Source organism: Camellia sinensis, chromosome 14 (assembly GCF_055761805.1).
Source record: "Camellia sinensis isolate YWXY chromosome 14, ASM5576180v1, whole genome shotgun sequence".
Taxonomy (NCBI): domain Eukaryota; kingdom Viridiplantae; phylum Streptophyta; class Magnoliopsida; order Ericales; family Theaceae; genus Camellia; species Camellia sinensis.
This window is the reverse complement of record NC_138974.1, coordinates 102423464-102567642: the sequence shown is the minus strand read 5'-3', so window position 1 is coordinate 102567642 and position 144179 is coordinate 102423464.

Below are 144179 nucleotides of genomic sequence, written 5' to 3'. Positions count from 1 at the left end.
GGCAATTTAGTTTGCCGGTCGGCACTATTTGTTGCCGGTCAGCACTTTTTTGTGCCGGTCGGCACTTTATTTGGCCAAGATGGCATTTTTTGCCGGCCGATTGCTGTTCATCTGCTTTTGTAGATATTTTTAGACAGCTGTATTGCTTTTGCTCCCCTCCATACACGTGTATGGAGGGATCTCCCTCTTGAAAAGCTTGTCTTGTAAGCTTTACAAGAGGCATATAGAGGGGGTCTCTCTCTAAGGCAAGAAAGAGGCTTTAGACATTTTTGAGAGAGGGATATACAGAGGAGAGCTCTGGTTTTCTAGGGTTAGGGTTAGATACACTCACCTATCTCTCTTTCCCTCTCATTTTGCACACTAGCTGTTTTGTGTCTCACTATTGCACACAAACACCTAGTGTTTCACCTTCCTCTAGGAGCTGAGGTTCTAAAGAGTGTGTTTTGAAGTTTTGGTCTTGGATTCAAGCTCAAGGAGGCCATTGGACCATCTTTGTTGAAGAAGGCATCAAGGGTGAGAAACTAGTCTTTTTTTTTTTCCCTTTTTTGCATTGATTTTATACCTATCTTAGAGCTGTTTTTGTGATTATTGTATAACATAAAAAAGTTCTATTTTTAAGCCCTCTTTATTGTTTATTAAGAGTGTTTTGTTGTTTGAGGGTTGTTGACCACCCTTAGGCCTCAAAAGGCCTCATTTTGAGCCATTTTGTGCTAGCTCCGGGATTTTGGTGTTGAGGTCTCTTCACCACTGAAATCTTGAGGGATTTCAGTGGTGAAGATGATGCTTTGAAGTCCCAAGAAGGAGAGGGCCACCCCCTCTCCTTGTTGTCCTTGAAAAGGGCATATTTTGGCCTCCTAAGGAAGCCTATGCTTGAGTGTGTGTTGAGCATGTTTGGTTTGTTTTTCATGCTTATATGTCTATAATATAACATGATTTCAAGTTGGTTTTGGAACTCCATGCATGTTTAGCATAGTTGCCATGTAATGCCTTGTTTATGCCTTAATGTGCCTTAGGTTGTTAGCCTTTGTTGGAGCATGTTTTAGGCTTAGTCTTGTGAAGATTATGTGCTTATTTTGCCATGTTCTAGGTCTGTCCATAAGTATTTGGGTTGATTTTAGCATGCATTATATAGCTCCTTTGTATTTGGGCTTGTTGGCCTTGAGTATGTGCATGTGTAGCATGCCATCTTTGCATTGTTTTGGTGATTTGGAATCATCCTACATGCTATTTCAGTCCCATTTCCATGCTTGTTGGATTGCCTTGCATGTCTCTTTAATGCTTTGAAAGCATGTGTTGCAATGCTCCATGTTTTGGCCATGGTGCATGCCTTTGTATTTGGGCCATTTAGATGCCATCTAAGTAGTCCTTTAGCTTTGTTTTAACATGCTAAACCTCTGATTTTGGTCCTTAATGCATGCCTTGTTTGGTCTTGTTAAGTGTATTTCAATGCCTTATTGGTTTGCTTTGAACACTTGGACTACTCTTTGCATGTTTTGGCTTGATTTATAACTTGATTTGGCATCATTTTATAACATGATTTTAGGGCTCATGTTGCATGCTAATTAGTCCATGATCCCTCCTTTCAAGTGTGCTTGAATGTTGTTTGATTTGTGCTTAAGTGTTGGCCCTTATGTGCATGTGTGCGTGTATGCCATTTAGCCTTCATTTTATAGCACTTTGGCCATTGTTTTAGGCCTTATTAGAGCTGCCTAATTCATGTATAAGTTCATCTTGCCATCCATTTGCATTGCCATATGCATGCTTGTATGCTTGCATAAGTGTTTTGCCATGCCATGTTGCATCCTTAGCTTGTATGCCTAGGTTGCATTGCATCTTGCATGCATGCCTTGTTCCTTGAATTGGTGATAGGAATTGGGCCTAATTTGTTTGATTGGTTTGCATGCATTTGAAACCAAAGTTGCATGCTTGGTTCCTTGGGCCATCATGCATGGAAATGCGTGATTGGTGGCCCGAGAACCGAGGCACATGTCCCTTTGAGTCATTACAATGATAAGAGACATGGTTGATGCATACATGCCTTGAAATATGCTGCCATGCCTTGTTTTGCCCTTTGTTGCTGTGAGTTGCAGGTTCTGCAGGAATACTCTGCCGACCGGCAGTGTAATGTGCCGACCGGCACAATTTTCTCTGCCGACAGACCCTATTTTGTGCCGATGGCCATACTACATTGCCGGTGGAAGTTTCATTCAGCCGGTGATGATCCCCTCTGTCCAAGGATGCAGTCCTGAGGCTTTGACAGCCTCCAGAGGAGGAAAGGAAGGAAAACAGAGGCAGCTTGCGCATGGTGGCACGCTTCCCGAGGCGTTTTCCTGCTTTAATTAATTAGTTAATTTGTTAATTAATTAATTTGTAATATTTAATTAGCTTGCGTAGTTAATTAATTTGTAATATTTATTTGGTCCCTCCGAGCGAGGGCAAATCTGTAATAAGTGTGTGTGGGTGGTGTGAATGTCTTCCAATCCCCACTTCTTTCCTCCCTTTTATTTACCTGCTTATGATGGTAGATTAGGGCACATTTATTTTAGCATACCTTATGCTATGCATGCGTGCATTCATGCATTTGTTGACATGCATTAGGCTCGGAACATCATGCTAACTGCATCAGTACTTCAATTCCAAATTGAATATGTGATAATTGTGCATTTTCACATGACATGTCTAGGATTAGCCGAGCCTATCTGAGCGACATTTTGTATGCGATGCATTAGGCACTTCACATGGACTTGGATCATGCATGTTTGCTAACAAGTTCTTTGTTTTGGCACGGAGTACTAGGTAAGTATTTCCGCTTTAGCATATCGCATGAGTGTGAATGTTACCATAACAGCATGCTTAACATGTGGCTAGATGCTTATGTGTTAAACTGTTTTGAATGCCTGTGGGTGAAGGTTGGATTGTTTGAGTTGGAAAGACTCGTTGAAATCCGCATTTTAGCCTACTTGCGAGTAGCAAATTCCAAAGCATTTTCGAAATGAACGGATATGCAATGTTTCTTTCCAAATTAGGCAATCTAGTCTATACTTGTTTGCTGTGCGCATAACATAGTAATTCTAGGCTAACAATTGGTTTAAGAACACATAAAGTTTTCAAAAACGGATATCACGGTTAGTAGAGGCCGGTCTTCGGACCGGGCGAAAGGGGGTGCTCATAGCTGACCTTCCCCGATCATACCCAAGCTCCCGAGCCGAGACAACTTTGGTGATGACGGACACGTGGCCTTTTGGCACTGAGTCAGGGTTTCCTAAATTTCCCAAAATAAAATATTTAGGTGGCGACTCTGTATCTGGCAAAGCAGTCCATGTTTGGCACTTCTTTCAAAAATCTGTTTTCTCAAAACGATTTGCCGGATTTGGACTCTTTGGTTCAGACTTAGAACCGTGACTACGAAAAGTCGAGTCCGAACTGTAGCACGAGGCCCACGCGGGCGCGTCTACACACATTGAACAATCATTCAAAACAAGTAACGTATCTTAGTTTGATTCTCTTACGTGTGTTTCTAGCTTTTTTATGATTAAGGATGTTCAAATGATGTGAAAGAATGCCTAAAAGGGCATGAGAATGCAAATATGCACTTATAAGTGTTAGGAAAAATTTGTTGAAAATAAGGTCTTCACTCGAGCGCACACTTGGTTGCTCGAGCGGTGTGGCCTGTCGGCAAAAGTGCTAAACAAAAGTGAGTTTGCTCGAGCACACACTTGGTCGCTTGAGCCAACGGCCAAATGTCTGTAAAAGTACTATGAGTTTGTCTAGTTCACTTGAGCGCACACTTGGTCGCTCTAGCGGTCTGCAAAATTTTTGGATTTTCCAAAACAAAGTTTGAGCTCCAAAATTGCTTGGCTTATTCAAAAACACAAAGTTACTTTGTAAAACATGTATACATGACCCCTCAAAAACCATTTGTTCAAAATCATTTTCCACCAAAATTAAGCCCAAAAACTCATGCTTGTAAGTTTTTCCAAGTTACTTTCTCAAAACTTAAGAGTTTAACAAACTTGAGCTCAAAAGCTCCATGGATGTACAAGATCCTTTTTCAAAGCATGAATTTGAGAGTTAAAATATGATGGATGAAACATGAATGTACAATATAACTCATAAATTCAACATGGATGATAGAATTCAAATTCAACATGACAAAACTCATCATGTTCTTGCATGCATGTAAAGCTCATTCATCTTCTTGACTTTAATTAACAAAATACATGCAAATAGCGATATAAATTCCATGAGCTCAACTCTAAAACATAATATCTTCATGAATTGAGGGTTGAATGCTCACCTAGAGGCTTGAAACACACTAATTCTAGCACAATGTTGACTAATTCAAGCTATGCCTTCAAATTCTCCTTCAATCTCTGCACTTTCTCTCTCTAGATGAGAGCTCACTCTCTCTCTAAAAGTGTAATATCAGATTTTGTACTCAAGAATGATCAAGAAAATAAGCTCAAATGAGCTTAAGGCTCATATTTATAGTTGGAGTGGCTTAATACAATAATTAGAACATTAGACCAATTAAACACTACTTAATTAATTAATCTAAATCAATTTTTAATCAAACTTACCATATGTTTCTAAAAATTCCAATTAGTCTATTCATGTACTCAATTTTGGTTTCTAACACCATTAAGGCCTTCAATTTTCGATTTAGGGCAGAAATCACAATAAGTAATTTTCAACTTAAATAGATATACTTAATTAATCACATGGCACACATCACAATAAATAATTAACACATAATTGAATAAGTATAATCATGATATGCATGTTGGGGTCATCACAGTCTTTCTTCCTTTAAGAAGTTTGGTCCTCCAAACTTACATTACCTTGTGTCAGGAATAACTCAGAATAGCATGTATCATAAACATATCAAATACTTTGGTCTCATAACATTCTCTTTTTTTGCAAGCAGATTCTTTCTCATCAATCTTATCATGGAAATTTGATCCACTCTCCTTTGTCACAGACGTTCGATTTATTTCTAATTGTTTGACAGCTCATAATCCAATTCGATCATTCAATTCAGTAATAATGCTATTGGAATTATAAAGTGAATAGATTAACCCCATGGTAGTAAAGGTAATACCAGAGCAATCAATCACATGTTGTACACCATTCACATATCCCCATAGACCCAATTGTAGAATACGATGGCACTGAGTAGTCAATCATAGAGCATACCGAATTCACACACTTTTAGATAGTCGAGGTTTTAAAATCCCATAGTGTTTATAATCAAAATAGTTCGTGGTTTACAATTCCAATAGCATGAATTACAATATCCGATAATACAGAAGCAACTATTCTCTCATATAATACATATTTTGATCAGTCAAAGGTAAATGTTCAATGCTGTTTATAATCAAATCGGTCTGCTGTTAACAGTTCCCATAGCATCGAACTAAAAATATGGTAACACAAATGCAGTCAATCTTTAACATAATACGTATGTTCCCAATAAATCGAAGGTACATGTTTAAATATTGTTCGTAACCACATAGTCTGTCATTGATAGTTCACATAAGGTCTTCAAGGTGGTAAGCATTCAAATCAAACACAAGTCCTTGGTTCATCAATACTCATAGCATTGGGTTTAAGACATGGTAACACAGAAGTAGTCATTCACTAGAACAATCAATTACTGGACTTGCACAATTCAGTTCATCTATGATGCATATATCTCTGATAGTTAAGGGCTAGTTCTCAATAGTTTTCATGATTAGGTCAATCTGTTGGCAATCCACACAAAGTCTTTTAAATAAGTCAAGTCTTCCAAATAGATTCAAGTTCTAGGTCTTCCAGATTTCTTGTCAAGAATAATAATAATAATCCGGTCATTTGTTCATGAACAATTCATAATCTCCCAAAAATGATTTCAAGTCCGATAACAATTCTCAAATCAGGTAAAAGTCTTATCAGATCAAATGAGACGAAGGTTCTATCAAATCAAATCAGATGAAGGTTTTATCATGTCAAATCAAATAAAGGCTCTACCCTATTATTCCCAAATAAGGTACATTGAGTTTTGTAGGTCACATTCCATTCACTTGGGTACATAGTCAATAATATCACAATTGTTCTAAGTTCATCAGTTCTCGAGGTCATATTAGAGTCATATCATGATAGTTCACATCATAGCATTCCAGGTCATATGCAATATGGCGTTCTCCAAATAAGTTCACATGTAAGTGTACAAGTATGCAATTGTTCATATCAGGAGGTATGCATCATAGTTAATATAGCAGTTCCCAAATAAGTCTTACATGTAGGTATACAGGGACACAGTAACACATCATACAAAATCCCTCGGTATAATCAATGTTGTCGTTCTCAAATAAGTCTTACATGTAGATATATAGGTACACGATAACACATCATACAAAGTCCCTCGGTTGAGCATAGTATAGGGTTTGTTATGCAGAAGTTCTGAACAAGTCATATAATCACAAAGTGATGGGTCTAATAGTCTAGTCAACTTTAAACAAGCAAGTACATAGTTCCACAGAATATAGACTTCATTATTTGGGGTGTCCAACCTACTCGTATAATCGCAGAGTCATAATCTCAATGGTTCGGTCAGTGAGAACAAGTAATATAATAGATCATTCCGAGCAAAGGTAAAAATACATATGTGTCTAGAGTCAATTAACATCCTCAAATGGAGCAGATGCAAACAATAAATAAGGCAATGATCCCGTGGGTCTAATCAATCTAGATGCATATGTAACAGATATAAAAGAATGCGTTGAACCCGAATCAATTAACATCCCAAGCAAAGATGTATATATATATATATAAGAGTTCATAATCAATAAACACATAGGCATTCGTTTCTAAACAATAAAGGTACCTAGGACAACGATCTCAATATTCTGGATGTTTTTTTGGAACAAGTACAATTATTCTATCTTGACTAGCAGTTCCTCTTGTCGTAATAGGCCTTGCTATTTGTGAAAAATGAACTGAGGTAGCAAATCAATTCACATTTTGTGTAGTCTGAGGACAGTTCCTTACTATCTGACTCATTTTACCACATCTATAATGTGGGAGCTGAATAAATATGGACGCAGAAAGGCCGAATATATATTTAGATGATCGGTACATGTTGTACTGGTCCCCATCTTGTACGTTCTGGACGCCGAATATCCTAGTTAACCTCAAAGTCAACTGAGCGAGGGGCTGACTGGAAGCTGGAGAACGACGAAGGAAGGGCCGAGTGAGCAACCATACGGCGGATTAGTAATGGGCCCCATCTTAAGGGCTGGGAGCGTATATAAATAGAAGAGCAACAACCAAAGAGAAGTCTGTGAGAACTACTACACTTGACTTAAGATACAAGTAATCAAGAGAGCATACACTGACTTAACCATCGGAGTGCTAATTCCGGCACCCCCGATCGGAGTGTTCATTCCTTTTTAGGGTACTAGCTGAGGATCTCGAGCGTCCCAGTGGATCAAAAGACTATTTCCAAACCACTTCCCCACAATTGGCGCCGTCTGTGGGAATACTCAACTACGTCCTTGGCGGGCGCAACTGAAGATCCTCCGATAGTCACTGACGAAACCACATAGAGAGCTAGCCTCACTCCAACAAACATGCTTGGACCAGAGACTATCACCGCAAGATGTGCCTTGAACTTCGATTCACTTGCCTAGAACTCACCCTCGACCTCAGCACATGAGACAATGCAAGCGATCATGGAACATACGAAGCAAAACAGACATAGGCTGGAAAACATGATCACTGAGGTGAACGCCTCTGTCAGGACTTAGCCTTGGAAGTAGCAAAATCCAAGCAAGTTGCACGCCAAGATCCCAGACGATCTCTGAGAGAAGATGGCCAACAACCTCGAGTTCGCAGACAAGAAACTGATAGTGATTCTGACTCATTATCACCGGAACCCAAAAGAAAGGGACGAGTAGAAACCACTAGTTCCTCCGAAGAGAGTCCGCGTGCACGTCCTAAGCGAAGGCGAAATGGTTCAGGCGATGAGGACCAGCACAATCCGTTTGTGCGACGGATCGCGAAGGTAGCACTACCCAAAAAGTTTAAAGCCCCATTGTTCACCTTGTATGACAGGAAATCAGACCCCACTAATCACATCCGACATTACAAGCAAGCTATGATGTTGTATACGGATGACAAAGCCCTCATGTGCCGAATATTTTCGAGCAGTTTGGGACTGTTAGCCGTCCGATGGTATTACTAATTGGAACCGGCATCGATTAAGAGCTTCCATCAACTCCAAAAATCCTTCAGGGCAAGGTTCATCACCAATGAGGTCCTACCGAAGCAGGCCGATTCTCTCTGGGTAATGCAAATCCAGTCAGGGGAAACATTACGGGCGTATTTGGCGTGCTATTGGGAATGCTTTAATCTTGTGGATGATGCCTGCAACAACTCCATGGCCATCACCGCCTTTAAAATGGGCTTGCACCCTGATAGTGCCCTCCGCAGCTCCTTGACTAGAAGGCCCCCCAAAACAGTCTGGTCATTGATGAAGAAAGTCGAGGAATATTGCAAAGTTGAAGATGACGCACTGCGGGTCAAAGTCGGGCCATCTAGACGGCCCCATCCGAAATTATTTAGCCGATAAGTTCTGTACCATCACGGAGCCCTAAACCACGGGGCCGGGCTAAACGAGACAAGGGAAATTCGTGCCGATCAAACGACCAATGCTCCCACCGAGCTAATGAACAACTCCAAGTGGATAACAGGCGTGCATGGTGTCCGGCCAAGAAATATACAGAGCTGTCGGAGCCGATCAGCACGGTTATGACTAAAATTCAACATCTGTCGTTCTTCAAGTGGCTGGGCAAGATGGTCGGACCTCCCGACACAAGGAGACGGGATAGGCAGTGCGAATATCACAAAGATCATGGTCATGACACCGACAGTTGCTATGCTTTGAAAGACAACCTTGAGGAGTTGGTACAAGACGGTCGGCTCCAGCAACACATCCAAAAGAACAACTCAACCAAAACAATTATCCTAAGGCAGGATTCACCTCCGCTCGGCGCAATCCGTATGATATATAGCCTGCCGACAGCCCCCGCTGTACATTCAATTCAATCACATCCTGGTCCCCAAAAGCAAATCACACTAGCAAAATGGCCCCATGAAGCTCCGAGTATTACCTTCAATGATTCTGATTTGATTGGCGTAACACTCCCCTACATTGATCCATTGGTCATTGAACTACTCGTGAACTGATTCACCGTTGAACGCGTTCTCATAGACCAAGAGAGTACTTCGGAGGTTATGTATTACAAGACCTTTATCAAACTCAGGCACACCGAGTTGGACCTATCTCCGGCTCCCTATCCGTTATTTAGCTTCAATGTTAATCCAGAATATCCGTTGGGAAAAATCGCACTACCAGTTCGAGCGAGCTCTCGAACAGTAGATGTAGAATTCCTGGTTGTGAAGCTTCCTTTGCCGTATAATCTCATCATGGGACGAACTTGGCTGCATACAATGCAGGCCGTGCCAACCACCTATCATCAACTGCTCCGCTTCCCGACTGAACGCGGAATTGAACAAATCCGTGGCTCCAAAAAATCAGCACAAGCTTATTACCTCCTTACCGCAAAGACTCCAAGAGAGCTGGAAGTGAATTCTATTGAGGTGCCGGATCGTGAGAACCTCGACGGTGTTGGACGGCTCCCAACTGAAAAAGCCACGGAAGCCCTAGATCATGTTGAAATTCATGGGGATCCTAACAGGTTCTTCATGGTGGGCGCCTCCTTGAGTAAAACTTACAGGCAGCAGCTAATTATCTTCTTACTCGGCAACCTAGATGTATTTGCGTGGTCGCTGCATGAAATGCCGGGGGTAGATCCATCTGTTTCTTAGCACCATTTAAATGTTGACCCCAAATGCAAGCCGATTATTCAGAAAAGCCGACGGTCAGCCGTAGAACACATAGCTGCCGTTGTTGAAGAAGTTGACCGGATGCTTGATGCCGGGGCAATCCAGGAAGTGACATATCCTACATGGCTGTCGAATATTGTGGTCGTAAAGAAGAAAAACAGGACATGGCGAGTCTGTGTGGACTTCACAGATTTAAATAAAGCTTGCCCCAAGGATTGTTTTCCTCTCTCTAGAATTGACCAACTAGTAGATGCCATGGCACGCCATCAACGTATGAGCTTCCTCAAAGCCTACATAGGCTACCATCAAATCGCCATGCATCCAGAGGACCAAGACAAAACTGCATTCCTCACCCCAAGAGGAACCTATTGCTATAAAGTTATGCCTTTTGGGCTGAAGAATGCGGGGGCAATGTACCAAAGACTAGTCACTGCCATGTTCAAGGAGCAACTCGGCCGAACTATGGAAGTGTACATTGACAATATGGTAGTCAAGTCTAAAGAAGAGCAAACTTATCTGGCCGATCTAGAAGAGACATTCGGCATTTTACGCAAGTACAAAATGAAACTGAATGCTTCCAAGTGTGCATTTGGGATCGGATCCGGAAAATTCCAAGGCTACATTGTCAACCACCGAGGAATTGAAGCCAACACGAGGCAAATCACAGCAATCTTGGAACTCGGCTCCCCTTGTTCGGTGAAAGAGGTTCAAAACTTGATGGGGATGGCCGCTGCACTCAACAGGTTCATCAGTCGCTCCACAGATCACTACCGACAATTCTTTCTTACTCTACGGCAGGGTAAGGCCTTTGAATAGACCTCCAAGTGCGAAGCTGCTTTCAACGGCCTGAAGACCTACCTCCGATCAGTTTCACTCTTCACAACACCTTCGGCAGGTGACCAACGCATTTTATATCTGGCAGTTTTCGACCGGGCCATCAGCGCCGTACTATTAAACAAAGAGCTTGAGGAGCAGCGGCCAGTGTATTATATGAACAAGGCAATGGTTGACGCCAAAACACGTTACCTTCCGTTGGAAAAACTCATCCTAGCCCTCGTCATGGCAGCAAGAATGCTGATGCATTACTTTCAGGGGCATACCATCGGGGTACTAACGGACCACCCCCTCCAGTCGGTGCTCCGTAGTGCAGAAGCATCAGGGTGCATTTCAAAGTGGGCTCTTGAACTCGGCTAGTACGATATTCAGTTTCTCCCTAGAACCTCAATCAAGGGGCAAGTGCTTGCCGACTTTGTGGCCGAATTCACTGGGGGTCTTGCTGACTTCAAGTCTGATGAAATTCAACCTAAGCCAAACTGGAGAATCTATGTTGGGGACATTTGACAGTTGTATTGTGATGGATTGTTCAATCAATGTGGCAGCGGGGCCGGAGTAGTGATAATGGCTTTCGACGGGGCAATAATTGAGTAGGCTGTCAAACTCGATTTCGAAGCATCGAATAATGAGGCCGAATACGAGGCCCTACTAACCGGCTTGCAGAATGCACATCTCCTCGGTGCTCGGCGTCTACTTATATTTTGCGATTCGAAGTTGGTGATCAATCAACTAAAGGGGGAGTATGGGGTAAAAAATGACCGTATGGCCGCTTACATGAAAATGGAAAATTCCTTGCTGGAAAAATTTGACCATCATGAATTGAACCAAATAACCCGTGATCAGAACACACACGTAGACGCCCTGGCTTGCCTAGCCTCCGCCATTAACTCATAGATGAAACGGACAATTGAAGTGGGTTTCATCCCTAAGCCAAGCATTGGCCCTTTAGAGGAAGTCCAGATCAATGTCATAGAGTCAGAGCCGAGTTGGATGGACTCTATTACTGCATTCCTATCTTCCGGACAGCTCCCGTCGGATAAGAAAGAAGCACACAAGCTGTGAAACAAAGCCCTGCGATACTATTTGGATCCACAAGGAAAATTTTACAAAAAATCCCTTTTTGGCCTGTACCTAGAATGCGCTCATCTGGGTAATGTTGAGGGACTACCGACTGAAATACATGAAGATAGTTGTGGCGCCCATTCTAGCGGACGCTCTTTGGCCCATCATGCTGTTACACAGGGTTATTATTGGCCGACAATGGGAGCTGATGCCAAATGTTACGTGAAGAAATGTGAATAGTGCCAGAAGTTTTCTCCCTTAACCCACCTGTCGGCTGAAGAGTTAAGTTCTATAATCAGTCCTTGGTCGTTCGCCCAATGGGGACTTGACATCGTCAGACCACTGCCTTGCGCCCCCAGCAACAAGAAATTTCTGATTGTCGCAACAGACTATTTCACAAAATGGGTAGAAGTGGAGGCACTAACGCACATTGGAGATTCTGATGTGAAGCATTTCGTATGGAGAAATATCATAACGCGATTCGGCATTCCAAGAGCACTTATTTCAGAAAACGGCACCCAGTTTGATTGTGGTGTCTATCGAGAACTGTGCAGCAAGTATGGTATTCGGCCCTACTATTCCACCCCGGCTTATCCACAGAGTAATGGCCAAGCTGAAGCCTCCAACAACTTTATTTTAGATGGCATCAAAAAGAGGCTGGAGAAAGCTAAAGGCAGACTGAATTGCCAAGTGTGATATGGGCTCACCACACTACTCCGAGGCAGTCCACTCCGGAGACGCTGTTCGCTTTGTGCTTCGGAACGCAGGCAATCATCCCCTTGGAGATCGGCCTCCCAACCTTGAAATGAAAAGTCTTTGATTTGGGCCGAAATGACATGATGTTGGCCTTGGATTTAACTCTGATTGACGAACGCAGAGACCATGCCCTTGCATCCATGGCACGGTACCAATAGTAGCTTGCTAAGTCATATAATCAATGTGTTCAACTGTGCCGCTACACACCAGGAGAGTTGATCCTGAAGAAAGTGCTTCCAACTGCCAAGAATTCGGTTGATGGAAAATTGGGTCCTAATTGGGACGGCCCCTATCAGATCGACTCAATTGCGGGAGTAGGGGCATATCGGCTCAAATACATGTCCGGGAGAAGTTTGCCACGGCCTTGGAATTCCATGCATTTACACAAATTCTATCATTAACCAGACTTGTGGGGCATGATACTTGTTTTGAATGTTCACTGTGTACAAGTTTCATGTTTTGCAATACAAAGTTCGTTGTTTCCTCACTGAAACTCAGCTTATTATAACAGGTCTTCCGACTAAGACTCCGAATTCGGAGCCGCTTCAGTGCATGACACTCTTGGGCCGATTAAGCCTCCGGATTCGGAGCCCCATCAGTGCATGACACTATTGGGCCGATTAAGCCTCTGGATTCGAAGCGCCCTTCGTGGATGTCACGATTGGCCAAGAAAAGTCTTCGAATTTGGAGCCCCAAGAGTGCAACACACTATTGGACCGATTAAGCCTCCGGATTCAGAGCGCCCTTCGTGGATTTCACGATTGGCCAAAGAAAGTCTCCGGATTCGGAGCTCCATCAGTGCATGACACTATTAGGCCGATTAAGCCTCTTGATTCAGAGCGCCCTTCGTGGATGTCACGATTGGCCAAATAAAGTCTCCGAATTTGGTGCCCCATCAGTGCGTAATAATATTGGGCCAATTAAGCCTCCGGAATCGGAGCGCCCTTCGTGGATGTCACGATTGGCCAAGAAAAGTCTCTAAATTCGGAGCCCCAAGAGTGCAAGACACTATTGGGCCGATTAAGCCTCTGGATTTAGAGCCATTTGTGGATTTCACGACTGGCCAATAAAGTCTCCGAACTCGGAGCCCCATCAGTGCATGACACTATTGGGCCGATTAAGCCTTCGGATTCAGAGCGCCCTTCGTGGATGTCACGATTGGCCAAATAAAATTTTCGAATTCAGAGCCCCATTTGTGATAACCCTGTTCCGTATTATGCTAATTGATCTTTATTATGAGTGATTATGTGTTTGATATGATTTTCAGTGCCATTTATATGAATATATGTGGTTTTAAATTTTTATCTGTTCACCGTAGGAATATCTGTTCAACTTACTGTTATAAACTGAAAATTGAAGGCTTTATCGGCCACCGAAACCGAAATTGATTACGCCATTGTGATTAGCGTAATTTTTAGAGCCTACGGTGAAATTTGATTGAAAAATGATTCGGATCAAAATAATTAGATTCAGAACGATTAATTAAGTGCCATTAATTAGCCATAATTAAATTTGATTAGACATATATATATATATATACATATAAGGGCCTTATTACACTTAATTTCTCATCTTTTAAGTCATTTTGGCTGAGATCAACTCCCTAGAGAAAGAGAGAACCGACTTTGAGAGAGAGAGAGAGAAGACATCTTTGTGCATTTTGGCTCAAGATTCATGGATTGGGAAGGTTAGATTCAAGATTTAACCACAATTGTGAGAACTAAAGCTCCTAGGTGAGTAATCAACCCTTAACTCTTGGGTTTGGGTTTGTAATTAAGTAAATTCAAAGAGAATAAGTGATCAAGAACAAGAATTGTGTTGTAATTGATGAGTTTGAAGTCATGGAATGCATGCATGTGTATAATTGCCATGAATTTGTATAGTTGAGCATGAGACGTATGATCTATGTAGAAATTTTGTTAAAGTTCATGCTTGTGATCACCATTTGCACCATTTGAGTTAAAAATGGGAGTTATATCTCACATGCATGCACAATTCATAAGAATATGAGTTTTGAATGCATGAATTTGTTACGTGGAAAGGAGTTTGGTGTAAATTGGAGCATGCATGTATTTGATTCATGGGATTTGAGCTTCTCAATGTTGTAATTTGGTGTTTATATCTTGTTAGTAGATGTATATGAGAACTATGAGTCATAAAATGCAAGATATGTTGATTTGAATGCAAGTTTGAAGCTCAAAATGGTTGCTGGAAAACCCAGAATTCATGAAGTCCGCTCGAGCGGGGGAACCGCCGCTCGAGCGTGAAATTTGAGCTCCTAGCAGTTTTGCAGTTAGTGATGTCCGCTCGAGCGGGGAGCCATGTAGTGTGACTTCCAGCTCGAGCGCCCGACTTCACGCTCGAGCTTAAAAATGAGGTAACCAGTACTTTTGCAGACCAAATGGGTCCGCTCGAGCGAGGACCCCTGTTTCAGAAATTTTGTAAAGGTGTTCTGTGTTTGGTTTTCCGTTCTCTTTCATTTCTAAGCACTCTTAGGTATGCATTGAACATTATAAATGAATTAAAAGGATAAGAAAGAAGCCTAAGAGGGGTGTATGAATTAAGAACAGATTGAATCGTTTGTGACCCAAATGTGTTATGTAATGTGTAGGGTCGAGCTCAAGGGTGAATCCACTGGCAGAACACTGTGAGTAATATCTTAATAAAGATATTTGAAGTATGTTATTTGTCCAATTGTTTACTTCTATATAAGTCTTATAAGTTTGTTAAATTGAATTGTGGACGAATGTTTGCTATGCCTTATGGATGGGCCAAAGGCCGTCTGACGTGAATGAAAGAATGAATGGGCCAAAGGCCGTCTGACATGAATGAAAGAATGAATGGGCCAAAGGCCGTCTTACATGAATGATATGTATGAATGGGCCAAAGGCCGTTGTAGACGTCCCCGAACGTACCGATAGGGAAATCCCGTTCTGTTCATATTGGGCTCACTACAGTTCGGACTCAAATTGTCACAATTCTGTATCTAATCTCGCAGAGTGCAATGCAAGACCGATGAATCATCAAAGAGTCCAAATCTGGCAAATCGTTTTGGAAAACAGATTTTTTAGAAAGAAGTGTCAAACATAGACTGGTTTGTCAGATACAGACTCGCCACCTAAATATTTTATTTTGGGAAAATTTAGGAAACCCTGACTCGTTTGCCTAAGGCCATGTGTCCGTCATCACCAAAGTTGCCTCGGCTCGGGAACTTGGGTACGATTGGGGAAGGTCAGCTACGAGCATCCCCACTCGCCCGATCTGAAGATCGGCCTCTACTAACCATGATATCGAGTTTTGAAAAACATTACGCGTTCTTATTCTGGTTATTAGCCTAGAATTACTATGTGATGCGCGCAGCAAAACAAGTATAAACTGGGTCCCCTGAATTGGAACAAAGCATTTCATGTTTCTTTTGAAAACGGCTTGCTACTCGTAAGTAGGCTAAAATCCAGGTTTTGCCACCCTCAAGTGGGCTTAGAAAAGATGATTTTGCCACTATCTAGTGGGCTTAAAACTCACAGTTAATGCATTATTCCAATTCAGGTAATTCAACCTCCACCCACAGGCATTCAAGCAGTTATATCACATAAGCAAGTAGCCTCATGGTAAGCATGCTGTCATGGCAACACTCACACGTATGCAAGATGCTAAAGCATAAAAGCTTACCTAGTACTCCGAGCCAAAATAGAAACTATGTTAGAAATTCATGCATGATCCTAACTTATACAGAAATGCCTAATGCAACACATACAGAATGCAACTAAGATAGGCTCGGCTATTCTAAGATGACATATGATGATGCTACAGCTAACACGTATTCAACTTGGAATTAAAATACAATGCAGTTAGTATGATATGCCGAGCCCGGTGCATGCAAGACAAATGTATGGATGCACGCATCCATAGCATAAGGTATGCTAATTTAAATATGCCCTAATACTAACCATTGAAAGTAGGTAAGTAAAAGGAAGCAAGAAATGGGCTTGGAAGACATGCACACACGCATGCACACTTATTACACAATTGCCCTTGCTCGGAGGGTCCGAAATAATAATACATGCCGAATAATGAATTAACTATCCTAGCTAATTAATTATTACAAAACTTCTAATTAATTAACAAATTAATTACAAAAAAAAAAAAACAGCCTAAATATGAAACTAAAGAGACCGTCGCAACTCGGCCTTGGAAAGCGTGGATGATGCATGCTTGACTCGCCATGCTCGGAAACCCGGTACCATGCCACTGTTGCCTCTGTTTACACTGCCTTACTCCTCTGAAAATTATGAAAGTTTCCAGGACCCTTCTGAATAACTCCATGAGTGTTGTGGGATGCCACCGGCCATGATAGAGCATTACCGGCTATGAGAATGTGACCATCGGCCAAAAATTGAACCACCGGCTGGAGTTTTGTAGCAGGTCGCCACTGTAAGTGGCCGACCAGCCATTCCTTCGTGCAGAACCCTGTTTTGACAGCAGCAGAGAACAGACAGTGGATGGCATGGAAATTTCAAAGCAATGTGTGCATGGTCACTCTCCCAATCATGCTATGGTCTCAAGGGAGTGTGGCCCTTGGTCCTCTGGCCACCAATCACGCATTTCGATGCATGATGGCCAAAGGCACCAAGCTTGCAAATCAATGTAAATGCATGCGACAAAACAAATGAATGCCTCATACCCTATCATGTTGAGATCAAGGGCATTGGCGACCGTTGGTTGAGACATGTTTCGTCACTTGGAGTACGAACACACCCCACCCCTCTTGCTTGGTTTGACACCCCAAACCAAGCAAAATGTAATGCATGCATGCAACATGGCTCAAACATGTGAAGTTGCTCAAGTATGCCATATGGGACTAAGGTAACGAGCATGCCAAATGCAATGTGCCAAACATGCAAAATGCAATGCCATGCAATCTATCATGCAAGCTAGGATATGAAATTCAACTAGCTAAACAATGTGCAAACATGATACAATGCAAGCATGATACCAAAGCAATGCAACACATCAAACATGTGATTATATATAAAGATGGACTTAAACCGAGATGGGAAGGCCTTAGCCCATCCCAAAACAGTGGCCAAGAATACTAAAATAATGTTGCCAATCATGCAAAATAAACATACCAACCGAAGGGCCTAAGACTAAGGCATGAAAGACAACTCTTAAGAACACTCAAAGGTGACAAAAATGGACATTAAGCACTCATGTTAAACTCTGAAAAGCATGTGAAGGATGATGCCAAAACATGCTAGGGAATGGGTGCGAGATCGAAGACATTCAAGGTTACAAAGAAAGCATTACTCAACACCTACTCCAAGCAAACATGGCATATATTTTTCAATGCAAAACAAAGTTTTTATCATGCAAAAATGAGCCCCAAAAACCTCTGATATGGCATCCCAAAGCCTCAAACACATAGGCATGCACAAAAGCCCCAAACATGGAGCATAAGACCACATCTCTTCATGGCATTGAAAGGGTAACAAATGCAATTATGTAAGCATAAAACATGAACTGAAATGGCATAATAAGTGACTCAAATCACTAAAATAGACCAACTAAAGCATGCTTATGACTCACACACCCAAGGCTCACAAGCCAAAATCCGTGGAGGCTATACAAATCATGGCATGCATGGCCAAATCAGTACCCAATAGACCTTAAGCATGGCAAAACAATGCTAAAACCCTCTTGGAACCAAACCAAAATCATGCTAGAATGTCATCTCATAACATAATACATATTAGACCAAAACATAAGATTACAAGGCAAGCTTATAATGCATGAAATGGACCATTAATCTGACCAAAAACAGTGATATAATATGACCAAATAACATCCAAAAACCTCTGAAATGGAGCCAAAAACAACTAAGCATGCATGCTACCCTTGTGAGCCAAAAAACAAAAAAAAACACAAATGAGAGACCAAGGGAGAGGGGTGTCCCTCCCCTATGCAAGACTTCAAGACCCCTTCACCACCACTAAAAATCCACTGGATTTCAGTGGTGAGAAGGCCAATACACAAAAGGTTCCAAAGCTCAACAAAAGAAGGCACAAAAGGGGCCAAACAAGGCCTAAGTGGGGGAGGTCGACCCCAAACACAAAAGAGAGCTGAATGAAAGATCTTAAGCATGCAAATACAAGACTTTTTTCAGTTATACACAAAGCTTAAATCAGTATGCAAAATAGGTTAAAAACTAGTGCAAGAATGGTTAATATAAAGCAACTATACTCACCCTTGAAGAACACTTGAAGAACAACAAGTCCAGCCCCTTTTTCTAATCAAAACCAACCAAAAGCCTCCAAGAACAATCTCTCAACACCTCAAGAACTGAAGTATGGTGTAATACTATGTGTCCTAGTGCAAAACTAAGAACAAAACACACTTTTGAACTCTCAAACACACACAAATGAAGAGAGAGAGAGAGGGGGATATATTGAGAGAGTGGTTTATATATCAGATATATATGTATTATCTCCAGTTTTGCTCAACCTCTTCAAAGGAAGAGGAAGGTCCTCTTATATAGAGCAAGATGAAGGCTTGAAACTTCTAAGGGAAGCTAAACAAAAGGGTCAAGGGGGGTTAAGCTTCTCAAGGAAGCTAACCCAAACGTCCAAGCTTCTTGAGGAAGCTAAGACAAAGGGTCAAGCTTCCTCAAGAAGCTTGAGCAAAGGGTCCAAGCTTCTTGAGGAAACTAGGACCAAAAGGGTGCAAAGGGTACAATTCCTCCATACAGGACAAATCCGTGCACTCCAGCTGGCACAACTGGCATGCATAATGCCTGAAAAAGGCAAAAATGTGGTACCGGCCAGAAAATGAGTCCATCGGCCAAATAAATGGTCGGCTGACCACACAAAGTGCCGACCGGCCATCACCAATGGCCGGTGGCAAGAAGACATGGCCGGTGGCCAACAAGCCATTCTCTACCTTCCAAAGCAAAAACCAACAAGTGTTTGGTCCAACCAAGCACAAGACAACCGAGTTGAGAGATCCTGAGGCAAGGCGCGTAGCCGAGACCTCCGAGAACTCAAAACGAACACGAACATGGATGATCACCGAGTGTTCAAACGGTGACGTCCAAGTCTTAAGGACGGTCAAAAATGGGGTGTCTACAGTTGCCCCTCTTTGACAGAACTCGAAAGACATGACAATGACGGGAGTGAGTGTCAAAGCCCAGAGACGACCCGTTTTTGGCAAGGCTGAAGACTTAGACAAAGCATACAAGCTACAAGCAAAGATATGCGCACGAAGGCAGGGGCAAAATGCATTACAATGCACAAAGCCGAGCATAACTTATGATCATGTAAAGAAAGCTGTAACGAAGCATATACATACAATAAATGCAGCAATTTTAAGCAATCTAACATAAATCCAACTACATTACAATGCAGAAAGGATGTAAGAGAATTGTGTAATTCTCCCTACGTTTCACGCGGAGAATACAATACCTGTACGGTTCGTCTGGTCGCGCCAGCTTCAAATGAACAGTTCATACAATATCGTGCCTGTAACAGAAAGAAAACTTAACAGGTGCAATATCGGTAGTAGTATGCATAATAATGCAATCTGAAGTTGCGTGACAACGCAAGTCGAGTAGGACGCATAACAATGCGATCTGGGGTAGGCATAACAATGCTATAAACACATGTAAGTGAAGAACATGTGACAACGTGCACAATGTGTGAAGATGTAGACACATGTAAGTAAAGCATACGCGACAATGCATACAATGTGTATAAAAAGGGACTTGAACACATGTAACTCAAGTATAATGTGACAACGCATGCAATGTGTATAAAAAGGAACTTGAACACATGTAAGTAAAGCATAACGCGACAACGCATGCAATGTGTATGAAAGGGAACTTGAACACATATAAGTAAAGCATAACGCGACAACGCATTCAATGTGTACGAAAGGGAACTTGAACACATGTAAGTAAAGCATAACGCGACAACGCATGCAATGTGTATAAAAGGAACTTGAACACATGGAAGTAAAGCATAACGCGACAACGCATGCAATGTGTATAAAAGGAACTTGAACACATGTAAGTAAAGCATAACGCGACAACGCGTGCAATGTGTATAAAAGGAACTTGAACACATGTAAGTAAATCATAACGCGACAACGCATGCAATGTGTATAAAAGGGAACTTGAACACATGTAAGTAAAGCATAACGCGACAACGCATGCAATGTGTATAAAAGGGAACTTGAACACATATAGGTAAAGCATAACGCGACAACACATGCAATGTGTATGGTGGGATGCAAGCCAATGCAACCTAAGAATGCGAAACAACGCGGGTGGACGGGAGGATGCAAGACAATGCAACCTAAGAATGCGAAACAACGCGAGTGGACGGGAAGATGCAAGACAATGCAACCTAGGAATGCGAAACAACTCGGGTGGACGGGAGGATGCAAGACAATGCAACCTAAGAATGCGAAACAACGCGGGTGGACGGGAGGATGCAAACAATGCAACCTAGGTGTGACGCATAACAATGTGGGTATAAGATGCAAAATGATATGCGATATTACAAAACAATGTAATAATATATAATGTATTGAAACAATGCAAATGATATGCAATGCATTTGAGATGATCAAACCACAAGCAGTACAAAGCCACACAAATATCATGAAGAGGATGGAGATACAACATAAAACTCTGTCTACCATAGAAAAGGTGCCGACACCCTCAAACCACAGTCCCATCAGTGGAATAGGCGCGCACACATGCAGAACTATGTGTGTGTAGACGGAACACAAAATACAAGTAATTGGGTGGCATGATATAAGTGAGGAATGACCTGCTGAGGAAAGATCGTGATCCTAAATGCTGGATGTAACACACTGCACTATAATGCAATGAATGCAATGGATAAGGTGCGCGGCCAAACCGTATCATGCCTAGGAAAGGCATGGACACAAACAAACCACGTTTAACACGAAAATGGTGTCGTCACCCTCAACACTAGGTGCGTACACATAATATCATAACCATGCTTCAACGTAAAAAGTATGGGCACATACCAGACCAAGCTCAACATGGAAAGGCGCAAGTGATAGATGGATGTGATGCAGTAAATGCATGCATTATGTGCTATGTACAATGCAATATACATGCTAGCTAAAAATGCAATGGATGCAGTGGATAAGGCGCGCGGCGAAACCAAATCTTGCATAGGAAAGGCATGGACACACACAAACCACGTTTAACACGGAAACAGTGTCATCACACTCAACACTAGGTGCGTACACATAATGTCATGACCATGCTTCAACGTGAAAAGTATGGGCACATACCAGACCAAGCTCGACATGGAAAGGCGCAAACCATAGATGGATAATGTAGTAAATGCATGCAAACTACAATGCAATAGATACAATGAATATATGTAATGTATGCCATGTACAATGCAATATACATACTAGATGATGTAGTAGAGAAATGCATGACAATGCAAATGAGATATGCATGACAATGCAAGATACGGAAATGCATGGCAATGCAAATGGTAGCGAAACATGTGTGTCGACATAAGTGAAGAGTGCAATGCAGGTGGAAGAGAAACATGCGTGTCGACACAGGTGAAGAGTGCACGACAATACAGGTGGTATGCATGATAATGCATGTAAGGAAATACATGGCAATGCAAGTCATTGGAATGTACGACAATGCAAGTTAAAGTGCGTAACAATGCAATGCACTAACAAGTGCAGGTAGACTACGCAAGACAGCGCGAATGTAATACAATGCGATGTAAGTGCAGGTGGGATGCGCAAGATAGCGCAAATGAAACAATGTAATGCACAAGACAGTGCGATGCGTAAAACAGCACGAATGAAAATGCAATGCACTAACAAGTGCAGATGAGGTGCGCAAGATAGCGCGATGCGCAAAATAGCGCGATAATATGCATGCACGATGCAAGTAAGGTGCACAAAACAGTGCGATTGAGGTGCGCAAAATAGCGTGAATGATGCAATGCAATGTAAGGTGCACAAAACAGTGCGATGCGCAAGAGAGCGCGATGCGTTAGACAACACGAGTGCACAAGACATTGCGAATGCACAAGATAGTGCAATGCGCTAGACAGCGCAAGTGCACAAGATAGTGCGAATGCACAAGATAGTGCGATGCGCTAGACAGCGCGATGCGTTAGACAACGCGAGTGCACAAGACAATGCGAATGCACAAGATAGTGCGATGCGCTAGACAGCATGATGCGTTAGACAACGCGAGTGCACAAGACAGTGCGATGAGACACAAAGTGTAAGTGCGCAAAACAGTGCGAGTGAAATACAATGTTCAAAAAGTGTGAGGAAGGTGCACAAAAGAAGTGCGATAAAATGCATTTTCTATGCAAGTGAGGTGCATGTTCTATACGAAAGATACGAGTATTTTCTGTGCAAGTATGGAGGAATGCATTTTCTATGCAAAAGATACGAGCATTTTCTATGCAAGTATGGAAGCACATTCTATGCAATATTGAAGACATATTCCGTGCATGAGACAGGCATATTCTATGCAATATTGGAAGCAAAGCATATTCTAAGCGAAATTGAAAGCAAGCATATTCTATGCATGAATCATAGCGATGCGCGTCACGCATGTAACGGAAGTGTATATGAAAGCGCACATTCTATGCAATAGAGGGGCATCAAACATGTACTTTGGTGCCTCCAATTTACCTCTCGGAGGACTTGGCAACACGCTCAGCTCAAAAGGGGACACCCAGTCTATATTGGCGAGAGATAACATCTATTGCTGCTTTAATTGCCATTCTGACTTGAAGTAGGCTTACACTTGGGGTAGAGATACACTCATACTCCAGAGAAACGGCGAGGCCTGAGAAGGTGCACCTGGAATGTAGTCTCAGAATTGCCGAAGTTGAAACATGCTAAGATGCTCCAAATTTTCCCTCTTTTCTTTTGCTTTGCAGTTTGGAACCTATACAGCTTCAGATAGGTCCTGGTTTTACTGTTTTCACATGACCTGGGTTGAACCCTGCGGCTTTATGAAAGAACAAATTATGTTTTGCACAAATGTGGAGAATGACACAACACTTTGAGCACAAAACGATTTATTTTTTAAATTGAAATGAGAAAAGGGGTTCTCAACCGGGTATTGAGTCTACAACTGACCACAGCCAAAACGACTCAAAAAAGGAAAAGAAAAGGTAAACAACCTAAACACATCAAGAAACACTCGAAACGACTCAAAACAAGAATCGAGATAAACAAAACGACACATACGACACTCAAACGTATTACAAAGACGAGAGACCTCTTAGTTCGCGAGGAGCCAGTTCCTTCGGGTATTGTTCCCCACCATTTTCTCATCTGTGATTCTCACATCACTCGGCCCTCAAGCTCTGTTTTTCTAAAAAAAAAAGCCATTTTCCTCACTTTTTCTCTCAGCGCACATCTCTCTATTCTTCAATCTCTCATTTTTTATCTCTCCCCTGGGTAGTTGATGGATAAACAAGAAATTGTAGGCTCTTGTCCCTAGCATGCTGCTAGATTCTCTTTCCTCTGCGCATAGCTAGTGAATTTTCCCATAGAGGAGTTGTACTACAACTGGGTGTGTAGCAAATCTGCAGCTGACATCGGTTGACGATGCTCTGTTGGGGAGTTTGGATGTGATTAGATCTATCCAGATGAGGGAGTGAAATATCTTGATCTATTCTAGTTCGTGCTGCGCACTTGATTTGATACCTCGTTGCTCGGAGGATGTGAGAGCTTTCAGCCCTTTGTTGTTAGCTTCCTCTGTGCCCTTTCTGGCGAATACGGTGCCCTTTCTGGCAAGTAGAGTGCCCTTTCTGGCAAGTCCGTTGATAAAGGGGAAAAGACAGAAAACCTGACTCAACTGTGCCCCTAGTTCGTCATTTTGACCATTTTTGTTTTGGTTTTCCACTAAAACAATTTTGACCAATATGAGAGTTAGATTAACATGTTTGTTCAACTTTTTGATTTGAAATCATGTGAGTTAGGCTATGAGCACTGAAAATTTTCCTTTTTTGGATCCAAGGAATGGTCTGGTTTTGGAAAAATGAAATAATTTTTCGAGAAAATTAGTCAACCTCAGTAAAAATTCTCAAAAACTATTTTTGCAAATGGCTAATGCTCAACGAGCACGGAACCTACGCTTGAGATGCACAACCTCGGATCCGAAGGAAAATTGCCCCTTGTCTGAAGGACACTGCATGGCAACGGAAAGTTGCCCCTTGTTCAAATAGCACCGCAACAAACTGTACGGCAACGAAAAGTTGCCCCTTGTCTGAATGGCACCGCAGCGCATTGTAATCTGTCCTCAGAGTAGTGATCACAACCGAAATCTCGGATACAGAGAAGGCAAAGACAATCAACACCATTACATGGACACACTTGATTTGGAAGTGTTTGTGGCTGGAGTTCAGAATGAAGTTGCCTACGTATCCCAAACATGGGAATCAAGCCTTACGTAGTTCGGGATTAAGGTACACTCGTGTATTGACCCTCACCTTTTACGCTCTAAGTTTTGCCAAGGCCGCCCTTTTGGGTTTTCAACCTTGCGAGTTTTGTTTTTTTTCTTTTCAATTCTTTTCATTTGTTTTCAATTCTTTTCTTCTTTTCTTCTTTTTTCTTTTTCCAGAATTTTTTCTTTTTTCTTTTTTGTTTGTGTTCTTTTTCTTTTTCTTTTTCTTTTTTTTCTTTTCTTTTCTCTAACTTTTGCCTGGGTCGCCCTTCCGGGTTTTCGGCCCAGCGAGCCTCTCAAGGGTAAAAGTATAGCTTTGTCCATGTCAAATGGTTTTGAGATCTCGGAGCCATCTGAATCAAAGAGAATGGCTGCTGTTCGCCGATGATGTAGAAGTCCATCCAATGGAGGGTGAATTTGCCCCTAGTGTTGTGGATAGGAACTTGGTTATCCTTTAGCAATACTTTCTTCTTTCCTCCCTTCTGGGATTTGGCATTCTTGCCGATCTTCTTTGATTTGCAGAATGATCCATCTTCGGCTCTTCGAGCGCAACGAACATTTTTGCCCCTAGTTCCAGGGATACTTCTGATCTAGCTTTGCAAGCTTCTTTTGTTGACATTTGATCTTTTTGATCTGACTTTCTTGCCGCTAATTCATGGGCTGCTTCAAATCTGGCCACACAGGCCTCCTTCGATGGTTGACCATTGAACACTCTGAATTGAAATTCAAGGTTTGAAAGCAAATGGGGTGAGTCTTGAAGCTGAGAGTGATCCTAGACTGCGCAATCTCAAAAGCGATTCCACACAGGTCTTCGCAGGACAGCGCAAAACATTTTTGAATTTTTTTAAGAAAGCGACTAGTCGCTCGCGTTGAAGACAATGTAGAATCAATTTGGATCAAGCCAGGATCCTTCTCAGTACTCACATTAACAAGCATGATCTCATTCATTAAGGGCTTAGCATGCCTCTCTTTCTCTCAATTGATCAAAGTTTTGCAAACCCCAAGGAATTTGTTCCTCCTTGTTTTCATCACAATGTTCAAAAGGTTTTGAAAAACTTAGGTCAATGCAATGAGTTCGAGACACAGAAAAGTCGGCAAAAAGTACTACCGTTTTAGTCAAACTTTCTAGCACAATTGGCACAAGGCAGAAGCAAGCACAAAATCATGAAAAACCATTGCTGTTTCATTCAGATTTTCTGGCATAACTGGCTCCAAGACAGAAATAGACTCAAAAGAAAGAGAAAAGACGAACACAAAATAGGAAAGTGATGTCCGAGGTAACACCCCCGAAATCACCCAACTCCAACACAACAAGTCTGACTCGATACAACAAGACAGACTCAACAGGATTGACTCGATACAACAAGACAGACTCAACAGGACTGACTCGATACAACAAGACAAACTCAATACCCAAGTCAGGAAGTAGGATAAACAGCATTCGCAAATGCTCAAAATAGTGCATGCCATCCATCACATCTGGAGTAAACTGAGCACCGACAACAAGTGGTTTATGCCCCGATCACATAACACAGGTCCAGAGTACCTGGGGGATATCAGACCCTTCTGAAGCTATGGTTCCAAGACTACTTAGCAAAAGAGAAAACAGATAGCATCTCAGCCTGATTTCATCAAAACAGATTGGACTCTTTACTAAATTCTGCCCCAAAGTTCTGCCTCAAATCTAATACCCTTGGGTAAAACTGATCCCCCAAATACTGATGCTGATGCCCGCAGGCCTGATACCCAGACTTGCAAACTGATACATGCATTCCTGTAGAGACACATCCTAAAAGCACATAACAAGCAAGTGAGAGCCAAAAAACCCCTATGTTGGGATAAGGTTTCCCTATCCTATTATGTCAGGAGCTAGGGTTTCACTACGCACACAGCGGTTTCAAACAACCTATAATCAGGTAAGCAACCTGTCCTAGCCTGGAATGGTCACTATGGATTCCGAATATGCACTAGGTCGAATGGTCAAAAAGGGTGCCTCGGTGAAAATCGGGGTTTGTGTTCCCATCATGGCAGAGCCCGTAACCGGTCAGCCTTATGGCACGCTTAACAAAGCAAGCCTCTGGCAAACTGTTCAGGAATAGCAGATGGCAAACACGGTGTCCTAAGCGCACCGATGCACATGCAATGCAAAGCAACACATAAGTGTAGTCAAAACAAGATATCATGAGTTGGAGTCAAGTTCTCTAGCTCCCCAGCAGAGTCGCCAGAAACTGTAGACGTCCCCGAACGTCCTGGGTGGGAAATCCCATTCTGTTCAGATTGGGCTCACTACAGTTCGGACTGAAATTGTCACGGTCCTGTATCTAATCTCGCAGAGTGCAATGCAAGACCGATGAATCATCAAAGAGTTCAAATCCGGCAAATCGTTTTGGAAAACAGATTTTTTAGAAAGAAGTGTCAAACATGGACTGGTTTGCCAGATACAGAGTCGCCACCTAAATATTTTATTTTGGGGGAATTTAGGAAACCCTAACTCGTTTGCCTAAGGCCACGTGTCCGTCATCACCAAAGTTGCGTCGGCTCGAGAACTTGGGTACGATTGGGGAAGGTCAGCTATGAGCACCCCCGCTCGCCCGATCTGAAGATCGGCCTCTACTAACCATGATATCGAGTTTTGAAAGACATTACGCGTTCTTATTCCGGTTATTAGCCTAGAATTACTATACGATGTGCGTAGCAAAACAAGTATAAACTGGGTCGCCTGAATTGGAACAAAGCATTTCATGTTTGTTTTGAAAACGGCTTGCTACTCGTAAGTAGGCTAAAATGCAGGTTTTTCCACGCTCAAGTGGGCTTAGAAAAGATGGTTTTGCCACTATCTAGTGGGCTTAAAACTCACAGTTAATGCATTATTCCAATTCAGGTAATTCAACGGCCACCCACAGGCATTCAAGCAGTTATATCACATAAGCAAGTGACCTCATGGTAAGCATGTTGTCATGGTAACACTCACACGTATGCAAGATGCTAAAGCATAAAAGCTTACCTAGTACTCCGAGCCAAAACAGAAACTATGTTAGAAATTCATGCATGATCCTAACTTATACAGAAATGCCTAGTGCAACACATACAGAATGCAACTAAGATAGGCTCGGCTATTCTAAGATGACATATGATGATGCTACAGCTAACACGTATTCAACTTGGAATTGAAATACAATGCAGTTAGTATGATGCGCCGAGCCCGGTGCATGCAAGACAAATGTATGGATGCACGCATGCATAGCATAAGGTATGCTAATTAAAATATGCCCTAATACTAACCATTGAAAGCAGGTAAGTAAAAGGGAGAAAGAATTGGGGTTGGAAGACACGCACACACGCACGCACACTTACTACACAATTGCCCTCGCTCGGAGGGTCCGAAATAATAATACAGGCCAAATAATGAATTAACTATCCTAGCTAATTAATTATTACAAAACTTCTAATTAATCAACAAATTAATTACAAAAAAAAAATAGCCTAAATATGAAACTAAAGAGACCGTCGCAACTCGGCCTCAGAATGCGTGGATGATGCATGCTTGACTAGCCTTGCTCGGAAACCCGGTACCATGCCACTGTTGCCTCTGTTTACACTGCCTTACTCCTCTGAAAATTATGAAAGTTTCCAGGACCCTTCTGAATAACTCCCTGAGTGTTGTGGGATGCCACCGGCCATGATAGAGCATTACCGGCTATGAGAATGTGGCCATCGGCCAAAAATTGAACCACCGGCTGGAGTTTGGTAGCCGGTCGGCACTGTTTTGACAGCTGGCCGGCCATTCCTTCCTGCAGAACCCTGTTTTGACAGCAGCAGAGGACAGGCAGTGGATGGCATGGAAATTTCAAAGCAATGTGTGCATGGTCACTCTCCCAATCATGCTATGGACTCAAGGGAGTGTGGTCCTTGGTCCTCGGGCCAACAATCATGCATTTCGATGCATGATGGCCAAAGGCACCAAGCTTGCAAATCAATGTAAATGCATGCGACAAAACAAATGAATGCCTCATGCCTTATCATGTTGAGATCAAAGGCATCGGCGACCGAGGGTTGAGACGTGTTTCGTCACTTGGAGTACGAACACACCTCACCCCTCTTGCCTAGTTTGACACCCCAAACCAAGCAAAATGTAATGCACGTATGCAACATGGCTCAAACATGCGAAGTAGCTCAAGTATGCCATATGGGACTAAGGTAACGAACATGCCAAATGCAATGTGCCAAACATGCAAGATGCAATGCCATGCAATCTGTCATGCAAGCTACGATATGAAATTCAACTAGCTAAACAATATGCAAATGTGCAATACAATGCAAGCATGATACCAAAGCAATGCAACACATCAAACATGCGATTATATACAAAGATGGACTTAAACCGAGATGGGAAGGCCTCAGTCCATCCCAAAACAGTGGCCAAGAATACTAAAATAATGGTGCCAATCATGCAAAATAAACATACCAACCGAAGGGCCTAAGACTAAGGGATCAAAGACAACTCTCAAGAACACTCAAAGGTGACAAAAATGGACATTAAGAACTCTTGTTAAACTCTGAAAAGCATGCGAAGGATGATGCCAAAACATGCTAGGGAATGGGTGTGAGATAGAAGACATTCAAGGTCACAAAGAAAACATTACTCAACACCTACCCCAAGCAAACGTGGCATGGATTTTTCAATGCAAAACAGAGTTTTTATCATGCAAAAATGAGCCCCAAAAACCTCTGATATGGCAGCCGAAAGCCTCAAACACATAGGCATGCACAAAAGCCCCAAACATGGAGCATAAGACCACATCTCTTCAAGGCATTGAAAGGGTAACAAATGCAATTATGTAAGCATAAAACATGAACTGAAATGGCATAATAAGTGACTCCAAATCACTGAAATAGCCCAACTAAAGCATGCTTATGACTCACACACCCAAGGCTCACAAGCCAAAATGCATGGAGGCTATACAAATCATGGCATGCATCGCCAAATCAGTACCCAACAGGCCTTAAGCAGGGCAAAATAATGCTAAAAGCCTCTTGGAACCAAACCAAAATCATGCTAGAATGTCATCTCATAACATAATACATATTAGACCAAAACATGAGATTACAAGGCCAGCATATAATGCATGAAATGGACCATTAATATGACCAAAAATAGTGATATAATATGACCAAATAACATCAAAAAACCTCTGAAATGGAGCCAAAAACAACTAAGCATGCATGCTACCCTTGTGAGCCAAAAAAAAAAATGAACAAATGAGAGACCAAGGGAGAGGGGTGTCCCTCCCCTGTGCAAGACTTCAAGACCCCTTCACTACCACTGAAAATCCACTAGATTTCAGTGGTGAGAAGGCCAATACACAAAAGGTTCCAAAGCTCAACAAATGAAGGCACAAAAGGGGCGAAACAAGGTCTAAGAGGGGGAGGTCGACCTCAACACAAAAGAGACCTTAATGAAAGATCTTAAGCATGCAAATACAAGACTTTTTTCAGTTATACACAAAGCTTAAATCAGTATGCAAGATAGGTTAAAAACTAGTGCAAGAATGGGGAATATAAAGCAACTATACTCACCCTTGAAGAACACTTGAAGAACAGCAAGTCCAACCCCTTTTTCTGATCAAAACCAACCCAAAACCTCCAAGAACAATCTCTCAACACCTCAAGGACCGAAGTATGGTGTAATACTATGTGTCCTAGTGCAAAACTAAGAACAAAACACACTTTTGAACTCTCAAACACACACAAATGAAGAGAGAGAGAGGGGGATATAGAGAGAGAGTGGTATATATATCAAATATATATATATTATCTCTGGTTTGGCTCAACCTGTTCAAAGGAAGAGGAAGGTCCTCTTATATAGAGCAAGATGAAGGCTTGAAGCTTCTAAGGGAAGCTAAACAAAAGGGTCAAGGGGGGTTAAGCTTCTCAAGGAAGCTAACCCAAAGGTCCAAGCTTCTTGAGGAAGCTAAGACAAAGGGTCAAGCTTCCTCAAAAAGCTTGAGCAAAGGATCCAAGCTTCTTGAGGAAGCTAGGACCAAAAGGGTGCAAAGGGTGCAATTCCTCCATACAGGTGCATGCATAATGCCTGAAAAAGGCAAAAAATGTGGTACCGGCCAGAAAAGAAGTCCATCGACCAAATAAATGGTCGGCCGACCACACAAAGTGCCGACCGGCCATCACCAATGGCCGGTGGCAATAAGACACGGCCGGTGGCCTCAAGCCATGGCCGGTAAGGCGTGGGGATGGCCAAAAAGCCATTCTCTACCTTCCAAAGCAAAAACCAACAAGTGTTTGGTCCAACCAAGCACAAGACAACCGAGTTGAGAGATCCTGAGGCAAGGCGCGTAGTCGAGACCTCTAGGAACTCAAAACGAACACGAACATGGATGATCACCGAGTGTTCAAATGGTGACGTCCAAGGCATAAGGACGGTCAAAAATGGTGTGTCTACAACCGTATGACACAAATGAATGGGCCAGAGGCCGTATGACATGAGTGAATGGGCCGAAGGCCGTTTGACGCGAATGATTGGGCCAAAGGCCATCGGACAGGAACGATTAGGCTAAAGGCCGTCAGATATGAATGAATTGGACCCGAGGCCGTTAGATGTGTTTGGAACCGCAGTCACTTGACCTATATATATATATATATATATTTACTAGATAGAAATATGAATTGGGCCCGAGGCCGTCTGATGTATGTTGTTCTAAATGTCGTTCGTATATCTTCTTTATTTGATATTATTCACTGGGCTTTCGCTCACACTCATTCATGTGTCTGTAGGTGAGCCAAGGGAGGTCCAAACCCAGCCTCAGTGAAGTATGTGAGAAACAGTCAAGGTTTTGATGAGTCAGCCCAAACGTCTCACGCACGAGACTTGCCTTCGCCTTTTTGTTCGTTTGATATGGTTTGGTTATATTGGTGAAAATGTTGGATCACTTTTGTACATAAACTTTGGGTCTGACTGACTTAGACTTGAATGATCCTGTATGTACAGAGCTTTGCGTTATTACTTATTCTGATGTGAGTTATTAACATGTGTATGTGTGGATAATTATGACATGCCATGCAATCACAGCTCTATGGACAAAAGTTTGAAATTGCTTCTGTCTGGCCCCCTTGACCTTGTCGAAATATATCTGATTTGGTTTAAGGTTATAGGTAATCTCGTGTTTACCGGCCGGTTATGTCCTTAACCCGTGGGGGCGGGTACGGGTCATGACACCATCAGTGCATGACACTATTGGGCCAATTAGGCTGCCGGATTCGGAGCGCCCTTCCTGGATGTCACGATTGGCCAAGAAAAGTATCTGAATTCGGAGCCCCATGAGTGCAAGACACTATTAGTCCGATTCAACCTTCGGATTCAGAGCGCCCTTCGTGGATTTCACGATTGGCCAAATAAAGTCTCTGGATTTGGTGCCCCATCAGTGCATGACACTATTGGGCCGATTAAGCCTCCAGATTCGGAGCGCCCTTCGTAGATGTCACGATTGGCCAAGAAAAGTCTCCGAATTCGGAGCCCCATGAGTACAAGACACTATTGGGTCGATTAAGCTTCCGAATTCGGAGCGCCCTTCGTGGATTTCGTGATTGGCCAAATAAAGTCTCCGGATTCAGAGCCCCATCAGTGCATGACACTATTGGGTCAATGAAGCCTCCGGATTCGGAGCGCCCATCGTGGATGTCACGATTCGCCAAGAAAAGTCTCCGAATTCGGAGCCCTGTGAGTGCAAGACACTATTGGGCCGATTAAGCCTCCGGATTTAGAGCGCCCTTCATGGATTTCATGATTGGCCAAATAAAGTCTCCAGATTCGGGGCCCCATCAGTGCATGACACTATTGGGCCGATTAAGCCTCCAGATTCGGAGCACCCTTCGTGGCTGTCACGATTGCCCAGGAAAAGTCTCCGAATTCGGAGCCCCATGAGTGCAAGACACTATTGGGCCGATTAAGTTTCCGAATTCGGAGCACCCTTCGTGGATGTCACGATTGGCCAAGAGGAGTCTCCGAATTTGGAGCCCCATTAATGCAAGACATGTTTCGGTCGATTAAGCCTCCGGATCCAGAGCACCTTTTGTCGATGCCACGATTGGCCAAAACAATTACTAAAAAAAAAAAGGAAAGAAGAAGGAGTATTATAGCCGCAATAAACAAAAAATGGCAAATATCAAAAACAACTTTCTAGCATTTAAAATGCAACGTTTTATTAATTTGATCAAGATTACATGATTTACATACGAAACTAGCATTAAAAACGCTATAATAGAATCATATTTATTCAGCGTCGCCTTCGTTGTCGCTCTTTTTGACTTCGTAAACCGCAAAAGGCAAATCGTTACTCTGGTATAAAAGCGATGCCGAATCAACGCATGCAGCTCAGAGAGCATTAGCGGTACGCAAGGCCTTAACCCACCCATCCTTGAATCCCTGATTCTCGAACCGATAAACTTCCTCGGCGAGCTTTTCCTCGTCTTGTCTATCTCTACTTTTCGGCCGTCGTGGAAGCCTTGTTCATAGGCCACGGCCTTCGCGTCCTCTATTGCAAACATACTTGCTGTATCTTGATCGGCAATCACATGGGTTACTTGGGCTGGCTGAATGCGTCTCGGCAGCCTTGGCCTTCAGTTCGCGCTCAGCCTTCTCCGTGTGAGCTTCTAAGTGCCGAATGCGTTCATCGTTCAGCTATATCTCCCGCCGCGTGGCACGTAGGTGCATGCCAATTTCATAGGCGGTATACAGCCCCCTCACCACACCATGGATGCCTTCTCGAAACACTCCGAAATCCCATCAACCAACCATCGACTGCTGGACTTCTGGCAGAAATATCTGTCGAGCGAACTCGACTGCCACAGTTGGGTCGTACACAATTGAATCCGCCTCCGTCATGGGTTTGTTCCCCACAAAAACAGCAAAACTCAGCAGGCGTGGTGTCGTACCGGATTCTCCCCTTGAGTGCAGTTGAGGAGAGTTGCCCCGTTGCGGTTTCTCCCTTCTGGGTGACCTACTTTGATGACGTGGGGACTGTCGTCTCCCCCGCTCCCTTGACGTCTTACTACCTGTGCGCATAGGCTTGCCACTACGATTCATATCTGTATCAAGCTAAGCCAATGTCCTCCCTTCTCCTTTGCTGTTAAAGAATAGTCTATTTGACATTCACACTTATCTAACCTTGACTAAGATGAGTCTGAACGCACTAATGGGACCTATGCGCACGAAGCACTCATCCCATTTATTCCCTATGGGCGCACCACTCCCATGCCGATTTCATTAATGCCAGACTCCAAAAGCCCGGCGCCGATTGAATCATCTGCCCCAGCTGCTCCGTGGGCCAATATCATTCTGCATTAGAGTTCATGCACCTGCTGGGGCAAGGGCAGATTCATCAATCTGATCAGCTATAGGGAAAACCCTTGCACCGACCAAGTTGAGTGCCCTAGCCGCTCCATGGGCCAATATCATTCGGTGTCAGAGTTCATGCACCTGCTGGGGCAAGGGTAGATTTCTCAATCTAATCGACTGTAGGGTAAACCCCCGCACCGACCAAGTTGAATGCCCTAACCGCTCCATGGACCAATATCATTCGGCGTCAGAGTCCATGCACCTGCTAGGGCAAGGGCAGGTTCATCAATCTGATGGGTTGTAGGGAAAACCCTTGCGCCGACCAAGTTGAGTGCCACCGCCACTCCATGGGCCAATATCATTCGGCATCAGAGTTCATGCACCTGCTGGGGCAAGGGTAGATTCATCAATCTGACCGGCTGTAGGGTAAACGCTTGCACCGACTGAGTTGAAGGCCCCAGCCGCTCCATGGGCCATTATCATTCGGTGTCAGAGTTCATACACCTGCTGGGGAAAGGGCAGATTCATCAATCTGGTCGGCTGTAGGGCAAAACCTTGCACCGACCGAGTTGAGGGCCCCGGCCACTCCATGAGTTGAATGCCCCAGCCACTCCATGGGCCAATATCATTTGGCGTCAGAGTTCATGCACCCGCTGGGACAAGGGCAGATTCATCAATCTGATCGGCTGTAAGGCAAACCCTTGCGCTGACCGAGTCGAGTGCCCCAGCTGCTCCATGAGTTGAATGCCCTAGCCACTCCATGGGCCAGTATTATTCGATGTTAGAGTTCATGCACCGGCTGGGGCAAGGGCCGATTCAGTAATATAATCGGCCAGACGCCAAATCCTTAGGCCGTTTTACTTAGTTTATTGAATTTCCATGCACCTTTACAAATTGTTAACCACTGATTCTTTTGGTTATTTGGCTAAAGAGCGAAGACACAAAGGGTGTTTAATTGATTCAATTAACCTATTGGGAATACTGTTTACTCATATAATAAACAGAGAAGCATAAAGAATTATCATTAACAAATTAAAGACAAACAGTATATGCAATCAAATGGAAAGCGTGAAAAATTTTAATTAATAAATTGAGCGCTAACAGCAGCCATTTTACATATGAAAATTAGCTTACATTTAACAAAATGAAAATCTACTAACAAAAACCTACGAGATTTGTGCATCTAAGATGCCTACCAAAAACCAAAATATGCCTTAAGTCAAATTTCAAGGTCAGACGCTAGCGGTTCAACGTCCACCTGCTCGTATGGAATCGGCTACGCCAATGCCACATTCGCAGTAGTGAGGGCTTTGATCCCGCCATGTTTGAAGCCCGATTCTCAAACTTCGGCACTTCTTGCACGTAGCTTTCCAATGCGGCATCCTTCCCAGCTTGGAACGCCTTGGAAATCTCGGAGTCGGCTATTTGCTTTGCCTTCTTCGATTCTTCCAAGTCGGCTTCCAGCTTGGCGATTTCCTCATTGGTTAATAGGAGCGCATCTTCGCTAGCCTTGGCCCTCTCCTCGACGACAAGCCTCAATTGGTCAGAATTCTAGCTCGCTCGGCCTCAGAGTCGGCTCTTGCTCGTTCCTCCGCCGCCTGCGCTGCCTCATAATCGGCTCTCTGGGATGCTATCACAACCTTGTTCTTTTCATTATAAATTTCAGCTTTCAAAAAGCCGATCTGTTCTATCGCATCATGTTGACGGCGGCCGATCTCAGCTATCCTGCCCACCATCTACAAAACAAGGAACTAGAGTTATAACAAACAAATGAAGAGAAATATATTTATACATATATGTGTATTAAGATGGGAGAATGTAGATATGGCAAGTAATGTTCCGATAAGGCCAATTGAGGGCCAAAGCAATTAGCATTAGATCCGGCTCTGCACGGAATGTGGCTCTGTCAATCGGTAGGGATATTAAAGACGCCATACTTAGGGCCACAGTCGGATCGTTCAACGTCGACGCATCAGAGGCAATCGGCATGTTCCTTATTCTTGGTTGAATAATGAATGGAACAACCAAATCTGATTCCTCAATACGTTGCCGTTTGTCGCTTTGGCCCATCACCTATGCAGCTCTTCCTCGGCGGGGCGCTTTTCCCCCTTTGCTCAGCCTCGTGCGTCCGTTCCACCTGCTCTATCTCGATGGTTTCCATTTAAGCCGTTTCTTCTGCAATCACAGGTGAAGACTCAATGACTGTGGTTGGTGGAGTTTCCGATCGGACGGCCTCGGCTCTTCTCCTGGTACCCATCCTTTCGGCATTCTTCCTCCAAGCAAGTTGCGTGAGCGATTCCCTAGCCATATCCTCAAGATAAGCGTGGGGAAGATCTCTTAAGTTCATAAAAATATCTTCGAAGGAGACGTCCCCTCGACGTGACGTAGATGGAGGATCAGACAAATTGAGTCCGGCTCCCTCAAACGCTGAGTTAAGAGCTTCGTCTACCTCAGTTTCCAATTGATTCGGGTCCTCGGTAACCGGTTTGGCTGCTTGTTCTTCCACATGTTCCGAATCGGAGGCTTCTAAACCAATATGTCTTAAGTTTTTGAAGTTGGGGAAAATAAGGGCTGTAAGATGATCGTCGCCTCTCGGGATTGGAATGTGGTCTGCTGCTGAAAATGTCACGTAAGTCGGCTCATACCGCAGGAGAATGTGGGCCGCCCTCCCTTGTTTTTGAAGGTTTGGACAGCCGACGAATTGTAATGCGATTTTAATTTCTACGAGTACAACGTCATCGTCTGAAACCAACACTCTCTTTAAGTCGTTCCCTACATAAACAGAACGATAAATACATAGATGAAGAGCCAAATATAGATATGGTAGTAAAAGAAACAAAAATGAGCTATACGACCACCTGGTTTGCCTTTTCGCCTTGGGACGGGATCTAGGCGATCTTCACCCTCGCCGAATTCCCAGTTGCCTCGAACAACGAGCATCACGTCATCAACACGCTTGCCAGAGCTGGCAAGCATAGTCACTAAGTGATGATCGGTATCCTTGGCCCTAAGAAAGTGGCGTCCCAGCCGGCCAGTAGACTTGGCTAGGGCATAACAATGCTGAATGGCTGGTATACCTAGATTAATCCTAAGATGCCGGTTCAGCACTATAATCCCCATTATGATGCAGAAAAAATTCATGTTAGGCTGGGAAGGGATCAAACCCCAGTGTCGAAGGACAGCCCTAAGGAATGGGTGAAGGGGGAAACGGACTCCGCCCTCAGTAATTGATAAGAGCAAAAAGACGATTGTGCTTTGATCCTCCCTCTCCATATCAAGGGTGCTGCCTGTCACGAGCGACAGATGGATGTCGTCGGGGATGAAAAAATGGCGTCAAAACCCAGAGACCCGATCCGTGGAGAGGAGGTCTTTTAAATGCTTCGCCATTTTCGTCAGTCTATGGAGTACGTAAAATTGAAAACAAATGAGGAAACGTGATTCGAAATGAAAAGGAACAGAACTTACAAGAGACGGAGAAGACAATGAAGAATGGACAGAGGTTGCAGGGGTGTATCGAAAGGCAAACCATGAGCTTCAAGTAATCAAAACAATATACGCGCATTCGAAAAGACAACAAAATTTTTAATCATAATAAAAGGAAGAAGTGTACGAAGGGGCGGGAAGTTGTAATGATGACCGTAAAGCACGTGCGTTCTAACACTCGCGTTGGAATGAGGTTAACCGCCGAATTTTGGCTTTGACTTTTCAAGTTCGAAACCAAACACACCAGCCAACTATTGTTAATGGAGTGTTTGGGTGGCAATTGTGGGAGCCGAATAAATATGGATGCAGAAAGGCCAAATATATATTTAGATGATCGGTACATGTTGTATTGGCCCCGTCTTGTACGTTCTGGATGCCGAATATCCTAGTCAGCCTCAAAGTCAGCTGAGCGAGAGGCCGACTGGAAGCTGGAGAACAACGAAGGAAGGGCCGAGTGAGCAACCACGCGGCGGATTAGTAATGGGCCCCATCCTGAGGACTGGGAGCATATATAAATAGAAAAGCAACAACCAAAAAGAGGTATGTGAGAACTACTACACTTGACTTAGGATACAAGTAATAAAGAGAGCATACACTGAGTTAACTGTCGGAGTGCTAATTCCAGCACCCCCGACCGGAGTGTTCATTCCTTTTCAGGTTACTAGATAAGGATCTCGAGCGTCCCAATGGATCAAAAGAGTATTTCCAAAGCACTTCCCCACATATAACAAGGCTCATAAATTCAGTAACAAAAATGTTTCTTACCACATTCTGCACAAATTAGTGTTGAACCGTTTCTTCAAACGAGTTCATCTTGCCTAGGTGTTTCTGACTTCAATTTCTTATTCTTCGAGAATTCTTTGTTCACATCAGAGCTTTGTCTCTTTCTTTTCCAGTCAGGAGATCAGTTCATGTTAGCTTCAGTTATTAGTGCTTAATCTAATATTTCAACATATTTTCTTACTTTCAAAACATTCACTTGATGCTCTTGCATTGGTGGTAGTGGAGGTTCTTGCCGTAACAATAGTTGCTGTTGTCTTATGGTCTCTGCCATTTCCTGTACTATTCTTTCCAGTCTTTCAAGTTGGTCTATGGAAGATTCTTCCAACTCATTTGCCCTTGTTCTCATCATGTTCTACATGAACTCAAATTATGCCATGCCAAGTACAAAAATAAACATAGGTACGAATAGACATATTTTCACGTACGTACATAGTCTCATATTCACATTTTACATATCGTGAGTGCGCAAATAGTCGTCCATATAACAAATGGTCACATACTCATGAAATATTGCATACCAAATACTTATTAGATAAGTGCACGCTTAACCATATTCATATTTTCACGTGTTCACATATTTACAGAGTCGGAAAGCACATAAGCATATATTTTCAAATGTATGCAATCTCAAGTCTTTCTAGACACCTTAATGCTAAATTGGACAAGTGTGTGAGTTATTAGCTCTAACACCATAAATGTCACAACCCAAACCCGCCTCTAGAGGTTTAGGCTGTGATTGGCCAATAATCCAAGATTACCTCCGGCCTCAAAGACAAATCTGATAATTAATAATAATAACGGGGCATTGCGGAAACAATGTTCAAATATAAACATGTCTATCGAGCAGTGCATACATGCAATTTTTATAAGTGATAAAAACTTTTACCCTTCTTGCTTGGTACATCAAAACATCTTAACACTTGTACACATTATCCATACACAACAAGTTCCAAAAATAAATGAAAACAAAATATGGTAACTTGATCCACAAGGTTGACACAACTTGGCTGCGCATGAGTCCAAGATCACCCCATCATGGAGTCATTCCAAAACAACTGACAAAGGGTGGGCTCCCGAGGTTGCCTTAAGCTTGACGCTCCATTTGTTCACCGACATATATATAGGGGAAGGGGGTGAGCTAAAGCCTAGTGAGTAATACCAGTATAAAGAGGTTAAATGAATGATGTCTAGCATAGTACAAAATCATATCACATGACTTCGAAGCAAATCATAAGTACTTATCCTATCAAAGTTCACAAATCATATTAATGTGGTACATGCAATAGTGCGATGAAGGGCCCGAAGGCATAACGAGGGGACCACATGGGTCTAATGAAGGAACCATATAGGTGCGAAGGGACCACTTGGGTCAATATTAGAGATCTCTATGCACCACATAGCAAAGGGCCATGGTTTTTTTCCCCGGGTGAGGGTCTTATAACAAAGGGCCATGGTATTGGTACTTCTAGGCAAGGTCTACACCAAGGATTCCATAATTACATTTCAAAAGAGACAATCATTCATTCACAACGAAATAAGATTTCAATATAATACTCTTGCGGTAATTCAAAATATATTTTAACAACATATCTTTATAAAGATACTACTCACAGTGGGTTGGTACTGATGATAGACCACAGTTGACCACTTGCACAAATCACATGTTTGAAACAAGTGACGTATAGTTTGATTCTCTTACGTGTGTTTCTAGCTTGTTCTATGATTAAGGATATTCAAATGATGAAAATGAATGCCTAAAATGGCATGAGAATGCAAATATACACTTATAATTGTTAGGAATTTGTTTTTGAAAACAAGGTCTTCACTCAAGTGCACACTTGGTCGCTCGAGCGGTGTGGTCTGTCTACAAAAGTACTGGATGCTCAAATTTACGCTTGAGGGTCGTTCGAGCCAAGTGCCGAACAAAAGTGAGTTCGCTCGATTCCACACTTGGTCACTCGAGCCAATGGCCAAATGTCTATATAAGTATTGGGAGTTTGTTAAGTTCGCTTGTGCACACACTTGGTCTCTCAATTGGTCTGCAGAATTTATGGGCTTTCCAGGACAAAGTTTTAGCCCCAAAAATACAAATCAAAGCCTTGGGTCATGCATGGCTTATTCAAAAACACAAAGTTACTTTGTAAAACATGTATACATGATCCCTCAAAAACCATTTGCTTAAAATCACTTTAAATTTGCCAAAATTGAACCCAAAAAGTCATGGATGTAAGTTTTTCCAAGTTCATTTCTCAAAACTCAAGAGTTTAACAAACTTGAGCTCAAAAGGCACCTGAAAACAAAACTCAAGGAAGAGATCACAATTATTTCTTCGACCCACAAAACCTATTGCAAACAACAACCATTCACACTCCAAAGACGTTCACCATGCCTTAACCACCAACAACACACACAACACCACCGAGTGTTTAACACTCGAACGTTGAGGAAAAACTCCCACAACCGAACCTTCTATCAACTCATAGAGAAGAAAAGAACTTACAACAAAATACACTCAAAACACAATACTTCGGCATAACTTTGACAACGAAGCTCATTTATGCATCATGCATATTTAATTGGCCATGCATTCATGTTATAAGTTATGAGCTTCTGTGATTTAGGACTTGTTAACAATAGAATTAAAAGAAGAAGAAATTTTGAAAGCCTAAGTTAGAATTTGTTTGCTATGTGATTTGAGTTAGGGGATAACTTATAACTTGATTTGAAAATCATAGGATGAGCCCAAACCATAAGTGAGGAGCTTAAAGAACTCAGACTGATGAATAGAGCCTCATGAGTATCTAATAAAAAATAAGTAGGATTAGCAAAAATTAAATGTGATTAGCTTAAGTTAAGTGAGGTTAATTAGGCTAATCTAAATTAGGACTAAAACATAATCAATTAGAGTAAGCTTGATTAATTAGACTAACAAGGAAATTTGTAAATTAAACTTATCAAATACTACAAAAGAGAAGGAAATAAAAAGATGGAGAGAAATTCAGTGTTCTTGAGAGTTAGTGCAAAGTAAGGAGAAAAATAAGGAGAAAATGGGGAAAACCCAAGAGATCCAAGAATTCATGCCTTGAAATCTTAAGAAAATCACTACAAGGTAAAAAACTTGATCCTCTTCCATAATCTCATATCAAAACCTTGCTAAAAATTGATTCAAAATAAGTTTTGGAAGATTGAAATGAAAAGAAAATTCGAAAGTTTAGAACTTAGGAAAGAGTTTGAAGAATTCATTGAAAAATCTTGTTTTAAATTAGTTTTATGTAAGATTTGGGCAAAACAATTGTTATCCTATGAATCTACACCACTTATTTTTTATTAGGAAGCCTTAGAACACATTTTTGTAGGATTGGAAGCATTGAATAAAAGGAAAGTTCGAAAAGATTTAGAACTGGAATTTAATTTATCTTTTACTTGTTTAATCCACAAATCAATGCATATTCATGAGTTTTTATAAATTTCTCATCATATATATGTAAATTAGGATGTTATGGAACAAGTTTTAGGTTTTGAAATCTTGGAAAATGAATTTGGCAACCCTACAACCACGAAGAACAACCCAGCCTGCAACTGTGTCCTTCTCTCGTACGTATGGTCAAAAGCACCGCACGTGCGGAAATGGCCTTCACACGTGTGGCAACCCAATCCATAAAATCTTGGAGAATGCATTTATTGCACGCATGTCCTCGCATGTGCGGCCCTATTCCACTGCACATGCGAATTTCAGAGGAGGTGCTCGTTTTGCTTTCTTTATGTTTTCTCCAACCCTCGGACCTCCTTACACACATTTTGAACCTATTTGAAAACCAAATACACTTAGAAACCAATCTAAATTAGGTTAGAATAAGAAAGAAAGAGTAAAGTTAAGAACCCCATAAGTTAGGAGCCGATTTGTTGGGGTAATGTACATGAAGTCCAATATGTTTTGTTCTTGTTTTCGTAGACTAGGCCTTGAAGAAGTTAGACCTTGAACAAGGAGCCAATCTTAAGTAGTAGTGTAGTAAAGTTATGTTCTTTTAAATTATGATTTGAAATACAAATGTACGGTATGTTTAGAAGATTATGCTATTGTTTTGCTATGAGTGAGCATCATATATTTTTATATGATGTATTAAGATGACATCTTAGAACTTCCTTGTTGTTGGGAATCATACCAATAACCTCTTGCTAACTGAGCTCTACCCCTGGTTGTGGCCTCTTGACTCTTGACTTAAAGTGCCTTAACAATGTTCATCGCTATATATATGCTTGGTTTTAATGAAGTTTATTAGTGTTCATTCATATACCACTTTACTATGTTGCTATTCATTGGGTTTTGGCTCACCCTTCTCCCCTATATGTATGTAGGTGATGGCAAGGATTTAGTTGAGGATGCGAGATCATGTTAGAAGTCTTTTCTTTTCTTACTTTTTAAAGTAGGAGATTTTGGATAAAGACCTTGTATATGAGTTTTGGTTTTTGTTAGTTGTATTTGTAAATGTTGTACTTTCCTTTTGGATGTTGACTTCATAAATGTCAAAGATAAATTAATAAAGTTTCTTGTTTTGTATCATATGATTTATGCACAGGCTCTAGATGGACTTCTGGTAATTAATGGGAAAATATTTTCCCGCATAAGCCCTAATGTTATGGCCTAACCTTTTCTTGTCTTGTTAGGCCTTTGGTAGTAAAACACTATTGGCCAATCATAACTACTATCTAGTTTAGGGCGGGATGGGGTCGTGACAAAGTGGTATCAGAGCATAAGTTTGTACACACACACACACACACTGTCCTCCAGAGCATAGGATTTCCCTAGAAGAATTTTAGGAATGCATTCATGATGAGTGTTTGTGACAAGATGCGCGTCTTATGTGTTAATTTTTAAACCATTATATGCGTATATTATAATTGTTTAACATATGCTTTGCATGTATAGCGTTACGGTGAGGGAAAGAGTTGAGTCCACTACCAGCCGCATGGATCGACTAGAAAGATTGTTAGAAGGTGTGGTGGAGGTGGTAGAGGCCTTAAAACAAAGGAATCAAGAACAATCACAACAAGAACAACAACCACAACCACAACCATAACCACAACAACAACAATAACCGCCACTTCAGCAGCAACAACAATTACCACAGCAACAACTACTCTTACAAATGGATTTTCCAAATCAGGAATACAAGAAGATGAAGCCAATTTAGTATGAGGGAGGAATCGATCCATTGAAGGCAGAGACATAGGTGTTAGAGGCAGAGAAGTTCTTTGAGATCTTCCCTTGCACAAAAACACAAAAAGTTGTACTTGCCACCTTCACTCTAGCAGAGGAGCCACGTAGTTGGTGGATAACATAAAGGGACAACATGATGGCGTCACTTGGAACCACTTTTGGAGGTCTTTTATGACAAGTGTGGAGATGTGGTTTGGAAATACTCTTAGATCTTGTAGGACGTTCTTGATCCTTTGATTGCCGCCTGAAAAAGGATAAGCACTCTGGTTGGGGGTGCTGAAATTAGCACTCCGACAGACAAGTTAGTATATGTTCTCTAGTTTGCTTCCATCTCAAGTTTATTTAATCTATTCTCACATACCTTTCTTTGGTTGATGTTCCTTTTATTTATCCTAGTGTCTAGTCCCAGGGGTCGAGCCCACTTTTAATCCAGCGCACAATTGCTCATTCGGCCTTTCTGTTGTATGCCAATTCCCACTCGGCTTCTTGTACGGTTGATTCCATGGCCGATTTAAATACTTGGCTTCAGGACCCCCCAGGACAGAGCTGAATAGTATTTGTCTTGATTTCCTTCAAATGGATTTGGCTTTCCTTAATATAAAATTATTCAGCTCCCACAATTGCCCCCGAAACATCCTACTAACGCCATTTAGTCGGCATGTTTGGTTCTAAACTCAGAGAATCAAAAATACGAGCGTTACACTTTTTCCAATATTGAAGCGTCAAAATGTCCACGCTTTTTAGAAATTATTATAATTTCTTGCCCCTTCGTACACATCTTTCATTTAATGCAATTTGAATTCAAATGTATGTTTTTTTGAATACGCAAGGCTTCTTGGTTGCCTGTTAGCATCTGTCTTTCATTTCACGACCTCTGCAACTTCTTCTCATTCCTCATTCTCCTCTCTACTCGTTGTAAGTTCTTCTCTTCTTCATTCCAACTGCCATTTCCTTGTTTGTTTTTAGTTTAGAGTACTTTCTATTCTGGCTTGAATGGCAAAACATTTGAAAGCCCTTCTTTCTAAGGATCGTGTTTTCACTTTTGGATGTCATTTTTCTATTGCTGATGACGTCCATCTGTCGCTCGTGGCAGAGAGTGTAGTTGACAAGGAGAGGACCGATGAGAGTACAATCATCTTCCCTCTCCTATCAATCACTGAGGGCAGAGTTTGTTTCCCCCTTCACCTATTTTTGAAGGTCATCCTTCGCCATTGGGGTCTACTTCCTTCTCAGCCTAACTTAAACTTTGGAATTCCTGCTATTCGACATTGTTATGCCTTGGCCAAATCCTCTAGCTGGCAGGGACGCTACTTTCTTAGGGCTAAGGACACCGACCACCGTTTGGTGACTATGCTTGCTAGTCTTGGGAAGCGTGTTGATGATGTCATGGTCGTTGTCCGAGGCAACTGGGAATTTGGCGAGGGCGAAGATCACCTAGGTCCTGTGCCTAGACAAAAAGGTAAACCGGGTGGCCGTGTAGTCCCATTTTTCCATGCATTTCTTATACGTTCATTCAGCTTTAATCCCATGTACTAATCATTTCAGTTTGTGCAGGTAACGATTTGAAGAAAGTACTTCTTTCGGCCGACGACGTCATACTTCAACAAGTCAAAACAGCGCTACAAATTTTTTGCCATCCTAACCTTCAAAAACAAGGGCGGGCTGCCCATACATTGTTGCGATATGAACCTACATACGCCACTTTTTAGACTACGGATCACATTCTGATTTCGAAGGGCGAACAACAGCTCACGACGCTTATTTTCCCAAGCTACAAGAACATTAGGGAAATTGGGGTTGGAGATTTGGATTTGAAGCAAGGTGAAGTCCGTGATCAGGTTGTTGAACCAAACAAAGCTGATTTGGAGGAACTCGATGCAGCTCTCAACTCGGCTTTTGAGGAAATCGGCCTTAACTCCCTGTTCACTTCAAGGCGGGTTGACATATCGTTGGACGATGATATTTTTACCGACTTAGGAGATCTTCCTGAGACGGAACTTCAAGATATGGCTGGTGAGTCGCTTGCATAAATGGCTCGGAAAAAGAATGCTGAGCAGATGGCAGCTCGAAGAAGGGCTGAGGTCGCCAGGTCTGAGCCCCCACTACATGTTCAGACTGACTCTCTTCCTCCTGCTCTGGTTGAGGCTGTAATTACTCCAACTATTGTTGAAGAAACGAAGCAAGCTATTGTGGAGGAGTCGGCCATTGGTCAATCGAATAATTAATTAGCCGAACAGAGGGGGGAAAAATGCCCTGCCGAGTTTGGAGCAGATCATTCTGAAGAGTTAGTCAACAAACGGCCACGCATGGAAGAACCACAGGATATCACGACGCCGTTTATTATCCAACCCAAAATAAAGAACACGCCGGTTTCTGCCGACGCATCAGCTTTAAAGGACCCCGTTGTGGCGCTAAGTGTGGCCTCATTGATATCCTTACCAATTGATAGGGCTACGTTCTGTGCAGAGATGGATGTGGTGTTGATAGTGCTAGCTGCTCAGTCGGCGGTATTGGTATGTACACTTACTATTATTTTTATTATTATTGTTATGCTGATTAACTTATGTGTGCTTTGCTTCAGGCAGAGGGTAGAATCACAGAGATCGGTCGCCGACATTATGATGTTGTTGAGCAAATCAGCTCTCTCAAAGCCGAAATTGAAATAAAAAAGAATAAGGCTAAAGAGGCATTGGCTGAATTGGCGGTGGCATCTCTCAGGGCCGACTCTAAAGCCAAGAAGGTGGAGGAAGAGCGAGCAAGGGCCGATGCCGAGGAAGAGAAGGCTAAACTTTCAGATCTTCTCAGAATTGCCGCCGAAGATACAACAAACGTTAGTGGAGAAGCGCAAAAGTTAGCCAAGGAAGCAATTGCGAAGTTGGAGGCCGATTTGGAAGATCGAGGAAGGCGAAAGAAATTACCGACTCCGAGGTTTCCAAAGCATTCAATGCCGGCGAGATTGCTGCCTTGGAGAAATATGTGGAGGAAGTACCTAAATTTGAGAATCGGGGATTCAAATACGGTTGGCTTAAAGCTCTAGCAGCCGCTAATTTGGTAATAGAGCAGCCAATTCCATATGAGTAGCTAGAGGTTGAGCTGATGGAGTCTGACCCTGAGGAATAAGTAGTGTAATTTTTTTTTTTGATAAGTATTTTCTTGTATGCAATTTTTTGTAGATTTTTGTAAGGCAATTTTTATGAGTAAAATGATGACCGATTGTACTCAATTTGTTAATGAAAATCATCTTTTTGCCTATTTTCCGTGTGCTAATTTGAGAGTGCAATACTTATCAAATTGTATGCCGAGCTCAATAGTTATAACTAATTTGAATGTCAAAATAAACACAGCTTAATTTGGCTATAACATTATAGACATTTCTTGTCTAGTTTGTTAGCAAGGACAAGTTAACTCCGAATAACCAGTGTACCTTGCAAGTTGCAACTTGTGAACAAAATATTCAGCTCAAAGCTAAACGTCTGGCCAAATGAGGTAATGTATTGTCATTCGGCTATATCATCATATGCCGATTATAGTGATGCCCTTGCCTTATTTGGGCATACTGTTACAACGCCGAATAACCTGTGTCCCTTGCAAGTTGCAACTCAAGAACAAAATATTTGGCTAACGTCTGGCCAAATGAGGTAATGTATTGTCATTTAGCTATATCATCAAATACCGATTATAGTGATGCCCTTGCCTCATTTGGGCATACCGTTACAATGCCAAATAACCTATGTCCCTTGCAGGTTGCAACTCGAGAACAAAATATTCAGCTCAAAGCTAAATGTCTGGCCAAATGAGGTAATGTATTATCATTCGGCTATATCATCAGATGCTGATTATAGTGATGCCCTAGTGTAGACCGCCCGGAACTCCGCTCCGCGCGCGAGGGCGCGAATCATTGCTCATAGCTACTACAGTTCGGACTACTGCCATGGTTCTAAATCTAATCACACAAAGTGCAATGTGAGATTGATAAATCACCAAAGAGTCCAAATCCGACAAATTGTTTTGGAGAATTGATTTTAATCAAGAAGTGCCAAACATGGACTGCTTTGCCAGATTTCAGAGTCGCCACCTAAATATTTTCTTTTGGGAAATTTAGGAAAACCTGACTCGTGCCTAAGGCCACGAGTCCGTCATCACCAAAGTTGCCTTGTCTCGGGAACTTGGGTACGAGGGGGGAAGGTCATGAAATGAGCACCCTCGCTCGCCCAACCAAAGGGTCAACCTTACTAACATGATATGTTATTTTTGAAAACACATGTGTTCTTGTTTGATAATTAGCTAGCTTACTATGTGATGTGCACAATATACAAATATAGACTCAATCACGCGGATTGGAACAAAACAACTCACGTTTGCTTTTCGAAAATGGTTTGAAGATGCTACTCGCATGTAGGCTAAGACGCGGATTTGCCACCCTAGAGTGAGGTTAGAAGAATATGATTTTGCCACTTCAAGTGGGCGTAAAACTCACAATCATCGAGTTGTTCCAATCTAGGAAATCAGGCCTTCACCCACAGGCATTCCAGCAGTTAGCCTCATGGCAAGCATGCTATCATGGCAACATTTACACACATGCAGGGATGCTAAAGCATAAACGCTTACCTAGTACTCCGAGCCAAAACAGAAGCTAGTTAGTAATCAATGCATGATCCTAGCTATGTTAACAATGCCTAATGCAACACATGCAAAATGCAGCTAAGATAGGCTCGGTTATTCTAAAATGGCATAGGAAATGCAACTTGATAACATGTATTCAAATAGGAATTGAAATACAATGCAGTTAGTATGATGCGCCGAGCCCAGTGCATGCAAGACAGATGAATGAATGCACGCATGCAAGCATAAAGATGCTAATTGAAATATGCCCTAAACTAACCATCGAAAGTTGGTAAATAAAAGGGAGAAAGACGTGGGGTTGGAAGACATGTATCACACACACGCACACTTATTACAACATTTTCCTTCTTGGAGGAGGGTCCGAATAAATCAACTAACTAGCTACGCTAAGCTAATTAATTACAAACCAACTAATTAATCAAATTAATTAAATTACAAAACCAACTAAGTATGAAAGAAATTAAATTAGGCTGCCACAGCTCCGCCTTGAACAACGAAAGATGCATGCTCGGTCGCGTCCTCCCAGAAATCCAGTGTCGTGCCTCGTGATGCCTCTGTTTGCACTATTTTAGACTTCTGAAAATTGTGCCAACCTCCAAGATACTTCTGATCCACCTTATGGACATGCTGAGAGGTGATTGGCCAAGAGGAGTGGCCATCAGCCAGATGTTATGGCTATCGACCAACTTTTATAGTCGATCGGCATACAAAGTGCTCGATCGACCACTGCTACCTGTAAATTCTCCCTTTGCTGCAACAGAGCACTAACAGAGGCATGGCAGTGTATTTGCAAGAAAATGTGTGTGCAACCACACTCCTTATCACGTCTAAAGCTCAAACGAGTGTGGTGCTCGGCTCTTGAGCCATCAATCACGCATCTCAATGGATGATGGGCAAAGAGATCGAGTTGCACAAATCAATGTCAATGCATGCACACAAATAACACATAAGACTCAATAAACCTCCGCCTTATCATACATGATCAAAAGTGTCTGTGACCTAAAGAATGAGGTACGTTTCATCACTTCAAGTATGAAACGTGCCTCGTGCCCCGTGTTTGGATCAGCATCCAACGCAAACATAATGTAATGCAACAAACAAGCAAACATAATGCAACATGCAGCATGCAATATGCAAGCAACATGAGCATGCAACAATATGCAAACATAATGCAATGGCAAGGGCTATGTAATGCAACACTTAATGGACTTAAACCACATATGGACAAACGTAAGAGGGTCCAAAACAGTGGCCAAAATGCTGAAATGATGGCATGAAAAGGCAAGAAAATGCATGCTCATGCATTGGCCTATGAACTAAGCATAATAGCACAACTCCCAAACATGATGAAGAAGTGGCAAATGTGAGAGTGTAGCAATGAAGTAAGCTCTGAAATTTCATTCCAAAGGATGCTAAATCATGCACATATGACAAGTAAGGCATGCTAGTGGGTTTAAAGCTTAAAGCTAGTCAAGGGACTTACACCATGGCTATATCAAGCAAGCCCTAAAGGGTTGGGGTAACTCAGAACAGTTCCAATGCAGGTCAAAACAGTACCAAAAACATGCTTGAACATAGCCAATACAAGCTAGAATTAAAGACATGAAGAATGGAGCATACTAGGCCAATAAAGAGGATTACACTACATCCACCAAAACCAAGCATGAGATGACTATACCAATAAAATTCAGAGTTATGACATGTCAAAATAACACCAAAAATGCACTGATATGGCAGCCCAAAAGCTTAGGCAATAAGGCATGCAAATGGGCTCATAGTTAAGGCATAAAGCACAACCCCTCCAAAGCATTGAAAGAGTGACAAATGTGAGTTTATAGCCACACTACATGCACCGAAATCACATTTCAAATGATGCTAAATCATGCAAATAGCCCAAGAAACGCATGCTAGTGACTTGGAAACTCAAAGCTACTGAGGAAGAATGAACTATGGCTATACAAAGCAAGGCATGCATGACCAAAACAACTTCAAATAGAGCTCAAGCATGGTAAAACATGAGTAAAAGCTTCTTTGAGTAGAGCCAAAAACATGCTAGAATGATGGTTAAAAGTATGATGCATATTAGGCTAGTGAGAGGATTTGCACTACAAGTGCAAGGAACATGCATGATGTGATCAAACCAAGCCAAAACAGTGTTATATCACAGAAAAACAAAGCCTAAGACATGCTGAAGTGGAGCCACAAAGAGGTATAAAAACAGGCCTACTTGGTGAGCCATCAACACAAGCATATAAGAGAAGAGGAGGGGGGACAACCCTCTCTTATTTAAGACCTCAAAACACACTTTCCACCACTGAAATTCCTCTGGAATTCAGTAGTGAAGAGGCCAAATAAAGGTGATCTCGAGGGCCCAAAGAGATGGTTCAAAACAAGGCCAAACAAGGCTCTAAAGGGGGTAGACCAACCCTAACACCAAAGAGGTCTCAAACCAACATGTTAAGCACTTCAAAACAAGACTTTTTTCAGTTGAAAGCTAAGCCAAAAGAAGAATGCAAATATGGCTAAGTACTCAAGCAAAACAAAGCTTAAAAGAGGATATGGGACTCACCCTTGAAGAACAACAAAACCAGCAGCTTTTCTATGCCAAAACCAACCTTAAGATGCTAAAACAAGTCCTATGGAACCTCAGCTCCAAGGTCAAGAGATTTGGCTAAGGGGTTCTAGGCAAAATGTGTGAAGAACACTCACTTTAAGGCACAAACAAGGGCCAATATAGAGAGAGAGAGGAATATATATATATAGAGAGAGAGAGAAAGAGAGATATATCTTGTATCTCCAATTTCAAAACCCCTGGAAAGGGAGAGGGGCCTCCTTTCTTATAGAAAATGAAGTCCCAAGCTTCCTTAGCAAGCTAAAGCTTGGTTTAAATCCCTCCATACACGTGTATGGAGGATACACCAAGCGACCAACAGCTAGCACCAGCTGGAAGGAAAATATCTGCATAAGCAGAAAAAGGGGTGTCGGCCAAAAAAATGGCCGATCAACCAAAAATAGTGCTGACCGGCCAACACTTATGGCCGATGGAGAGAAGACAAGGCCGATAGGCATGAGGCCTGGCTGATGGGTTGTAGGGGCTGGCCAAAAAGCCACCCCCTTCCCTCAGAAACAAACCACAAGCCCTTGGTCCACAACCAAGCACAAAACAGACAAGTTGAGAAGCTCCAAGGCAAGGCGCACAGCCGAAACCTTCAGAAACTCAAAACGAACATGAGCATGGATGATCATCGAGTGTTCAAACGATGACGTCCAAGTCTTGAGGACGGTCAAAACTGGGGTGTCTACAGTTGCCCCTCTTTGACAGAACTCGAAAGTCATGAAATGACGGGAGTGAATGTCAAAGCCCAGAGACGACCCATTTTTGACAAGGCCAAAGACTTAGACAAACACACAAGATAACAATAAGATGCGCCCCTAGGCAGGGGCAAGATGCAAATGACATGCACAATGCCGAACATAACTTATGATCATGAAAAGAGAGCTGTGGTGAAGCATTCATGCAAAATAAATACAACATTTTAAGCAGGCGAATAAGAAACGACAGTCTCACACATTCCAACAAAAAGGATATAAGAAAATTATACAATTCTCACCACGTTTGACGCAAAGAAGGCTAAAAGTGACTACCGAGAATACCCGGAGCCTCAAACACAACATCTCTCAGCGTATCACACGCAGGAGAGGAAAGAGCATCTCTCAACGTATCACACGCAAGAGAGGAAAGGGCATCTCTCAGTGTATCACACACAAGAGAGGAAAGGAAGCATCTCTCAGCGTATCACACGCAAGAGAGGAAAGGAAGCAGTGCTAGCACTGAGGAGTTGCATAAACATTGGAGTGAGTCCCAATGCTTCTAACAAGGGTATAGCGTAAATACCGAGTGCACTCGGGTGTTCCTAACCGAGACAAAATGAACTCAAAGGACAGGAAAGGTCTTACCTGGAATTCCTCTGAATGAACAGTACACACAGTATCGTCTGGTTGCACCAACCTCAAATGAACCGTACATACAATATCGTGCCTGCATAAGAAAGAAATTCAACAAGTACCATATAGTAGCAACACATGTTCAATGTCACATCATCTTACAATTCTAATACAAAATAAATGCGTGCATACACAATGCAAGTGAAAAGATGCATAGCAACGCAAGTGAAAAGTGCGAAGCAATGCAAGTGAAAACTGCATAGCAATGCAAGTGAAAAGTGCATAACAATGCACGTAAGAAGTGCATAAAAATGCACGTAGAGAGGTTACATAACAATGCGATTGAAACGTGCATAACAATGCAAAACTGATAAGGTGCATAACAATGCAAGTAGAGCGTACGCGACCACATAAGTAAGGTGGTGCATGACGATGCAACAAGAGTGTGCGACAACGCAAGTAAGGCGTGCATGACAATGCAACAAGTGTGCGCCACAACGCAAAACGCATGTTCGATGCAACTACACAGAGATGCACATATTCAATGTAAGCACGGTGAAGGCATGTTCTTCATAATGTTGAGATACAACCTAAAAACAAGATAGGGCATGCTCAATGTAAAAGTAAAAAGGCGTATAATCGAACGCGCACCTTGCAAACATGACAAAACACTGTAATGCAACATATTCAAAATCAATTTTCGAATCTTCCAATATACAAAAGGATACGACAAAAAGGATATACCTTGCACGTATCGAGTGTTGTGCACGGAAGACACGGTTCGAGGTCACCACAGAGGCCGTTTAAGCTTCAAAAAATGTATTTCCTTGCACCTTCTTGAGAGATGGGGTACAAATCAATAGAACTACCCCAAACAAGGGCATTGCAGGTCCATCAGCCACAAGGGGGAGCCATCGGCCATCCATCGGCCATAAAACAATCTTATCGGCCAACAATTTGGCAGATCGGCTAAAAGTGGCAGATTCAGGGCAGTTTTGTCCATTTGTCTCGGGTCTTTAAGTATAGGGTTCCAAACCCTATACTTCCACTTCCTCTTTGCCGAAATCTATTCTCCTCTTTCTCTAGATTGTTTTCCTCCCTTCAATTCGAGCTTTACACGAGTTTTCCAACCTTCCACAACTTTCGATTCCCAAAACCCTCATTGTTTCGAACACTTTGAATCGATTGGAAAGTGTATCCGGTGCCTCCTTCTTGATTTCCATCACTTGGGGTATGTTTCCCCCGAGTTAGTCTTGGTTTTCGTGCCCTCTTCCGAGCCTTGACATTTTCCTCCACTTTTCACCCTCAGGGTTGACTTTTGGTTGACTTTTGGCATTCTTGCCCATTTTTCATACCTTCGACCATTTTCTCTCTTTTCTTGAGATGGCGGATGACATTCCAGAGGGTTGGGCTCCTCCAAGGATGGAGATGGATCCTGAGTTCGAGCTCTTGCCTCTTAGTATTTGGCCCTTCGACCCGGCGACGTACCAGCCCGAGGTACACATGTTGCCTCCCGACCGCATTCGCCAGTTTAGGAGCTTCTCGCGTGGTGCTCCGGAGGACCTCCTGCTGCGCGAGCCGAAGTCACAACTATCTTATGGCACCGCTGAGGTATACTCTTCCTCTTTACTTTTTGGAATGTAGATCACATGTCTTGGATAGCCGATATTGCTCTTTGTCTGATCATCACAAATACACTTGTACATCGCATGCTTTGTTCACCCTGAGCACATTCATACATGATATCTGTGTCAACTTGAACATATGCACACACACTGCATTTTTATCGATTCTGAACACATTCAAACACTGTATTTTTGACACTGCTTTGCATCTGTTTGTCTTGAACACAGGGAGATTCCCATGCCTTCCGGGGTTATAGGAACACCATTGCCCGGGGTTGGTACATGGAGCTACCCGATGAGGTCCGCCATATCGTCGACGAGGCCGGTTTCGGTATTTTCTGCATGGGACTCTCGTACCTCATTGCGAGTAGGCCACTTCTAGGCGCACTAGTGCGGAGGTGGTGGGACACCACCGATTCCTTTCACCTTTCCACGGAAGGGGAGATGACGATGATTCCCTTCGACTTCTCCATGTTCACTGGCATCGGAGTAGGGGGTGATCTGATCCCCTTCGACACTGATATGGGCGAGTGGGATGCTGCCCAGTTCTTTTTGCTCGACACTCACTCGCCTCTCTCCCGACCAGGGTTCGTGAGATATTCATGGTTCGAGGACCAGTTCAGGGTACAGACGCCGACGACTCGGGAGGAGGTTGAGCATTATGCCCAAGGGTTCCTTATGTTCATGCTGGGCACTACTCTCTTCGCCGACCAGGTGAACACCGTTGGCCTCTATCTGTTGGGCGCGCTGGTGGACGTGACCCGGATCTAGCGCTACGACTAGGGTGGCAGAGGATTGGCCACACTGTACGGATACAAGAACTCCTTATCTCACCGGAGCGGGCATCTGCTAGGGGGCTACTAGCGAGCCTGGGAGGTACGCCTTTCCTTTCGACTTTACATTTTCAGTTCACATTATCTGTACACCACATACACTGCATATAGGCAATCTGCTTTACACTGGCTGTACACGATACACACTGCGCAAGACATTTCACACACTGCACGATACACTGCACATGATTCTCTTATTTTAGCTTTATCTGTACTCTGCTTTACTGATAAATATACTCATTGTTGCCCTTTTACATTCTATAGTTGTGGGTGTATGCCTACTTCCTGAGGCTTGCTCCAGAGCCGGAGGTGGAGATGCCCCCCGTTGTACCATATTCTCATAGGTCTGATGTGAGGTGCGAGTGGAGGCCGCGAGAGTCTTTCTTGTTTTTCTGCAGATACTTTGACACTATAGCCGCAATAGAGGTATTTCAAACCTTACAATTCATTTGAGTTTTGCTTTACATTGCAGTTTCAATAGCAGATAACAAACTGTATATCTTGCCATTTGCAGATCACCTGGCAGCCCTAGGCAGTGCTGCCTGACGTAATTAGAGACCGGTATATGGGCGCTCGGGAGACTGCCTGATTCCAAGTTTTCCTCGAGAGTCTGGTCTGTTGGGCATGGTACCTGGGAGAGCGCTTCTTGCGGCAGAGCCTCAGTCTACCTAAGCCGGTGGTTCTGGTGCCACCTCCTTCGCACATGAGGCAGACATAAATGTACACCCATCAGGAGATGACCGATTTCACGATTGGTTGGTGTAGACGCGCCCCGAGGGGCTTTATGCCGTACTACAGTTCGGACTCAAATGTCATGGTTCTTAATCTGATCTCACAATGTGCAATGTGAGATTGATAAATCACCGAAGAGTCCAAATCTAGCAAATCGTTTTGCAAAACTGATTTTTGTAAAGAAGTGCCAAACATGGACTACTTTGCCTGATACAGAGTCGCCACCTAAATATTTTATTTTGGAAAATTTAGGAAACCCGGACTCGTGCCTAAGGCCACGTGTCCGTCATCACCAAAGTTGCCTCGGCTCGGGAACTTGGGTACGATTTGGAAAGGTCATCTATGAGCACCCCCACTCGCCCGATCAAAGATCGGCCTTTACTAACATGATATCTTGTTTTTGAAAACACATGTGTTCTTATTCCGGCTATTAGCCTATAATTACTATGTGATGCGCACAACACACAAGTATAGACTAGATCGCCTAAGTTGGAACAGAACATCTCATGTTTGTTCAAAAATGGTTTGAAGGTGCTACTCGTAAGTAGGCTAAGACGTGGATTTGCCACCCTCAAGTAGGCTTAAAACGCGCATTTCGATGAATTGTTCCAATTCAAGTAATCCAGCCTTCACCCACAGGCATTCAGGCAGTTATATCACTTAAGCACATAACCTCATGGCAAGCATGCTAAGCATGGCAACACTTACACATATGCAAGATGCTAAAGCATAAAAGTTTACCCAGTACTCCAAGCCAAAACAATAGCTAGTTAGTATATAATGCATGATCCGAGTTTATGTTAAGATGGGTAATGCAACACATGCACAATGCAACTAGAAATAGGCTCGGCTGTCTAAGAATGGCATGTGAAATGCGACAACTCAATACACATATTCAAGTTGGAATTGAAATACTATGCGGTTAGTATGATGCGCCAAGCCCGGTGCATGCAATACAGATGAATGATGCAAACATGCGAGCATAAGGATGCTAATTGAAACACGACCTAAAACTAACCATTGAAAGCTGGTAAGTAAAAGGGAGAAAGACGTGGGGTTGTAAGACATTCACACACACATGTACACTTATTACAAAATTCGCCCTCTCAACGAAGGGTTCGAATAAATAATACAAATCAACTAATTAATTAACTACCCTAGCTAATTAATTATTACATAACTCTTAACTAATTAAACAAATTAATTAAGCTATGAAGAATAGGAAAGTGGCCTCGAGAAGAGGGAGGAATGCATGCTCGGTCGCCTCACTCAGAAACTCGTTGCCATGCCACATGTTGCCTCTATTTGCACTGTTCTGCGCTTCGAAAAACTGCACAAGTCCCAAGTATGCTTCTGAATCACTCCCTGAGCATTGTGAGATGTCACCGGCCAAAACATAGGAACACCGGCCATGTGGAGTTGGTCACCGACCATTTATGAGGATATCGGCCAACAATTTTTAGTCGATCGGCATTGAAGATGGCCGGCCGGCCATATCTTCCTGCAGAATGCTGTTTTGCTGCAGCAGAGGACAAACAGAGCATGTCAATGCATTTTCAAGGCAATGTGTGCACAAACACCCTCCCTATCATGTCATGAGCTCAAGGGAGTGTAGTACTCGACCCTCGGGCCATCAATTGTGCATTTCAATGCGTGATGGTCGAAGGAGCCAAGTGTGCAAATCAATATGGAATGAATGCACAAAAACACATGAATGCCTAGAGCTCTATCATGTTGGATCAAGAGTGTCGGCGACTGAGGATCGAGGCACATTTCGTCACTTCAAGTACGAGCATCCCTCGGTCCTCGTGTTTGGTTTGACACCCAAACCAAACTCAATGCAATGCATGCAGCCAAGGAAAGCTATTCGATGCAGCATGAGCATGCCAAATGCAATGCAGTTCAGGCATGCACATAAGGTTAAGGTAACAAGCATGCCAAATGCAATGCAACCTAGACAAGCATGTGACAAAGTGATAACTAGCAAACATGCAAAATGCAACTTAGACATACAAACATGCAATGCAATAGGTATGCTGCAACAATACCAACAACAAGCATGCAACAACATGCACTACGATAAGCATGCAACAACACACAAACCGCATGATCCATAGAGTTACACTGAAGATGGATAGGCCTCAGCCACACCAAAAACAGTGGCCAAAATGCTAAGGAATGATGGAATGAAATGCAAAATAAGCATGTATGCCAATTGACCTATGACTTAGGCATAAGGGCGCAACTCTCAAACATGAGCAAGAAGTGACAAACATGACAATGTGGCAATGAGGTAAGCTCTGAAATCACGCAAGGAGTGGTGCCAAACCACTCAAACAAAGCAAGCATAACATACGAAGAGGCTCAAAGCTCAAGATTGGCAAAGGGACTTACACCATGGCTATGCAAGGCAAGCCCCAAAGGGCCAAGGGCAACTAAAATAGTCCCAAAGCATGCCAAAGTGATTCTAAAACATGCAAGGAATGAGGCCAAAACATGCTAGAAAGGTGAGCACAAAACATGAAGCATGTAAGGCTACAAAGGGGCGTTACACTACACCTACTACAACCGAGCATGGCATGACTTAGCCAATGAAAATCAGAGTTATGACATGTCAAAACAAGCCCAAAAACCCACTTCGATGGTATGCCAAAGGCCTAAGCATGGTGGCATGCACAATGACCTATTCTTAAGGCATAAAACACAAACTATCTAAAACATGGAATAGGTGATAAATGCAAGTGTGTGACTATGAAACATGGACTGAAATCACATTTCACATGATGGAAAATCATGAAAATACTTCAAGTAACACATGCTAATGAACTCAAGGCATAAAGCTTACAAGCTAGAATGAACCAAGGCTATGCAAAACAACGCAAGCATGATCGAGACAACACCAAACAGAGTTCAAACATGGTAAAACATGGCCAAAAGCTCCTTTGAGTTGAGCCAAAATATGCAAGCATGATGGTCCAAATGCATGATGCATGTTAAGACGAATGAGAGGATTGCAAGGCAAGTATATGATGCATGCAAGAGACCATTAAACCAACTTAAAACAGAGGTATAGCATGACCAAATAACACCAAACGCTTGCTGAAATGAAGCAAAAACATGCTAGGAAAACATGCTACTCTTATAAGCCAACAATACAAGCATATGAGACACAAGGAGAGGGGGGGTGTCCTTCTCCTATTCAAGACCCTAAAACCACCTTTCCACCACTGAAAATCCTTTGGATTTCAGTGGTAGAAAGGTCAAACCAAAGCAAGAACAAAGGCCAAAAGAGGTGGCTCCAAACAAGGCCAAACAAGGCCTAAGAGGGGGTAGACAACCCCCAACCAAAAAGTGACCTTAAACAATCATCTAAAGCATACAAAATCATAACTTTTTTTAGTTTATAGTTAAGCTTAAAACAATATGGAAATAGATCTAAAAGCTTAAGCCAAAATGGGGAAACAAAAGGTTAGTTGCTCACCCTTGAAGAACACCTTCAAGAACACAACTCCAGCCACCTCCTTGGATCAAAACCATCCCAAGAACTCTGAAACCAACTTCCTAGTGCCTCAGCAACCAAAGGAAGGTGCTCTACTAGGTGCTCTAGTGCAAAAGTATGAACAAAAACACACTTTAGCTCACAAACACACACACAAATATAGAGAGAGATATAGAGGTAGATGGATATATGAACTCTATATCAATTTTGCTGAACCTCTGGAAAGGGAGGGGAGGCTCCCTTCTTATGGAAATCCAATTCTCAAGCTTGTTGAACAAGCTTGAGTCTTGGGGCAAATTCCTCCATACACGTGTATGGAGGATCAGAATTGTGCATACCAGCTGTCACAACTGGCACAAAATATCTGCAAAAAGCAGATAGAAAGGGCTCGGCCAGAAAATATGGCCGATCGACCAACACAAGTGTCGACCGACCAACAAAAGTGCCGACCGGCCAACACTTTTGGCTGATGGAAAGAAAACAAGGCCGATGGCTTCAAGCCTTGGCCGGTGGGTTGAGGGGATGGCAAACAAGCCACCCTCTTCCCTCAGAAGCAAAACCATAAGTCCTTGGTCCACAACCAAGCACAAAACAGACAAGTTGAGAGATCCTAAGGCAAGGCGCAATGAACACGAGCATGGATGATCATCGAGTGTTCAAACGATGATGTCCAAGTCTTACGGACAGTCAAAAATGGGGTTTCTACAGTTGCCCCTCTTTGACAGAACTCGAAAGTCATAAGATCACGGGAGTGAATGTCAAAGCCCAAAGACGACCCATTTTTGACAAGGCCGAAGAATCAGACAAGCATACAGGATAACAAAGAGATACACCCGTAAGCAGGGGCAAGATGCGAATGACGTGCAAGATGTCGAGCATAACTTATGATCATGCAAAGAAAGCTGTAATGAAGCATTCATGCAAAATAAATACAACAATTTAAACAAGCGAATAAGAGAGAGTAGTCCTACACATTCCAACAGAAAGGATGCAAGAAAGTTATGCAATTCTCACTACGTCTCACGCGGAGAAGACTAAAAGAGACTACCGAGGACACCCGGGGTCTCGAACACAATATCCCTCAACGTATCACACGTAGGAGAGGAAGAAACATCTCTGAGCGTGGCACACGCAAGAAAGGAAGGACAGCGTCTCTCGACGTGGCACATGCAAAAGAGGAAAGAGAGCATCTCTCAGTGTGGCACACGCATGAGAGGAAAGAGAGCATCTCTCAGCGTCAGTGTTGCACATGCAAAAGAGGAAAGAGAGCATCTCTCAGCGTAGCACACTCATGAGAGGAAAAAGAGCATCTCTCAGCGCGGCACACGCATGAGAGGAAAGAGAGCATCTCTCAGCGTGGCACACGCATGAGAGGAAAGAGAGCATCTCTGAACGCGGCACACGCATGAGAGAAAAGAGAGCATCTCTGAGCGCGGCACACGCATGAGAGGAAAGAGAGCATCTCTCAGCGGGGCACACGTATGAGAGGAAAGAGAGCATCTCTCAGCGTGGCACACGCATGAGAGAAAAGAGAGCATGCATCTCTCAGCATGGCACACACATGAGAGGAAAGAGAGCATCTCTCAGCATGGCACACGCATGAGAGGAAATAGAGTGTCTCTCAGCGTGGCACAAGCATGAGAGGAAAAAGAGCTTCTCTCAGCGTGGCACACGCATGAGAGGAAAGAGAGCGTCTCTCAGCGTGGCACAAGCATGAGAGGAAAGAGAGCCTCTCTCTGCGTGGCACACGCAAAAGAGGAAAGAGTGCGTCTCTCAGTGTGGCACACAGATGAGAGGAAAGAGAGCGTCTCTCAGCGTGGCACATGCAAAAGAGGAAAGAGAGCACAGTCATCCAAGCACGTGCTAAACGCGAAAGGAGAAAGATATGCCCAAACGCGTGCCAAACGCAAGTGGAGAAGGGTAGCTGTTAAGCTGAACCGGGACTTCCCTTGAATGAACCGTACATACAATATCATGCCTGCAAAAGAAAGAAATTCAATAGGTACAATATAGTAGAAAGTTACGTTCAATGTTAGATCAAGAAATCACTTCAATATGAGATAAACACGAGTATAATAATGCAAGTATGTCATAACAATGCTAGTAGAACGAGCATAACAATGCAAGTAGGGGCATGCGCGACGATGCGGGCAAGGGGTACACAACAATGCAGCCTAAGTGTATGCATAACAATGCGACTGGAATAAGCATGATAATACAAGTAGAACATGCGCGACAACACAGACAAGGGGTGCATAACATTGCAACGTAAGTGTACGCATAACAATGCGAGAAAAAGCATGGCAACACATGTAAGTAAAGCAAACGCGACAACGCAGGCAATGTGTGTAAAAATGCGAAAGGGTGCATAAACACATGTAAGTAAAGCATGCGCAACAACACAAGCAATGTGTGTAACAATGCAACAACAAAAAGAGGTATACATTCAACGAAAGCATGGTAAATGCATGTTATTCATGATGTTGAGGTGCAACTCTAAAGCAAGATGAAGCGTGCTCGGTGCAAAGGCGGAAAGACGCGTAACAAGTGCGCTTATTACAATTATGACAAAACATTATAACATAACATGCACAAAAGTAATTCTAGAATTTTTTTGCAATATACAAAAGGATACGAAAAGGGTACATCTCGCGCGCATCGAATGCCGTACACGGAAGACACGGTTCGAGGTCAACACGAAGATCGGTTAAGTTTCAAAAGTGTACTTTCTTGCACTATCTTGAGAGATGAAGGTCCCAAACCACATAATTAACCCAAACAGGGGTGTTGGAGGTGCATCGACCACAAGGAAAGTCCATCGGCCATCCATCGGCCACAAAATAAGCTCATCGGCCAAATATTTAGCTAATCGGATAACAATTTGGCCGACCGGCCAAAAATGGCAATTTCGGGGCTGTTTTGTCTTTTGGCCACGGGTCTTTAAATATGGGGCTCCAAACCCCATATCCTCACTTTCTCTTGATCAAAAATCACTCCTCTTTCTCTCTAGGTGATTTTCCTGCCTTCGATCTTTGCTTTCCTTGTGTTTTCGAGCCCTTTTCGTCATTCGATTCGCGAAACCCTTCTCGTTTCGCACACTTTAAACCGAACAAAACTCGGTTTTCGGTGTTTCTTTCATGGTTTCCACTACTTGGGGTTTGTTTCGCCCCGAGTTTACTTGGTTTTTGTGCCTTTTCCACACTCTGACCTTTTCTTCCATTTTTCATCCTCTCGGGGTTGACTTTTGGGTTGACGTTTCGCATTCTTGCCCGTTTTTCACTTTCTCGGCCATTTTCATGCTCCTTTTGAGATGGCAGACGACATTCCACGTGGTGGGACTCCCCCAGAAATGGATGTGGACCCTGAGGTCGAGCTCCTACCTCTTCACATCCGGCTTTTCGATCCGGTGACTTACAGGCCGGCGGTACACGTGTTGCCTCCCGACGGCATCCGCCACTTCAGGAGTTATGCGCGGGGCGCGCCACTGGAGCTTTTGCTACATGAGCCAGAGTCATATCTGTCCTACGGCGCTTCTGAGGTAAACTTTTGCTCTGTTTCATTTTCTGCAATGTAGAACATATAACTGCGATAGTCAATTCTATTCTTTAACTGCTTAACTCAGACACACTGATACATCTCATGCTATAGTTCACTGTGAGCACACCCACACCCGACATCGGTTTAAATCTGAACACATGCACACACGCTGCATTTTCGTCAATTTGGAGCACACCCAAACATATGCACATGCACTGCATTTTCAACTGAATAACCCAAACAAACTGTTACATCGTATGCTTAGCCCACCCAATATCTGTGTAAACTCGAACATATGCACCCATACTGTATTTTTCCCAATTCTGAAGGCATTCAACCACTGTACATCTGACATTACTTTGCATTTGTGTGTCTTTGAACACAGGGAGATTCCCATGCCTTTCGGGGGTATGGGAATATCGTCGCTCGAAGATGGTATATGGAGCTACCCGATGCGGTTCGCTATATTGTCGACCAGGCCGGCTTTGGGACCTTCTGCATGGCACTCTCGTGCCTCACTGCGAGGAGGCCCCTTCTTGCTGCTTTGGTGGGGAGGTGGTGGGACACCACCGACTCTTTCCACCTTTCTACCACCGGGGAGATGACGATGACTCCCTTTGACTTCTCCATGCTGACAGGCATCGGAGTAGGGGGTGATCCGATCCCCTTTGATACAGATATGGATGAGTGGAACGCCGCTCAGCTATACTTGCTCGGCACTCAGCCACCTCTTGCCCGGTCAGGGTTTGTGAGGTACTCATTGTTTGAGGATCACTTCCAGATCCAGGCGCCTACTACACGGGAGGAGGAGAAGCAGTATGCTCGTGGCTTCATCATGTTCCTGCCGGGGACCACGCTCTTCGTCGACCGGGTGAAACACTGTCGCTCTTTACCTACTGAGCGCACTTGTGGATGTGACGCGGATCCGCGGCTACGATTGGGGTGGCGCGGGCTTGGCCACTCATTACGGATATATGAGCTCTTCCTCTCGCCGCAGCAGGCAGTTGCTTGGAGGCTATTGGCGAGCCTGGGAGGTACATGCTCCCTTTTTTGTCTTTTCAATTCTATTTTTCATTATTTGTACATCACACACACTGCACGCATGCAATCTGCTTTACACTAACTGTACACTACATACACTACACACTTTGCACACTGTATAGTGCTTTATCTGATAAGCGTACTCATATCTGCTCTATTACACTCTACAGTTGTGGGTGTAAGCCTACTTTCCTAGGCTTGCTCCAGTGCCGGATGAGGAGATGCCCCCCATGGTTCCGTTTTCCCACCGCTTCGATGTGAGGTGCGAGCGGAGGCCACAGTAGTCATTCATATTCTTCCCCCGCTACTTTGACACCATCACCGCAGCCGAGGTATGTCAAACATTACAGTTTATTTAAGCTTCACTTTATATTGTACTCTCAATAACAGTAGATAACAAACTGTGTATGATTTGCAGATCACCTAGCAGCCTTGGGCCTCGTTTCCTGACGCAGTTCGGGAGCAGTATGCCGATGCTCGAGAGACTGCCCGGTTCAGGGTCATGTTAGAGGGACCGGTTTGCCACGCTTGGTACTTTAGGGAGCGCTTCCTAGGGTAGACCTTGGGCATGCCAGAGTAGATAGTTCCAGCACCTCCTCCTACCTACACGAGGCACACTAAGAGGTACACCTTTGAGGAGATAATGGATTATACGATCGGCTGGGACTCGGAGAGCTTTAGAGACGAGGGCGATTACGCTGAGTACATTTAGGCTTATCTCATGCGGCCTCTGACCGGTGCCCGCCGAGTCGAGAGAGAGAGGCCAGCGGCGCCAGCAGCAGGAGCAGGGGCACCGAGGGCACCTCCGGCCCAAGGCAAGAGTGGGTCCTGGAGAGGGCAGGGAGCTAAATGGCCAAAGCTGCCTACGACGATGACATGCCGAGGACAGGGTGGGGAGTCTTACTAGATACCCATTGCTCCTCATCCCGGTAAGTTCTCTCAACCGTAGTCTCAAACTCTGCATAATCTGTTACATACATAATCTGATGCATCACACTATCAGCACGACACTTGATACGCAGCACTCATGGCACTGATACACTGTACCCTATACACTGCTCACAGCGTTGCTCACGGCATTCATACACTGTACTCATACACTGCATTCTATACTATTATACTGCTCACAGCATTCATACACTGTATTCATACACTGTATTCGGTATTCATACTCCGCTTTCCGTAGCGTAGCTGATGTATTTGCCATTTGTCCTTTTCAGGCTCCATTCCAGATTCCGACCGCGGGAGGTGCTCCAGTTGGGCCATCTGTTCCTGCTCGAGGAAGAGGAGGAGCCAGGCGGGGGTTGACATTCCATAGCCGGGGCAGACATAGGCACGCTCATGTTGAGAGCAGTTTGCGAGAGCCCTCCCCCGATGATTCTGATGAGAAGGCGGCGGCGTCCCATGGCGAGGCCGGAGACAGCTCAGATTCTGACTATGGAGATGGCGGTGGTGACCCTGGACCCTCATCCAGGAAGAGGACCAGGACCGACTCCCGCACTTGAGGCCATCGATATTGATCCAGACATTCTACTGCTTTTTCTTTTATTTGCTTTGTTCAGACATTTTGTTGTTTTTCTCCTCTTTTTTGCTTTACTTTTCTTTTTACTGGTAGTTTGAGCACATTGTACTGCCTCAGGCAGGTTTTACTTTCCTCAAAATTATGTACTTTTTGCAAAAGACATGATAGAAATGAAACAGCTATTTTGCTCAAAAAAGTGTTACATTTGTATATTTTATGCATCGCATCGCATTACATAACAATGCAAATGAGATTGAACTTTTGTTTGGAAATTAAGCATTTGCATCATAATAATCAACTAGTGGACCGACTAACGACAAAAACAACTTGATAATCCAAACAAAGAACTAGATAAGCTAACCAAGTGTAAATACAACTCGATAAGCAAAGCAAAGACTTAAAGAATGTGAAATACAACTCAATAAGCATATATACAACAACTCGATAAACAAATCGAAACAACGCGGGTGTGACTTTGCAAAATCATCATCAGAAGGCATTGGAAGTGGTGCCAATCACGAATTCTCAGCATGTTTAATACATAAACAGCTCAGGGAACAAGAAGGAAGGCCATCGGCCAAAGGGAAAGGTCACTGGCCACAAGAAATGGCCATCGGCCAACATTTTTAGCCAATCGGCCAAAAAGGATGGTCAGTCGGCACTATTTTTAGCCGATCGGCCAAAAATGGCATGCACCTCCAGAATGTTGACACCTGTCTTCCACTTAACACCTTATCCTCTACAAAAGCCTCAGCTTTGTAGTTTTTCTCATTTCAACACTGATTTGCACCAAATGGAAGAGTTTCTTGCCCAAAATCTCACAACTTGGATTGCCAACTTGGATGGCTCGGAAAGGCAGAATTTCTGGGGTTTCGGCATAAATACACTATTCACGCTGGGCCGCACACCGCTGCGTTTTCCGTTCCTCCATGCCGCGACAAGGTTTTGCAATCCGGTAACACATGTCTTTAGTTTTGGCGGTCAAGAGACGTGCCCCACTTTTTGAGGATTTCCAAGCTTTAATGGAATATGAGCGCGACGAGAAAATCTTGCTTCAGTTCCAGTTCAGCCACGTCCAAGCCTTAGGATGGATGTGCGACCTTACTATGCATGACACTCGGTCGTTGATTCATGATGGAGAGTTGGACACTCCGAGCTTGGTTTGTCGGTTTTTCGATGCTGGTGACCGTGGCGACCATCATTGGAAGGGTTATCAACGATATGCGCTTTGCTTGTGCATGATGTCCCATTTCTTACTTGTCCCAAGCTCTGGTGGGTTTAGCACTCGTTTGATTGAGGTCGCCGCGAGCTTGAAAGGGGGCGAAAGCTACATTGCCATGACATTGGCCGAGACATTGATGGGCTTAGACGCTTTTCATCGCCAGGAGACGGCTAGGTTTGTGGGGAGTCACTACTATTGCAGGTAATGTTTCCCACCCCATCTCACATATGTATCTCACATCACTCGACCCTCAAGCTCGATTTTTCTCTCAAAACCTTCAGCTCACTTTTTCTCTCAACGTACATCTCTCTATTCTTTATTCTCTCGTTTTTCATCCCTCCCCAGGTGTGGTTGATGGACAAGTTGAGAGTTGTGGACCCGTGTCCGGCATATTCAGCTCGCAGCTATTTCTCCCGACAACGTCTAGTCGATGTTTCGGATGAAGGATGGTGGTACAGCTGGATGTGCAATTTGTCCGCGGACCACATTGCTTGGCACTGCCCTTGGCTTAACCTGCCTGCAATGAGTTACAACATGACCTGTCAGCCTGGGATTCAGTTGATTGGCATGACACACTGTGTCTTCTTTTTTTCGTTCCGGTTTCGACACTAGTTCGGACAAGATCAGATTTGCCCGTAGGAGGGGATAGAGTACCCTGTTACGTTTTCGGTCCGAGGTGCGCAACTAGCTCGGTATGCCACAGCATGGAGGACGAGGGAGCTTTTGGGCCCCGCTCCCACTTTCAATTGCACCCTCTCTGATGAGTGCTTGGATTGGCTCAATGAAGAGGCATAGATCAAGCCTAGCTTGGCATCAGAGGCTTCGACCGGCTTTAGGAGGGGACGCAAGAACACCTGACTATGCCTCGGATTTAAGCAGAACTCTCAATTTTCTTTATGAATGTATTGAAAAGCAACTTTAATTTTGTATTCAAGAGCAGGAGGACTCTGTATTGAAATCAATAAAATTGAAGGCTGTGGGTACTGAAAATTTTCCGTTCGGTCCAAAAATGGTCTAAGTTGTAAAAAGATTAATTTGAGCAAAATCAACTTTTATTAAAACTTTTCCAAACCATTTTCGATATGGATCAGAACTGGAACACCTGAGATCTGTCACTAAGATGCACAACCCCGGATCCCAGCAACTGGAAAGTTGCCCCTAGTCTGAATAGCACCACACCGGATATCACAACCGAACTCTTGAATGCTAAATAGACAAAGATGACCGAGTTAATCAAATGGACAAAGGTGACCGGGGAAGTGTTTATGGCTGGACTTCAGGACGAAGTTGCCTACGTATCCCAAACATGGGAATCAAGACTTACGTAGTTCGGCTCTGGTTCACTCGTGTATTAACCCTCACCTTTTACGCTCTAACTTTTGCCAAGGCCGCCCATTATGGGTTTTCAACCTTGTGAGCTCAGTTTTTATAATTTCAAATTTTTTGTGCTCTAACTTTTGCCTAGGTCGACCTTTCGGGTTTTCGGCCTAACGAGCCACTCAGGGAAAATATTTCTTCAACTTGTCCATGTTGATCGGTTGGGAGAACTCTAGGCCATCTAGGTCCATTAGAACGACAGCTCCACCCGACCAGATAGACTTGATGATGTAAGGACCAGTCCAGTTGGGTCTGAACTTGCCCCTAGGGTCGTGGATGGGAGCTCGGTTGTCTTTGAGCCCCAAATCTTCTTCCTTCAAATTCCTGGACTTAACCTACTTGTTGGAAGCCCTGGCAATTCGTCATTGATAACCTTGAACATGGTACAGTGCTTTTAGCCTTCTCTCATCGAAGAGCATGAGTTCCTCGAACCTGCTCTGCTGCCAATCTGCCTCGGCTATCTGACACTCAGCTAGTACTCGTAGTGATGGAACTTCAATTTCGATAGGTAGAACGGCCTCCATCCCATAGACCAAGGAATACGGAGTCGCCCCAGTAGAAGTTCGAATTGAAGTCTGGTAGCCCCACAGAGCAAATGGCAGCTTATCTGGCTAGTCCCGGTAGGTTTCCACCATTTTCTGTAAAATACGCTTGATGTTCTTGTTGGCGGCCTCAACTGCTCCGTTGGTCTGCGGCCGATATGTAGCTGACTTGTGAAAAGCCACATTGTATTTTTTCAACAAGTCGATCACTTCCTTTTTGAAGTGGGAACCATTATCCAAAATGATCTCGTTCGGGACCCCGAAGCGACAGATGATGCTGTTCCTAACGAACTTTGCAACGTGCGACGCTTTCAACATCGCATAAGATTGGGCCTCAACCCACTTTGTGAAATAGTCTATCGCAACCAGAATGAACTCATGCCCATTGGACCCCTTCGGAGTGACAGCCCTGATCACATCAATCCCCGAGACTGAAAATGGCCATGGCAAAGTCATGTTGTATAGCTTCGATGGCGAAATGTTCATGCGGTTTGTATGGATCTAGCATTTGTGGCATCGCCGGACAAAGCCAATACAATCCTCATCCATGGTGGACCAGGAGTAACCCTGTCTAAGGATTTTCTGGGCTAGCATCACCCCGTTTATGTGCGCTTCGCACTCTCCTCCATGGATGGCCTCCATTAGGCGCTTGGACTCTTCGGCATCAACACACAACTTATGCATCCCGAGATGACGTCTCCTGTATAGTTTCCCTCCGCAGACGATGAACTGAGCAGCCATTCTTCGAATTGCCCTTTTATCCTTGGCATTTGCCCTTGGTGGATACACCTCCTTTTCCAAGAAGTTCCAAACATCGTAATACTAGGGGTTCTTATCTTCTACCTCATCTATGGTGGCAATCGACTCATAGGCCGGCGTAAATTTCTATTCGATGATGATCGGACGCATCCGGACTCAAAAAGGGATGTTTATCATAGAGGATAGTGTTGCTAGTGAATCTGCAAACCTATTCTTCTCTCTTAGTAGATAAGCGAAGTTCAGTTTCTCAAACCAAGGAATCAGCAAGTCCAAGGTCTGGTGGTATATTCTCATCTTTTCTTCTTTAACTTTCCAATCTCCTTTTTTTTGAGATATAACAAGGTTCGAATCCCCGATGACGTCCAACCGTTTTACCCCTAATTCGAGAGCCGCTTCTAGTCCAGCAATACACGCTTCATACTCTGCCTCATTGTTCGAGACTTTGAACCGGAGTTTGAATGGTAGAGGAATACGAGAATTATTGGGTGCTAGCAGCAACACCGCAATCCCATACCCGTATTGGTTTGATGCCCTGTCAAAGTACATCGTCCAAAATTCTTCTTCTACATGCAGAATGGCCTCGTCTGGGAATAGGTACTCAACTGCTTCATCCCCTTCAAATGGGTGATCGGCTAGGAACTCCGCTACCGCTCTCCCCTTCACTGACTTGCGCGTCACATACTTCAGATCGAATTCAGAAAGCAGAAGCAACCAACGAGCTAGCCTACCCGTAAGTTCCGGTTTCTCGAAGAGATATTTGATGGGATCTAATCTTGAAACCAACATTACAGAGTGAGCTAACAGGTAGTGTCGCAGCTTCCTGGTAGCCCATACCAAGGCTAAACAAGCCTTTTCCAGCGGAGTGTAATGGCTCTCGTAGTCCAGCATCTTCTTGCTCAGGTAGTAGATAGCTCTCTCTACCTTGTCCTTAGACTCCTTGCAAGCATGTAGCCCATTGTAGTTTCAGTCACTGAAAGGTACAAAATCAACGGTTTCCCCGGCTCGGGCGGTGACAGCATGGGTGGGTTTTGTAAATATTACTTGATCTGTTCAAAAGCAGCTTCGCATCGGCCGTCCCATTGTAACTTCATTCCTTTCTTCAGGAGACCAAAGAGTGGTTCACAAGTCAAGGTTAATTTTGCAATAAATCGTCTTATGAATTGCACTATATCCAGAAAGCCCTGCACCTCATTTTCAGTCCTTGGTGGTGGCATTTCTAAGATGGCTTTGATTTTGGAAGGTTCGATTTCGATACCTCTCTGTGTAATAAAGAACCCCATTATTTTCCCTGCTGTAACACCAAACATACATTTCTGAGGATTCAGCCGCAACCGAAATTCTCTAATCCTTTGGAAGAACTTTTGCAAGGCGGTGTAGTGGCCCTCTCTTTCTTTGGACTTGACAATCATGTTGTCCACGTACACCTCAACCTCTTTGTGGATCATGTCGTGCAATATTGTGGTCGCAACCCGTTGATACGTAGCTCCAACATTCATCAGCCCAAACGGCATCACGCTGTAACAGTAGGTCCCCCATGGGGTGGTAAAAGCAATCTTCTCCCGGTCTTCGGGTGCCATCACAATCTAATTGTAGCCTGAAAAGCCATCCATGAATGAAAGCAATGCGTGCCCAGCAGTGAAGTCCACTAATTCATCAATATGCAGCAGAGGAAAGTCGTCATTCGGACTGGCTTTATTCAAATCCCTGAAATCCACACATACCCGAATCCTACCGTCCTTCTTCGGCACCGGAACTATGTTGGCCAACCAAGTTGGGTATTCAGATACCAGCAGGAACCCTGCGTCGATTTGCTTGGTGACCTTTTCCTTGATCTTGATAGCCCAGTCTGAGCGGATCCTTCTGAGCTTCTGCTTAACAGGTCGGGCCTCGGGGTCAAGAGGGATCCGATGCTGTACAATCTCAGGGTTGATTCCAGGCATGTCTTCGTAGGACCACGTGAAAACATCTTTGAAATCTTTTAGTAAAGCGACTAAGCGCTCGCGCTCCTCCGAAGACAACGTGGACCCGATCTAGACCAGCCGCGGGTCCTTCTCAGTACCAACATTAATTTGGGTGATTTCATCAACCAACGGTTTTACAAACCTCTCCTACTCCTGATCTAGCAAATATTTCAAAACCGGAGGAATTTCTTCCCCGTCGTTTTCATCGAAGTTTTGAAAGTCCGAATTAATGCAATAAATCGAAGGCATAGAAAAATACTCAAAGGCCACAGCCATTCCATTCTCATTAATCACTTCCAAGTCGCCTGATTCCTCTGTTACAACAAACTCAAAGGAAAAAGAAAAAGACGACCTAGACATGACTGTGGCATCCAGGTTATTAACCCCAGGAATACCGGACTCAGAATCAGACGAGCTGGAACCTGATTCCGACCCTACAGACTCAGTAGAATCAGATTCCGGCTCACTACATAACTCGATGCTGCTCGATAAGAATCGTTCCTCGTACTGCCAAATGAGGGAGGGTGCGATGGACGCATCCAAAATGTTTGCAGATGGGCTTGCAGCTGTTTCATTCCCAATCATAGACACTGAGAGATCATCTCCCAAGCACTCATGTACGATCAGAGGATCTGAAAGTAGACTAGCTAGTGCTACCCCCATTTCAATCTCGGTGCTCTCGGAATCCACTTCCTTACACTGCTCAACCTTAGCTAATGGGTCTGTCTGCTCCTCGACAACATCATCCCCGGACAACTGTAACTCGAAGAAGATCTCAAAACCCGGCAGGCGTCTCTTAACGGCATTCAGCCACGGCTCTGGGAAGCCGCAAAATGGAAAGTCCTCCCTCTCCCGGACAAAGCGTTCGTTCTGGGTGCCTTGAATAGGTCGGCGCATCAACTCAAAATGCTTCCCCGCCTGCTTAGCTCTGGCCCTTCCGACCATTTCTTTGCCTTTCCTCACCCAGTCCTCCTTGGTAGGCAAGTAACCTAGACCAAAGGTATGCGGGTTGTGTGGCACTTTGGCCGATACTGCAATGCCTTTCCGGCCACTCTTTTCTAATCCCTTTTTTTGGGTGAATACTCTTTTCTAATCCCATCCCAGGGATATGCTAGAGCTTGTTCATGAGGCACACTAACTGTGCGCTGACATACAACCCCTCATCAACAGCCAAAATATTTTAATAACCTGGGCCTCGGCTAGGGTAAATCCTGATAGGAACACATCCTCCGTGCCATGCTCGATTTCCAAAATCGGTGTAGACATCTTTGGCGGTGGATGGATTGACGAATTCGCAAAAACTATAGCCACGCCCTTCCCGTGGGGGTATTTTGACATCTGATGTAGGATGGAAGAGACCGCCTTCACCTAGTGCAGCCACGGCCGCTCTAGGAGTAAATTGACGGTTGCAAGAATGTCCAAGACATGAAAGTCAATCTCGTGTTGTCCTGGACCAACCTGAGTCTGAATCTTCACGGTCCCCATCACCTCTTTGCTAGTGTTGTCGTAGGCCCTTATCACCTGGGTAGTTGGTACAAAGTCCGCGGGTTTCAACCCGATTGCATATGCCGTCGTCGACGGACACACGTTAATGGCGGATCCCGTGTTAACAAGAACTACTGGTACCCACTTGTCTCTACACTCCACAGAGATGTAGAGCGGTTTGTTGTGATTTGCGCCCTCAGGCGGCAGTTCCTTGTCAGAAAAGGTCAACGTCGGGAAAGCTCCTCCCGGAAAAATCAATCCTACCAGCTGCTCAGGCATGGTATCTATTGAAAGTTTGGCATTGTCCATAGCAGAAAGGACAACTTGTCTCTGTACTGTTGAAGCCATAAGCAGTCCCCAGATGGAGATGTCTGCCTGTATCTTCTTCAGCTGTTTCAGCACAACCTCTTCTTCGAGCAATTTATCCTTCTGTTTGTCTGCCTCCATGTCCTTTCCGGACGCTTCTGCTTGATCTAAGTGCGGGCGCTTGAAATACCGCCCGCTCCTAGTCATGTGATCAACTTCGCCAATGTACCAAGTATCATCCGACTGGTTACTCCCCCAGTCCTCATCAGTGTGGGCAAGACATAGATCATCATCTTCCCACCACATGCCTTCGGCAGCCGACAGACACCTGTCCAACTCCGTTACAACTATTCCTGTGCCCATAGCACCGTCCGTTCCTGTGCCCGCATCACGCTCTGTTCCTGTGCACACAGCACGTTCTATCCCCGTAGGGGCCTTGGCCTTTCTGGCCTTCTCAGAATCCTCGATCCTTTCCTGCTCAGACTGCTTCAGCGCAACTTGCTGTTCAACATCTCCTATATTCAAATTGCCTAGATCCCAAGCAAAATTATTAACACCCGCGCTCTCCGGTGATGCATCCAGATTCTCGGCCCTTCCGACCACAGTTGATGTCCCCGTCCCTGACGGACCCTGCTCTAGCTGAGGTTGTTTAACAACATCCGGCTAGTCGTCAAGCCACCCAGTAGATTCCGTTGTCCTATCCAAATCAAACCAGTCGACTGTCACGTCTCCCGAATCTTGCTCGTTGAAAAACTGAAGGTTAGCAATGTCCTTTTCTAGTTATGCCAGGTCATCCAGCCCCTGATTAAGTCCATCCTTCCGCACTACACAAATCTCTGCCTCCACTGGCAATTCCACATTCGGCCTAGCCTGGCCTGCTGATGTAATGTAATCGCTCGGGTTGTACATGAAGCTTGCAGACCTCTCAGGCTCTGTATTTGCACTCTCATCTACCTCGCATTCGACCCACTTCTATCTTCGATAGCTACCACCATTGTTTCAGGTTGGGTTTGGGAGATGTCCAACACGCACAAGTCATTGTTGTCAGGAATGAACACCTCTAGCTTGGGTTGCTGAGAAGGGGTGATATATATACTAGGGTCGTATGACACAACCCCTGTTTGGATCAAATAGATGCGTTCGGGAGGTGGAGCTTGGTTATGTGGTGGAAGAGGGTTGGTTGTGACGTTCGGTTTCTCTGGAGGCATGACCACCCTATTGTCAATGAGATCCTGAATCTCGTGACACAATCTATAGCACTGGTCGGTGTCATGACCATGCTATTGGTGAAATGCGTAGTAGTTAGCTGGGTTGTGGGAGGGAGGAAGTTTGTTTGGCAATGGCCGGGGCTCTAAGGGCTTCAAGTGCCCTTTCCTGATCAAAACCCCCAGAGCCTTGGACAAAGGCATGCATAGTGGGCTAAAGGTTCTTTGGCCTCTAGGTGGAAACTTGGTTGTTTGTGAGCTACTTCCGGACGCACCGGTGAATGGTATAGCTGAAAGGGTTCTTGGGGTGGTGGTGGTGGTGACCATACTCATATCTGAAGCTCTTGTAGCTGCAGTATTGCTTGGGCCTGTATTCGTACTGCGATTGAATGCCCTCTTGGGCAGTTCTCTCACATTATCAATGAGGCCCTGCTTCATAGCGTCCTCGATCTGCACCCCTATCTCATGTAAATCTACATAGGTGATGAGGGGGAGAACGATCATCTTCTGCACAAGCATGGGCTGGAAGTTGCGCACAACCATCCGAATCTGATCTCTGTCAACAGGCTTGATGGTCATCATCGAGACCTTGGCCCTTCACTGGGTCACAAAATCAGAGAAGCTCTCCTTCGGCTCTTGCCTAGTTGCCTCGAGATCACGAATTGTGACCTCGATCTGAGTATTATAGGAGTATTGAGCCACAAAGGCCTCAGCCATCTCATCCCAGTTCCTCTTAACAGAGTCTTTCGGTTTTGCATACCAAATAGCCGTTACACTTGACAGGGTTCGGCCAAACAGAGAAAGTTTCTGTAATCTAGAGAGGCCCATCGGCCTTAGTATGTCCGAGAACAGCCACAAATGAACCATAGGATCTCCAGACCCGTCGAAATGGTCTATGTGCGGCATTTTAAATCGGTTCGGCAGCGTCACCGCCGAGTCGGTGTATCCATCCTCAATATCCAGAATGGACTTCACACCCTGAGATTTCTTGAACAGCTTTTCAAGCATCATCACTTTCGACGCTGTGGGGTCCACCTCAAACTCAAAGGGGGAATCCGGAAGGTTGGTAGGTGTTTTGGATAGCTAGGGTAGGATTGGGGGCGGAGCCGGCCTTGTCGGAACGTCCGTACCTTCCTGGACATTTGGTGTCTCCCTAGGTATTGGAACTCTTGGTGGGGGAGGAACTTGGTGTGAAGCAGATGCTCCGGTTTGCTGCTGTAACCTGGCGATTAACTCTGCCTGTTGGGCCATGACCTTGGCCTGTTGTTTGGCAAATTCTGCTTGACGGGCAACATCCTGCTGCATGGTCCTCATACTTTCCTCGAGCCGACGCATCATCTCCTCTATACCTGCCATATCGCGCTGATCTATCTGCACAACCAGTATATCTGTCCCTACAGTAGAAACTAAGACCTCAGCCTAACTGTCTACTGATGGGGTAGACCACTGATCTGACGACTGCTGTACCAATACACTGCGTCCTCTTGACCTCCGTCTGGTAACCAGGGGTAAAGAAAGGAACACTGCTTGTCCGTCTATCAGATCCCTAGATCGATTAAGTCTACGACCTCTAACCCAGAGTTCTTGGGGGATATCTGCCTAGTCGGAATCAATGGTGCTAAACTACCCTGTAAAAAGATAAATAAAGCAATAATAAAGAAATAATGAACAAGAAAACGGACAGCATAACAGCTTAAATAAAGATAACACACAATTGGCAAACATAAGCTGAATCGACACTTCTCAACCACTGATCACTTTTCCCAAATCACTGTCCCCAAATCTGAATCAGATACCCGCAGATATAACTGATTCTCAAAGTACTGATGTTGATGCTCGCAGGCCTGATACCCAAACTTGCAGACGGATACGTGCATACTTGTGGAGGCTAACTCTAAAAGCACATAACAAGCAAGTGAGCACTGAAAAACCCCTATGTTGGGGTAGGGTTTCCCTGTCCTATTGTCAGGAGCTAAGGTTTCACTACGCACACAGCGGTTTTCAAACAACCTACAATCAGGGAAGCAACCGGTCCTAGCTTGGAATAGTCACTATGGTTTCCGATATGCACTAGGTCGAATGGCCAGAAAAGGGTGCCTCGGTGAAAACCGAGGTTTGTGTTCCCGTCGTGGTAGAGCCCGCAACCGGTCAGCCTTATGGCATGCTTCTCAAAGAATGCCTCTAGCAAACCGTTCAGGAATGGCATACGACAAACATGATGTCCTAGGCGCACCAATGCACATGCAATGCAAAGAAACACATAAGTGTAATCAAAACAAGATATCATGAGTTCGAGTCAAGCTCTCTAAGTCCCCAGCAGAGTCGCCAGAAAATGTAGACCTGCCCTGAGGGGCTTTATGTTGTGCTACAGTTTGGACTCAAATGTCACGATTCTTAATCTGATCTCACAATGTGCAATGTGAGATTTATAAATCACCAAAGAGTCCAAATCTGGCAAATCGTTTTGAAAAACTGATTTTTGTAAAGAAGTTCCAAACATGGACTGCTTTGCCAGATACAAAGTCGCCACCTAAATATTTTATTTTCAGGAATTTAGAAAACCCGGACTCGTGCCTAAGGCCACGTGTCCGTCATCACCAAAGTTGCCTCGGCTCGGGAACTTGGGTACGATTGGGGAAGGTCATCTATGAGCAGCCCCGCTCGCCCGATGAAAGATCGGCCTTTACTAACATGATATTTGTTGATTTTGAAAACACATATATTCTTATTCCGGTTATTAGCCTATAATTATTATGTGATGCGCACAACACACAAGTATAGACTAGATCGCCTAAGTTGGAACAAAACATCTCATGTCTGTTTGAAAATGGTATGAAGGTGCTACTCGCAAGTATGCTAAGACGTGGATTTGCCACCCTCAAGTGGGCTTAGAAAAACATGATTTTGCCACCCTCAAGTGGGCTTAAAATGCGCATTTCGATGAATTGTTCCAATTCAAGTAATCCAACCTTCACCCACAGGCATTCAGGTAGTTATATCACTTAAGCACATAGCCTCATGGCAATCACGCTAAACATGGCAACACTTACACATATGCAAGATGCTAAAGCATAAAAGTTTACCTAGTACTCTAAGCCAAAACAATAGCTAGTTAGTAATCAATGCATGATCCTAGTTTATGTTAAGATGGCTAATGCAACACATGCAAAATGCAACTAGAAATAGGCTCGGCTATCTAAGAATGACATGTGAAATGTGACAACTCGATACACGCATTCAAGTTGGAATTGAAGTACTATGCCGTTAGTATGATCCGCCGAGCCCGGTGCATGCAATACAGATGAATGATGCAAACATGCGAGCATAAGGATTCGAATTGAAACATGACCTAAAACTAACCATTGAAAGCAGGTAAGTAAAAGGGAGAAAGATGTGGGGTTGGAAGACATTCACACACTCATGCACACTTATTACAAAATTTGCCCTATCGACAGAGGGTCAGAATAAATAATACAAATCAACTAATTAATTAACTACCCTAGCTAATTAATTATTACATAACTCTTAACTAATTAAACAAATTAATTAAGCTATGAAGAATAGGAAAGCGGCCTCGGGAAGAGGAACGAATGCATGCTCGGTTGCCTCGCTCGGAAACCCGTTGCCATGCCACATGTTGCCTCTGTTTGCACTGTTCTGCGTCTCTGAAAACTGCACAAGTCCCAAGTATGCTTCTGAATCACTCCCTGAGCACTGTGAGATGTCACCGGCCAAAACATAGATCACCGGCCATGTGGAGTTGGTCACCGACCATTTGTGAGGATAACTGCCAACAATTTTTAGTCGATCGGCACTGACGATGGTCGGCCGGCCATATCTTCCTGCAGAATGCAGTTTTGCTGTAGCAGAGGACAAACAGAGCATGGCAATGCATTTTCAAGGCAATGTGTGCACAAACACCCTCCCTATCATGTCATGAGCTCAAGGGAGTGTAGTACTCGACCCTCGAGCCATCAATTGTGCATTTCAATGCATGATGGTCGAAGGAGCCAAGTGTGCAATTCAATATGGAATGAATGCACAAAAACACATGAATGCCTAGAGCTCTATCATGTTGGATCAAGAGTGTCGGCGACCGAGGATCGAGGCACATTTCGTCACTTCAAGTACGAACGTCCCCCGGTCCTCGTGTTTGGTTTGACACCCCAAACCAAACACAATGCAATGCATGCAACCAAGGAAAGCTATGCGATGCAGCATGAGCATGCCAAATGCAACGTAACCTAAACAAGCATGTGACAAAGTGCTAACTAGCAAACATGCAAAATGCAACTTAAACATACAAACATTCAATGTAGTAGGTATGCCGCAACAATACCAACAACAAGCATGCAACAACATGCAATGCGATAAGCATGCAACAACACACAAACCGCATGATCCATGGACTTACACTGAAGATGGATAGCCCTCTGCCACACCAAAAACAGTGGCCAAAATGCTAAGGAATGCTGGAATGAAATGCAAAATAAGCATGCATGCCAATTGACCTATGACTTAGGCATAAGGGCGCAACTCTCAAACATGAGCAAGAAGTGACAAACATGACAATGTGGCAATGAGGTAAGCTTTGAAATCATGCAAGGAGTGGTGCCAAACCACTCAAACAAAGCAAGCATAGCATACGAAGAGGCTCAAAGCTCAAGATTGGCAAACGGACTTACACCATGGCTATGCAAGGCAAGCCCCAAAGGGCCAATGGCAAGTAAAATAGTCCCAAATCATGCCAAAGTGAGTCTAAAACATGCAAGGAATGAGGCCAAAAGATGCTAGAAAGGTGAGCACAAAACATGAAGCATGTAAGGCTACAAAGGGGTGTTACACTACACCTACTACAACCGAGCATGGCATGACTTAGCCAATGAAAATCAGTGTTATGACATGTCAAAACAAGCCCAAAAACCCACTTAGATGGTATCCCAAAGGCCTAAGCATGGTGGCATGCACAATGACCTATTCTTAAGGCATAAAACACAAACTATCCAAAACATGGAATAGGTGATAAATGCAAGTGTGTGACTATGAAACATGGACTGAAATCACATTTCACATAATGCCAAATCATGAAAATACTTCAAGTAACACATGCTAATGAACTCAAGGCATAAAGCTTACAAGCTAGAATGAACCAAGGCTATGCAAAACAATGCAAGCATGACCGAGACCACACCAAACCGAGTTCAAACATGGTAAAACATGACCAAAAGCTCCTTCGAGTTGAGCCAAAATATGCAAGCATGATGGTCCAAAGGCATGATGCATGTTAAGACAAATGAGAGGATTGCAAGGCAAGTATATGATGCATGCAAGAGACCATTAAACCAACTTAAAACAGAGGTATAGCATGACCAAATAACACCAAACACTTGCTGAAATGAAGCAAAAACATACTAGGAAAACATGCTACTCTTATAAGCCAACAATACAAACATGTGAGACACAAGGAGAGGGGGGTGTCCTTTTCCTATTCAAGACTCTAAAACCACCTTTCCACCACTGAAAATCTTCTGGATTTCAGTGGTAGAAAGGTCAAACCAAAGCAAGAACAAAGGCCAAAAGAGGTGGCTCCAAACAAGACCAAACACGGCCTAAGAGGAGGTAGACAACCCCCAACCAAAAAGTGACCTTAAACAATCATCTAAAGCATACAAAATCAGAACTTTTTTCAGTTTATAGCTAAGCTTAAAACAATATGTAAATAGGTCTAAAAGCTTAAGCCAAAATGGGGAAACAAAAGGTTAGTTGCTCACCCTTGAAGAACACCTTCAAGAACACAACTCCAGCCACCCCCTTGCATCAAAACTAGCCCAAGAACTCTGAAACCAACTTCCTAGTGCCTCCGCAACCAAAGGAAGGTGCTCTACTAGGTGCTCTAGTGCAAAAGTATGAACAAAAACACACTTTAGGTCACAAACACACACACAAATATAGAGAGAGAGATATAGAGATAGAAGGATATATGAACTCTATATTTATTTTGCTGAACCTCTGGAAAGGGAGGGGAGGCTCTCTTCTTATAGAAATCCAATTCTCAAGCTTGTTGAACGAGCTTGAGTCTTGGGGCAAATCCCTCCATACACGTGTATGGAGGATCAGAATTGTGCATACCAGCTGTCACAGCTAGCACAAAATATCTGCAAAAAGCAGATCGAAATGGCTCGGCCAGAAAATATGGCTGATCGACCAACATAAGTGCCGACCGACCAACAAAAGTGCCGACCGGCCAACACTTTTGGCCGATGGAAAGAAAACAGGGCCGATGGCTTCATGCCTTGGCCAGTGGGTTGAGGGGATGGCAAACAAGCCATCCTCTTCCCTCAGAAGCAAAACCACAAGTCCTTGGTCCACAACCAAGCACAAAACAGACAGGTTGAGTGATCCTAAGGCAAGGCGCGCAGCCGAGACCTTCGGGAACTCAAAACAAACACGAGCATGGATGATCATCGAGTGTTCAAACGATGACGTCCAAGTCTTGAGGACTGTCAAAAATGGGGTGTCTACAGTTGGGATGCCGACTTTATCAGAGATGAGGGCGACTACACCGTCATCATCCAGACACATCTCATGCGGCCTCTAGCCAGTGCTTGCCGAGGTGAGAGAGAGAGAGACCTGCAGCCCCAGTAGGAGGAGCGGGAGCATCGAGGCGACTCAGGTCCACGAGAGGAGGGGTTCTCGGAGGGGACGGAGAGCATAGTGGCCAGACTTCCCCACCACTATGACATGCCACGGGCAGGCTGGAAAGACTTATCAGATACCCATCGCTCCTCCTCCGGATGATCGTGAGCTCGTCGGAGTTCGAGGCTCGACCCCGGTACGTGTAATGCTTTTCATTCCCTACATTTATTTCATTTTAGTTGACATCCCGCAGATTACTAATTGCCTCAACACTTTTGCAGGCTTCGATAGAGTACACTGGGCAGGCTCTGGAGCTGTTGGCTTATGTGATGGGAATACTACAGAGCACTATGGACCTGTTGAGTATTTACGGTATCCCGGTAAGTTCTTTCAACTTCAGTCCCAAAACCTTGCATAATCTGTTCCTACTGATCTAATGCATTACATTATCAATACGACATTTGATACACTGCAATCACATACCACTCACGGCACTGACACACTGTATCTCATATACTGCTCACAACATTCATACACTGTAATCATACACTGCTTACGACATTCATACACTGTAATCATATATTGCATTTGATACCACACTCAGCTTTGCATAGCATAACTGATGCATCTGCTAAATGTTCTTTTTCAGTCCCCATTCCAGATACCAGCCACAGTGGGACCATCAGTACCTCCCCGAGCAGCAGGGAGAGCAGGATGAGGCAATCTAGCGGGCAGCCGCAGCAGAGCTGGGCACGCTCACTCCAGGAGTAGTTCGCAGGCGCTTGCCCCAAATGACGATGAGTCCGACGAGGAGGCAGAGTCATCTCAGGATGAGGTTAGAGATGGCTCGGGTTCAGACTCAAGCAGTGGAGCTGATAGCAGTGATCCTGGACCTTCGTCCAAGAAGGGGACGATGAGGGATTCCCACACTTGAGGCGATTGGCGCCAATTTCAGATGCTTTGTTTTTTTTTTTTTTTGCTTTATTTTCCTTTTTGCTAGTAGTTTTGCACATTGTACTACCTCGGGCATGTTTTATTTTCTTCGAAACTTTGTACTTTTGCAAAAAGAAAATATGATGGAATGAAAAAATAGCTTTTTGATTAAAAAAATGTTGCATTTTACATTCTAAGCATCGCATCGCATCGCATTACATCACACAGCATGTAAATAAGGTTGAACCTTGTTTGAAAACCATACACTCGAATTGCATTACCTTAATCAGGTAGTGAGCTAATTGACGACTGAAAGACCAAAACAACTCGATAAGCAAAACAAGACTTGACACGCTAATCAAACGTAAACACAACTCGATAAGCAAGACAAGAACTTAACAATCAACGCAAAATACAACTCAATAATCAAATGCAACAACTCGATAAACAAATTGAAGTAACACAGGCACGACTTCGCAAAATCGTCACCAACAGGCATTCGAAGTGGAACAAGTCACAAGTTCTCAATACCTCCAACACATGGACAACTCAGAGAACAAAACAAGAGGCCATCGGCCATCATAAAGGGCTATCGACCACAAAAATTAGCCGATCGGCTAAAAAGATGGTCGGTCGGACATAAAATTAGCCGGTCGGCCACCAATGATGAGAACCTCCAGAATGTTGCCACCTGTCTTCCACTCAACACCTTATCTTCTACAGAAACCCCAGCTTCATAGCTTTTCCATTTCAAGACTGCTTTTGCACCAAATGGAGGCATTTCTTGTCCAAAATCTCACAAATTGGATTGCCAACTTGGATGGCTCGGAAAAGTTGAATTTCCGGGGCTTTGGCATAAATGCACTATTCACGTTGAGCCACACTCCGCTACGTTTTCTGTTCCTCCATGCCGTGGTGAGGTGTTGAAATTCGGTAACTCATGCTTTTAGCTTTCGCGAACAAGAGATGTGTCCCATTTTCGAAGACTTCCAAGCTTTGATGGAGTTCGAGTGTGAAGAAGAGATCTTGCCACAATTCTGATTCGGCCACATCCAAGCCTTAGGACGATTGTGCAGGCTCACTTAGCATGACGCTTGGTCTTTGATCCGTGATGGAGAATTGGACATCCCCAGCTTGATTCGTCGGTGTTCTGATGCCGATGACTGCGACGATCATCATTGGCCGGGTTTTCGGCGACACGCCCTCTCTTTGTGCATGTTATCTCATTTCTTGTTTGCCCCAGGTTCTGGAGGGTCTAGCGTCCGTTTGATTGAGGTTGCACAGAGCTTAAAAGAGGGAAAAAGTTACATCGTCACGACACTAGCTAAAACATTGATGGGTTTGGATGCTTTCCATCGCAGAGAAACGACTAGATTCACGGGGAGTCCACTACTGCTACAGGTAATATTTCCCACCCTATCTCACATATATTTCTCACATCACTCGGCCCTCAGGCTCGATTTTTTTCTCAACCCTTTTCTCACTTTTCCCTCCTCGTACACCTCTCTATTCTTTAATCTCTCACTTTTCATCCTTCTCCAAGTATGGTTAATGGATAAGTTGAAGGCTGTGGACTCAGACCCAGCATATTCAGCTCGTGGCTATTTCTTCCGGCGACGTCTAGTCGATGCCCCAGATGAGGGATGTTGGTGCAAATGGATGTGCAGGCTATCCACAGATCGCATTGCTTGGTGCTGCCCTTGGCTCAATTTGTCGGCGATGAGTTATAGCATGTCTCGCCAGCCTGGGATCTAGTTGATCGGTCTGACACACTGTGTCTTTTACTTCCCATTCCGATTTCGGTGCCAATTTGGGCTTGATCAGACTTGTCCGGAGGAAGGGATAGAGTACCTTGCCCCATTTCCAATCCGAAGCGCACAGGTAGCTCGGTATGCCACAACATGGAGGACGAGAGAGCTTCCGGCCCCTGCTCCTACTTTCAGTTGCACCCTATCTAATGAGTGCATAGCTTCGCTTGATGAAGAGGCGTAGGTTGGGCCTACTTTGGCATCAGAGGCTTCCGCAAGCTCTAGGAGGGGACATAGGAACACCTGACTATGCCGTGAATTTATTGCTTTATCAGTACTTTCAAGTTTTCTTTATGAATGTAACAAAAAGCAACTTCAATTTGTATTCAAGAGCAGGGGAACTCTGTACTGAAATCAATGTAATTGAAGGTTGTGGGTACTGAAGATTTCCCGTTTGGTCCAAAAATGGTCTAAGTTGTAAAAAGATTAAATTGAGCAAAATCAACTTTTATTAAAACTTTTCAAAACCATTTTCGATATGGATCACAACTGGACACGACCGAGATCTATCACTGAGATGTACAACCCCGGATCTCAGCAACTAGAAAGTTGCCCCTAGTCTGAATAGCACTGTACTGGAGATCACAATCGAGCTCTTGAATGCAGAATAGACAAAGAGGACCAACATGATCAAATGGACAAAGTTTGTCGGGGAAGTGTTTATGGCTGGACTTCAGGATGAAGTTACCTACGTATCCCGAAGATGGGAATCAAGCCTAACGTAGTTCGGCTCTGGTTCACTCGTGTATTGACACTGTCCTTTTGCGCACTAACTTTTGCCAAGGCCGCCTTTTTTGGGTTTTCAACCTTGCGAGCTCAGTTTTTACTATTTCAAATTTTTCATGCTCTAACTTTTGCCTAGGTCGCCCTTTCGAGTTTTTGGCCTAGCGAGCCACTCAGGGATAGTATTTCTTCAACTTGTCCATGTTTATCGGCTGGGAGAACTCTAGGCCATGTAGGTCCATCAGAACGACGGCTCCACCCGACCAGATAGACTTGATGATGTAAGGGCCAGTCCAATTTGGTCTGAACTTGGCCCTAGGGTCGTGGATGGGAGCTCGGTTGTCTTTGAGCACAAGATCCCCTTCTTTCAAATTCCTAGACTAAACCTTTCTGTTGAAAGCCCTGGCAATTCTTCGTTGATAACCCTGAACGTGATACAGTGCTTTCAGCCTTCTTTCATAAAAGAGCATGAGTTCTTCGAACCTGCTTTGCTGCCAATCTGCCTCAGCTATCTAACACTCAACCAATACCCGTAATGACGGAAACTCAACTTCGATAGGCAGAACAGCCTCCATCCCATAACCAATGAATGCGGAGTTTCCCTAGCAGAAGTTTGAATTGAAGTCCAGTAGCCCCAAAGAGCAAATGGCAGCTTATCTGGCCAGTCCCTGTAGGTTTCCACCATTTTCTACAGAATGTGCTTGATGTTCTTGTTGGCAGCCTCAACTACTCCATTGGTTTGCGGCCGATATGTAGATGACTTATGGAAAGCCATGTTGTACTTCTCCAACAAGTCGATCACCTCCTTCTTAAAGTGGGAACCATTATCCGAAATAATCTCATTCGGGACCCCGTACCAATGGATGATCTTGTTTCTGATGAACTTAGCGACATGCAATGCCTTCAACACCGCGTAAGATTAGGCTTCGACCCACTTTGTGAAGTAGTCTATCGCTACTAGAATGTACTCATGCCCATTCAACCCCTTCGGAGTGACAGCCCCAATTACATCAATCCCCCAGACTGAAAACGGCCAGGGCGAAGTCATGTTGTACAGCTTTGACGGCAGAATGTTCATGCGGTTTGCATGGATCCGACATTTGTGGCATCACCGGACAATGCCAATACAATCCTCCTCCATGGTGGACCAGTAATAACCCTGTCTGGGGATCTTCCGGGCTAGCATCACCCCATTCATGTGCGCTCCGCACTCTCCTCCATGGATGGCCTCCATCAGGCGCTTGGATGCTTCAGATCAACACATAGTTTGTGCATCCCGAGATGACCCCTCTTGTACAGTTTACCCTCGTAGACGATGAACTGAGCAGCCATTCTTCGAATTGCCCTCTTATCTTTGGCATTTTCCCTTGGTGGATACGCTTCCTTTTCCAAGAAGTTCCATACGTCATAATACTAGGGATTCTCATCTTCTACCTTATCTATGGCGGTAATCAGCTCGTGGGTCGGCACAAATTTTTGTTCGATGATAATCGGACGCATCCGGACTCCGAAAGGGATGTCTATCATAGAAGATAGAGTTCCAAAATGAATCAGCGAACCTGTTGTTCTCTCTTAATAGATGGGTGAAATTCAGTTTCTCAAACCGAGGAATCAGAACATCCAAGGTCTGGTGATAGATTCTCATCTTTTCTTCTTTAACTTTCCAATCTCCTTTAGCTTGAGATACAACAAGGTTTGAGTCCTCGATGACATCCAACCGTTTTACCCCTAGTTCCAGGGCGACTTCTAATCTGGCAATACATGCCTCATACGCTGCCTCGTTGTTCGACACTTTAAACCAGAGTTTGAATGCTAGAGGAATACGAGAATTGTTGGGTGCTATTAGCAACACCCCTATCCCATACTCGTATTGGTTTGACGCTTCGTCGATGTACATCGTCCAAGTCTCTTCTTCGACAAGCAGAATGGCTTCATCTGGGAACAGATACTCAACTACTTTATTCCCTTCAACTGGGTGATCGACTAGGAACTCCGCTACCACTCTCTCTTTCATTGACTTGCGTGTCATGTACTTCAGATCGAATTCGGAAAGCAGAAGCAACCAATAGGCTAGCCTACCCGTAAGTGCTGGTTTCTCGAAGAGCTATTTGATGGGATCTAATCTCGAAACCAGTATTACAGAGTGAGCTAATAGGTAGTGCCTCAGCTTCCTGGTAGCCCATACCAACGCCAGATAAGCCTTCTCTAGGGGAGTGTAACGGGTCTCGTAATCCAGCATTTTCTTGCTCAAGTAGTAGATAGCTTTCTTCACTTTGTCCTCAGACTCCTGTGCAAGCATGCAGCCCATTGTAGTTTCAGTCATTGAAAGGTACAGAATCAATGGTTTTCCCAGCTCAAGCGGTGACAACACAAGTTGGTTCTGTAAATATTGTTTGATTTGCTCGACAACAACTTGGCATCGGTCGTCCCATTGGATCTTCTTTCCTTTCTTTAGGAGACCAAAGAGTGGTTTTGAAGTCAAGGTTAATTTTGCAATAAACCGTCTTGCGAATTGCACTTTACCCAGAAAGCCTCGCACCTCATTTTCAGTCCTTGATGGTGGCATTTCTAAGATGGCTTTGATTTTAGAAGGATCGACCTCGATGACTCTTTGTGTGATCAAGAACCCCAGCATTTTTCCTGCTATAACACCAAATGCACACTTCTGAGGATTCAGCCGCAATCGATACTCTCTGATCCGTTGGAAGAATTTTTGCAAGGCGGTGTAGTGGCCCTCTCTTTCCTTGGACTTGATAATCATGTCGTCCACGTACACCTTAACCTCTTTATGGATCATATAATGCAAAATTGTAGTTGCAGCCCGTTGAGACGTAGCTCTAGGATTCTTCAGCCCGAACGACATCACCCTATAAAAATAGGTTTCCCACGGGGTGGTGAAAGCAGCCTTCTCCCGGTCTTCGGGTGTCATCAAAATCTGATTGTAGCCTGAAAACCCATCCATGAATGAGAGCAGCGCATGCCTAGTAGTGAAGTCCACTAATTCGTCGATATGCGGCAGAGGAAAGTCGTCCTTCGGACCGGCTTTGTTCAAATCCCTCAAGTCCACACATACCCGAATTCTACAGTCCTTCTTCGGCACTGGAACTATATTGGCCAACCAAGTAGGGTATTCAGATACCAACAGGAACCCTGTGTCAATTTGCTTGGTGACCTCTTATTTGATCTTCAAAGCCTAGTCCGGGTGGATACTTCGGAGCTTCTGCTTAACAGGTCGGGCCTCTGGGTCAAGAGGGATCCGGTGCTGTACCATCTCAGGATCGATTCCAGGCATGTCTTCGTAGGACCACCTGAAAACATCTTTGAAATCATTTAGAAAAGCAACAAAGCGACTAAGCGCTTGCGCTCCTCCGAAGACAACGTGGACCCGATCTGGACCAGCTGCGGGTCCTTCTCAGTACCAACATTAATTGTGGTGATTTCATCAACCAAGGGTTTAACAAACCCCTCCTGCTCTTGATCAAGCAAATATTACAAAACTGGAGGAATTTCTTCCTCGTCGTTTTCATCAAAATTTTGAAAATCTTGATTAATGCAATAAATTAAAGGCACAGAAAAGTACTCGGAAGCCACAGCCGTACTATTCTGAATAATAACATCCAGTCCGCCTGATTCCTCTGTTACAACAGACTCAAAGGAAAAAGAAAAAGACGACCTAGACAGGACAGTGGCATCCGGGTTGTCACCCCTAAGAATACCGGACTCAAACTCAGACGAGCTGGAACCTGATTTTGACTCCATAGACTCAGTGGAATCAGATTCTGACTCACTACCTGACCTGGTGTTACTCGATAAAAAGCCCTCCTCGTATTGCCAGACGAGGGAGGGTGCGATGGATGCATCCAGAATATTTGAAGATTGGCCCACAGCCGTTTCATTCCCGATCATGGACGCCGAGAAGTTATCCTCCAAGCACTCCTGTACGATCTAAGGATCTAAGAGTAGACAAGCCAGTGCTACCCCCATTTCAATATTTGTGCTCTCGGAATCCTCCACCTTGCACTGCTCAGCCTCAGCTGGTGGGTCTGTCTGCTCTTCGACAACATCATCCCCGGACAATTGCAAATCAAAGAAAATCTCAAACCCCGGCAAGCGCCGCATCTCTGCATTTAGCCATGGCTCTAGGAAGCCGTAGAACAGGAAGTCTTCCCCCTCCTGGACAAAGCGTCCGTTTAGGGTCCCCTGGATAGGTCGGTGCAGCAACTCATAATGCTTCCCGACCTGTTTTACTCTGGCTCTTCTGGCCAGCTCTTTTCCTTTCCTCATCCAGTCCTCCATGGTAGGCAGATAACCTAAACCAAAGGTACATGCGGCACTTCGGCCGATGTTGCAATGCCTTTACAGCCACTTCACCCTAATCCCATCCTAGGGATGTGCTGGAGGTTGTTCATAAAGTAGACAGACTGTGCGCTGACGTATAGCCCCTCATCAACAGCTAGGATATTCTGAACAACCCGGGCCTCAACTAGGGTGAACCCTGACAAAAACACATCCTCTGCACCATGCTTAATCTCCAAAACTGGTGTAGAAACCTTTGGCAGCGGATGGATTGAAGAATTCCCAAAAACGATGGCCACCCCCTTCCCGTGGGGGTATTTCAGTATTTGGTGCAGGGTGGAAGAGACTGCCTTCACCTGGTGCAGCCACGACCGTCCTAGGAGTAGATTGAAGGCTGCGGGAACGTCCAAGACATGAAAATCAATATCCTGTTGCCCTGAACCAACCTGAGTTTGAATACGTACAGTCCCCATCACCTCTCTGCTGGTATTATCGTAGGCCCGTATTACCTGTCGCGGGCTTCAACCCGATTGCATATGTTGTTCTTGACGGACACACGTTGATAGCAGATCATGTGTCAACAAGGACCACCGGTATCTATTTTTCTCTACACTCGACAGAGATGTCAGTGAAAGTCAAGGTCGGGGAAGCTCCTCCCGGAAAAACCAGCCCTACTAACTGTTCGGGTGTGGTGTCAATTGAAAGTTTCACCTTGTCCATTGTAGAAAGGACAGCTTGTCTGTGAACTCTTGAGGCCATAAGCAGTCCTCAGATGGAGATGTCTGCTTGGATTTTCTTAAGCTGTTTCAGTACAGCCTCCTCCTCAAGCAGTTTTTCTTTCTGCCTCTCTCCGCTTCTTTGTCCTTTTCGGACGCCTCTGGTTGATCTAAGCGTGGGGGATTGAAGTACCGCTCACTCCTCGTCATATGATCTACCTCTTCAACATACCAGGTATCATCCGGTTGATTATGCCCCCAATCCTCATCGGTGTGGGCAAGACGTATGTCATCGTCTTCCCACCACATTTCGTCAGCAACCGACAAATAGCTGTTCGGTTCTATTGCAACTATTCGTGTGCTAACAGCACGTTCCGTCCCCGCAGGGGATTTGGCCTTTCTAGCTCTCTCCAGATCTTCGATCTTTCCCTACTCAAACTGCTTCAGTGCAGCTTGCTGTTTAGTACCTTCTATATTCAAACTGCCCGGATCCCGAGCAAAATTCTTAACACCGGTGCTCTCCGATGATGCTTCCTGATTCCTGGCCATTCCGGCCACTACTGATATCCCAGCTCCTGATTGCCCTGTTCTAGCTGAGCTATCTCAACAACATCTGGCTCGTCGCTGAGCTACCCTGTAGTTTCTGCTGGCCCATCTAAGTTAAACCAGTTGACAGTCACGTTTCCCAGATCCTGTTCATTGAAGAATTACAGATTTGCGATATCCTCCTCCAACTCTGCTAGGTCATCTAACCCCTAACTTTGTCCTTCCTCCCGTATCACACTGATATCTACCCTAATCGGCAACTCTACCCTCGGCTTAAGCTGACCTGTTGATGTAATATAACCACTCGGGTTGTACGCAAAGCTTGCAGACCCCTCAGGCTCCGAATCAGTATTCCCATCTGCCCCCAAAGTCATCCTTATTCTGTCTTCGATTGTCACCACCATCGGTTCAGGTTGGGTTTGGGAGGTGCTCAACATGCACAAGTCTGCGCTGTCTGGAATGAACACCTCCGGCTTAGGTAAGTGGGAAGGTGTGATGTATATACTAGGGTCGTATGACACAACCCCAGTTCGGATCAGGTTGATGCGTTTAGGTGGTGGAGCATGGTTATGTGGTGGGAGAGGGTTGGTTGTGACATTTGGTTTTTCTGGGGGTATGATCACCCTATTGTCAACGAGATCTTGGATCTCATGACGTAGTCGGTAGCACTGGTCGGTGTCGTGACCATGTTGTTGGTGAAAGGTACAGTATTTAGCCGGGTTATGGAAGGAAGGAAGATTACTTGGTAATGGCTGCGACTCTAGGGGCTTCCAATTGCCTTTCCTGATCCGAACCCCCAGAGCTTTGGACAGGGGCATGTATAGTGGAGTAAAGGTTCTTTGGCCTGGGGGGGATATCTGGTCGTTTGTGAGCTACTTCCGGGCGCACCGGTGAATGGTGTGGCTGTAAGTGTTTTTGGACGGGTGGTGGTGACCATGCCCACATCTGAAGTTTTGACAGCCGCAGCATTACTTGTGCCTGCATTCGTACTGCGGGTAAATGCCCTCTTGGCCTGCTCTCTCTCGTGGTCAATGAGGCCCTGCTTCATGGCATCCTCAATATGGACCCCAATCTCGTGTAAATCCGCAAAGGTGGGAAGGGGTAGGACGATCATCTTTTGCATCAGCTTAGGTTGGAGGTTGCCACAACCATCCGTATCTGATCCTTGTCGATCCGCCTCATGGTCATCATAGAAGCTTTGGCTCTCCAACGGGTTACAAAGTTGGAGAAGCTCTCTTTTGGTTCCTGCCTGGTTATCTCAAGATCACGAGTTGTGATCACGTTCTACGTGTTGCAGGAGTATTGAGCTACAAAGGCCTTAGCCATTTCCTCCCAAATTCTCTTAATAGAGTCCTCCAGCTTTGCATACCAAATAGCTACAACACCCGATAGGGTCCGGCCGAATAGGGAAAGCTTCTGCAATCTGGAGAGGCCCATTGGCCTTAGGATATTTGAAAGCAATCATAGATGTACCATGGGGTCCCCAAAACCGTCAAAACGGTCTATGTGCGGCATCTTAAATCGGTCTGGCAAAGTCACCGCCGAATCGGTATATCCATTCTCTATGTCTAGTATGGAATTAACGCCTTGAGCTTTCTTGAACAGCTTTTCTAGCTTACTCATTTTCAGAGCAGTTGGCTCCATCACATATTCAAAAGGTGTATCTGTTGAGGAGGCCGGTGTCTTTGAAATCTGCGGTAGAACTGGTGGTGGGGCTTGTCCTGTTGGGATGTCCGTGTCTTCCTGGACGTTCACAGTATCCCCGAGTGGTGGAACTCTAGGTGGGGGTGGGGGTGGATGCGAAGCTGATGCTCCGGCTTACTGTGGTTGTTGCTGTTGCTGGCAATCAGCTCTGTTTGTTGAGCCACAACCTCTGCCTAGCGTGCGGCAAACTCTGCCTGGCAGGCAACATCCCGCTGCATGGCTTGCATAGTTTCTTGGACCTGACTGTAGACACCCCATTTTTGACCGTCCTCAAGACTTGGACGTCATCGTTTGAACACTCGATGATCAACCATGCTCGTGTTCGTTTTGAGTTTCTGAAGGTCTCGGCTGTGCGCCTTGCTTGGTGCCTCTCAACCTGTCTGTTTCGTGCTTGGTTGTGGGCGGAGGACTTGTGGTTTTGTTTCTGAGGGAAAGGGTTGGCTTGTTGGCCAGCCCCACAACCCATCAGCCAGGCCCTGTGCCTATCGGCCTCTCTTTCTTGCCATCGGCCATAAGTGTTGGCCGATTTGCACTCTTTTTGGTCGATCGGCCATTTTTTTTGGCCGAGACCCCTTTTTCCGCTTTTGCAGATATTTTGCTTCCAACTGGTGCCAACTGTTGGTCACTTGGTGTATCCTCCATACAAGTGTATGGATGGATTTTAACAAGCTCCAAGCTTGCTCAACAAGCTTGGGACTTGATTTTCTATAAGAAGGGAGGCCCCTCTCCCTTTCCAGAGGTTCTGAACTTTGATATACAAGTTATATATCTCTCTCTATATTTCTTCCTCTCTCTCTATATTTGTGTGAGTTTGTGCCTTAAAGTATGTTTTGTCTTCAGTTTTGCACTACAACACCTAGCTATACACCACAATCTTTGAGCTGTGATTCTTGGGAGTGTTATTTGAGCTCTAAAAGTTGGTTTATTTAGCTCAGAAGTTATTGTTCTAAAGAGGTTCTTCAAGGGTGAGTCCCTCACCTCTTTAAAGCTTTATTTTCATAGTTTGTTTAGCCAACTTTGCATGCTTCTTTTGGCTTAGCTTTCAACTGAAAAAGTCCTGTTTTGAAGTGCCTAACATGTTTGTTTAAGGCCTCTTTGGTGTTGGGGGTAGTCTATCCCCTTTAGAGCCTTGTTTGGCCTTGTTTTGAGCCACCTCTTTAGGCCTTCGAGTTCATCTCCTTTTGGCCTTCTAGCCACTGAAATCTAGTGGATTTTCAGTGGTAGAAAGTGTGTTTTGAGGCCTCAAATAGTAGGGGGCTGTCCCCCCCCCCTCCTCTTCTCTTGTATGCTTGTGTTGATGGCTCACCAAGTTGGCATCTTTTTATACCTCTTTGTGGCTCCATTTTAGCATGTCTTAGGCTTTGTTTTTCCATGATATAACACTGTTTTGACTTAGTTTGATCATATCATGCATGCTCCTTGCACTTGTAGTGCAAATCCATTCACTACCCTAACATGCATCATGTGTTTTGACCATCATTCTAGCATGTTTTGGCTTAACTCCAAGAAGCTTTTGTCCATATTTTAGCATGCTTAAGCTCTGATTTATGTTGTTTTGGTCATGCATGCCATGCTTTGTATGGCCCTAATGCATTCTTGCTCATTAGCTTTGAGTTTCATGGTCTGTAGCATGGCTTATTTGAGTTGTTTGCATGCTTTGGTCTCATTTCTACCATGATTTGAGTATGTATAGTGTGGCCATACTCTCTCATGCTCCACTATTTCGATGCTTTTGGTGAGTCTTGCTTGGTGCCTTAAGTATGAGTCTATATGCATGCCTTTTCGCCTAAGCTTTTGGGTTGCCATATCAGTGCAATTTTGGTGTTATTTTGACATGCCATAACTCTGATTTTAGTAGGTGAAGTCATCTCATGCTTGGTTTTGGGGGGTGTAGTGTAATCCTCTTTGTTGGCCTTGTATGCGTCATGTTTTGTGCTCACCATGCTAGCTTGTTTTGGCCTCATTCCATGCATGTTTTGGCCTTATTTTGACCTGTCTTGGGACTATTTTGAGTCACCTTGGCCCTTTGGGGCTTGCTTGATATGGCCATAGTGAGAGTCCCTTGGCTAGCTTTAAGCTTTGGTGCCATTAGCACGCTTCGTTTGTCATACGTGCATGATTTAGTGTCACTTGGAGTGTGATTTTAGAGCTTATTTCACTGCCACACTCCCACATTTTTCACTCCTTCAATGTGCTTGATAGTTGGTGTCTTTATGCCTTAATTCTTGAGCCAATTGGCATGCATGCTTGTCTTGCCTTTTCATGCTTTTCATGCCATCATTTCAGCACTATTGGCCACTGTTTTGAACATGATTGAGGTCTGCCCATGTCCAGTTTAAGTCCATCTTGCATGTTGTTTGCATTACATGTTGTTTGCATGCTTGTTTTTTGCATTGTTGTTTGCATACTTAGGTTGCATTAAATAGACATGCCATTAGCTTTGATAAATTGCTCATGTTGTTTGCATGTTGCATGTTCATGATGTTTAGCATGTTGTTGCATGCTTGTTGCATTGCATTGTGTGTGCATGCATTACATTGCATTGTCTTTGGATAGGTTGTCAATCCAAACACAAGGAACGAGGGACGTTTTATACTTGGAGTGATGAAACGTGCCTCATTCCTTCGGTCACCAACACCTTTGATCATGCATGATAAGGTGGAGGTTTATTGAGTCCTATGTGATATTTGTGTGCATCCATTGTCATTGTGCAACTCGGCCTCTTTGGCCATCATGCATTGAGATGCGTGATTGATAGCTCGAGAGTCGATCACTACACTCCTTTGAGCCTTAGACATGATAAGGAGTGTGGTTGCACACACATTTTCTTGCAAATACACTGCCATGCCTCAATTAGTGCACTGTTGCAGAAAAGGGAGAATTTGCTGGAAGCAATGGCCGATCGACCATCAAATTTGGCCGATGGCCATTAACCTTGGCCGATGACCTCTCAGTATGTCCATGAGGTGGATCAGAATACTTTGGAGGTTGGCACAGTTTTCAGAGGTCTAAAACGGTGCAAACAGAGCCATCATGAGGCACGGTAGTGGATTTTTGGGAGGACGCGACCGAGCATGCATCATTCATCGTTCCGAGACAGAGCTGTGGCAGCACATTTCAACTACTTACTTAGCTGGTTTTGTAAATTAATTAATTTTTTTAATTAGTTAAGAGTTTTGTAATAATTAATTAACTACGATAGTTAGTTAATTAGTTGGTTTGTATTATTCATTCGGACCCTCCTCCGAGAGGGCGATGTTGTAAATAACTGTGCATGTGTGTGATGCATGTCTTCCAACCCCCATTTCTTTCTCTCTTTTATTTACTAGCTTTTAATGGTTAGTTTTAGGACATGTTTCAATTAGCATCCTTATGCTCGCATGTTTGCATCATTCATCTGTCTTGCATGCACCAGGCTTGGCGCATCATACAAACTGCATTGTATTTCAATACCAATTTGAATACATGTTATCCAGTTGCATTCACATGACATCTCAGAATAGCCGAGCCTATCTTAGTTGCATTTTTGCATGTGTTGCATTAGGCATCTTAACATAGCTAGGATCATGCATTGATTTCTAACTAGCTTTCTTTCTTTGTCTTGGAGTACACTGTGAGTGTTTACGTTTTAGCATCCTTGCATGCGTGTAAGTGTGAAGCCCCTGAAAATGTATTCGTTTTAAAAAAAATAATAATGTTTAAATTATTGCTTAAAGCCCCTCAGTTACTAAAATTATTTCGAATCTTGTCGATTAGCAATTTTTTTTATCGAAACAGGAATATCCTAACTTGACCATTCAATTCCAACTAGTGGTCCATTAAATTTTCCAAATAATGGTCCATTCAATTCCAACTAGTGTCCATTCATTTTCCAACTAGTGATCCACCCAATTCCAACTAGTGGGCTTTAATGACAAGTAAATCCTAACTTGTCCTTTCAATCCCAACCAGTGGGCTTTTATGCCATGTTACACCAAATTTGCCTATACATATCACCACTCCCTAGCATGGCAAACACTAGCAACACTCTCACACACACACATTCGACTAAAGGAGAGGAAGGTGAACAAGAGAGAAATCTTGAGAGGAAGAGGAAGGGAGAAGAGAGCCATCTTGTTCAAAGCTTAGCAAGTAAGCCACAACACAACCTTCTCTTTCATTTTCCCTTTTTCAAATACATGTTCTTAAGGGTTCTAAATAATATTTTCAGATGTGTTATTGATGAGTTACTTGTGTTAAGAATGATAAAAGTTGAACCATGACTTTCCCTCTCTTGTGGTTTCCCTCATTTCGGTACAAAACTATCCTACTCATACCAATCTTCCAAACTTCCCAAAGGCACACATCCAAGCAAATTTTTTGGGTTAAGATACGTTAGTTAGCATGGTTTCATCACAAAAGAAAAAAAAAATTCCTTAATGGATCCCTTTTCTCACAAATCTTCTTATTTCGAGTATGGTGCCTTAGAATCTGTTTCGCAGCCAACTTTGAAAAATTTTAGAGAAATGTATAAAATTATTCTTGACCTCTATCTTATGTCAAAATCTTCCTTAAGGAGTTAGTTTTCCACTAAAATTGGTTTCATGGAAAAACCATGAGCAGGTTGCAAGAAAATCAAGTTTTCGTAACAGTCGACGAACTGGACAGCGCTGGAGTGTTTTCTAAATAACTTAAAATCTAGAAAAGCTATTCCATTTCCGAAATATGTTCTGGAAACTAGATTAAATTTTCTATGAACCATAGGAAAGCCGAGTCCGGTAAAAAAATTCTAAAATAGCCTTTTCATTATAATCTTTATATGCTATTGAATCTGGGAATTTTGTTGAGCATGGATGTTTTAAGCGCTTGTGTTCATGAAAATGTTTATTAGCTTATGATCATATCTCGGCATGATATTATGTGTTATGGTTATGTTCTTTATCTTCTTCATCTTAATGATGCATTCTTGTGTGGATATTTTGATCTTGTTAAGTTAGTCTAACCTTGGTTTTAAACAAGTTACTCAACGGAAAACTTTACTGGGGTGGTATTGGGTTTTCAGTCCTTTGAAACAATGGAAGATGAGAAAATGTGATGTATGGATTCTTGGGATGCGTTCCCTATTTGGAAGTCAAAGTCTTGGGCAAGCGATTTTCAGAACGCTTGAACGGAGCGGTTGTATTCGGACCCTAGGTGGTTTGGTGTGAGGAGGGATTTGGGTAAGGCCCTATCTTACCGTCTCTTTTGAGGCCCCGCGGTTGGCCCTACGCGGTATATAACCGTTGGTAGGCATACGAGGTTAGTTCTGCAACAAAGAAGCAAAAGAGGGGGAATACCAAATAATTCGCGTCCGATTCTTGTGGTTGGGAGGACAAAATCTCTTTGGGGGATTTCTAGTTTACTAACATCTAACTTGTAGCCATTTATTTATTTATTTGTGTATCATGCTTTACTACTTGATGTTATATTTGTGATTGTGTATTGGACTCGGGAAAAAGGGATGGGATGTATGTGTGTTTATTGGGCATTCAAAGCTCACGGCGTGTTATGCCAGGTGCCGAAAAGAAACATATAGCTGGAGACGACGAGCTTGAAACCTTCGAAGACCTTTGGCTATCTTAGTAAAGTTAAAAATTTCCCTTTTAATATTTTTGTAAGACTCGTACGAAGATTTAAATTTTCTTTTTGGGATGTAATGTAATGGAACAAGCTTTTGCAATTAAGGATATTTATGGTTGTTATGTATTTATATTCAATATAATCAGAGGTATACACCTTATCGTTGCTTATGAGACCTTGTGTCAATACTTGTTAGGATCCGTCAAAAGGGTAGTGCGGTGCCTAAGAAAGCCGGACTTAGAAGGGAGACTAATTTGACTCCTTCGGTGATCTGGGATTTTACCTGGTTATTGACCATAGGACTCAACAGTGACTCTCCCTTGCCTACAACCAATAGTGTAGAATCGGGGCGTCACAGTAAGTGATTGCCATGTTTGCGTGATTGCCATGAGGCTGACTGCTTAAGTGATTAACTGTTTGAATGCCTATGTATGAAGGTTGGATTGCTTGAATTGGAACAATTCATCAAAATGCAAGTTTTAAGCCCACTTGAAATGGCAAAATCACCACGTTTTCCTAAGCCCACTTGAGGGTGGCAAAATCCGCATCTTAGCCTACTTGCAAGTAGCACCTTCAAACCATTTTCAAACAAACAAACATGAGATGTTTTGTTCCAATTTGAATGATTTAGTCTATAGTTGTATGTTGTGCGCATCACATAGTAAATTAGGCTAATAAACCAGAATAAGGGCACATGTGTTTTCAAAAACAACATATCATGTTAGTAAAGGCCGATCTTTGATCGGGCTAGCGGGGGTGCTCATTGCATGACCTTCCCCTCTCGTATCCAAGTTCTTGAGCCAAGACAACTTTGGTGATGACGGACACGTGGCCTTAGGCACGAGTCAGGGTTTCCTAAATTTTCAAAAATAAAACATTTAGGTGGCGACTCTATATCTGGCAAAATAGTCCATGTTTGGCACTTCTTTATTAAAATCGATTTTCCAAAATGATATGTCGGATTTGGACTCTTTGGTGATTTATCGGTCTCACATTGCACTTTTTGATATTAGATTTAGAACTGTGACACGAGTCTGAACTATAGTAGCTAAGAACAGACGATTCGCGCCCTCACGCGCGGAGCTAGAGTTCCAGGTAGTCTACACTGATGCATCATGTCCTCCATACTTGCCATAAGGTGCTGACCTAACTGAACAACCGGTATATCTGTCTCTGCAGTAGAAACTGAAACCTCAGCCCGACTACTCACTGGCGTGGTGGGTAAGGACCACTGATCTGGTAACCGCTGTACTGATGGACTGTGCCTAACTGATCTCCGTCTAATAACGGGGGCTGTTGAAAGGCACACTAGTTATCCATCTATCAGATCCTCAGATCGATGAAGTCTTCGACCTTTGATACAAGGTGCTTGCGGAATATCTGCCTGGTCGGAAACAATGATGCTAAACTACCTTGCAAAAAGATAAATAAAGCATAATTAGGAAATAAACAACCAAAAAAACGGACAGTATAACGGCTTAAATAAACACAGCACACAGTCGGCATTTGTAAGTTGAATACACTGTTCCGAATACTGATCACTGTTCCTGAATCACTACCTCAAATCTGATACCCTCGGGTAAACTGATTCTTCAAACACTGATACCCGCAGGCCTGATGCCTAGACTTGCAAACTGATACATGCATTTTTGTAGAGACACACTCTAAAGGCACATAGCAAGCAAGTGAGAGCCAAAATACCCCTATGGAGGGGTAGGGTTTCTCTGTCCTAGTTTCGTTATGAACTAGGGTTTCACTATGCACACAGCGGTTTCAAACAACCTACAATCGGGTAAGCAACCTGTCCTAGTTTGGAATAGTTACTACGAATTCCGATATGCACTACGTCGAATGGTCAAAAAGGGGTGCCCCAGTAAAAATCGAGATTTGTTTTGCCATCGTGGTAGAGCCTGTAACCGATCTGCCTTATGGCACGCAGCCTCTAGCAAATTGCTTAGGAATAGCAGATGGCAAACACGGTATCCTAGGTGCACCAATGCAAATGTAATGCAAAGAAACACATAGGTGTAGACAAAACAAGATATCATGAGTTCAAGTCAAGTTCTCTAAATCCCCAGCAGAGTTGCCAGAAACTGTAGACCGCCCGGAACTCCGCTCCGTGTGCGAAGGCAAGAATTGTTGTTCATAGCTACTACAGTTTGGACTCCTGTCACGGTTCTGAATCTAATTGTGTTGTCTTGCCAACTGTGCGTTGTCTTTATTTAAGCCGTTATGTTGTCCATTTTTCTGGTTATTTGTTTCCTTATTATGCTTTATTTATCTTTTTACATGGTAGTTTAGCACAATTGCTGCCGACCAGACAGATATTCCCCAAGCACTCTGGGTTAGAGGTCGCAGACTTCATCGATCCGAGGATCTGATAGACGGACAGCCAGTGTTCCATTCTTTACCCCCAGTTGCTAGACAGAGGTCTGCTAGACGCAGTGCATCGGTACAACGATTGCCAGATCAGTGGTCTTTGAGTGGTTGGGCTGAGGTTTCAATTTCTACCGTAGAGACAGATATACTGGTTGTTCAGTTAGACCAGCATCTTGTGGAAACTATGGAGGAGATGATGCGTCAGCTCCAAGAGACTATGCAAGCCATGCAGCAGGATGCTGCCCGCCAGGCAGAGGTTGCCACACGTCAGGCAGAGGTTGTGGCTCAACAGGCAAAGCTGATTGCCAGACTTCAACAGCAGCGACAACCGCAACAAGCCGGAGCATCTGCTTCGCACCCACCTCCACCCCCACCTGGAATTTCGATACTCGGGGACACTGCAAACGTCCAGGAAGATACGGACGTCCCAACAGGGCAAGCCCCGCCACCAGTTTTATCGCAAATTTCAAAGACACCGGCCTTCTCAACAGATACACCGTTTAAATTAGAGATGGGCCCAACCGCTCTGAAGATGAGTAAGCTTGAGAAGCTGTTCAAACGGGCCCAGGGGGTCAATTCCATACCGGACGTAGAGGATGGATACACCGATTCGGCAATAACTTTGCCGGACCGATTTAAGATGCCGCACATAGACCGTTTTGACGGTTCTGGGGATCCCATGGTGCACCTGCGGCTGTTCTCAGATATCTTAAGGCCAATGAGCCTCTCCAGACTACAAAAACTTTCACTCTTCGCCCGGAACCTGTTGGGTGTTGCGGCCATCTGGTACGCGAAGTTGGAGGACTCTGTCAAGAGAAGCTGGGAGGAGATGGCTGAGGACTTTGTAGCTCAATACTCCTAGAACACGCAGATCGAGATCACAACTCGTGATCTTGAGACAACAAGACGAGCTAAATGAGAGCTTTTCCGACTTTGTAACCCGTTGGAGAGCCAAGGCTTCGATGATGACCATCAGGCCGGTTGACAAGGATCAGATTCGGATGGTTGTGCACAACCTCCAACCCAAACTCATGCAAAAGATGATCCTCCTATCCCTTCCCACCTTTGCGGATTTACACGAGATCGGGGTGCAGATTGAGGACGCCATGAAGCAGGGCCTCGTTGATCATGAGATAGAGCAGCCCAATAGGGCATTTTTTCGCAGTACAAATGCAGGCACGAGCAATGCTGCAACTGCTAGAACTTCAGATGTAGGCATGGTCACAACCACCACCACTCCAAAAACCCTTACAGCTACACCCTTTTCGGGTACGTCCGGAAGTAGCTCACAAACAGCCAGATATTCACCCTGAGGCCAAAGAACCTTCACTCCACTATACATGCCCCTATCCAGCGGCCATTGCCAGACAAACTTCCTCCCTCCCATAACCTAGCTAAATACTGTGCCTTTCACCAACAGCATGGTCACGACACCGACCAATGCTATAGATTGCCTCATAAGATTTAGGATCTCGTTGACAATAGGGTGATCGTGCCTCCAGAAAAACCAAATGTCACAACCAACCCTCTCCCACCATATAACAAAGCTCTACCACCTAAACGCATCAACCTGATCCAAACTAGGGTTGTGTCGTATGACCATAGTAACTACATCGCATCTTCCCACCTATCCAAGCTGGAGGTGTTCATCTCAGACAGCATGGATTTGTGCATGTTGAGCACCTCCCCAACCCAACCTGAACCGGTCGTGGTGACTACCGAACATAGAACAAGGATGACTTTGGGGGCAGAAGGGAACGATGATTCAGAGCCTGAGTCTGCGAGCTTTGTGTACAACCCGAGTGGTTATATCAAATCAATGGATCGGTCTAGGCCAAGGGTAGACTTGCCGGTTGGGGCAGAGATCTGTGTAGTTCGGGAGGATGGACCTAATCAGGGGTTAGATGACCTGGCAGAGCTGGAAGAGGATATCACAAATCTGCAGTTCTTTGAAGAGCAGGATTCAGGGGATGTAGCTGTCAACTGGTTCGACTTGGATGGGTCAGCAGAGAACACTGGGTGGCTCGATGACCAGCCAGATGTTGTTGAGCAGCCTCAGCCAGAATAGGGGCAATCAGGAACTGGGACATCATCAATGGCCAGAATGGCCAAGAATCAGGGAAGATCGCTGGAGAGCACCGGTGTTAAGAATTTTGCTCAGGATCCGGGCAGTTTGAATACAGAAGGTACTAAGCAGCAGGTTGCACTGAAGCAGTTTGAGCAGGAAAAGATCGAAGATCTAGAGAAGGATAGAAAGGCCAAAGCCCCTGCGGGGATGGAATGTGCTGTGAGCACAAGAATGGAATGTGCTGTGCACACATGATCAGTTGCAACGGAACCAGACAAGTGTCTTTTGGTTGCCGACGGTTTGTGGTGGGAAGACGACGACTTACGTCTTGTCCACACCGACAAAGATTGCGGGCAGAACCAACCGGATGATACCAACTACATTGAAGAGGTGGATCATATAACGAGGAGTGGGCGATACTTCAAGCCTCCACACTTAGATCAACCAGAGGTGTCTGGAAAGGACAAAGAGGCGGAGAGGTAGAAGGAAAAACTACTTGAGGAGGAGGCTGTACTGAAACAGCTTAAGAAAATCCAAGCAGACATCTCTATTTAGGGACTGCTTATGGCCTCAAGAGTTCACAAGCAAGCTGTCCTTTCTGTAGTGGACAAGGCGAAACTCTCAATTGACACCACCCCCGAATAGTTGGTAGGGTTGGTTTTTCTAGAAGGAGCTTCCCCGACGTTGACCTTTACTGACAAGGAATTGCCGCCTGAGGGCTCAAATCATAACAAACCACCCGATATCTCTATCGAGTGTGGAGAGAAATGGGTGCCGATGGTCTTTGCTGACACAGGATCTACTATCAACGTGTGTCCGTCGAGAACGGCATATGCTATCAGGTTGAAGCCCGCAGATTTTGTGCCTACTACCCAGGTGATACGGGCGTATAACAATACCAGCTGAGAGGTGATGCGGATTGTACAGATTCGGACTCAGGTTGGTCCGAGGCAGTGGGACATCGAGTTTCATGTCTTGGATGTTCCCGCAACCTTCAATCTACTCCTTGGGCGGCCATGGCTGCATCATGTGAAAGTCGTCTCTTCCACCTTGCACCAAATGCTAAAGTACCCCCACGGGAAGGGGGAAACCATCGTTTTTGGAAATTCTTTGATCCATCCGCCGCCAGAGGTTTCTACACCAGTTCTGGAGATTGAGCATGGCACAGAGGATATGTTTTTGTCAGGGTTCACCCCAGCCAAGGCCCAGGTCGTACGAATATCTTAGCTTTTGATGAGGGGTTATACGTTGGCGCACAGTCTGTCTACCTTATGAACAAGCTTCAGCACATCCTCAGGATGGGATTAGGGCGAAGTGGCCGGAAAGGTGTAGCAGCATCGGCCGAAGTGCCGCAAAACCCACATACCTTTCATTTATGTTATCTGCCTACCAAGTGGGATTGGGTGAGGAAAGGTAAAAAGATGGCCGAAAGAGCCAAAGCAAAGCAAGCGGGAAAGCCTTATGAGTTGGTGCACCGGCCTATCCAGGGTACCCTGAATGGATGATTTGTCCGGGAGGGGGAGGACTTCCAGTCCTGCGGCTTCCCATAGCCATGGCTAAATGCAGAGAGGCATCCCTTGTCGGGGTTTGAGATTTTCTTTGACTTGCAATTGTCCGGGGATGATGTTGCCAAAGAGCAGACAGACCCACTAGTTGAGGCTGAGCAATGCAAGGAGGAGGATTCTAGGAGCACAGGGATTGAAATGGGGGTAGCACTGGCTTGTCTACTCTCAGATCCTCAGATCATACTGGAGTGCTTTGGAGATAACTTCTTAGTCTGTATAATCAAGAATGAAACAGCTGCGGGCCCATCTTCAAACATTCTGGATGCATCCATCGCACCCTCCCTCGTCTGGCAATACGTGGAATGCTTTTTATCAAGCAGCACCAGGTCAGGTAGTGAGCCGGAATCTGATTCCACTGAGTCTGTGGAGTCAAAATCAAGTTCCAGCTCGTGTGAGTTTGAGTCCGGTATTCTTAGGGGTGACAACCCGAATGCCACAGTCCTGTCTAGGTCGTTTTTTCTTTTTCCTTTGAGTCTGTTGTAACAGTGGAATCAGGGAATTTGGATGTGATTAATGAAAATGGTACGGTTGTGGCTTTCGAGTACTTTTTTGTGCCTTTAATTTATTGCATTAATCAGGATTTTCAAAATTTTGATGAAAACGACAAGGAAAAAATTCCTCCGGTTTTGCAATATTTGCTTGATCAAGAGTAGGAGAGGTTTGTAAAACCCTTGGTTGATGAAATCACCACAATTAATGTTGGTACTGAGAAGGACCCGCGGCTGGTCCAGATCGGGTCCACGTTGTCTTCGGAGGAGCGCGAGCGCTTAGTCGCTTTGTTAAAAGATTTCAAAGATGTTTTCGTGTGGTCCTACGAAGACATGCCTATAATCAATCCTGAGATTGTACAGCACCAGATCCCTCTTGACCTAGAGGCCCGACCTATTAAGCAGAAGCTCCGAAAGATCCGCCCGAATTGGGCTCTTAAGATCAAAGAAGAGGTAACCAAGCAAATTGACGCAGGGTTCCTGCTTGTATCTGAATACCCAACTAGGTTGGCCAATATAGTTTCGGTGCCAAAGAAGGACGACAGAATTCAGGTATGTGTGGACTTCAGGGATTTGAACAAAGCCAGTCCGAAGGACGACTTTTCTCTACCGCATATCGACGAATTAGTGGACTTCACTGCTGGGCATGCGCTGCTCTCATTCATGGATGGTTTTTCAGGCTACAATCAGATTTTGATGGCACCCAAAGTCCGGGAGAAGACTGCCTTCACCACCCTGTGGGGAACCTATGTTATAAGGTGATGCCGTTTGGGCTGAAGAATGCTGGAGCTACATATCAACAGGTTGCGACCACAATTTTGCACGACATGATCCATAAAGAGGTTGAGGTGTACGTGGACGACATGATTGTCAAGTCCAAGGAAAGAGAGGCCCACTACACTGCCTTGCAGAAATTCTTTCAACGGATCAGAGAGTATCGGTTGCGGCTGAATCCTCAGAAATGTACATTTGGTGTTATAGCAGGAAAAATGCTGGGGTTCTTGATCACATAGAGAGGTATCGAGGTCGATCCTTCCAAAATCAAGGCCATCTTAGAAATGCCACCACCGACGACTAAAAAGGAGGTGCGAGGCTTTCTGGGTAAAGTGCAATTCATAAGACGGTTTATTGTAAAATTAACCTTGACTTGTGAACCACTCTTTGGACTCCTGAAGAAAGGAAAGAAGTTCCAATGGGACGACCGATGCCAAGTTACTTTCGAACAGATCAAACAATATTTATAGAGCCCACCTTTGTTGTCACCGTCTGAGCTGGGGAAACTATTGATTCTGTACCTATCAGTGATTGAAACTACAATGGGTTGCATGCTTGTGCAAGAGTCTGAGGACAAAGCGGATAAAGCTATCTACTACCTGAGTAAGAAAATGCTAGATTACGAGACCCGTTACACTCTACTAGAGAAGGCTTGTTTGGCCTTGGTATGGGCTACCAGGAGGCTAAGGCACTACCTGTTAGCTCACTCTGTAATACTGGTTTCGAGATTAGATCTCATCAAATATCTCTTCCAGAAACCGACACTTACGGGTAGGCTAGCCCGTTGGTTGCTTCTACTTTCCGAATTTGATCTGAAATACATGACGCGCAAGTCAGTGAAAGGGAGAGTGGTAGCAGAGTTCCTAGTCGATCAGCCAATGGATAGGGATGAAGCAGTTGAGTACCTATTCCCAGACGAGGCCATTCTGCATGTCGAAGAAGAGACCTCAACGATGTACTTTGACGGAGCATCAAACCAATACGGGTATGGGATAGGGGTGTTTCTTATAGCACCCAAAAATTCTCGTATGCCTCTACTTTTTTCAAACTCCAGTTCAAAGTGTTGAACAATGAGGCAGAATATGAGGCATGTATTGCTGGACTAGAAGCCGCCCTGGAATTAGGGACGAAACGGCTGGATGTCATCGGGACTCGAACTTTGTTGTATCCCAAGCTAAAGGAGATTGGAAAGTCAAAAAGAAAAGATGAGAATCTATCACCAGACCATTGACGTTCTGATTCCTCAGTTTGAGAAACTGAATTTTGCTCATCTGTTAAGAGAGAACAACAGGTTCGCTGATTCATCAGCAACTCTATCTTCTATGATATACATCACTTTCGGAGTCCAGATGTGTCCGATCATCATCGAACAGAAATTCGTGCCGGCCTACGAGCTGATTGCTGCATAGAAGAGGTGCAAGACAAGAATCCTTGGCATTACGATGTCTGGAACTTCTTAGAAAAGGAAGCATACCCACTGAGGGCAAATGCCAAAGACAAGAGGGCAATTCGAAGAATGGCTGCTTAGTTCATCGTCTGCGGGGGTAAACTGTACAGGAGGGGTTATCTCGGAATGCATAAACTGTGTGTTGATGCTGAAGAATCCAAACGCCTGATGGTGGCCATCCATAGAGGAGAGTGCAGAGCGCACATGAGCGGGGAGATGCTAGCCCGGAAGATCCTTAGACAAGGTTATTACTGGTCCACCATGGAGGAGGATTGTATTGGCTTTGTCCGGCGATGCCACAAATGTTAGATCCATGCAAACCGCATGACCATTCCGCCATCGAAGTTGTACAACATAACTTCGCCATGGCGGTTTTCAGTCTGGGGGATTGATGTGATTGGGGCTGTCACCCTGAAGAGGTCCAATGGGCATGAGTACATTCTGGTAGCGATAGACTACTTTACGAAGTGGGTTGAGGCCCAATCTTACGTGGTGTTGAAGGCATCGCATGTTGCTAAGTTCATCAGAAATAATCGCATCTGTCGCTACGGGGTCCCGAATGAGATTATTTCGGATAATGGTTCCCACTTCGAGAAGGAGGTGATCGACTTGTTGGAGAAATACAACGTGGCTTTTCACAAGTCATCTACATATCGGCCGCAAACCAATGGAGTTGTTGAGGCCGCCAACAAGAATATAAAGCACATTCTGCAGAAGATGGTGGAAACCTACAGGGACTGGCAACATAAGCTGCCATTTGCTCTTTGGGGCCACCGGACATCAATTCGAACTTCTACTGGGGCGACTCCGTATTCCTTGGTCTATAGGATGGAGGCTACTCAACCTATCGAAGTTGAGGTTCTGTCATTACGGGTATTGGCTAGTTGAGGCAGATTGGCAGCAAAGCAGGTTCGAAGAACTCATGCTTTTTGATGAAAGAAGGCTAAAAGCACTATATCACGTCCAAGGTTCAGACCCAATTGGACTGGTCCCTATATCATCAAGTCTATCTGGTCGAGTGGAGCTGTCGTTCTGATGGACTTAGATAGCCTAGAGTTCTCCCAGCCGATCAACATGGACAAGTTGAAGAAATACTTTCCCTGAGTGGCTCGCTAGGCCGAAAACCCGAAAGGGCGACCTAGGTAAAAGTTAGAACATGAAAAATTTGAAATAATAAAAACTAAGCTCGTGAGGTTGAAAACCCAGAAAGGGCAGCCTTGGCAAAAGTTAGAGCGCAAAAAGAGTGTTAATACACAAGTGAACCTAAGCCGAACTACGTAAGGCTTGATTCCCATCTTTGGGATACGTAAGCAACTTCATCCTGATGTCCAGCCATAAACACTTCCAAATCATCTTTGTCCATGTGGTCATGTTGGTCATCTCTGTCTATTCTGCATTCAAGAGCTCAGTTGTGATCTCCAGTGCAATGCCATTCAAACTAGGGGGAACTTTCCAGTTGCTGGAATCTGGGGTTGTCCATCTCAATGATAGATCTCGGACGTGTCCAATTGTAATCTATATCGAAAATGGTTTTGAAAAGTTTTAATAAAAGTTGATTTTGCTCAAATTAATCTTTTTACAACTTAAACCATTTTTGGACCAAACGGAAAATTTTCAGTATCCACAACCTTCAATTACATTGATTTCAGTACAGAGTTCTCCTACTCTTGAATACAAATTGAAGTTTCTTTTTATTACATTCATAAAGAAAACATGAAAGCACTGATAAACCAATAAACTCGGGGCATAGTCAAGTGTTCTTGCGCCCCCTCCCAGAGCTTGTGGAAGCCTCTGATGCCAAAGTAGGCCCAACATGCGCCTCTTCATCAAGCCAAGCTATGCACTCATCAAAAAGGGTACAACCGAAAGTAGGAGCAGGGGCCATAAGCTCTCTCATTCTCCATGCTATGGCATACCGAGCTAGCTGCGTGCCTCGGACTGGAAATGCTGTAGGGTGCTATATCCCTTCTTCCCGGCAAGTCTGATCATGTCCAAATTAGCGCAGGATTCGAAACGGGAAGTAAAAGACACAGTGTGTCAGGCCGATCAACTGAATCCCGGGCTAGCGAGACATGCTGTAACTCATCACCGGCAGATTGAGCCAGGGGTAGCGTAAAGCAATACTGGCAGCAGACAGACTGAATATGCTGGGTACGAGTCCACAACCTTCAAATTATCCGTCAACCATATCTGGGGAGGGATGAAAAATGAAAGATTAAAGAATAGAGAGGTGTATGTGGAAAGAAAAGTGAGAAAAGGGTTTTGAGGGAAAAACCAAGCCTGAGGGCCGAGTGATGTGAGAAATATATGTGAGATAGGGTGGGAAACATTACCTGCAGCAGTAGTGGACTCCCCGCGAATCTAGTCGTCTTCCGGCGATGGAAAGCATCCAAGCCCATCAGTGTCTCAGCTAGTGACATGGCAATGCAACTCTTGCCCTCTTTTAAGCCTTGGGCAACCTCAATCAAACAGATGCTAGACCCTCTGGAGCCTGGGGCTAGCAAGAAATGAGACAGCATGCAAAAACAAAGGGCATGTCGCTGAAAACCCTGCCAATGATGATTGTCGCGGTCACCGGCATCAGAAAATCGATGAATCAAACTCGGGATGCCCAATTCCCCGTCGCGAATCAAAGACCGATCATCGTGCAAAGTGAGCCCGCACATCCATCCTAAGGCTTGGATGTGGCCGAAGCGAAATTGTGGCAAAACCTCTTCATCACGCTCGGACTCCATCAAAGCTTGAAAGTCTTCGAAAGTGGGACACATTTCTTGTCCGCCAAAGCTAAAAATGTGCGTAATCAGATTCCAATACCTAGCCGCGGCATGGAGGAATGGAAAACGCAGCGGAGTACGGCTCAACGTGAATAGTGCATTGATGCCAAAACCCCGGAAATTTAACTTTTCCGAGCCATCCAAGTTAGCAATCCAATTTGCGAGATTTTGGACAAGAAATGCCTCCATTTGGTGCAAAAACAGAGTTGAAATGGAGAAACTACGAAGCTCAAACCTTTATAGAAGATAATGTGTTGAGTGGAAGACAAGTGGCAGCATTCTGGAGGTTCTCATCATTAGTGGCTGACCGGCCAATTTTGTGGCCGACCGACCGACCATCTTTTTAGCCGATCAGCTAGTATTGGTGGCCGATGGACATTTCTTGTGGCCAATGACCTTCCACCTTGGCCGATGGCCTCTCCTTTTGTTTTCTGAGCTGTCCATGTGTTGGAGATGTTGGGAACTTGTGGCTTGTTCCACTTTGAATGCCTTTCGGCAACGATTTTGCGAAGTCGTCCCTGTGTTACTCCAATTTGTTTATCGAGTTGTTGCATTTGTTTATCAAGTTGTTGTATTTGTTTATCAAGTTGTGTTTTGTATTGTTTATTAAATTCTTGTCTTGCTTATCGAGTTGTATTCACATTTGGTTAGCATGTCGAGTCTTAGTTTTGCTTATCGAGTTATTTTGTTTGTTGTCTGTTGGTTCACTACCTGATTAAGGCGATGCAATTCGAGTGTGCAATTTTCAAACAAATTTTAATCTCATTTATATGCTGTGTGATGTAATGCGATGCGATGCGATGCTTAGAATCTACAAATGTAACACTCTTTTTCAATCAAAAAAGTTGTTTCTCATTCCATCCTGTTTTCTTTTGCAAAAGTACAAGGTTTTGAAGAAAGTAAATCTGTATGACACAGTACAATGTGCAAACAACTACTAGCAAAACGGAAAATAAAACAAAAAGAGAGAGCAACATATGGATCGGCGCCAGTCGCCTCAAGTGCGGGAATCCCTCCTCATCCTCTTCTTGGACGAAGGTCCAAGATCATCGCCGTCAGCTCCGCTGCCAGAGTTTGAACCCGAGTCATCTCCGGCGTCATCCTGAGATGACTCTGCCTCCGCGTCAGACTCACCACCATCTGGAGTAGGCTCCCGCGAACCGCTCTCAGTACGAGTACGCCTATGTCTGCCTCGGCTGTGTATCGACATCCCTCGTCTAGCCCCCCTGCTGCTCTGGGAAGTACAGATGGTCCTACCGAGGCACCTGTTGTGGCTAGTATTTGGAATGGGGCCTGAAAAGAACAATTGGCAGATGCATCAGTTATGCTATGCAAAGCTGAGTATGGGATCGAATGCAGTAAATGATTATAGTGTATTAATGCCGTGAGTAATGTATAAATACAATGTGTTAGTGCCGTAAGCAGTATATGTGATGCAATGTGTCAAATGTCGAATTGATAATGAAATGTATCAGATCAGTATGGAACAGATTATGTAAGGTTTTGGGACTGGGGTTGAAAGAACTTATCGGGATACCGTAAATACTCAGCAGGTCTATGCTCCTCTGCAGCATCCCCATCACCGAAGCCGTCAGCTCCAGAGCTTGCCCAGTATACTCGATGGAAGCCTGCAAAAGTGTTGAAGTAATTAGTATTCTGTGGGATATCAACTGAAATGAAATGAATGTACAGAATGCAAAGTACAACACATACCGGGGTCAAGCCTCGAACTCCGACGAGCTCATGATCAGCTGGGGGAGGAGCGATTGGAATCTGGTAACTCTCTCCAGCCTGCCCACGGCATGTCATAGTGGTGGGCAAGGTTGGCCACTCTGCTCTCCGTCCCCTCCGGGAACCCCTCACGTTATGGGCCTGAGTCGCCCTCGATGCTCCTGCTCCTCCTACTAGGGCTGCAGGCCTCTCTCTCTCAGCTCGGTGTGCACTGGTCAGAGGTCACATGAGATAAGTCTGGATGAAGTCGGTGTAGTCGCCATTATCTCTGAAAAAGTCGGTGTCTCAACCTATCGTGAAATTGATCATCTCCTGTGGGGTGTACCCCTCTGTATGTCTCACATAGATGGGAGGTGGCCTCGGGACTATCCGCTCAGGTAAGCCGAGGGTCTGTCGCAGGAAGCACTCTCCTAAGTACCACACCTGATAGACCGGACCCTCCAGGAAAACTCAAAAACGGGCAGTCTCCCGAGCGCCCATGTACTGGTCTCTCACTGCATTAGGCAGCACTGCCCAGGGCTACCAGGTGATTTGTAAATGACAGAATATTCAGTTTGTTATTTGTTGTTAAAAGTGCAATATAAAGCAAGAATACAGATGAACTGCAAGGTTTGAAATACCTTTGCTGAGGCTATGGTGTCAAAATATCTGCGGAAGAACAAGAAAGACTCTCGTGGCCTCCGCCCGCACCTCACATCATATCTGTGAGAATATGGAACAACGAGGGGCATCTCCACCTCCGGCTCTGGAGTAAGCCTCGGGAAGTAGGCATACACCCACAACTACAGAAAGTAAAAGGGCAACAATGAGTATGTTTATCAGTAAAGCAAAATGCAGATAAAGCAGAAAGCAGAGAATGATGTGCAGTGTATCGTGCAGTGTGTTTTGTGCAGTGTGTGTTGTGTACAGCTAGTGTAAAGTAGATTGCATGTATGCAGTGTGTGGTGTACAGATAGTGTAAAGCAAAATTGTAAAACAGAAAGGAAAAATGTACCTCCCAGGCTCGCCAGTAGCCTCTTAGCAGATGCGCGCCCTGGCGAGATGAGAAGCTTATGTATCCGTATAGTGTGGCCAATTGTGCACCACCCCAGTCATAGCATCGGATCCAGGTCACGTCCACCAACGCGCTCAATAGATAGAGACTAATAGTGTTCGCCCGGTCGGCGAAGAGAGTAGTGCCCAGCATGAACATAAGGAACCCTCGGGCGTACTGCTCAACCTCCTCGTGGGTCGTCGGTGTCTATATCCTGAACTGGTCCTCGGACCACGAATATCTCATGAACCCTGGCTGGGAGAGAGGTGGGCGAGTACCAAGTAAGAAGATCTGGGCAGCATCTCGCTCGCTCATGTCAGTGTCAAAAGGGATCGGATCACCCCCTACTCCGATGCCAGTGAGCATGGAGAAGTTGAAGGGAGTCATCGTCATCTCCCCTACCGTGGAAAGGTGGAAGGAATCGGTGGCGTCCCACCACCTCTCCACTAGCGCGCCTAGGAGAGGCTGACTCGTAGTGAGGCACGAGAGTCCCATGCAGAATATGCCAAAACCAGCCTGATCGACGATGTGGCGAACCTCATCGTGTAGCTGTATATACCAATCTTGAGAAACGGTGTTCCTAGAACCCCGGAAGGCATAAGAATCTCCCTGTGTTCAAAGACAAACAGATGCGAAGCAGTGTCAGGAATGCAGTGTTTAAATGTGTTTAGAATTGATAAAAATGCAGTGTGTGTGCATATGTTCGAGTTGACAGAGATATTCTGTATGATTGTGCTCAGCGTGAACTAAGCCTGCGATGTACAAGTGTGTTTGGGTTAATCACATACAGAGTGATATTGGCTATCCGAGACATGTGATCTACATCGCAGAAAGTAAAAGAGAAAAGTGTGCCTCAGCAGCGCCATAGGATAAGTGCGACTCCGGTTCGCGTAGCAGAAGCTCCACTGGCGCACCTCACGCGAAACTCTTGAACTGGCGAATACTATCGGGAGGCAACACATGTACCTCGGGCTTGTACGTCGCCGGGTCAAAAGGTCGCACACTGAGCAGCAAGAGCTCGAACTCGGGATCCATCTCTATCCCTAGAGGAGCCCCACCCTGTGGAATATCGTCCGCCATCTCGAGGTGAGTGAGAAAATGGGCGAGGATATGGAAAATGGGCACGAATGCCAAAAGTCAACCCCGAGGGGTGAAAAATGGAAGAAAATGTCGAATTGCAGAAAAATGCATGAAAATCGAAGCTAACTCGGGGGAAACAAACCCCAATTGAGGGAAATCAAGAATGTGGCACTGAATACAATTTCCAATCGGTCCAAAGTGTTCGAAACGATGAGGGCTTCACGAATCGAAAGTTGCGGGAGGCTTGAGAACGGGGGAAAAGCTCAGATCGAAGGATGGAAAACAACCTAGAGAGAGAGGAGAATGAATTTTGGCTAGGGAGAAGTGACGAAATAGGGTTTGAAACCCTATACTTAATTAAATTCGTTCTGTATTATATATGGGCTCAAGGCCGTTCTGTATTATATATGGGCCCGAGGCCGTTCTGTATTACATGTGGGCCTGAGGCCGTTTTAAAAGATGATTATGAATAAGATCTGTGTATGGTTTGATATGAATATTTACATTCTCTAAGTCTATGCTCGTTTAACTCATGTCCTTACATTGCTATTATTCACTGAGCCTTGCTCACTCCGTCTTTATGTATATTTATGTAGGTGAGCCATCGGGCATTGACACTAGAATTGTATTGAGGTCTACCTGTCTGCCAAGCCGCCTGGGGTACGCCTCCGTGTTGAGGACTTAATTTTGATATTCTGGAAGTTGTGTAATTTTTTGGAGTCTTATTTAAGTGTGTGTGAGATCTGTATAATTCTGTGATTGTATATGTAACTCTGGAAATGTATTTAAATGCTAAAATTTAATTAAGCCATCATGTATGCACAAGCTCAATGGATGTTGTCTTTTATTGATATTGCTTCCACTTAAGGCCCCGTATGTGGTTAAATATTATTTTAAAATTCTATTTGAGGCCTATGTATGGGCCGGTCATGGACCAAACCTTTAGGGGCGGGTTTGAGTCGTGACAGGTGGTATCAGAGTACGAGTTATGAGCTCACACACATGTCCATTGAGCATTAGAGTGTCTAGAATGCATTTAAGTTGCATGTATCTAGTAATGACATGCTATGATATGCATTTTGAAAGATGTATGTGAGCTTCTGCAGTAAGTTAAGTATTAAGATTTAGAATAAGAATTCTTATGGACTTTAAGTAATAGAAGGAAATCCATGTGTTATTTCATAGACTGAGTTTTGTGACTAAAGAGGATTTGATCGTTGTTATGAAATGAGAATGAGTTTGTGTAATGAGTATGACATTGAGGCTAAAGCGAAGAAAGATGTGGAATATTGATGTCCTTACGACGTTAAAATTGGTCTGTATAAGCATGTTTGTGGAAACGTGATGTGAATAAAGTCTAAATGTAGTTTCGATATGGATTACATATGAAAGTAACCATGAGGAATTTGGGGAAACTAAGGTTGTGGTTGATTAATTAAGTATATGGAATTATGGCAATTGAGAAATGTGATGATCAACAATGAGTATGGAAGCTTGAAAGTCTTATGAAATTTTAACGATAAGAAAAGATTAAGATGTGTATGGTTCATAGCGCATGTCTTGAGCCCAAAAGGTCGTTTCTCTAAATGATATGTATAAGGAAATAGAAGGCTAAGGTTTATGAAATTGTGGTGTTTTGACTTCAATAATGAGGAGTGCATGCATGTGGAGTTCTGGAAACATGAAATGATGAAAGATTTAGAGCTTTGCTTGAAGCCATAGAAAGAATATTTGGGAAAGAGACATTAGAATTATGGTAGTTGACAAATCATGGAATTATTGTGATTGAGATATTTGATGATTGATAACAAGCATGGAACTAGTAATCAAGAGTTAGGACGTTGAAATTGCTACCTGGAATGTTAATAAATACAAGTATCACGATCTGTGATCACATAGAATTTGGTGGAATTTCATGGAAGTTTAGTGATACAGGGAAATTGAAATTTTGACTAGGATGTTGGTGGTGTTGAGTATGTTAATTTGTAGAGATAGAGTGTATGTTGAGGAAATTGAGATATGTATGCTAGTGAAGGAAAATTGTGTTTCTTTTGTGGACTGCCATTTGTCTGAAAGACATAATTTTGTTTTGATACGCTTTTGTTCTGAACCTAACATATTGCTATCATAAACTCACCGTTACTAATTAAGGATGAAATATTTGTACGAGAATTAATTCAAAGCTTGTTCCTTTATTGTGATATGAAAATGAGTGCTCATTGGCATGAAACTTATGTGATCTGTGCTATTTAGAGATGTCATACCATCAATTAAATTTGGCACTTCCGACATAGATGAATAATGTGTGATCTTACATGAGTTGACCATAGACTTAAGTGAGTAACGTCTTTGTAAATATACTTTCGTATAAATGATTTTGAAAATGGATATGCTATACGATGTTTAATGAAATTTATATTTTGATTATGAAATGTTCTATATGATAAGTAGTTTCTGAAATGATAAAATATGCTATGAACTTTCGACATGTTTATGATATGATGAGTTTTCTGAATAATTTCCCCCAAAATGACTAGATATGCTACGAAACTCCGATTGTTCAAGATATGACAAGTTTTCTGAAAAAGATATTTGGCTATGCATGAATGAGTTTCCCATTTGAAAATTTATTATGGCATGCTTAGGGAATTCTCTATGAATAATATGTTGAACTTGAAGTCATTCTGTCTTATCTATTATAAGTCGGACCAGAGGTCGTTCTGTCAAAGTTTAAATATGTTAATGATATTGGGAATTATCCCATCATCTGATAATCTTTGAAAGGCCTGATAAGTTTCTGAATAATGTCTCTGACCAACGTACTGTGTGTAATTATGAAAGGTTTGATGAATTTTATGTATTACATATTTTTGGAAAATGTTTTTGTCCATGATAAGAATGTTTTACTAAATATGGATTTTAAATGATTATTACCTTACTGTAGTTTGGGAATTGTGACAATTAAGGTTTGATCCGTATTTGCTTTTACTAATAATTTACTCTGAACATGTAATTCCTTGATATGGGATTTGAGTTGTTATTTGGAGTCTGTTAGAAATCCGATTCGTACTGATAAGTTTAATTCTGATTAGTGAGCAAAGAGCCACAAAGTCGTTGATTTAGAACTTGTTTGTTATTCTGGGTTTAATTATTGTAGGATTCTTGTGCCTTTGAAACATGATTAAGTAGTGAACGTTTCCTTAACCTTTGAGGAATTATGATAGTTGGGGTTGTTTGTGAACCTAAAGAGTTCGAACTATGTTTGATAGCTTTTGAGTCACATGTAATCGAATACTTCAAGTGAATCCATTTATGAATACCCTTAACTTGTTATATTATTTGGAAGGTATGACTTATGGATCAATAAATCGAAATGTACGAGGATTGGGAATAATGCGATGATGATTTGATGTTATGGAGTATTATTATAAATTGGGTTACCAATTAGCCAGTAAAGATGAATTACTTGTGATTCTGGGAGCAAACTCTATTGAAATTGACTGTATAGGATTGTGAATGGCTAAATAATTTTGAAATGGTGTATATCCAAGATGACACTTGACTTGTGGCAGGGTAAATCAAGTTTGGAGGACCAAACTTCTTAAGGTGGGGAGAATGTAACGCCCCCAAAATCTGTATCCGAAATTACTTTTCTGTCCTTGTGGGTTAATGCATTTTAATTTAATGATATCTGTTCAAACTGAGGAATTATCGGTTGAGTCACGGCTTTGAAATTTAAATTGCCGACCTTTACGGTTTCAAAAATCAAAATTGAGTACTTTGGTATGTTAATGGGAATTTTTAGAACTATTTGGGAAAATTAATTGGAAATCTAATTTGTCTGATTCGTTAATTCATGTTTGGTTGGTTAATTTGGTACTGTAAATTGAGGGCCTTAGAGGCTTCAGAAACCATAACAGAGGGCATATTTATGATCAGCGTAATTTTTAGAGTCATCTGGGAAGTTTAATTGAAATTTGATTTTTCGCGATTCGTAAGGGCATGTTTGGCCCTCCCTATTGTGAAAGTTTATGTGTTTGTTATATATATATATATATATATATCTAGAGACATGCTATATGAGTTGGGAACTCAAGATATTTGAGCCAAAAATATCTAAGGTAGAGAGAGAGAGAGAACCGTGAAAGAGAGAGGGAGAGAAGGAGAAACAACTTCTCTAAAAAAAAAAAAGCTCAACATTCATGGTGGCTTTGAAGATGATTGGAGAGAATTAAAGAGAGAAGAAGAAGATCAACCTTAAAGCTTGGAAAATTGAAGAGAACAAAGGGAAAAAGGAAAGGTTGAAGATAAGGTATGTGGCTCTAACTATCATCTTCGTAGATAATTCATCTTCTACATGAAATCAAATATTAACTTGGAAGTTTGATATGTAAATGAACAAGTGTGTTGGGGTATGAGTGGATTGAGTTGAATTCAAGGAATTGAGCCTTGATTTCCTTTAATTTGTTTGATTTGGGTTCAATCTTAAGAATGATTTATAGTATAGCAAGATTTGATGTGTGAATCAACAATGTATAAGATGTATTTGCATGATTTTGGGCTTATATTATGAAAATTTGAATATATGGAAAATATGAGATTTGGATTCCTAACTTGAGGCAAAGATTGATTTATTTGAGATGAAATTACACTTGATTGATGATAGTGTATCATGTTGTGGGACAATTTTACATGTTTTTGGGTGATTTGAGTTGGAAAACAAGCTTAAAAATGGAAAAATCAAGTGTTAGAGCTCATAACATTTTCGGACAGCCAAACTGGCCCAGAGCCGCATGTCCGGCGGGTTTTCCCGCACGTGCGGCAGCCCATGTCCCGCCCCAAAATTGATTCTGCTAAAAAAGCACCTTGTCCCGCACGTGCGGCCCTGTTTCCCGCACGTGCGCAGACAGCTCTGTCTAGCCAACTTTGAACAAGTATATCTTTTGCATCCGGACTCCGTTTTGAGTGATTCTTGAGCCTAAAATTTAGGCCCGGAAGTCTAGTTTCCAATGGTGGTGGTCACACTCCCAAACGCTAAGTACAAAAATAGATATGCCTAAATTATTGAGAGTTGCTCACTTTTTGTCTACCAGTTTTGTACCATTTCTTCGTTTGAACCATTTTCCTATCGATTCCTCCTATTTTCTAAGGCATGGATTATAACCTACTAAGGACTAAGGTGTTTAGAACCGATATGACTAATTGATTAAAGAGTAAAGTAAGGAATCAGGTATATTCTTATGATGCTATGTGCATTGTGTTTGTAGGTCAAGACGAGGACATCGTCCCACTGCTACTAGAATCTATCACTGTGAGTAATAGTAGTGTAACGTTACGTTTCACTTACTTTCTATAATTATGATTTATGTATTGTTGTTGTTGAATGGCCTATTCCATTGATATATTGCTTTGATTAAATTAATAGATATGTTTGAATAATGACATTGATATGGACCAACGGTCATTCTGTCCTTATTAATAGAAGTGGGCCCGAGGCCATTATGATGTGAATGGTTCTATCTCTATCAATAGTACTGTAGTGATACATGTGCCTTCTGTTAATAGTTATTATTAATGTTCTGTTATTTGCAAGACAACTATGTCGCCTCGTAATAAACCATGGGGAAATTTATGTGCACTATTGTGTAATGGTATTCTTATGACTCTGGGATTAATCTGTTTTGCAAATCTGTTAGGCCTGAGGCCGTTCTGTATAATCTGTTGGGCCTGAGGCCGTTCTGTATCACATTTGGGCTTAAAGCCGATCTGTATCATATATGTGGGCTTAAAGCTGATCTGTATCATATCTGGACTTAAAGTCGCTCTGTATCACATCTGGGCTTAAAGTCGTTCTGTATCATTCATAGGCTTAAAGTTGTTCTGTATAATATATGGGCCCGAGGCAGTGATACGCCCGTTTCGTAATATGCTAAATTGGTCCTTAATTTGAATATGATTATGTGTTCAGCATGACTTTATGTGCCATTATGTGAATATATGTGATTTTCCAATTCTATCTGTTCATTGTAGGAATATCTGTTTGAGTAAACTACTTTGGGAATTAAATTGAGGGCCCTATCGGCCACAGAACCCGAAATTGATTACGCCATTGTGATTGGCATAATTTTTAGAGCCTACGGTAAAATTTAGTTGGAAATTGATTCGGGTCAGATTAAATTGGTTTAATTGTTGAATTAGTGCCAATTATTCATTATTATTATATTGATGTTAGTGGGGTTTGTAGTGTTAAGACACTACACCTTGTATTCTCTCCTCACAACTTCCCTTGGCTGATCAAACTCTAAGAAAAACAAAGGGAGGGCTGGCTGTTAGAAAGAGAGGGGGAGAATTGGGTGATTTTGGCTCAAAGTTTGGGGAACTTGAAGATCAAACCCAAGATTTTGTTATAGTTTGGGAGATTGAACTCTTAGGTAAGTAAACTCATGGATTTTTGTTTGCAAATTTGTAAATTCAAGTGTGGTTAATGGCCAAGAACATGAGTTAGCTTGATTATAAGGAAATTGGGTTGTTTGTGTTCAATTGAAGGTCAATGAAGGCATGCATGTATATAATTGTTGCGGAAATGCATAATCTAGCATGTATTGAGTTAAACATGGAAATAAAGGTGTTAAATCTTACATGCAAGCATGCTTTTGTTGTATTCCATGAGAATGAACACCATTTGCATTGTTTGAGATGGAATTGAAATCAAGACTAGCATGCATGTTTGAATAATTAAGAGATGGGCTTTGAATGTATGATTTTGTTTGTATTAGAGTGAGTTCATGGGAAATTGGGGCACGCATGTGAATTAATTTTGAATTGGGCTCCATTGTAATGTGTTTTGGTGTTTATGGCATGTTAGCATAACTATATTTGAGATTTGAGCCATAATATGCATGTTCTGCTGGTTGAAATTCAAAATGAAGCTCAAGAATACAGTTCTGGGTTTTCCAGAATTTTGAGGTCCGCTCGAGCGGGAAACCTAATGCTCGAGCGGGAAATGCGTGCTCCCAGTACTTTTTGCAGACTTGATGTCCGCTAGAGCGGGGTAATTAACGCTCGAGCGTGGGAGCTATTTTGACAGGCCTTCCGCTCGAGCGTCCTATTTCATGCTCGAGCGTATTTTTGATGCAACCAGCACTTTTGCAAGCCTATAGGATCCGCTCGAGCGGGGACCCTGTTTTCTGTAATTTTGTTCATGCGTTCTGTGTTTTGTTTTCCGTTCTCTTTCATTTATAAGCACTCTTAGGCATATGATATGCATTGTAAATGAGTTGATAAGATAAGAATAAAGCCTAAAGAGAAATATGTGAATTAATGAACGGATTGAATTGTTAATGACCCTTTTGTGTTCATGGAATGTGTAGGGTCAAGCTCCAGGGCGAATCCACAAGCCGATCACTGTGAGTAATATCGATATTTGAAAGCTTAGCAATGTCCAACTATTTATTCCCTTATAAGCTTTATGAGTTGCTAATTGGGATTGTGGACAAAAGTCTGAAATGAATGAATGTATGGGCCGAAGGCGTTTTGACGTAAGCAAATGGACCTAAGGTCGTTTTGATAGAAATAAATGGACCTAAGGTCGTTTTGAAATGAATGAGTGGGCCGAAGGCCGTTTTGACACGAATGTATGGGCTGAAGGCCGTTTTGACGTAAGCGAATGGACCGAAGGTCGTTTAGACAGAAATGAATGGACCGAAGGTCATTTCGATAGAAATGAATGGGCCGAAGGCCGTTTCGACATAAATGATTGGCCCGAAGGCCATTTTGACATTAATGATTGGGCCGAAGGCCGTTTTGACACAAATGAATGAACCGAAGGTCGTTTTGACATAAATGAATGGACCGAAGGTCGTTTTGACAAGACATGAATGAATGGGCCAGAGGCTATTTCGATATGAAAGTGTAAATAGGCCTAAGGGCCAGTTTGATATGAAAGTTGAAAAGGCCGAAGGCCAGTTTGACACGAGTAATAGTTTGACAAAGAAACGAATGAATTGGGCCTGAGGCCGTATGATGTGTTTGGAACCTCAGTTGCTTAACTTACATGTGTCTATGTATGTATATACTAGTTAAAATGTAAATTGGGCCCAAGGCCGTTTGATGTAAATTTTTTCAATGCATTTTCTTTATTTGATATTATTCACTGGGCTATCGCTCACGCTCATTCATGTGTTTGTAGGTGAGCCAAGAGAAGTCCAGACCCACCCTTAGTGAAGTCTGTACGGAACAACTAAGGTTTTGAGAGAGTCAGCCCTTGTGTCTCACGCATGAGACCCGTCTTCGCCCCTTTTGTCATGTATTTACATTTTGTCAGGTTGGCGAAGTTCCGAATACGTCTGTATGTAGTTTTGCTTGGTTGACTTAGATTTGAATGATCATGTCTGTACAGTACTTACGTTACTATACTTTCTGTTGTGAGTTATTAACATATGTATGTTTCGAATGTTATGATGTGCATATAAGCACGGCTCTATGGACAAAGTTTTAAAATTGCTTCCGTTTTGCCCCTTTTACTCTGATGAGTTTTGTCTTATTTGGTTTGAGGCCGTAGGTAATCTCGTGATTACTGGCCGGTTATGGCCTTCACCCAGAGGGGCGGGTTCGGGTCGTGACAAAGTGGTATCAGAGCACGAGTTAATAACTCACACACTTGTCCAAGAGAGCAATAAGCGTCTAGAAAAGATATAGGATGCATTCACGTGATAAATATGAATTTGGAAGCATCAAGAATATGCTTAAGTATTTCGATATAAACAGTTATGTGCTATAAATTCGTGAATTGCTTGCATTGTGAACCATTGGAATATGTATGCTTTCTGATATATGCATACTTGTGAATCTTTTGTACAAGGTATAACGTAAGTTTAATCAGATGGGGCATAAGAACTCTATGAGGTTATGTTTAGCCTTAATTATTTTCTGATGATATGAAATGACAAGTACCCTGGAATGCTATGTTTTGTATGAATGATTGTCCAAATTTTCCTGGAACATAATTATGGTATCCTTAGCAGAGGCCCTCGCCTAGGGGACATAATACTGTGGCTTATGGTCATGAGGCCCTAGCCCGGGGGAAATAATACCGTGGCCTATGTATGAGACATGTTGCCAGTACCGAAGGTTCCATTATGGAACTTGATATGCTTGACTAGTATGATATGCTATGCTAAAGGGAGTGCCACACATGATTTGAATATGAGATATGAATTGTTACACTAATGTGTACAACAAGTTTGTTTTATTATAATGTACATACATGAAAAGTTGTTTATGTTCATTCAATTCTGCCTACGGGTGTCTATGTGAAATATGAACATGATTTGAGTATATAATTGCTTAGTAAATGTTCAGCATGCGATATCTGATAAGTATGCAATTATCTGTTACATATGTGATTAATTACGTACGATATGTGAAATGAGAATATAAAGACGTGCCTATGTGTGACTATGTGTTTATTTTGTATTGGACATCCCTGTATCTGGCATGATTTAATGAGAGTTCGTATAGAACGTGGTTAAAGTAAGGGCATACGAGTTGGCAGACTCTTTTACAGCCCGACTTGATAGACTGGAAAGAATGGTACAAGAAATGGCAAAGGTCTTAAGACAACAACGTCAGTTGCTGTTATGGTAAAAACTTTTGCCACCACCAGTGTAAGAAACGCCGAGGAGTCGTTGTCGGATTTCGGGGGCTCGTTATAGGTGTGGTAAATGGACCATATGGTAAGGAATTGTTCCTGAACTGAACAAATGCGAGTAAATCTTCTGCCTCAGTTGAATTCATACCAATGGTGGGAATTGCTAATCAAGATAGAGTAATTGTACTCGTCCTGGAAAGCACTTAGAATACTGCAACCGTTATCCCAGGTATCTATATTGTTTATAACAAATGCCTATGTGTTGATTGATTCTGAATTAGTACGTCTGTACATCTTTGCTTAGGATATTATTTGATTCGGATCGACATATTTTTCCATATCTGCTGCATGTGTATCTGGATTGGTTAGACCTACATGATCGAGACCGTGTTCATTGGAGATATATGCCTCGTTTGGAAAATTTGTGAAATACGTTTTGGGATATTGATTGATTCTGCACATGCACATATATATCTAAACCTATGCTCAGGTTGATTTGCTATGTTACTGTCTTCAGTGACTAAACCACTGGAATTGTGACTTTGTGATTGTATAATTGGGTTGAGCACCCCAAATAATAAACTCTGCAAGTTACGAGACCATGCATTTTGATTGGTAGAAAATTGACTGGATTATGTGACTATACTGGGCTCGACTTATAAACCTACATTTTGTGACTAATTTGGAACTTTTGCGTAACAGACCCTATCTTATGTACAACCGAGGAACTCTGTTTAATGTGTTACTGTGCGCCATGTACTTGTATATAAGACTTGTCTGGGAATTGCTGTATTGATTATGGTACATACCTCCTGATCTGAATAACTGCACGTTTATGCAACTACCCCCGAATTTATGTAGTCGATGCCATATTATACATGACTTGAAATGCTTTGATATGAACAGTTGTGATGAATAATTCTGATATGACTTTGAGAACTGATGAACTTAGGGCAGTTGAGAAACTATCAACCATGTACCTAAGCAAACGAAGTATGCCTTACAGAGCCGAATGTGCCCTATTTGAGAAAATTTTTATCTGATTCGATCCGATAGAACCTTTGCCTGATATTGTTCCGATGGAACCCTCATTTGATATAATTTGATGGAACCTTTGTTCAATCTAATCTGACAAGACCGTTTCTTGAATCGACTGATAAGACCCTCTATCTAATTTGATTTTGTAAAAAGGGGATTAAGAATTGCTTGTGAATGAATAGCCAGATTATTCTTGGCAGAAAAACTGATAGACCCAAAACTTGAATTCGTTTGGAATACTTGACTTATTTGAAAGACCTTTTGTGGGCTGTCAACAGATCAATCTAACTGTGAACACCGTTGAGAACCAATCCCCAACTATTGAGGACATATGTGTTAAAAATGAACCGAATTGTACAAACCCCGTGATTGGGTGTCGTAAGGAGTGTTGTTCCATTTTGTTTGTTTGACGCTATGGGAACCGATGACGGTAGATTGATTTGATTTTGAGCAGTACTGAATATTTGTCTTTGACTGATCAGAACATGTTTTGTAAGGGAGAGTGGTTGCTTCAGTGTTATCAGATTTTGGGGAAATCAGGTTATAGGGAATGGTGTTGTGTTGCTTTGATGACATTCTTAGAGTGTCCTTTCGTGCTAGGGGACGTTAAGCCTATATGGCACCTTTGATTGAGATACTTTTTGCCACCGACGGTTTCGTACGGGTGGGTTTGACTAATCGATTTGGAATCGGCCACCGACGATCGCGAACGGGTGTGCTTCGATTCCGAGACGATTATTCCTTTGTTTTGTTCGGAATGTCATCCTTTAGCATTATGTAAATGTTTTAACATCCAAGAAACTTTGAAAAAAAACCTGATTGTCCGAAAAGTGCGTGAATTCAGTACGCTTTGTATATAACTATCCAGCGTCATTATATTCTGTGATTGGAACCCTGAGAATATGTGAATTGTGTTGATATGCGATTGACTCCTTTGATAATGCCTTTGGCATCATGGGGATTTACGTATATGAATTGTCTTATGCTTTTGACGACTATCAGATAAAGTAGAAAGACTCGATGGAACAGAGAATTGAATACTGAACTGAATTGTGAATTGCAAACTGTAAACTGTTGAGTGAACTGAGAATACGTGTATTCTATTAGAAGTCGACTACCTCAGTGTTGTTGTATTTTACAATTGGTACTATAAGGACTATATGTGTTGTATGGGTAATTGCCTCGATACTACCTTTGTTGGTTAGAGAATCGGTGTCTGGATCCACTTTGAATTTCTGAAGACTTTTGATTGACCTTGGATAACTGTGATGAGTCATTGGACTAAATACCGAATCGGATTATGAATTGTGGAACTATTGAAGAATGAATTGAACTTTTGTGACAAGTGAGTAGACAGAACTCCTGCGACAAGTTAGCTGACATTTGAAATAATATATGTTAGTGACCTGCTTTGAAGAGGGTAATTGGTGAATGTGTGTCTAAGTATTTTTCGGGGCCAACAGGTCGAAGCTGAATATCAGATAGTGGCGGAACTACTTCAATCTCTCTATTTTGGAATGGAAATGGGAATATGTGACTACGAATTTTGTTGTGGGGCTACCTTGAGCACCCAAGGTATAAGTCCCGTTTGAGTTTTTGAATATGGGATTACTGAGTTGCCTGTCTCCTCCCTATGAAATTTTTGTAAGATGCTTGTAGACTAGTCACTGTTATACCAATAAGATTGCTTGTTTGCATGAGGTCCCAGTATCTATTGTTTTAGACAGAAAATTTAAAATGTGTTTGAATTTTGACACGCCTTCAAGAGGAAATGAGAACTGAATTGGGATTCAGCACTACTTTCCATCCATAAATTGATGTATAGTTAGAAGGAACTATTTAGACTCCAAGAGAAATGCTCCGAATGTGTACTTTAGATCTTCGAGAAGTCAGAAAAATCTGTCCATTGTCGGCAAACTTTGCTTACAACAAAAGCTTACGCTCTAGTTTCAATACGGCACCATACAAGCTTTGTATGGAAGAAAAGATAAGTCTCTGACTGGTTGAGAACTGAGTTTTGTTTGACTTTGGGGCTAAGTAAGTGGCTATCAAAAAGGATTGGAACCATTGAACGAAAAGTGTTCCGAATTGTGCCTGATCAAAGATAAATTAAGTTTGGAGGACCAAACTTCCTAAAGGGGGGAAGACTGTGATACCCCCGTTCCGTAATATGCTAAATTGGTCCTTAATTTGAATATGATTGTGTATTCAGCATGACTTTATGTGCCATTATGTGAATATATGTGATTTTGCAATTCTACCTGTTCACTGGAGGAATATCTGTTTGAGTAAACTACTTTGGGAATTAAATTGAGGGCCCTATCGGCCACAGAACCCGAAATTGATTATGCCACTGTGATTGGCATAATTTTTAGAGCCTACGGTAAAATTTAGTTGGAAATTGATTCAGGTCAGATTAAATTGGTTTAATTGTTGAATTAGTGCCAATTATTCATTATTATTATATTGATGTTAGTGGGGTTTGTAGTGTTAAGACACTACACCTTGTATTCTCTCCTCATAACTTCCTTTGGCTGATCAAACTCTAAGAAAAACAAAGAGAGGGCCGGCTGCTAGAAAGAGAGGGGGAGAATTGGGTGATTTTGGCTAAAAGTTTAGGGAACTTGAAGATCAAACCCAAGATTTTGTTATAGTTTGGGAGATTGAACTCTTAGGTAAGTAAACTCATGGATTTTTGTTTGCAAATTTGTAAATTCAAGTGTGGTTAATGGCTAAGAACATGAGTTAGCTTGATTGTAAGGAAATTGGGTTGTTTGTGTTCAATTGAAGGTCAATGAAGGCATGCATGTATATAATTGTTGCGGAAATGCATAATCTAGCATGTATTGAGTTAAACATGGAAATAAAGGTGTTAAATCTTACATGCAAGCATGCTTTTGTTGTATTCCATGAGAATGAACACCATTTGCATTGTTTGAGATGGAAATGAAATCAAGACTAGCATGCATGTTTGAATAATTAAGAGATGGGCTTTGAATGTATGATTTTGTTTGTATTAGAATGAGTTGATGGGAGATTGGGGCATGGATGTGAATTAATTATGAATTGGGCTCCATTGTAATGTGTTTTGGTGTTTATGGCATGTTAGCATAACTATATTTGAGATTTGAGCCATAACATGCATGTTCTGCTGGTTGAAATTCAAAATGAAGCTCAAGAACACAGTTCTGGGTTTTCCAGAATTTTAAGGTCCGCTCGAGCGGGAAACCTGACGCTCGAACAGGAAATGTGTGCTCCCAGTACTTTTTGCAGACTTGATGTGCGCTCGAGCGGGGTAATTAACGCTCGAGCGTGGGAGCTATTTTGACAGGCCTTCTGCTCGAGCGTCCTGTTTCACGCTCGAGCGTATTTTTGATGCAACCAGCACTTTTGCAGGCCTATAGGATCCGCTCGAGCGGGGAAGTCCACGCTCGAGCGGGGACCCTGTTTTCTGAAATTTTGTTCATGCGTTCTGTGTTTTGTTTTCCGTTCTCTTTCATTTATAAGCACTCTTAGGCATATGTTATGCATTGTAAATGAGTTGATAAGATAAGAATAAAGCCTAAAGAGGAATATGTGAATTAAGGAACGGATTGAATTGTTAATGACCCTTTTGTGTTCATGGAATGTGTAGGGTCAAGCTGCAGGGCGAATCCACAAGCCGATCACTGTGAGTAATATCGATATTTGAAAGCTTAGCAATGTCCAACTGTTTATTCCCTTATAAGCTTTATGAGTTGCTAATTGGGATTGTGGACAAAAGTCTGAAATGAATGAATGTATGGGCCGAAGGCCGTTTTGACGTAAGCAAATAGACCTAAGGTCGTTTTGATAGAAATAAATGGTCCTAAGGTCGTTTTGAAATGAATGAGTGGGCCGAAGGCCGTTTTGACACGAATGTATGGGCCGAAGGCCGTTTTGACGTAAGCGAATGGACCGAAGGTCGTTTAGACAGAAATGAATGGACCGAAGGTCATTTCGATAGAAATGAATGGGCCGAAGGCCGTTTCGACATAAATGATTGGGCCGAAGGCCGTTTTGACATGAATGATTGGGCTAAAGGCCGTTTTGACACAAATGAATGGACCGAAGGTCGTTTTGACATAAAAGAATGAACCGAAGGTCATTTTGACAAGACATGAATGAATGGGCCAGAGGCCGTTTCGATACGAAAGTGTAAATAGGCCTAAGGGCCAGTTTGATATAAAAGTTGAAAAGGCCGAAGGCCAGTTTGGCACGAGTAATAGTTTGACAAAGAAACGAATGAATTAGGCCCGAGGCCGTATGATGTGTTTGGAACCTCAGTTGCTTAACTTACATGTGTCTATGTATGTATATACTAGTTAAAATGTAAATTGGGCCCAAGGCCGTTTGATGTAAATTGTTTCAATGCATTTTCTTTATTTGATATTATTCACTGGGCTATTGCTCACGCTCATTCATGTGTTTGTAGGTGAGCCAAGAGAAGTCCAGACCCAGCCTCAATGAAGTCTGTACAGAATAACTAAGGTTTTGAGAGAGTCAGCCCTTGTGTCTCACGCATGAGACCCATCTTCGCCCCTTTTGTCATGTATTTACATTTTGTCAGGTTGGCGAAGTTCCGAATACATCTGTATGTAGCTTTGCTTGGCTGACTTAGATTTGAATGATCGTGTCTGTACAATACTTACGTTACTATACTTTCTGTTGTGAGTTATTAACATATGTATGTTTGGAATGTTATGATGTGCGTATAAGCACGGCTCTATGGACAAAGTTTTAAAATTGCTTCCGTTTTGCTCCTTTTACTCTGATGAGTTTTGTCTTATTTGGTTTGAGGCCGTAGGTAATCTCGTGATTACTGACCGGTTATGGCCTTCACCCAGAGGGGCGGGTTCGGGTCGTGACAGAGGTCGTTCTGTATTACATGTGGGCCTGAGGCCGTTTTAAAAGATGATTATGAGTAACATCTGTGTATGGTTTGATATGCATATTTACATTCTCTAAGTCTATGCTCATTCCTATCTAAAAAAAAGGGTCTATGCTTGTTTAACTCACCTCCTTACATTGCTATTATTCACAGAGCCTTGCTCTCTCCATTTTTATGTATATTTATGTAGGTGAGCATCAGGGATTGACACTAGAATTGTATTTAGGTCTACCTATCTGCCAAGCTGCCTAGGGTACGCCTCCGTATTGAAGCCTTAATTTTGATATTCTGGGAGTTGTGTAATTTTTTGGAGTCTTATTTAAGTGTGTGTGCGATCTGTATAATTCTTTGATTGTATATGTAACTCTGGAAATGTATTTTAATGCTTAAATCTAATTGAGCCATCATGTATGCACAAGCTCAATTGATGTTGTCGTTTATTGGTAGTGCTTCCGCTTAAGGCCCCGTATGTGGTTAAATATTATTTTAAAATTCTGTTGGAGGCCTACTTACGGGCCGGTCATGGACCAAACTGTTAGGGGAGGGTTTGAGTCATGACAAGAACATAAAATATAAATAAAAATCGCATCATGATTAGTAGAGGTTGATATTTTATCAGGTGAGTAGGGTGCTCAATTCATGACATTTCCCTCTCATACCGAAGTTCCCGAGCCAAGACACATTGGTGATGATGAATAAGTGGCCTTTGGCATGAGTCTCGGGTTTCCTAAATTTCTCAAAAAATATTTAGATGACGACTCTGTAGTTATGGCAAAGCAGTCCATTTTTGGCATTTTTTATTCAAAATCGTTTTTCCAAAACAATTGCTAGATTTGGACTCATTTGTGTTTATCTATTTCACATTACACTTATGCAATCAGATTCAGAACCATGGGAGTCCGAACTGTAGGACTATTGTATCTGAAAGGAGCACGAAAAGTAAGCTACAATACCACCTCTGCCATCTATAATGGTTTCTAAAAGAGAAACAAACTCACGTCAGCCACGTGGATGATATGATGAAAGTAAGGATTTATCGGTCTTATCCCCCAAAAATGTAAAACAATCATTGCTCGTTGTACACACGATAACTCTCCCATGATAACAATCTATAATAGCTCAATAAGAAGACAACCAATCCATGCTAAGGATAACATCAAAACCAGACATTTCCAACAAGACAAAATTGAATGGAAGTTGTCGGCCTGCAACCTCAATTATACACCCCTGACATCCCTGGGTGAAAATAACTTTAACCCTAACTGGTGACTCCATAGTGAGTGAAGATTTTAGTTGCTTACTTTCTAACCCCAACAACGATGCAAATGAAATTTCCATAAAGGAATGAGATGCCCCGGTGTCGATCAATACACTAGCCCAAGTATTGAAAATGAGAAATGTACCTCTTACCATCGACGTTCCCCAAGTCTGCTCAGAAGTGGTGACGGCATATACCCTTCCCTGTGATCTTTGCTCTCCATATCACCTCTCTGAGCATACATCTGTTGTGCAAATTGTGCTGAGGTGGCCCCTTGTGTTGCCCTAGATGCATGGCCTAACTGAGCTAGCTAGTGAGACTCTCTGTTCCTGACCCATCTGAAAACTTCCAGACTATCGAGATCCTGCCACACTAGTAGTCCCTGCTCTCTGTGGACAAAACTTTTTCGAATGCCCTGGTTGACAACACAGATAACAAGACAGTGGCTGACCCCTATACTACGACTGGTCCTGTGCGCGCGGAGGTTGGGACTGTGTTCCACCTCTCTATCCACATTTTGTAGCTTTGTGACCCACTTGGCCACATCTATAGTAAGCACCACGGACTTGACCCACACTTCCTGAATTTCCACCCATCTCAGAATCAAAAGATTTAGCCGATTGTGGGGGTGATTGAAATGATGATGATAGGCCCCTAGACTTTTTGAAAGAGCCCGTATCGCCCTTGGATTCAGAATGTCCCATCCTCTTCTACCTTTGTCTTGCCTCCTCTGCCTCTACTATGATTTCCACATGGATTGCTGATTTAACTACGTGAACATAATCACGAATCATATTACCTACCACTTTCATAAAAAATTTTAGTCTCAACCTCTTTTCAAATTCAAGGAATCGGCATTCTTCCATTGCTACTAGTTCGGGGCGCAAAGCGAGATAGACTAGTGAATGTGGCGTCAAACTCAGCCACCAGTGTATCGAACTGTAACAGCTCCTCAAAGTATTTCCTTAGTCTCTCCCTAGCAGTGGGAGGGAGAAACGTTTCTTGGAAAGTATGCACAAATGTCTCCCATCTGTGTTCAACTAGATTCTTGACGTACTTTCACCATTGTGTAGCCTCTCTATTTAATTGATATGCTGCTAATGCTACCTATAATTCATTCCCACGAATATCCAAAATTTCAAATGATTTGACAATTTGTTCCAACCATTAATCTGCTTTAATCGCGGTTAGGCCCACCACTGAACTTGGTAGGCTTGAACAGAAGAACTACTTGTTCCAAAAGGAAACTCCAGTTTCCCCTTCAACTGTCCAACCACTTGCTCGACTCTAAGTATCTCCATGGACTCTTGAAGAGCCCCTTCCATCTTCCTGACCAAGGCCCCAATTGCATCTTGAGCCAGTAGGGTGGGTACGTTGTTTTGACCCACTCCTTCTTCTTGTGGAGGGATCTCAGGTTGGGCTGGAATATTCCAGCCTCACCGACGGGGTCTACCGCAACCTCTTCCATGTTTGGACATCTTAGAATAAATAAAGACAATATTATGTTCCCGACCAACTTTCCACACTGTAGCTTGACCTTTCATGCTCCTTTCGGATATGATAGCCCTACAACTTGGACTCTCGTAGTTCTAAATCTGATCTCACAAGTGCAATGTGAAATAGATAAACACAAAAGAGTCCAAATTCGGCAAATTTTTTAGAAAATCCATTTTGAATCAAAATGCCAAAAATGGACTGCTTTGCCAGATACAGAGTCGCAACCTAAATATTTTTGGAAAATTTTGAAAACCTGAGACTCGTGCCAAAGGCCACGTGTCCATCATCATCAATATTGTCTTGGCTCGGGAACTTAGGTACGAGAGGGGAAGGTCATGAATTGAGCACCCCACTCGCCCAATCAAAAGATCAGCCTCTACTAATCATGATTTGATTTTTGTTTACATTTTATGATCTTGTTCCAATTATTAGGCTATTTTATTATGTGACGCACACAAGTATAGACTAATTTGCAAAGATTAGAACACTTTGATTCATGCCTGTTTTGAAAATTGTTTCAAATATGTACCACTTGAAAAAGTGATCTCATATGAACATTACTCGAATTATTCCAATTCATGCAATTAGCCTTTATTCACAGGCATTCAAGAGTTACATCAATTAAGCAATTAGCCTCATGGTAAGCATGCTAGTCATGGCAACAATCACACCCATGCAATATGCTAAAGCAACAAATGCTCACCTACTAATCCGAGGCGAGCCAAAACAAGCAAAATAATTAGGAAACATGCATGCCCCTAATTAATGCAATATGACTAATGCAACACATGCAAGATGAAATTAATAGGCTCGGCTACTAATATACCATGTGAATCAATGTTATAGCATGCATTTTAAACACGTTTTCAACGGCGTAACTAAAAACAATGCTTATTAGAATGATGAACCGAGGCTCGATTCATACAAGACGAGTGGATGCAAATCATGGAATATGCAAAATGAAACATGATATTCTATTCTATCCATCACAAGCAAATAAATAAAAATGAGAAAGACATGGGGTTGGAAGACATACACAAATATTACATATTGACCCCCACACAAGAGGGTCCGAAAGAATGCCCTAGCTAATTACTACGAATTAACTAATTTATTACAACCCACATGAAATAACTTAACTATACTAGCTAATTATTACAACACCATAAATTAACTAACTACTTTAGCTAATTAATAAAGTACAACACAAAACAAACTAACTATTCTAACTAAATTAACTAATTAGTAACAAGTCCGCTACTCTAAGTACATCAAACTACCATTACAACGTTTTTTAATGGATCTCAAGAATTGAGGGATGGTTCATGCATGGATGCGGATCTCCACCAGAAAATGCTCTTTGTTTTGCTACCGGAATGCTTCTGTTGCACAGTCAAGAGATTGCATTGATTTTTCACCTCAGTTTCTGCTCTGTTCTACAGGAAACAATACACTGCCCTATTGGAAAAAAGTGGCTGGCAGGCCAGAAGTACTGGCTAGCCGGCCACTAACAGTGGCCTGCCACCCGGAAATAGTGGCCTGCCGGCCACTAATGTTAGGTTTCTCCTGCTGCAACAGAAAATAAATAGAGCACAAACAGAGCATTCTCAGGGGATGTTTGTCCACTATGCCCCTCCTTATCATCAAGCAGCTCAAATAACGGGTAGGCTCGATTCGCAAGCCATCATCGACACAATTTCATTGCATGATGACTTATGAACCAAGGGATACAATTTCAATAAATGCAGAATAAAAGACTCTCAAAATCTCCTCCCTATCATGGATTGAGCAAAGAAAGGGGTTGACATTGATTCTTGAACCGTTTCATCACTAACAAGTATGAAATGACTCAAGACGCAATGGGTTCAATTAACGTCCGATTGAACCCAAACCATTTTATTATTTTGCTTCATTTTAATCCCAATTTTATTTTTCCATTTTAATTACCTCCCATTCATCAGTAAATTAAGTCCAATAATAAGTTTTAAGTCCACTAAAGGAGGGAAGTACCAAACCAAATGTTGGTTTAGGCATAAGAGGGAGATCATACCGTTGGTAATAAACCTCCAAGAGGGATTAAACCATTAAGCACAATATCACCCTTCAAGCTTAAACAACACTCCTTTTGGAGCAACTCTTAAAACAAAGAGAAAAGGCCAAGAAAGGAGTGAGATTGCAGAGATGCTTAGAGGTGAACACAAGTATGAAAAACAAGAAATAAATGCTATCAACTCAAATAGGTTGGTGGCTAAGGCCCAAACCACCAAGCCTATGAGGACCATTACACGACAAGAATCCAATAGAAAGCATAAATGGAACTAACACATAAAAACAGTCCTAAATTAGCTCAAAACAGTGTTGGAATTAAATTAAAAATAGCTAAAAACATGGGGCAATTAGGCTAATAAATAAGCACAAGGAGGGGAGGCTACCCACTCCATTTTTTGGACTTCAAAACATGATTTTTAGCCTCTGGAAAACTCTGAAAACCAGTGGTAAAAAGCTCAAAAAAAGATGATAAGAAGGTGGGAAACACAAGGGTAAAATCCTATGAAACAAGGTTCAGAGAAGGGTGATCCACCCCTCTGCCTTTAATGGCTTTAGACCACAAGCTTTAGCCCATGAAAACAGGGTAAAAATAGCCTAAAAATAGTAGGAAAATAGAGTAAACAAATAAGGTAAGAGAGTTAAGAATTGTACCTCTTGAAGAGAAGTACCCTTTTGTGTAACAAACCAACAATTCCACACCCTCAAGAGCTAAAATACAAGCTCAAACACCTCGGCAAAGAACCCTTAAGGTTTGGTTTAGAGTGTCAAAGCAAAGGGTATAGAAGTTGCAAAGGAGAGAGAGAATTGTAGACAAAGAAATATTTTCCAAACTTTTGTTCCAAAATTTTCCAATCCTAAAATATAAGAGAGGGTCAAGTATATATAGAAAATTTTGCTTGCCTCTCAGAAATATCAGTGTACATACAGTTGGTATCATGCATGCATCTATGGAGACAGCTTAGCCGTAAGCGCTGGTTTCTCAAAGAGATATTTGATAGGATCTAATCTCGATACTAGAGTTACAAAGTGAGCTAACAAGTAGTGCCTCAACTTCCTGGTAGCCCATACCAAGGTTAGGCAAGCTTTCTCCAAGGGTGTGTAGCGAGTCCCATAGTCTAGAATCTTCTTGCTTAAATAGTAGATGGCCTTCTCCACCCTATCTTTAGATTCCTAAGCGAGCATGCATCCCATGGTCGTATTTGTTACTGACAAATACAGAATCAAAGGTTTCCCCGGCTCTAGTGGTGACAACATAGGTGGATTTTGGACGTACTACTTAGCCTATTCAAAGGCAAACTGACAGCGATTGTCCAATGGAACTTCTTCTCTTTCTTCTGGAGACCAAACAATGGTTCACAAGTCAATGTTAATTTTGAGATAAACCATCTTATAAATTGCACTTTCCCCAGAAAGCCACGCGCCTCCTTTTTAGTCCTTGGTGGTGGCATTTCTAAGATGGCCTTGATTTTGGAAGGATCTACTTCGATTCCCCTCTGTGTGATCAGAAATCCAAGCATTTTCCCTGCTGTTACCCCGAAGGTGCACTTCTGTGGGTTTAACCTCAATCTGTATTCCCTGATCCATTGAAAAATTTCTCCAGCGTGGTGTAGTGGCCTTTCCACTCTTTGGATTTGACAATCATGTCGTCCTCCTATACCTCAACCTCTTTGTGGATCATATCATACATAATGGTGGTCGCAATCGTCTAATAGGTAGCCCCTGTATTTTTTAACTTAAACGACATGACTCGGTAGCAAAATGTACCCCCACGGAGTGGTCAATGCGGTCTTTTCTCTATCCTCGGGTGCCATTAAAATCTGGTTATACCCGAAAACCTATCCATAAATGAGAGCAAGGCATGGCGTACAATGAAATCCACTAATTCATCGATCTGTGGCAGTGGGAAGTCGTCCTTCAGACTAGCTCTATTCAAGTCCCGAAAGTCGATGCAAACCTGAATTCTACATTCCTTCTTCGGCATTTGGATGATGTTGGCCAACCAAGTCAGGTACTCAAATACTAACAAGAAACCTGCCTCAATCTTCTTGGTGACCTCTTTCTCGATTTTTAGCTCCCAATACGGATGAATTCTATACAATTTATGCTTTACTAGTCAGGCCTCAAGGTCAAGAGGGATCCAATGCTATACAATCTCAAGATCGATTCCAAGTTTGTCTTCGTAGGACCACGCAAAAACATCTTTGAAATCTTTTAATAAAGCCACTAAATGCTCGCGTTCCTCCGAAGATGATGTAGACCCGATCTGGACCAAGCACGGATCCTTCTCAATGCCCACATTAATGGCAATGATTTCATCAATACAGGGTTTAGTAAAACTCTCCTCCTCTCAATTAATCAAGTTTTTCGAAGCCAAAGGAATTTCTTCCTCTCCATTTTCATTAAAATTTTGAAATTCTTGGTCAATACAATAAACCATCGGCACAGAAAAGTACATAGAATCTGCAGAGTTTTCATTCAAAAGGTCCAGATCTTCGGTTACAGCCTCAAAAGAAAAGTTGAATGAAGACCTAAACAGGACTTCGGTATCCGGGTTACCACCCTCATAAAGACCAAACTCAGACTAAGACTCAAACTGAAAAGAACTTGAATTTGATCCTGACCCCACAAACTCAGTGGAATCAGATTCTGGCTCATCATCTGATTCAGAACTAGAAAGATATCCTTTCTTCAGCTGCCAAGTAAGATGTTGTGCCTTTGATGCATCAAAAATGCCACCAGTTGGGTTCACACCCAGTTCTTCCCCGATCATGGAGACAGTAAAGTTATCCCCTAAATTCTCTAGGTCTGTCATAGAATTTGTCAGGAGACTGACCAATGTTGTCCTTACTACAGGCTCGTTGTCGTCTGAGTCATCTTTTGTGCTCTGGTTAGCTTCGATGTTTGGTTCAACCATTTCCTCATCACTGTCCTGTAGCTGATGGTCAAAGAAGATGTCGAACCCGGGGACACGCTCGTTCAAGGAATTTACCTAAGGCTCAGGAAAGCCACAAAAAGGGAAATCCCTTCCTTCCCAAACAAAACGGCCATTTAGTGTCCCTCGGATTGGCCTGTGGATGAGTTCATAATGCTTTCCAACTCTCTTGGTCTTGGCTCTGCCCTTCATCTCTTCTGCCTTCCTTGTCGTGTCCTCTTTGGTAGGCACATAGCCCAGTCCAAAGGAATGCGGCTTGTGTGGCACATCTATTAATGTTGCAACACCTTTCTAACCACTCTTTCCGAGCCCCATTCCTAGAACGTGCCACAGTTTGTTCATAAAGTATATGGACTGGGCACTGATGTGAATGCCTTTGTCCGCGGCCAGAATTGTCTGCACTATCCAGACTTCAGCCAGGGTGAATCTTGAGAGGAACACATCCTTTGGCGGCAGATGGATAGATGAGTTCCCAAAGACAATTGCCACTCCTCCCTGATGAGGGTACCTCAAAATCTGATGGAGAGTGGAGGAAACAGCCTTCACATGGTGCAACCAAGGCCTCCCTAATAGCAAATTAAAGGTAGCCAACACATCCAAGACGTAAAACTGGATCTCTTGCTATGATGGGCCTACCTGAACTCTCACTTGATCTATACCCATGACCTCTCTAGTTATGTTATCATACACCCGTATTACCTGGGCTGTGGAAACAAAGTTTGCTAGTTTGAGGCCAATTGCGTAGGCAGTCCGGGAAGGACATACATTAATGGCAGAATCGATATCTACCAACACCACCGACACTCACTTCCTCTTGCATTCCACAGATATATACAATGGTTTGTTGTGAGCCGAGCCCTACGGCGGTAGCTCTTTGTCAGAAAAAGTAAGCATTGGCCTGGCACCACTTGGAAAGAGCAAACCCACAAGTTGCTCGGGCGTGGTGTCAATGGAAAATTTAGTCTTATCCATTGCCGACAACACTGCCTGTCGGTGCACTCGTGAGGCCATGAGAAGACCCTAGATGGAGATGTCAACTTGGATTTTCTTAAGCTATTTGAATACTGACTCTTCTTCTAGTTGCTTCTCTTTTTGTTTCTTGACCTCCTTGTCCTTTCCAGACGCCTCTGCTTGATCCAGGTGCGGCGGCTTAAAATATCATCCACTGCGGGTGAGATGATCTATTTCCTCAGCGTACCACATATTATCCGTAATGTAATCACCCCAGTCTTCGTCAGTATGGGCCATATGCAAATCATTATTGTCCCACCATTCAACGGCCAACAAACATTAGTCTAGCTCTACTTGTATCACCTTCAGATCATAGGTGTCCCCTACAGGGTGCCGTTGTAGACGCGCCCTTGGGCCTCACTACAGTTCGGACTCAATTTGTGTCACGGTTCTTAATCTGAACCAAAGAGTCCAAATCCGGCAAATCGTTTTGAGAAAACTGATTTTTAGAAAAGAAGTGCCAAACATGGACTGCTTTGCCAGACACAGAGTCCCCACCTAAATATTTTTTTATGGGGGAATTTAGGAAACCCTGACTCGGTGCCAAAGGCCACGTGTCCATCATCACCAAAGTTGCCTCGGCTCAGGAGCTTGGGTATGATTGGGGAAGGTCGGCTATGAGCACCCCCTCTCGCCTAATCCGAAGATCGGCCTCTACTAACCGTGATATCCGTTTTTGAAAACGTCATGTGTTCTTATTCTGGTTATTAGCCTAGAATTACTATGTTATGCGCACAGAAAACAAGTATAGACCATCGCCTAAATTGGAACAAAACATTGCATGTTTGTTTTGAAAATGGTTTGCTACTCGCAAGTAGGCTAAAATGCAAGTTTTGCCACCCTCAAATGGGCTTTAGAAAAGATGGTTTTGCCACTATATAGTGGGCTTAAAACTCATAGTTTTAATGCATTATTCCAATTTAGGTAATTCGACATCCACCCACAGGCACTCAAGCAGTTATATCACATAAGCAGCTAGCCTCATGGTAAGTATGCTGTCATATTAACGTTCACACTCATGTGAGATGCTAAAGCATAAAGAGCTCACCTAGTACTCCGTGCCGAAATAAGAACATGTTAGCAATCATGAATGATCCAAGTCCATGTTTAAATGCCTAATGCAACGCATACGGAATGTCACTAGAGTAGGCTCGGCTAGTCTATAAATGACATGTGAAAATGCACCAGTAGCATGTATTCAAGTTAGATTAGAAATACTTATGCAGTTAGTATGATGCGCCGAGCCCGGTGCATGCAATACTGATGAATGATGCACGCATGCATAGCATAAGGTTTGCTAAAGTAAACATGCCCTAATGCTAATCACCAAAGCAGGTAAGTAAAAGGGAGAAAGAAGTGGGGGTTGGAAGACATGCACACACGCACCCACACTTATTACAAATTTGCCCTTGCTCGGAGGGACCGAAAGAATAATACAAATTAATTAACCTACAAGCTAATTAAATATTACAGACCAATTAATTAATTAACACATTAACTAATCTAATGAAAGCAGTAAACAGCCTAGGGAAAAGGGCCCAATGCAATGTGCGCTCAGCTCCGCTCGGAAAGCCACTGCCATGCACAAGTTGCCTCTGCTTTGACTGTTATACTCCTCTGAAGACTGCCAAAATCCCAGAGTGTACTCTCTGGATGCTGTGGAGCACCACCGACTGAGGCAAATGGTCACCGGCCATGATGAATGATCACCGGCCACTGGTTGAGCTATCGGCCATCCATTCTTTGCCGGTCGGCACTCAACAATACCAGCCGGCCAAATATTCCTGCTGAATCTGTTTTTGACAGTAGCAGAGGGCAAAACCTAGCATGGCAATGCATTTCAAGCAATGTATGCACCAATCACACCCCTTATCATATTCTTGACTCAAAGGGATATGATTCTCGATTCTCGGGCCACCAATTGCACATTTCAATGCGTGATGGCCCAAGAAACCAAGTATGCACTTTGATTTTAAATGAAATGCAATGCATATAAACATATAAGGGAGCCTTCAACCTCTATCATGGCTTGATCAAGAGGTGAGGCATGCATGCTAATGTAATGCAACCTAGGCATGTGAACTAAGCATGCAACATGATCATGCCAGCAAGTAATGACGCTAGGCACACAACCTATGGAATTAATCATGCAAGGCATGGAATGACAAGCATACAAGATGTAATGTGGGCATGCAAGTAGGCAAGGCATGTGAGAACATGTTAGGCCACCTAAACATGCAATAACACACAAGCATGCAACAACACACAAGGTGAGCATGCATCAACATGCAAAGGAGGGACTAGGCAGCCCTCAAACAAGCCTAAAACAGTGGCTAATGTTATGGAAATGAGAGCCAACACACACGCACACATGCATGTAAATGGGCTAACACTTGAGCATCAAATAAGCAACCTTTAAGCCCACTTAAAAGAAGACAAACATGGACATATGGCATGCATCACAAACTCTGAAATTGCATGAAAGAGAGGTGCCAAACCAAGTAATCAAAACAAGCAAAGCATGCAATAATGGTCCAAGTACTTAAGGCAAGCCAAGGATGCTTAAACCAAGGTTAAGTCAACCAAGCCTCACAAGGCTAAGGGGACTTAAAACAGGTCTAATACAGACCTAAACAAAGCTAAAGATGCACCTAGATGGCATCTAAGTGGTCTAAATATGCAAGCATACAAGGAGGCACATTCATGGAGCATAAGGCAACAACCTTTTAACGCATTGAAAGGGGCATCAAATACAAGCATGTAGGCATGTTATAAGGACTGAAATAACATGGTAAGTGGTTCCAGGCCACTGAAACAATGCAAGCAATGCATGCTCATTGTTCATGCAATTAAGGCTCACAAGCCAAGAATACAAAGGGGCCATGCTAAGCATGCCATGGTCGACCAAGGCAACCAAAAACAGAACTTCAACATGCTAAAACAAGCATAAACGCTTCACAAAACTAAGCCTAAAACATACTTGAACAAGGGTCAAAGCCTAGATGCATGTTAAGGCTAAATGATGGCATTACAAGACATGTATGCAAAGCATGCAAGGTGTGTCCAAACCAACTCAACACAATGCTATTTCATGGCAAAATAAGCATAAATATCAGTCAAGGCATGGTCAACACACACTTAAACTAGATGCTCCCTCAAGAGGCAAAAATAACCCTTTTCAAGGACAACAAGGAGAGGGGTTGGCCCTCTCCTTCCTAGGACCTCAAGGCACCATCCTCACCTCTGAAATCCCTCAAGATTTCAGTGGTGAGGAGGCCCAAACACAATGGTCCTGGAGCTCAACCAAAATAGCACCAAAAGGGGCCAAACAAGCCCTAAGAGAGGTCAAACAACCACAAAGCTTAAAACACCCTTAACAAACTACTTAGAGCACTCAAAAAAAGAACTTTTATATGTTATATGCTAAGCTCAAAAATAGATGCAAGTTAGGCTAAAAAGCTTTGCAAAAATGGGGTAAAAAGGGACAAAAGTCTTACCCTTGTAGACCCTCTTCACAAACAATGTTCCAACAGCTCTTTTTTGGTTCCAAACCAGTCCAAAAGCTTCAAAGAAAGACCTCTGGTACTTCAACAACTAAGAAAAGGTGTGATGGTAGGTGTTTGTCCACAAAAATGAGACTAAACACACAATAACACAACAGAGAGAGAGAGATATGGAGATAGAGGATATATGTAAACCCTAACCCTAAACCTCAAGCTCTGAAAATGTTGTCTAAGTTGTCTATCTCCTCCTCTTTTTTTTTTTTTTGAGAGAGCTTGATTGATATAGATATATATCAATCTGCAGCTCCTCAGAACACCCACGTCCAGGTATGGGCTGGGGTACGGCCTAGAATGACAGCTGTGCCAGCTGTCTACAGAGATATCTGTTGAAAACCACACTTGGCCGACCGGCCATCAAAGTGGCCGACCGACAGTCAAACTGGCCGACCGGCCATCACATTTGGCTGATTGAAAATCAAGGTGGCCGGTGGGCAGGAGGCTTGGTCGGCAGGCCATCCCCTTCCCTCAGGAACACATCCACAAGCTCATGGTGCAAAACCAGACACAAATCAGTCGAGCCGAGAGATCCTGAGGAAAGGCGCGTAGCCGAGGCCTCCGGGATCTCAAGACGAACACAAACAAGGATGATCACCGAGTGTTCAAACGGTGACGTCCAAGTCTTGAGGACGGTCAAAAATGGGGTGTCTACAGTTGCCCCTCTTTGACAGAACTCGGAAGTCATAAGATGACGGGAGTGAATGTCAAAGCCCGGAGATGACCCATTTTTGACAAGGCCGAACACTTAGACAAACATACGAAACAACAAAGGCATGCGCCCGCAGGCTGGGGCAAAATGCAAAAGACAATGCAAGGAACCGATCATAACTAATGATCATGCAAAGAAAGTTGTAACGAAGCATAACATGCGACGGTTTTAAGCTAGCATACACCAAACTACACTACAATGCAGAAATGATGTAAGAGAATTATGCAATTCTCGATACGTCTCACTCGGAGAATACAATACCTGCGCGGTTCGTCTGGTTGCAGCAGCTTCAAATGAATCGTACATATAATATCGTACCTGAAAGAGAAAGAAAACTTAACAGGTACAGATATCGTTAGCAATATGCATAACATGCAAAATGATATGCGATATATACAAAACTATGTATAATAATGCAGATGAAAATGCAATGCAATTGAATTATAATCAAATCATGAATGGTCCAAAACCACACAAATGTCAAATAGATTGATGGAGATGCAAAGTCCGTCTACCATAGAAAAGATGTCGCAACCCTCAAACCAACATACCAACGTGGAATAGGCGCATACACATGCAGAACTATGAGTGATGTAGACGGACACAAGAACAAGTAATTGGGTGGAGTGACATAGGTGGGGAAATGACCCGCTTAAGAAAGACCAATAATCCTAATGCTGGATGCAAAAATTACACTACAATGTAATATATACAACAGATATGGCAAGCGGCCAAACCAAATCTTGCCTAGGAAAGGCATGGACACACGCAAACCACGTCTAACATAGAACGGTCATACAGAACTATGAGTGTATAGACGTGAAAATTATGGGCACATACCAGACCAAGCTCAACAAGGAAAGGTGCAAGCCGTAGATGGAAGGCGATGCAATGAATGCATGCAAGCTACAATGTAACATATACAAATATGCAATGGAATGGAATATTTACAATGGATAAGGCACGCAGGCGAAACCAAATCTTGCCTAAGAAAGGCATGTACACAAACAAACTACATCTAACACAAAAACGGTGCTGCAACCCTCAAACCAACATACCAGCGTGGAATAGGCGCGTACACATGCAGAACTGTGCTTCGGTGTGAAAAGTGTGGGCACATACCAGACCAAGCTCAACATGAAAAGGCGCAAGCCATAGATGGGGGTGATGCAGTCGATGCATGCAAGTTACAATGCACTATTTACAAATATGCAATGGATGGGCGTAAATGCAATATTTACAGTAAGATGCATGACATATGCATTATTTACAGTGGTATGCATGACATATGCACTATTTACAGTGGTATGCATGACATATGCACTATTTACAATGAATGCATGACATATGCACTATTTACAATGATGCATGACATATGCACTATTTACAATGATGCATGACATATGCATTTTTTTTTTTTTTTTGAAATGCAAATGCATGATGATGCATGATTTTGAAATGCGCGACAACGTGCGGCTTTTGGAATGCATGACAATGCAGATGATCTTGAAATGTGTGACAACGTGCGGCTTTTGGAACGCACGTGAACTTGAATATGCGACGACGTGAGTCGCTTAAAATACATGTGTAATACAACTTATCAAAAGTCGTTCGGGCACGACAAACACCAAAGGACTTGCACCTTCAGAGGATTTAAGGTCTCGCCAGACCATTGATATGCATAACAATGCAAGCAAAATGACGTATAACTCAACACGCCTTCATACCAAAGCGCTGTAAAGCAATGCATGCAGGGCAACTCTCGAATCTTAAAAGAGACAAAATGATACAAAAGGGATACACCTTGCACATATTCGAGTGCCACGCTCAGAAGACACGGTCCGAGGTCAAAACAGGGGCCAGTTGGGCTTCGGAAATGCACTTTTCTTGCACTGCCTTGAGCAATGAAGGCCCCAAACTACACATATGACCTAAACAAGGTTGTAGGAGGCCCACTAGCCATCAGGGAATGTCACCGTCCATCCACCGGCTATCAAAACATCTCACCGGCCAAATATTTGGCCGACCGGCCAACAGCAAAACAACTCAAACAAACCACTGTTCATTCTGAACACTCGGCTCGTAACACAGTGCTTGGTTTAATCTACATACAGCCCACACAGCTCACAACTGATTCTGAGCACTGCTCATTCTGAACTCATGGTCTACAACAACATATTGCTCATTCTGAATACACGGTTCATTCTGAACTTGTAGAAGTTGAAGCACACTCAGATGCTCCAAAAATTTGTTGCTTCGCAATCCAGAACCCAAAAGTTTCAGATAGGTCCAGGTTTTTCTATTCACACTTTATCGGTGGTGGACCCTGCAGTTTTATTGAAAGAACCAAATCATGCTTCGCATAAATGTGGGGAATGGAACAGCACTCTGAGCACAAAACGATTTGAGAAAAGGGTTTCCAACCGGGTATTGCGCCTACGACTGAACATAGCGAAAATGACTCAAACGAAAAGCACACGACTTGAACACATCAAGACACACTTAAAAAAGACTCAAAACAAAAATTTGAGATAAACAAAGCAAATGACACGACATACTGACGTGTTTACAAAAAGAAAGGCCTCTCAGTGCACGAGGAGCCAGTTTTTCCTGGTATTATTTCCCACCCTTTTCTCATTTGTGATTCTCACATCACTCGACCCTCGGGCTCCTTTTTTTTCTCAAAACCTATTTCTCGCTTTTTCTCTCAGTGCACATCTCTCTATTCTTCAATCTCTCATTTTTTTTATCCCTCTCCAGGGTGATTGATGGATGAATAGGAAGTTGTGGGTCCACGCCCAACACTGTTAGCCTACGGCTATTTCCTGTAGGGACGTCTAGTTGGTGCCTCGGACAAGGGGATGGAGTATCTTGATCCACCCAATTTTTTGCTTCGCACTTAGTTTGGCACTTCATTGCTTGGAGGATGTCGAGAGCTTTCAGCCCTCTTGTTGTTAACCTCAGTTGTGCCCTCTTCCAGCGAATAAAGTGCCCTTCTGGCAAGTGCGTTTGATGACGAAGAAGAGATAGAACACCTGACTCAACTGTGCCCCTATTTCATCATTTTGACCATTTTTTGTTTTTGCTTTCTACTAAAACAATTTTGACCAATATGAGAGTTAGATTAACATACTTGTTCGATTTTTTATTTAAAATCATGCAAGTTGGGTTGTGAGCACTGAAAATTTCCCTTTTTTGGGTCC